Source organism: Hemicordylus capensis, chromosome 15, assembly GCF_027244095.1.
Source record: "Hemicordylus capensis ecotype Gifberg chromosome 15, rHemCap1.1.pri, whole genome shotgun sequence".
In the NCBI taxonomy this organism is placed as follows: Eukaryota; Metazoa; Chordata; class Lepidosauria; order Squamata; family Cordylidae; genus Hemicordylus; species Hemicordylus capensis.
The window spans coordinates 1898732-2039760 of record NC_069671.1 but is presented as its reverse complement, the minus strand read 5'-3'; the positions used below and the strand labels follow the sequence as shown (position 1 = coordinate 2039760).

At 50.4% G+C, this 141029-nt stretch overlaps 4 protein-coding genes across 7 annotated transcripts; 2 read left to right on the top strand and 2 right to left on the bottom strand.

Annotated features, from left to right (window-relative positions):
- Window positions 1-22444: 22444 nt before the first annotated feature.
- On the top strand, window positions 22445-85008 carry CABP7 (calcium binding protein 7). Of its 3 annotated transcripts, XR_008312517.1 has the most exons (6): window positions 22482-23722; window positions 67598-67741; window positions 72541-72653; window positions 73313-73466; window positions 77926-79528; window positions 83262-85008. XR_008312517.1 is itself a non-coding variant. In XM_053280079.1 (5 exons), the coding sequence occupies exons 1-5, from the start codon at window positions 23614-23616 to the stop codon at window positions 83297-83299; spliced, it is 558 nt and encodes a 185-aa protein (XP_053136054.1). In that variant the 5' UTR covers window positions 22445-23613; the 3' UTR covers window positions 83300-85008. The 3 variants fall into 3 exon arrangements, 2 of the variants coding, with proteins under 2 accessions (XP_053136054.1, XP_053136053.1); XM_053280079.1 differs by lacking the exon at window positions 77926-79528 and having other exon boundaries at window positions 22445-23722; XM_053280078.1 differs by having other exon boundaries at window positions 77926-85008.
- Window positions 85009-91259: 6251 nt separating this feature from the next.
- ZMAT5 (zinc finger matrin-type 5) lies at window positions 91260-102097 on the bottom strand. 2 transcript variants are annotated; one of them, XM_053280080.1, is made up of 6 exons: window positions 101895-102097; window positions 100098-100233; window positions 97765-97827; window positions 96806-96886; window positions 92113-92224; window positions 91260-91501 (listed from the first exon to the last, which is right to left on the bottom strand). In XM_053280080.1, the coding sequence occupies exons 2-6, from the start codon at window positions 100222-100224 to the stop codon at window positions 91372-91374; spliced, it is 513 nt and encodes a 170-aa protein (XP_053136055.1). In that variant the 5' UTR covers window positions 100225-100233; window positions 101895-102097; the 3' UTR covers window positions 91260-91371. The 2 variants fall into 2 exon arrangements, with proteins under 2 accessions (XP_053136055.1, XP_053136056.1); XM_053280081.1 differs by having other exon boundaries at window positions 100098-100224.
- A 78-nt stretch (window positions 102098-102175) lies between these two features.
- On the top strand, window positions 102176-104914 carry LOC128338110 (cytochrome b-c1 complex subunit 9). Its single transcript, XM_053280083.1, has 2 exons — window positions 102176-102376; window positions 104688-104914. Exons 1-2 carry the CDS (start codon window positions 102236-102238, stop codon window positions 104730-104732), a joined length of 186 nt encoding a protein of 61 aa, XP_053136058.1. The 5' UTR covers window positions 102176-102235; the 3' UTR covers window positions 104733-104914.
- A 1576-nt stretch (window positions 104915-106490) lies between these two features.
- Window positions 106491-138216, bottom strand: ASCC2 (activating signal cointegrator 1 complex subunit 2). The gene is made up of 19 exons (XM_053280061.1): window positions 138098-138216; window positions 133368-133467; window positions 132576-132734; window positions 129602-129772; window positions 128659-128788; window positions 126766-126833; window positions 125425-125535; window positions 123590-123702; window positions 123280-123354; window positions 121219-121326; window positions 120215-120283; window positions 118978-119052; window positions 117909-118089; window positions 116830-117044; window positions 115219-115338; window positions 112347-112571; window positions 110717-110816; window positions 107709-107785; window positions 106491-106768 (listed from the first exon to the last, which is right to left on the bottom strand). Exons 2-19 carry the CDS (start codon window positions 133446-133448, stop codon window positions 106597-106599), a joined length of 2250 nt encoding a protein of 749 aa, XP_053136036.1. The 5' UTR covers window positions 133449-133467; window positions 138098-138216; the 3' UTR covers window positions 106491-106596.
- Window positions 138217-141029: the final 2813 nt, after the last annotated feature.

The window sequence follows — 141029 nt, the reverse complement described above, 5'->3', positions numbered from 1 at the left end:
TAGCTAAGGGGACAAGTCATGCTGGCTACCCCAAGACCAGCTCTCCTCTCCTGAATAGCTTTGAGGTGTTACAAACCTGCCCCGTTTTCATCTGTCACTTGGTGGAGGGTATGTTCACATTCAAAAACCCAACAGAAGCAAGAACCAAGTTTAAGCCTTCCTTGAGGCAACAGCCTTACACTTGCACTCAGATGGCATTGCCTCAAAATGTCATCCGATGAGGACTAGAATACTGCCCTGGAATATCCCATGAAGAGGACACACTAGAAAGGGAAAAGCAAAGCAAGGAAGGGGAGCAAAATGAGTTTTTATCGAGAACGTTTAAAAACACTTTGTGGGGGATGAAAGTGGCTTTTACCCAACTGTCAGGGGAGAAAAATCTAAGCAAGAAATGAGGCTGATTAATAAATGAGGCACGGAAGATTAAATTAATGATAACTCAAAAACGTCTTCAGCTGACAGAAATGCTTTTTAAATACCTATGTGGAAACAAACAAACATAAAGAATTTAGGTTAAATGGGGAGCCGAGAGGACCAACAGGACCAAGGCTTTGCAGGAAGCAGCCAGGGATGTCCCTTCATGAGGAATTCAGGGGATCAGGACCACGTGAAGCCCCAGGTGCTAAGAGGCTCAACGAATGAATCCACCAGAAAAGGATGCATGTCAACAAGGCAGAGCAAATGGTGAACTGCAAAAGAAGAAGGAAGGACGAGATCCTGGAGCCACTTGGAAGTCATCTCTGCCACGGCTTTAGAAGTCCATGTAGCAAGGGCGGCTCTTCCGTGAGGCAGTTTGAGGCAGTCACCTCGGGCGCATGAGGAGGGGCGCAGGGGGGATTCCCTGAGCTGCCACTAGAGGGACGGGGCTCTGGCAGACGGTAGGCGCTGGAGAGAGGACTGGAAGCTCAGTGGGAGAGCGTCTTCTTTGCATGCAGAAGGTCCCAGGTTCAATCCCTGGCGGCCTCTGCAGGTAGGTCTGGGAAAGGCTCCTGCCTGGAACCCTGGAGTGAGGCTTCCAGTCAGTGGAGATCTCGGGATTCACCTGCACACTGACCCTGGAGAGTCCTGGAGCACTGAGGACCCAGTTCCCCTGGCAGTGCCCCACCCTCCCCTAGAGCCCCCCCCACCACCACCACCCCCAACCACCACCACCACTGCCTCCAGATCCCTAGGAACAGAGCCAGCCCCAGACCAGGGTGGAGTCCGGGCTTTGAAGACATAGCACCTACCTGGCTGCTCAGGAGGAGTAGGGGAACCTGGCCTAGATGTCTCCTCAGGAGGAGAGCTGGCCTAGTTGCTCAGAACAGGGTGGGGACCCTGCAAGCCGTCAAGACCTTCAGACCTCTCCAGCTCTTTGCTGCCTCACCTGGCCCTGGCTTGTCTGTAGATAACCTTGAACCCAATGGGCCTGTGGTGTGGCCTGATAGAAGGCAAGTTCCCCTGGAGCCCTGCTTGGGAATCTAAGGCTCGCTTGAGCTGCAAATTCAGTCAGGTTAATGTCTGCCTTCTCTGGCAGCTCTTTGTAGTCAGAGGCACTCTTACCCCTGGACTTCTGAGCCAGCGTGGTGTAGTGGTTAGAGTGCTGGACTAGGACCGGGGGGAGACCCGAGTTCAAATCCCCACTCAGCCATGAGACTTGCGGGGTGACTCTGGGCCAATCACTTCTCTCTCAGCCTAACCTACTTCACAGGGTTGTTGTGAGGAGAAACTTAAGTATGTAGTACTTAGGTATGTAGTATTCTGGGCTCCTTGGAGGAAAAGCAGGGTATAAAAGGTAATTTAAAAAAAAAAAAAGTCCAGGGCCTCCACAGCCCCTGCCCCCCGCTCCTCTTTAGTCTGTCCCGGGTGTTGTGGTCACCTGGCCGAGCATGATTGTGCTTAATTTTCAGTGGAGGGGGGCCTCCAAAGACCTTTAGGTCCAGGCTCCAAAATTATCTAGGTGCACTTCTGTTTGCAGTACTGGATTTACCTTACTCCAAGACAAGGTTCTTTCCAAGTTCTTTAATGTTAGAACTCAGGGGGGTCGTCTTAAATCCAGAATCCTCTTCCTTTGGGGTAAATACACGCATAATCTAACTTTAACATTTAAATTTAAAGACGACTGCGGGGAGACATGATAGAGGTCTATAAAACCATGCATGGTGTGGAGAAAGTGAGTAGAGAGCAATTCTTATCCCTCTCACATAACACGAGCATCAGGGGTCATCCCATGAAATTGATGGCCTAGAAACCTAGGTCCCACTAACAGAAGTCCTTTTGCAGACAATACGTAATCAACTTGTGCAATTCTCAGCCGCAAGATGTGGTCTTGGCTACTACTTTGGATGGCTTGAAGAGGTGTTTGGATAACTCCATGGAGGAGAGGTCTATCAACGGCTACTAGTCTGAGGGCTATAGGCCACCTCCAGCCTCAGAGGCAGGATCCCTCTGAGTACCAGTTGCAGGGGAGTCACAGCAGGAGAGAGGACATGCCCTCAGCTCCTGCCTCTGGGCTTCTGGTGGGCCACTGTGGGAAAGACTAGACTAGATGGGCCTCCTTGGGCTTGATCCAGCAGGGCTGTTCTCATGATCTTATGTTCTTATGAGCCTGGAGGTGGCCTATCGCCATCAGGATGAGCAGCCACTGGAGACACCGGTCCTCCATGAATTTGTCTCAGCCCCTTTTCAAGCCATCCAAGCTGGTGGCCATCAGCACGTCCCGTGGCAGAGAATTCTACAGAGCGACGCAGCCTTCGTGGAAGGCTGGCAAGCCGTGTGTATTCCCAGGATGGGATGTTCAGCAAGGCCTGACTTCCTTCCCTCTTCTCCTGACTCCCTCCTCTCCGGACTCCATTTTCTCCAGCCTGCTGTTGAATAATGCTGCTCCTCGGAACCTACCCAGGGAGGGCGACATGAAATATTAATAACTCCAACCGACGTGGGCAAGTTGCTCATGCCGGATGAATAATGGAGGCTTCAGACAACAGCTCCGTCTCCATCAGAGTGAAGGATTACCCCGTGAACTGCGCTCTCCGGGCGGGATCTCACAGCCACCACCTCTTTGCCCCAGGAGAACCACAGCCTCAATGAGGCATCTCAGATCCCCAGTGCCACCTGGGGACATCTCAACCTGTCCTCCGGCCACCCTGCAACATCCACAGATTAAAATAGGGAGATGCTTGTAAACCTCTTCCCCCCGCCCCGCCCGCCCCCGGCCATTGCATAACTCGGATCACAACCTGGCCCCTCCCTCAGCATTAGAGACTTCTGAAGGCTCGGCTCTACCCGCTGTGATCTGCAATCATTTCTTCTGCAGCACCTCGTCCTCCACTGATTTAAAAGGAGGCTTTGTTCTTTGGGTTGAAGATATAGCAGGGAAACATAATTGTCCTACAGTGGGTTCTCGAATATACTCACAACAAAACAGAAGGCTGTGGGCTGTGTTAGTGTCCCTGCACATGCGTTCATCTGCATGCGCATTAGAAACAAGATGTGTCCGCCCCCCATCAGAGATCTACATTCTGTAAGTGCTGGGGAAGAAGCTGAACTCTTGAGAACAGCAAAAGCTTTACAAGCCCCCCACCCCCCAACAAAGCAAAACTAGGGACAGTTATTTATCAGTGGCAATGACCAGGAAGTCTGGAGTGTCTGCAAAGCTTGGTGGAGCTGGAACGGAGGAGGAGTCTCATGTCCTGCACAGTCAGCTCCCAGGCAGAGGGTGATCAGCCTGCTCTCTACAGTGCCACCCCTTTTGATGGTCAGAGGTGGTACTGCAGCTCTCCAGCACACCTAAGGAGCCACTTGGGGCCTGGCGGGCTTTATACAGCAGATGCTCCAGGCTTGGCTTGACAGTCTGAACAAACTGCCCGACTGTGTAGCCACATAAAAGACTTCCCATCCCGTTGGCCATCAAGCCAGCCTCCATCTGGTCTTCTGCCTTTGGCCCTTAATAAAATGCACAAGCCCAACCCCCCGACACCCTCTGGTTTCATTCATTCATTCATTCATTCAGTTTATATACCACCCTTCCTAAAGTGGCTCAGGGCAGTTTACATTAAAATCAAAAGCACATAATAAAACAATTATTTTTAAAAAACAACAACATTTAAACCCAATAAAAATTAGAATTAAAACTAGATATTATTAAAAGCCAGGCTAAAAAGATGGCTCTTGAAGGCTCTCTTGAAGGCCTCCAAGGAAGATAATCCTCTTATATCCATGGGGAGCGTGTTCCAAACCCAGGGGTGACAACTGAGAAGGCCTGATTCCAGGTCGCCCATAGATGGACCCCTCCTGATGATCTTAATGTGTGGTTGGGATCTTGTAGAGTAAGGCACTCGCTCAGGTAACCTGGACCTAAGCTGTTCAGGGCTTCACAGGTAACAACCAGCATTTTGTACTTTGCCCAGAAACCTATGGTTTTAGCCAAAGCATGTTCATGCAGCCTCCTAGGAAGTGCAGCTAAGGGGGACATCACAAAACAGGGGCAGGCAAGGCCCCCTGTCACTCGAGTGCTTGAGAACACATCAGAAGGAGTCCTCCAGAAGCAATGTCCCATATTGATCCGCATAGAAGGTCACTCTGAATTTAAGATGGAGTTTGCTGGGAAACCCTTTTCTGCACTGGAGGGAGGGCCCAGGAATAAAGAACTGTTGCATATGATAAAACCAATCATTTTCTGGCTTACCATCAGTCAAAGTCCCTAAAGTACTCCGTACACATCTTTAAAATATGACCATAATCTTCCTGCCAAAGTCTGGAGAAACTTAGCTAAGGACTGGATAAATCAAAACCAAGGATGAAAACATTATCATGCAAATCAAAGATCATGACGAGCCTCAGATTTCTGCTGCAGTGAAGTCATAATTTTGCCGGTGTTTTCCTAGCAACTGATTCATTTACTACTCTTCCAAGGTCACACCGCGGCAGTTGCTTCCCATCTTCATTTTTAAAGACACAGGGGTACGCTCACACAAGTCGCTGCCCAGGTCCCAGGTAAGGGGAGGATTACCATACACAACTCAGATCTGCAGGGATGTTATGCAATTGCTGAGATCTCTACTCTGCCTATTATGTGTGGAATTCATTTACTCTTCAATACCCTGAAAGTTCTTCACACCTGACTTTTAGCTCACGGAGCTGGTCTGGTGGTAGCAAGCATGACTTGTCCGCTTAGCTAAGCGGGTCCACCCTGGTAGCATATGAATGGGAGACTAGAAGTGTGAGCACTGGAAGAGATTCCCCTTATTAGGGGATGGAGCTGCTCTTGGAAGAGCAGAAGGTTTCAAGTTCCCTCCCTGGCTTCTCCAAGAGAGGGCTGAGAGAGAGACTCCTGCCTGCAACCTTGGAGAAGCCACTGCCAGTCTGGGGAGACAATACTGAGCTAGATAGACCAAGGGTCTGACTCAGTTTATGGCAGCTTCCTATGTTCCTAAGTTCCTTCTCCAGAATGAAGGTGTGCATTCACACATATATCGGCCAGATTTACCCCAAAGCCCCTGTAAGCTATCGGGAAGCACTTCACACACAATTCAGGTTTTTCGTTGCACGGTTATATCTGGGGTTAAAAGAATCCACTTTTTGAATCAGGTTTTTTGGGCAACTTTGAACTTGCAGTACAGCCTCTCAGTAAACCTGCGGCAAAGTCCGCTGTCTAGGAAAGCTCCTGTCCTCCATTGATACAAAAGCTGGAGGGTGTTCAGTCTTTGGGTTAATGAAATTAGAGAAGGAAAGAAAATAATCTGCATGCAGCGTTGCTGCCAGAGGGCCGTTTCATTTTGCACCTCTCAAAATCACCATAAAATGCACGCTGCAAGACAATGTTTGCTGCCTGCAAATTGGGTAGCAAAATTAGGAGTGAGCCGTCTCTGGTTAAGAAATCCAATCCAGTCTGCTGTCCAGGGTCCTGAAAGTTGAGTCTTTGCTCTCTGGTTTATCTTGGATCAGAGCCCCCCTGCTTCCTGCTCTCTCCAGCACCCTCCGACTGCCAGCCCGATCCGCTTCTTCTCAACTGATCCATGGATTTAGTTTAGAAAAGAGGCGACCATGGGGAGACATGACAGAGCTCTTTAAAATGATGCATGGTGTAGATAGAGAGAAATTTCCCTGCTTCTCTCACAACACGACAGCCAGGGATATATACCGTGAAAACGATGGCCAGGGAATTGAGGACTGATTTAGCAAGGACTTTTCCACACCGTGCATCATTAATCTAGAAGAGGAGCTGATCTGGTGTTCAGGTAAAGGTAAAGTGTGCCGTCAAGTCGATTTCGACTCCTGGTGTCCGCAGAGCCCTGTGGTTGTCTTTGGTAGAGTACAGAAGGGGTTGACCATTGTCATCTCCCATGCAGTATGAGATTATGCCTTTCAGCACCTTCCTATATCGCTGCTGCCTGATAGAGGTGTTTCCCATAGACTGGGAAACAGACCAGGGGGGATTCAAACTGGCAACCTTCTGCTTGTTAGTCAAGCATTTCCCCACTGCGCCACTTAAGGTGACAGCAAGCATGACTTGTCCCCTTAGCTAAGCAAGGTCCACCCTGGTTGAATATGAATGGGAGACTAGAAGTGTGAGCACTGCAAGATATTCCCTTCAGGAGGGGATGGAGCTGCTCTGGGGATAGCATCTAGGTTCCCAGTTCCCTCCCTGGCAGCATCTCCAAGATAGGGCTGAGAGAGACTCCCGCCTGCAACCTTGGAGAAGCTGCTGCCAGTCTGGGTTGATAAGACTGAACTAGATAGTCCAATGGTCGGACTCGGTATAAAGCAGCTTCCCGGGTTCCTGTATATCTATGGAATTCTCTGCCATGGGATGTGGTGATGACCACCAGGTGGCTTTAAAAGGGGCATAAACAAATTCACAGAGCACTGGTCTAACAATGGCTACTAGTCCTGATGGCTACAGGCTACCGCCAGGCTCAGAGGCCAGAGGCCTCCGAATCCCACTTGCAGGGAGTAACAGTAGGAGAGAATGCATGCCCTCCGTTCTTGCCTGTGGGCTTCCCAGAAGTATCCGGTGGGCCACTGTGGGAAACAGGACGCTGGACCGGATAGGCCTTGGGCCGGATCCAGCTGGGCTGTGCACCCTTGCCAGGACCAGATACAGCTTTTGCAGGCTCTTCAATGCCACCAAGTTGGAACTGGGAGGACCTGAGTATCAGGCACTGGCTCCTTGAACCCACAGAGCTGATGGCCAGGAAAGGGGATTATGATTGGCTTCAGCAAATCTTACAAGACCTGGACGCCCCATCGAGATCCAGGGAAACAAGTCTGCAGAAACATCCTCAAGCAAGCTCTGCAATTTAGCCTCATCCCCCCCTCCATTGCGACTCAGGCCAAGCACCCCCTGGCCAGTACCCATTCCTCCCCCATGCTTGAGCCTTGGGGCTGCTCAGGAGACATTCTCCGAGTCCCCCTGCATTCCCCAGATCTACAAAGAAACTTCATTACCTTGCCAGGGATGATCAGGGAGGGAAAACTCATTTTGCTAAATAAATGTAGGGTCACACAGATTATTCTAGACTTTTTTTCAAAAAAAGGGAAAGGAGCGAATCAGAACGTTTAAGGTAGATGCCACACATGGGGCTGCGTCTAGCTTCGGCTGCTGGTGCATGATTGCTTTTATATTTAATTGAATTCCCCTGACCATGCTGTGAGCCGTGGAAGGGTGACTTTCAAACATGAATCGTAGCCCAGATTCTCATTCCGGCAGGAAATGCGTTGTTTGAAAATCTACCCATTCCCCACAGAATGAACGGCTCCTTTTAAAAGGGACTCCCGTCTGGTGAAAAATAATAGAATCTTTAACATCTTTTCCCCCGTATCGCTAATGACACCTTCGGGTATTAAAGCCGGAGCAGTGGAACAAATCCAATCACTTTTGTTTGTTGTTTCCTTCTCCGGGCTGGTGGAATGAAAGTAGGGCAGCTTCTTGCTTCTCCAGGTAGGATTGCCAACTGACCAGGGGGAAAACCCACGATGACTCACTCCTGGGTGTTCAGCAACAGCTCTGCCATCAGGAGTCCGCCCATGGAGCTCCTCACAGCATGGACTGGAGTATGATTGCTTGCGAAATTCTGCCGAGCACTCCACCCTTAAAGGCACAGGAGCAGAGGCTGCTAAGAGAAGGCAATCCAATCTCCAGGTACTTTCAGGAGCTCTGTTCTCCTCTTCTCCCCACCCCCCATCTCAGAATCCAGGTGATGAAAGTGTCTATAGGAACATAGGACGCTGCCTTATACCGAGTCAGATCCATGCTCCATCTAGCCCAGCATTCTCTACACCGACTGGCAGCGTCTCTCCAAGAATTCAGGCAGGGGTCCTTCTCAGCCCTACTCGGAGACTTTACGAGGTATTGAACCTGGGGTCTTCTGTAGGCAAAGCAGATGCTTTACCACTGAGCTACAACTCTGTCCCTAAAAAGAAACCTGTTTTCTTGAGAGTCAAGCCCTCGTTCCGTCAAGCTCAGCATGGTCTACACTGACTGGCAGCAGCTCTCCAAGGTTTCAGGCAGGAGTCTCTCCCAGACCTACCTGGAGATGCTGCCAGGGAGTAAACCTGGAGCCTTCGGCATGCAAGCAGGCAGAAGCTCTTCCACTGAGCTAGGCCCCATCCCTAAGGGGAATATCTTACAGTATCCTCAAGTAGTCTCCCATCCAAATGCAAACCATGGCATACCCTGCTCTGCAAAGGGGACAATCCATGCCTGCTGGCCACAAGACCACCTCTCCTCCCCAGTGTGGGATAATTCGTGCCATCCAGTACCTTCATGCCAAAATGGGCTCCCTTTGCTACATTTCTGAGAGTCCGGTTGCCGTTCAAAAGGAAGAGCAGGATCTCTGGAATCATGTGGCCTCCTTACGGACCATTGACCTTTGCCAACTGCCTGTCCCAGCTGCCATATGCAGAGCTGGCCTCGGGGATGGAGGAGCTGGGCAGTTGCCCAAGCCGCCTGCCTGAAGGGGGCGCCCAGTGAAGGTTGCTGGCTCAGCGTTGGTTGAGTGCCCAGTTAAACTGAAAAAGGCCCTGAGATATTTCAGTGGGATCTCCAGATCAAATCAGGAGAGCCCTGGCTGGCCACCAAGAGGTAAAACATTGGGAAATTGTGCTGTGCTCTTTTCTTGGGCATTGCAGGGAGATGGTTTATCGGGAGATTGTGCTGTGCTCTTTTCTTGGGCATTGCAGGGAGATGGTTTATTGGGAGATTGTGCTGTGCTCTTTTCTTGGGCATTGCAGGGAGATGGTTTATCGGGAGATTGTGCTGTGCTCTTTTCTTGGGCATTGCAGGGAGATGGTTTACTTGCTCGTGGCCCTGTTTATGGGGAGGAGTGCTGGTCTTGTGGGAGCAAGCATTTGCTAAGTGGGGTCTGCCTTGGTTTGCATTTCGATGAGTAAGATCTTCTCTTTAGGGGATGGGGCCGCTCTGGGAAGAGCATCTGAGGTTCCAGGTTCCCTCCCTGGCAGCATCTCTAAGACAGAGCTGAGAGAGACTCAGCTCTTCTCAGACTCCTCAGAGAAGTTGCTGCCAGACTGTGTAGACAATACTGAGCTAGATGGACCAAGGGTCTGACTCGGTAGAAGGCAGTGCATGCTTGCAGGCAGGTGGTCCCAAGTTCCCTCCCTGGCAGCATCTCCAGGTAGAGCTGGGAGAGACTCCTGCCTGGAACCTTGGAGAGCTGCTGCCAGTCAGTGTTGACGAGACTGAGCCACATGAACCAAGGGTCTGACTCTGTTTAAGGCAGCTCCTTATGTTCTGATGTTGCTCTTCTTGGGCCAGCCCTGGCCATCTGCAGGGGCATCTTGGAAGCTGGGGTGAGGAGGCCAGACAGGGCATGCCAACGTGTGGACTCTGAGCCTCATTCCAGATGCCATCAGCACTGTTGAAGAGCGGGCTCTGGCATGCCCAAGATTCAGTGCATCGAGGATGAAGGAGCAGCCAATTAAGGAGCAGACGGAACAAGAAAGTAAATGAGCAACGCATTAAATGAACATTAAGCAAATTAATGGGAAGTGGCAGCATCCCGTCAGCACTGCTACCAGCTGCCCAATGGCTAACGTCTTCGAAACCATGTCTTTCTCCGGAATTGCCGAAGCAGCTCCCGGCGGACTCTTCCCATCCACCTGTGGCAAAGGCAGTGAATCCCAAGAAGAAAAATGGAAGGCAGGAGTGCAAAATGGGGGAGCTGTAGCAAAGGAGCAGCGCTTTGGAGAGAGACTCAAAGGTCTTCCCCCAGGGCTCTCGCCGTATGAAGCCGCCTCATATGGAGTCAGGGGCGGCCGTCCGATGAGGCGTGGTGAGGCAGTCACCGCAGGCAGCGCACTGGGTGAGCGAGGGGTGGGTTGTCCTGCTAGAGTAGCCACACCAGCTCTCTGATCTCTCTATGCCACTGGCCTCCCTGGCTACCTGGGCTTTCCCAGTTGGGCACTGACTGCAGCCCACCACACACACACACACACATCTGAAACAGGCTTGCCGTAAGCAGGCATTCCTCCTGTCGCACAAAACGGCCAGGCCCTCTCCCTTTCCGTCAATTCTCGTTGATGTCCAGAAGAGTTTGTGTGCTTAGAAAAAGTTGTCGATCTCTCCAGCACTTCACAGGTTGGAAAACATATAGTGGGGGAAATATCGCTTCTTTGTGGCGTCAGACTACAGCGACGGCTACAAATATTTATATACCATGGACGTGGGGGGCGGCCGGATTCTGGAGGAGCCCTGCAAGTACAATCTCCCATTCATGACTCTCATCCCACCAGGTTTCGGTGATCCCTGTCAGGTCACATTTGGCTTCCTGCATTAGGATTTTGTTAGTCTTCATTCCATGAGTTCCACAGTCCTGTCCGTCTCTGTTTCCATCCGGCTTAAAAACAAAAGCAGAGAGCTAGAAAATATCGTTACGCAGCTTTGGGTGTCGGGACTGAAATGCAGGCTATAGTGCCGGGGTGGGCTAATTTCAGTCGGGCTGTCTTCTCTTCATTTCCCCCCGTGCACAATCCATTTCTGCCCAATTTACAAAGCAAGCGTGCAAAGGATCAGAACCCTTAACTGTTCCAGCAGAACCAATCGGTGTTACATTGGAACATAGGAAGCTGCTTTCTACTGAATTAGAGTCCACGGATCTCAGTGTTGGGTCTCCAGATATTATTGGACTTCAACTCCCATAATCCCCAGCTCCAGTGGCTTTGGTTGGGGATTATGGGAGTTGGTCCAATAACATCTAGGGACCCAAGGTTGAGAATCCCCGAGTTAGACCCTTGGCCTACCTAGCTCAGGATTGCCGACACTGACTGGCAGCAGCTCTCCAAGGTTGCAGGCAGGGGTCTCTCCCAGCACTACCTGGAGATGCTGCCCGGGATTGAACCTGGGACCTTCTGTGAGCAAGCAGATGCTCTACCCCAGAGCTACTGCCAGGGGCGGCAGAGCCTCCATTGTGCGGGAGGGGGGAGGTTAAAGAACCTGGGTCACCACACCTCAGGCGCTGTGCCTTGCACCCCAACCACAGCCCTGCATCTGACGGCAGATGCAGAGGGTGTGGCCATGTTAGCAAGCAGCCCCATTTGTATGTAAAATCCATCCAGCGCCATATTTGCAGCGTAGCCGGGATGGCTTCTCCCTCCTTGCAAAGGCAGGGAGAGGCATTCCCAGCCAAGCTGGGAGCCCAGCGCTGGATGCAACTTCTCAAAGATGGAGCCCCATTTGTGAACATGGTCACAACCCCAGTGTCTGCCATCAGTTGTAGGGGAAGTGGCTGGGTGGAGGGGGTCAGCAGTGGCAGGCTGAACAAGGGCCGCCAGCACCCTCCCTATGCTACTGGCTACAGCCCCATCCTCTAAGGCACGGATTCTCAACGTTGGGTCCCCAGATGTTATTGGACTTCAACTCCATGGCCTTTGGTTGGGATTATGGGAGTTGAAGTCCAATAACATCTGGGGACCCAACACTGAGAATCCCTGTGGCAGGCTTCCTCAACCGGCGGCCCTCCAGATGTTGCTGAACGACAACTCCCAGCATCCCTAGACACAATTTATTGTGGCTGGGTATGCTGGGAGTTGTCGTTCAGCAACATCTGGAGGGCCTCAGGTTGAGGAAGCTTGCTCTACGGGGCACCCTCCAGTGTCCCCTCTAACAGGGATTCCCAGACATAGTTGACTACAACTCCCACAATCCCCAAGCAAAAGCCATTGCAGCTGAGGATTCTGGGAGCTGTAGTCAACAACACCTGGGAATCGCTGTTAGAGGGAACACTGGTCTTCTCCTGTTCAAATGCAAAGCAAGGCAGGCCCTGATTAACCAAGGGGCCCATTCATGCTCGCTTCCACAAGACCAGCTCTCCTCCCAGCGAGTTACGTGACCCTGAGTCTGCAGTCTTGCTTAGGAATCTCACTGGATCAAACCACTGGCCCCCCTAGCCCAGGGTTCTTTGCCAGTATTCCCGTAGCCAGCAGACATTAGGTGGCTACAAGAAACTGGCCAGCAGTCCACTCTAGGAGCTGCTTTTAGGAGCTGCAGTGAGTCCATCCCACGAGAGGATCCTGTGTGCCTGCAGAGGTTTAAATGAGGACAGGAAGCTGACCGCATTGCTCCAAAGAATAAAAATGAAGCGACAGAGCGGAGGGTAGAGAGATGATGTGGAGCTGCAACAAAGGCACAGCTGTTATGTACATCCCGCGTGTGTGGCTGCAGCTGTCGCATAGGGATGTGGGTGGCTGCGGGATCACACGTCCATGCTTCCGTAGCTCAGGGTTCCAAACCTGTGAAGTCTTTGCACCTGGAATGAAGGTGCAGCTTCCCCACGGTAGCAGCCTAGAAGAAGGAGTTGGGGAAGATATGGGGTGGGACAGTTAAGCCCCTTCAAGATCTCCCTGCCATTCTGGGATGTGCTCTCATGAGATCTGCGAAACACATTCACTGTTTGCTGAGCCAAAGTGCTGCTTCCCCCCATTTCTCGTCAATCGCAGGCAATCGAGTTGGGGCCAAGGCCAGCTCTTCCATGAGGCAAGGCAAGGCGGTTGCCTCAGGCGGCATATTCCTGGGGCACCAGCGAGGTGGCAAAATGCTCCCTGCCACCATCCAAGGGGCTCTTTGGGGATGATCAGGCCCTTGCGGACTTTGCCAAGAGGAGGCTGGTTCATAGGCTCAAAATCCAGGGAGAAAGAGCACCCATCCAAGGTAGGGCGGCTGGGCATGCTCCTGATTGACAGCCCTGTGAGTTCCAAGATCAAGGTAGGAGGCAGGGAGAGTGATCTCACAGGAGTCAAGAGCTGGTCCAGACGGACATACCCTACTCAGATCCTCTCTCCAGCAGTCAGTCAGTATGATTTATTACGACCATGGATCAAATATACGTATTTTAGTTCAAACCCAGAAGAAAGGAAAACTTAAAGGTGAATATTGATGCAGAGGTAAATATACGTACACATATAAGAATTGTTGCATAGAATTAAAATAAGGTAGAATAAAATGAAGCAAACTAAAAACCTGAATTAACACACCGTGTTAATTAACCAATGTTGTGATTAAAATCTTCACATACTGTCTTTGAACAATGCCGAATTTGAACAATGCTGAATTGGGCCACCAAATGTGATACGTTGGTGTATTTATCAGAGAGAAATAAGTGTATATAAAACTCATCAGAGTAATTCAGGTGTCTCAAAACAAGAAGAGCAATATATCTAAAACGCAAATCACAATAGAAGGAACAAGACAAACACGGGTGGCCAACTGTCTCAACCTCCCCATTCCCACAAGGAACGAACAAGGAACTAACATACAAAGACTAAAGTAGAGAAAAACAAACAACAGGTTGAATGTCGTCACGAAAGACACCATTCTAATGCATGGCACCAACTGTTCCCTCTCTCCACAGCTCAATCTGCTTCATTTCTGAAATACTCTCTAGAAAAGTAAGTCAATTTTGGGATGGATGGACTCTCTCAGATTTTCTAGAGCTATCCATACTGTGTTGTGGGGCTTCCCCCTGCCATTTGCTGCAATACAAATTGTGTGGCTGTTAATAATGTTGACACTAAATCCAAATCCGTTACATCAACAGCATTTTGCAGAAAGCAGAGCAGATCATTTTGGCAGGAGGGATCCAAGAGGTTTTTGCAATGTCCGTTTTTGGTTTAAGCAAGCAAGACCTCACATGACTGAATAACAAGACCTCCAGAACGGCTGAATAATTGGACAGTTCTCAGAAAGGTGCAGAAAACCAGTGTGAACAGAAGAGTGCCTTCAACATAGCTCGTGTATGCAACTGGGGGGCAAACTTCCGCCTGTCCATTCCCGCCTCTCCAAATTCAAGCCGAAAGATCTTTTGGAAGCACTTTTGGCTCAGTCGTCGCTTAGACGGCTTTAAAAGTGGATTGGATAAATTCATGCCGGAGGAGAGCACAGGGCTCTTTGGAGGAAGAGCGGGATATAAATGTAATAAATGAATACATCAATGAATAAAATAAATACAGAAGTAAACACATAAATAAAGATTAATCCGGATAGCTATATGGAACCTCCGTGTTCCATGTTCCACCGTCATCACCCCTCTGACCCACGGCTGCAGGAACACGGAAACCAGGGTGGCACAACGTTGACCCTCCAGCTATATTTGGACTACAAAGCCTATCATCCCCAGCCACAGTGCCTAATAGTCACGATGATGGGAGTTGTAGTCGAGCATCTGCAGGAGGGCCAAAGTTATGCAGCTCCAAAGTAAACACTTCGCACACACCGAGACTCTTCTCACGTGAGGAAAGCTCCAAAGCAGGCTATGGTGAAGGTGGGCTCTACTTGCCTTCCCCGCAGACGATCCCACACTGGCGTTGTTGGGTGCGCTCCCCACACGCCCAGATGATTCCTCATATGCCTAGGCAGCGTGGAGAGTCGGGGATGTGTCATCCCAGGCCCTGGAAATACCATGATGCACTGAGCAAGTGTGCAATGCATCACCAGGTTCCCCCTTCCCCACCCCAGGCTCCAGACAATTTTTAAAAACCTGGTTAAGGGAACACTCACTCCCTTAATCTTGATTTTGATGGGTGGCTACTTAGGTGGGTTTGCTGCTGTGTTGCTGCCAGGATCGGCCTGATCCCGGGGGTTCACACGAATGTGCAAAACGAGGCTCCCTCGGCCCAGTTTTGCACGCGCGTGTGAATAGCCTCACCATGTGGCTAGGTTGAACAATAATTCGCTCCACTCCGAGAATTTTTGGGGAAGCTGCACAGTTTGTATCTTCCCCTCCCTCCCACCCACCTTTTTTTTTTCCTGTTAAAAAGACGTGTTTTAATTTGGGTTTTTATGTGATTTCATTGCAGTTATGTGAAGCACCTGGAGGGGTGATTGCATTTAATTGGATTATTCTCCACCAAGTGCTCAGAGGGCCAAATTAGAAGGGGACAGGCCTTTCCAAATAAAACAAGAGTGATGCTTTTCTCTCTGCTGCAGTTTATGCTTTCATGAAATCTTGTTATGTATGTCTGCTATATATTGTGAAGAGTTTTGTGCAAAATAAAGTTATACTTCATCATCACCTACAAATAGCAAATTTTGCATACAGAGTTCTGCCACTGATCCTAGTTAAATGTATTCCTTTTTGTTCCAGTGTATGCTGGCTGGAAGGTTTAAATAATAATTGTTGTTTTTTCTTGGGCAGCGGGGGGAAGTCATGACTGTTATAATTAGAGTTCATAACAATATTTGCTAACAAAATTAAAATCAAGTTGCCATTGTGCAAAGAATGTGCAAAGAAAAATGTCACTGTTAAGAACATAAGAACATAAGAACAGCCCTGCTGGATCAGGCCCAAGGCCCATCTAGTCCAGCATCCTGTTTCTCACAGTGGCCCACCAGATGCCGCTGGAAGCCACAGACAGGAGTTGAGGGCATGCCCTCTCTCCTGCTGTTACTCCCCTGCAACTGCTACTCAGAGGCATCTCTCCTGCCTTTGAAGCTGGAGGTGGCCTTTAGCCCTCCGACTAGTAGCCGTTGATAGACCTCTCCTCCATGAAGTTATCCAAACCCCTCCTAAAGCCATCCAGGTTGTTGGCTGTCACCACATCTTGTGGCAAAGAATTCCACAAGTTGATTGTGCATTGTGTGAAAAAAATACTTCCGTTTGCTGGTCCTAGATTTCCTGGCAATCAATTTCATGGGCTGACCCCTGGTTCTAGTGTTATGTGTGAGAGAGAATTTCTCTCTAGCCACTTTCTCCACTCCATGCATGATTTTATAGACCTCTATCATGTCTCCGCATAGTCGCCTTTTTCTAAACTAAATAGCCCCAGGTGTTGTGGCCTAGCCTCATAAGAAAGGTGCTCTAGCCCCTGGTCATCTTGGTTGCCCTCTTCTGCACCTTTCCCAGTTCTACAATGTCCTCCTTTAGATGTGGTGACCAGAATTGTACGCAGTACTCCAGGTGTGGCTGGATAATATTTTGTATAAGGGCATTATTATAATAGCAGTTTTATTTTCATTCCCCTTCCTAATGATCCCTAGCATGGAATTGGCCTTTTTCACAGCTGCCGCACATTGAGTTGACACTTTCAATGAGCTGTTCACCATGACCCCAAGATCCCTCTCCTGGTCAGTCACTGACAGCTCAGATCCCATCAGCATATACTTGAAGTTGGGGTTTTTCGTCCCAATGTGCATCACTTTACACTTGCCAACATTTAAGCGCATTTGCCATTTTGTCACCCACTCCCCCAGTTTGGAGAGATCCTTTTGGAGCTGCTCACAATCTGTTTTGGATTTCACTGTTACAAATCACAACATGGTTCAAATTAAAAATAAAATAATGGAAGCCTTACTTGATAGGAATTACATTTTGGGGTGTTCATGTTTGTTCTTCATTCCAGTACATGTAATCAAATGACATTGTCTGGTCAGTAAAAAGCCTCATGTGCTAGTGTGTGCATAGATGTATATGTATGGTGAGTCACTGGTTTATCTGCAAGGCTACAGGTGCCAACCTCAAATGAACATTAGTAGAAATGTTGGAAAGGGGGCCAGCAGTATAAGGAGGCTGGTGTCTAAATGGAAAGTCACCAAAATCCAGAACTTGGAAAGTGGATTGTGGAGGCATCTCACACCAGGATGAAATGCCTGGATATCCAAACCCCTTCGGGCATTTAGTGATGTCTACTTTGCCCTCTTCCAGCAGGGCTTAGGCCTCCATGCATTCCAAGCGCGATCCATCAGTTATAGAACACTAACAGAATACTGATAGCAGAATCATTTTGGGTAGATTACATAGGAAGCTGCCATATACTGAGTCAGACCATTGGTCTATCTAGCTAAGTATTATCTACCCAGACTGGCAGCAGCTTCTCCAAGGTTGCAGGCAGGAAGCTCTCTCAGCCTTATTGTGGAGATGCTGCCAGGGAGAGAACTTGAAACCTTCTGCTTTTCCCAGAGCGGCTCCATCCCCTGAGGGGAATCTCTTCCAGTACTCACACATCAAGTGTCCCATTCATATGCAACCAGGGTGGACCCTGCTTAGCTAAGGGGACAAGTCGTGCTTGCTACCACAAGACAAGCTCTCCTCCCATGTATGCGAAAGTTCAAGAAATTAAATACTTGTAATTAATAGAATTTTTTATTAACGTGCTTGCAAAAGGGCACTAAAAGAACAATTTCAAATGTGTAGGATTTCAGCTTCAAACATTGCCCATTTTATTAAATAATTACCCTATATGGTCAATCTGAATCACAGCAAATTTGAATCTGAGAAAGAACTTCTGAGAAAGAAACCCTGCTTCCCTTGGGCACAATGCCAGTTTTGAATTATTGGTCCAATTGTTGAGTGTTTAAAAAACTGTTGAGGACAATAGCAGCTAAAATACTATCATCTTCAGCATTTCTCCTTCCTTCTTCCTTCCTGCCTTCCTGCCTTCCTTTCAACTTTCACTAAACATTTCCCAGTGTTAAAAGTAGTGCATTCAACTAATTCCATATGTGTATGCAAAATCAGGAAGTATGACTTCATTTCACACAAACTTACAAACATACAAATACTTCAAACTATGTAATAGATAAGGAGCCAATGGGCTAGAACCGGAAATGCTTGGAGTTGTGTGTTGCTGCCCCATGAGGTGAGTCATGGTAAAGAATCAGCCGGCCCAAGCCAGGGAATCTTGAAAAGGAAAAGGAAAGGTTGTGCCGTCGAGTCAGTGTCGAATCCTGGCAACCACAGAGCCAGGGAATCTTGAAGCTAGGCCTAACCTCATTCCTCTTTTTGCCATTAGGGTAGTTCACGGGTTGAGAGAATTACTGGTCTGATTATCAATGCTCCACAGCGCCACGCAGATAGTGGCTGGAAGGTGTACTGCAGTCTCTCAGCCCAGCTGGATCAGGTGATCAGGGGAGTCAATACCCAATGTCTCCATGTATTGTGTGTGGCAGGGGCTCTCAAGCATGGGTCCCCAGGTGTCATTGGACTACAACTCCCATCACCCCCTGCCTTTGGCCATTGTGACAGGGAGTGATGGGAGTTGTAGTCCAACACCATCTGGGAGATATAGGAGGCTGCCTTAGACCAAGTCAGACCACTGGTCCATCTAGCTCTACACTAACAGACAGCAGCTCTCCAAGGTTTCAGTCAGGCATTTGTCCCAGCTCTACCAGGAGGAGATGCTGCCAGGGACTGAACCTAGGACCTTCTGCATGCACACAGCCACCACTCTACGGGTTCTCATCCCTCTCTAGGCCTCTAGCAAGCTGGGGGGATATGCACCTTCTCTCTAGTGCTGATGCATGTTAAGGCACGCACATGCACATTAAGGCTGCAGCCCTATGCAGACGGATTGGAGGTAAATGAATCCAGTGGGACGTGCTTTCAAATAAATGTGTGCAGGGCCAGACTGAAGGCACCATCTCACTGCCGTTTCGTAGTCTGGAGCAGGTGAGCTTCATTTCAGCTGAAACCTCAGGAGTGGGGAGCCGATGCTCTGGTGCCCGGTGCCTGCATCTGAATTCTAGATTCTGCACTGCGCACCTGTCATCTCACATCCTGAAGCCCCTAAGGGGCCTTTGGAGATGCTGATAACCTCTTTCAGGACAATGCTGCTTTTCTAGTATATTTTCAACCCAAAGAGCGAATACCCTCCTGGCTTTTAAATCAGTAGAAGGCAAGCGACTGTGGAGAAAATGGATAAAACATCTGAAGACAGAATGGAGTCTTCAGCAGTGTGAAATCGTTCAGGGAGAAGCGAGGGACAGGCAGTGAGTTTGCGGGCCTGAGAGCTGGAGCTTTTTCAGATGGCAATTGGTGTGTGTGTGTGTGTGTGTGTGTGTGTGTGTGTGTGTGTGTGTGTGTGCGCGTACATATTGGCCGCTAGATTTACCCCGATGTCTGTGTGATATAGACTACAACACCTGGGGCTTCTTAGTTTAGAAAAAAGACGACTGCGGGGGAGACATGATAGAGGTCTATTAAATCATGCATGGTGTGGAGAAAGTGGAGAGAGAGAAATTCTTTTCCTTCTCACACAACACTCGAACCAGGGGTCACCCCATGAAACTGATTGCCTGGAAATTTAGGACCAGCAAACAGAAGTACTTTTTCACACAACGCATAATCAACTTGTGGAATTCTCTGCCACAAGATGTGATGACAGCCAACAATCGGGATGGCTTTAAGAGGGGTTTGGATAACTGCATGGAGGAGAGGCCTATCAATGGTTACTAGTCAGAGGGCTATAGGCCACTTCCAGCCTCAAAGGCAGGATGCCTCTGAGTACCAGTTGCAGGGGAGCAACAGCAGGAGAGAGGGCAGGCCCCTTTTAACTCCTGCCTGTGAGCTTCCCAGAGGCATCCGGTGGGCCACTGTGTGAAACAGGATGCTGGACTTGATGGGCTTCCTTGGGCCCGATCCAGCAGGGCTCCTCTTACGTTTTTATTTCAGAGAGCACTTCACACATGATTCAGGTCTTTCCCTGTGTATTGGAGCCTAGCCCAATTTATGTCCAGGGTAAAAAAAAATAAAAAAATCCTCTTTTTGTGACTGAGTATCCATTACGCCCCGAAGTCACCGTAAAGCCTTGTGGACAAAGTCTGCAGTCTGAAAAGCCTCCTGAGGCTCGTCCCTGTGAAAGCCTGGAGAAAGGTTGGAGATGTAAGCATGTCCCTGTGAGAGGTTGGAGAATCTTATTTTTTTTATACCACACTAGTCCTTAAACAAAGCATGGGTACAAAATAGTTACGTTCCAAAAACTAGTAGCTTGCTTGAGTGCTGAGAATTCTGTTCAGAGATCCCAAATCACCACCACTGAAATACAATTCCCAGGGCTCCTTGGGAAGAAGGAACAATGGTGAAATTAATGGAACCTGGGACCTTCTGCCTCTGAGCGACAGCTCCATCCCCAAAGGTGGCATATAGGGGTCTCCCATCCAAGCACTGACCACACCAAGACCTGCTTCGCTTCAGCAAAGTGACTGTGCCGTGTGCCCTTAGACCCTGCTCTAGGACCCGCACACTCCTCCCAAGTGAGACCCATTGCAAATTCAGGACACGGTCGAGTGTCAGGCTGGATGGAAAGAAGATTTCTCCCTTGTGCCGTCTGGAAGAGAATGTCAGGCTCCCTCCCAAAGAGAACCCTGCGCCATCTTCCCACCCTACAAAGTGTTGACTGACACAGTGGCTGGCACCCGCCTTTCTTTACCTGGATAGCAATTTCAGCCACTGCAGAATCCAGGTGTACTGGGGTGTCCTTAGGGGCAGGTGCAAGACGGAAAGCATCTTTTCCAATCTTGCACAAGACTGGACGGTCAACGATAGGTGGACCAACGCAGTCGTCTAGGGCAGGGTTTCTTAACCATGGGCCCCCAGATGCTGTTGGACTACAACTCCCATCATCCTCAGCCACAAAGGCCATGTCTGGGGATGGTGGGAGTTGTAGTCCAACAACATCTGGGGGCCCAAGGTTAAGAAACCCTGGTCTAAGTGAGGAATACGCAGAAACAGTGCCAGGATACAGCCCTGCCAATTATTCCCTCTCTCCCTCTTGCATTGCAGCCCTGAAGTTCTGCACAGTGCTGGAAGGCGGCCAGGTGGAATCCTGCACCCTGCTCCCCACAACGCACAGCCTTCTTGGCTCCTTGCACCTCAGCCCCCAAGAAGCAGCTCGGCTCATAAGCTGCACACTCCCTCTCTGGAAGGTGAACTGCCTGCCCCAGCAGTCGTTTCCAGCAAGAAATGGGCTCAGACAGGATTTCCCAATGGACAGCAGAAGCTTCTCATAGGGACTTCTACCGAGTCAGACCCTTGGTCCATCTAGCTCAGGGTTGTCTACCCAGACTGGCAGAGGCGTCTCCAAGGTTGCAGGCAGGAGTCTCTCTCAGCCAGGGTGGGAACTTGGAACCTTCTGCACGCAAGCATGCAGGTGCTTTTCCGAGGGAGGCCCCATCCCCCCCTAAGGGGAATATTGTACGGTGCTCACATGTAGTCTCCCATTCAAATGCAGACCAAGGCAAACCCTGCTTAGCAAAGGGGACCATTCATGCTTGCTTGCTACTGCCAGACCAGCTCTCCTCCCTTCTTCTCTGACAGGTAAGAGTTTTGCCCCCATCATAGACAGGGATCTCTCGTCCCCGGCTGTATCCTCAGACCAGCAGCAGCTGGTCATCCGTGCAGGCTGGTGGTCCTCGGACCTCACGAGCCAGCAGCCTGCATGGCTCAAGTTAAAGCCGGGGCTCCAGACCTCTGGGCTGGCAAGCTGCGGCGGGGGGTGGGGCACCTGGGGCGCCCCAAAAGGCCGGCCCTGTTCCTGCTGCTGCTGAGCTTACTCCGGTAGCTGGACACACGCAGCACGACGGAGAGAAGAACAGAGGCCAAGCCAGAGGGAGGAAGGCCTTTGCGGGGGTGGCCTGGAGATAATCCGGAGCAGTCGCCCCGTCCACAAGCAGGCCTGCCTCGGCCCGCTGCCCTTTAGCGCTCCGTGCGGTGCCAGTTTCCCCCAAAGGACAGGGAGGGGCGGGCGGGGGGCCCAAAGATGCGGGCCCGTTGTTGCCAAGACGGAGTGTGTGGCCAGCAAAAGGCACCGCGCGCACACTGCGCATTGCCACAGAGCACACAGTAGAGCCGGACGGAGGTCACTGACTGGCGGGCGAGGAGGAGGGTCTCTCCCCTGCAGGTGCGGGCTCTCCGCGAGCGCCCAGGTGTGCTCGTCTGTGTCCTTTGGATGTGAAGGACGCAGCGTCCGCGGGCCCCTCGACGCAGTCCCGGAGCGGGGCTCCTTCCATGGGTTTCTCTCCGCTCTGCCAGACCTCGGGAACTCTCTCGCTCGCGCCTGCAGGCTCCCGGATTGGGACACACAGACAGGCCCACACAGGTGTTGCTGGGCAGGTTGAGGAGGGGGCGGAGGGAGCTGGAAGCCCCCCTCCCCACCCCCGCCTTGTGCAGCCCTTGCAGGTGGCTGGAGTGGGAGAGAAGAGCGCGAGAGCCGAGGCAGGCAGCTGTAGCATCTCTCGCTCTCTCCATCTCCATCCCTCCCAATGTGGCTGCTCCCTTCTTTTTCTCTTCCTATTGATTCCGATGTTCCGCTGCTCAGATGCTCCTTTGGTTGGCGCTGGGGGAGTGTGTGTGTGTGTGTGTGTACACTGTACGTGGGTGAGCGAGTGTGACTGAGGGAGGGAGAGCGAGAGCCAGCAGAGCAGTCTATACGGCTCGGAGAGGCGGCGAGGAAGCCCCGGCTGCTGCACGAGGGTCTCTCGCTCGGAACTCGGCTGGGGCAACTTGCCACCGGGGTGGGGGGGGGGGGGCGGGCTCAGGCCAAGGCAGCCCCCCTCCTGCTGCTTCCCGAGCCATGCTGAGGCTGTGCAGTTACAGCAGCAGCAGCAGCAGCAGCAGCAACACGCGGTCGCCCTCTGGGCTTCTCCGGAGGAGCAGCTCGGGCTGAAGGAGCCGGCGAGCCCGGAGGATCATGCCGCCTCCTCGCCGGGTGCCTCTGGGTGCTGCTGGCTCCGCCGCCTAAGCCACAGCCCGCTGCTGCTGCTGCCGCGGAGGGGGGCCCGAGGCGCGGGGGGCTGGCCCGGCCGGGGAGGGGGCGCTGAGCGGCGCCTCGCGGCTGCGCCTGCTGGGACCTGGGCAGCAGCCACCCGGGGGGCGTCGTCGAGCTTCTCCCGGCTCCTCGGATGCGGAGAGGAGGAGGAGGAGGAGGACCCCGCCGGTCTTGCTGGCTGCGCCCGGCCATGTGCGCAGGAGGCGGCGGCGGCCGCGGTGGCGGAGAGCGCCGCTTCGCCGCGTGGCCATAGCAGCCTCGTCTCCTCCGCAGCCAGCAGCCCTGCGTCGCCTGAGCGCACCGCGGCGGAGCTGGAGAGTTGCGAGCCTCTGCCGCCGCCGCCGCCGCGGGAAGGAGGAGGAGGACGACGAGGACCTGCTGCTGCTGCTGCTGCTGTTGCCGCCGCCGCCTCCGGGACTCCCAGCCGGCCCGCCGGAGAGAGAGACGCCGCAGCCCCTCCGGCCGGGCAGCGCAGGTGGTGCCGCCTCGCGGGCAGGTGCGCCTCCCTCCCCGCCCCGCGCGCCGCCGCCGCCTCCTCCTCACTCGGCTGCGGTTGGGGGCCAGCCAGGTCGCTGCCTATGACATTTGGGATTAAAGTGGGGCTTCTTCGCGAGAGCGGCGGCGGCGGCGGCGGCGGCCAGGATGCCTTTCCACCCGGTGACCGCGGCGTTGATGTACCGGGGCATCTACACCATCCCCAACATCCTCGCCGAGCAGCACCCTGTTGACATCCCGGAGGATGAGCTGGAAGGTGAGAGCCTCTTCGGCGCGGGCGCGGGCCGAGGGCAGGGCAGGGCAGGGGGGATGCTGCTGCTGCTGCCGCTCCGAGCCGCGCTGGATTCTCAAGAAGGGGGTGGGGGGGGTGCTTGTTGTTGCAGCAGCAGCAGCCGCCGCGGGGAAGAAGGGGGCAGCGTTGCCAGAGGGGCTCGACCCCCGGCCCGCATCCCCTCGCTAGATGCAAACTCGAGGAGTACGCAAAATAAAAGCCCGAGGAGGAGGACGGAGAGGGGGGCTTCTTGGGCTGGCGTGTCTGTTGGGTCGGCTGCTGCGCCGGGCCATGCTGTCCCTTGGGAGGACGAAGGATGCAGCCGCTAGGGAGCGGGGGGGGGAGAGCGGGGGGGGCAATGGTGGGAGATGGGGGTGCAGGGGGTATGGGAGGCGGGAAGGGGGCAGAAGGTTGCCCAAGTCGGGCTGGGAGAAGCCAGCAGCTGAGGGAGGAGTGGAGGGATGGGGCGGGAGGAGGACCCAGGGGGGTAAGAACATCATTAAGGACACTGCCTTGCACCGAGTCAGTCCCTTGGTCCACCTAGCTCAGGATTGCCTACACGGACTGGCAGCAGCAGCAGCAGCAGCCGCCGCTCTCCAAGGTTCCAGGCGGCAGGAATCTCTCCCAGCCCGGACCGGAGATGCTGCCAGGCGGGGTTGGACCTGGGACCTTCTGCATGCCAGCAGATGCTGCTCCTCCGAGCTGCAGCCCCATCCCCGATGATGGGACAAGCGAGGATCCGGGAGGGGGCAGGGGTCGCTCTGCCTCCCCTAACATTTACAGCCCTCTGCGGGGTGGGCGGGATCTCTTGTGGCGTCTGTGTGTGGAACAGGTAGTGGGGGGGGGGGGTGCTGTTCCCGGCAGCCCTGGAGTCGCCCGTGAGTCTATGGGGATGGAGGAGAGCAAACCCCCAACTGCAGGGGCTGTCCTGGAGTTGTAACTTGAAAGGGAAACGGGGCGGGGGGGGCTCTGTTCTCTCCCCTCCTCCTCCTCCTCCTCCTGCTCTTCCTCTTGGCTGCTCGAATGGGAGGGGAGTCCGCCTCTCTGCAAGGCAACCCCCGCCCTTGAGTCCCTGGAAGACTCCCATCCGTTGGGGTGGAGGCTGCTGCCGGCCAGGCGGAGGAGACCCCCTTCCCCTTCCCCTTCCTCCCCCCCCTTCCCCTTCCTCCCCTCGGCCGCCGCGCGCGATCGACTGGCCGCGCAGGCACCCCAGAGGGGCGTGTGAGGGGAGCGTGTGTGTGTCTCTAGGGTTCCGAGGGGCCGGGCCAGTGGCGGGAGGCTGCCTGCCTGGGTGGCTGCTGGGCCGAGCAACAGGTGGGGAGAAGCCCAGGCGCTGGGAGGCGGCGGCAGACTCGGGATTCCTGGTCTAGGGAGAGAGGAAGCAGCAGCCCGGTCTGGAGTCAGGACGTGGGTCCATCTCCAGGAGAGCCGGTCTGGCGGGCTTGAGGGGTCCCCTTGGCAAAGCAGGGTCTGCCCTGGTTTGCATTTGGAGGGGCGGCTCCCTGTGAGCCCGGCCTGCTGGGAGATATTCCCCTCAGGAGAAGAGCATCCGCTTGGCAGGAGGTCCCAGGTTCATTCACCCGCTGGCAGCATCTCCAACCTTGGGGAGACGCTGCCAGTCAGTGTACACACTGCTGGGCTAGGTGGACCAAGGTCTGACTCTGTAGCTCAGTGGAAGAGCATCTGGCTTGCAGGCAGAAATTCCCTGGGGCCAGTCCTTGGCAGCATCTCCAGGTAGGGCTGGGAGAGTCACCAATCCTGCCTGCAGCCTTAGAGAGCTGCTGCCAGTCAGTGTTGACCCTACTGGGCTAGATGGACCAAGGGCCTGACTCAGTAGAAGTCAGCGTCCTAGATCCCACACGGGCATGGTTCTCCGGGCTTTCATACTGAGGGGTGGGGGAGGACACCGCCATTTGCACAGGAGATGCACAGGGCAACATCTCCCCCCCATTGAGATTTTGCTCTCTCCCAGGTGCTGAAATCAGGCTGCCCGTGGAGGGGCTGGTGGCCCATGGTTCCGTAGGGGCTGAGCAATCCACACACGGCTGGTTGCTTGTGTGCAGAGTCAGGGGTGCATGGAAAGGGACCTGCCATTCCCCACATCTCTGTGTGAGCACCGCCTGCTGTGAGATATTCCCCATAGCTCAGTGGGAAAGCATCTGGTCTTGGGGTTGCAAGCAGGAATGGGCCCCTTTTGCTCAGCAGGGTCTGCCTTGGTTTGCATTTGGATGGGGGACTCCATGTGAGCTCTGGAAGAGATTTCCCCTGATGCTTCCTGCACCCCAAGGCCTCCCTGAGGAAGCTCTGTCAGCACAGTCTGGTCTCCCAGTGCCAGGAGTTCCATAGGCCAACATTTACTTCTAACAGACAAGAGGGGCTTGGGGGGGCAACGGTGAGCAGGACTCCCACCTACAGTACCATGTGACCCCCGCCCACCTCTGGCAAACCAAACCCGGCCGTATCTGCATAACCCCGCCCTTCATCTGCATACCCCAGGGGGCAGCAGGGCTGGTTTTGGATTACAATTCCCATCATCCCCAACCACAGTGGTCAATGATCAGGGATGAGGGGAGCTGTAGTCCAGCATCTGCAGGAGGGCTGGCACAGCCCCAGCCTGGGTTGTGATCCTTGGTCACACCCTAGTGTGACCATGACAGAATGTTTGCAGTGGACGTGTGGGCAGAGAGACGCCTTTCACTGCGTGTGTATCCTCACCTGGTGTGCATACAGCAGAAGAGGAATTGTGTGTGATGGTGTGGGAATGGACCTCTGAGTGGGAAAGGGTTTCTCTGCCAGCGATGGCACGGGATCACCCCACATCTACTGCCGCTAGTCAGTGTTTATGGGCATGTCTGCATTGGGAGTTTCCCTTTCCTCGTGTTGCTTGGGTGCTCATTCCAACCTCACCTATTCCCCGCAAGAGGGCACTCATTACGAGAAGAGAGAGCTGGTCTTGCGGCAGCAAGCATGACTTGTCCCATTTGCTAAGCAGGGTCTGACCTGGTTTGCATTTGAATGGGAGACTAGAAGTGTGAGCCCTGTATGATCTTCCCCTTAAGGGATGGGGCCACTCTGGGAGGAAAGAGCACCTGCCTGCTTGCATGCAGAAGGGTCTAAGTCCCCTCCCTGGTGGCATCTCCAAGAGAGGGCTGAGAGAGACTCCTGCCTGCAGCCTTGATGGAGAAGCCGCTACCAGTCTGGGTAGACAATACTGAGCTCGATGGACCAAGGGTCTGACTCAGTATATGGCAGCTTCCTGTGTTCCTATGTTTATTTATTTATTTGATTTGATTCAATTTCTTCCCTTCCAAAAATGGCTCGGGGAGGTTTACACAGAGAATAAATAAATAAATAAGATGCTGTGAGAAATAAAGAAATAAAATAAAAATATTAGAAGTCATAAAATCATAAATCACGGCCAGGCCAAAACATGAAATCTGCCCCCCACCCCCCTGCATCCTAGGAAGCTGACATACTTGGTCCATCTGGCTCAATATTGCCTACCCAGACTGGCAGCAACTTCTCCAAGGTTAGGGGCAGGAGTCTCTCCCAGCCCTCTCTGGAGAACCTACCTCTGCATGCAAGAATCCAGAAGCTCTTCCACTGAGTGATGGCCCCCTGCCCCTAAGGGGAATATCTCCCAGTGCTCACACCAGGAGTCTCCCATCCAAATGCAAGCCAGGGTGGACCCTGCTTAGCAAAGGGGGCAACCCATGCTTGCTACCACAAGACCAGCTCTCCTCCCTCCGTCACACACTCTGTGGAGTGTGGTCTGAGATCCCTGCAGTGTGGCCAAGGACGGAGGGGGTGCAATACTCCCAAGGAGTTCTAGATGCTCCAACTAAGCCGATTTCCCCGGGGAGACAGACACCCCCTGCAAATCCCTGTCTGCCTTTTGGCTCTCTTTTTGCCTCTTTGTGGGATGTCCGTGCCAAAACACCGTTAGTGTGTGAGCTGTTCATTCCGTCATTCCTCTGCATTCAGCTGCCTCCTCCAGAAGAGCATCGGGTGGAATACCCGCTTGTCTCCATTGAGCATGTTGTGGGTACATGTGTGCGCATGGTCATGAAGGCCGTGTGCAGTAGCTGCCGCTGCCAAGGGAATGTCTACGGCTTAAAAGTGTTTATGACAACGATGCCTTTCTAGTTTAACCACAAGACCAAACACCCAGCTGGCTTTTTTTTAAATCGGTGGGAGATTGGAAGTGTGGAGTACATTCCTACAGAAGGCAGAGCAGAGCTTCCAGCCCTGCGTAGAGGGGGCAGAGCTTCTTGGTAGAAACACAGGGAGCTGCCGTGTACTGAGTCAGTCCTTCAGTCCGTCTAGCTCAGTATTGCCTGCCCTGACTGGCAGCGGCGTCTCCAAGGTTTCAGGCCGGAGTCTTTCCCAGCCTTACCCAGTCTTTCCCAGCCTTACCCAGAGATGCTGCTAGGAATTGCACCTGGGACCTTTCTGCATGCAGAAGTTCTGCTGCTGAGCTAGGGATGCTTCTGACGGGCATGAGAAGCAGCCACCGACAGAGTCAGACCATGGAACCATCTAGCTCAGGGTCATCTACACTGACTGGCAGCAGCTTCTCACGGTTTCAGGCCGGAGTCTTTCCCAGCCCAACCTGGAGACGGCGGGGATTGAACCTGGGACCTCCTGCCTACAAAGCAGAGGCTCCACCACTGAGCTCTGGATCCATCTCCCCAAATGGAGAGCCCTCCAAGCGTGTCCTTCTTTCCCCCTACAACGTTCTGTAAGAGATGAAATTCCACCCAACCTCCTCTGCAGCACAGCGAGAGATCCTGCACTGCATCTCTCTGATCACAACCCTGCACCCCTGAGAATCTCACCTCCCCAACAGCCACTCGGATGGCTTATGCAGTTGGGTTGGGCCTGATCCGGACCCTGGAGGTTTGCCGGCTCGCTGCCTGGGCTCATGCCACCTCAGCCGGTTCTGAGGAAAACATGCCGTTCATCTGGGAATTGCAATCCAAGGTGCGAGGTTCGAAAACATTGGGCCTGGCCCATCTGACAGGGATTTGCAGAGTAACCCTCTGCAGCTTCCATGCTCGGGAGCATTAGGAAGGGGGGTGAACATAAATCTGCTAATATCATCATGCCCTTGTACAAATCTATGGTGCGGCCACATTTGGGGGACTGTATACCGTTCTGGCCGCCGTATCGTAAGAAGGACATTGTAGAACTGGAGAAGGGGCAGAAGAGGGCGACCCAGAGGGTCAGGGGCCTGGAGCACCTTCCTGACGAGGCGAGGCTAGAACACCTCTGGGGCTCTTGAGTATGGGAAAGAAGCGACTGAGCCGGAGAGACATGATCGAGGTGTATAAAATCATGCATGGAGTAGAGAGAGAGAGAGAGAGAGAATTCTTGCATAACACTAGAACCAGGGGTCATCCCAGGAAACCGAAGGTTGGGAAATGTAGGACCGACAAGAGGAAGTACTTTTTCATACAGCACATAATTCATCTCTGGAATTCTCTGCCACAGGATGCAATGATGGCCACCAGTTTGGATGGCTTGAAAAGGGGCTTAGACCAATTTGTGGAGGACAGGTCTACAAATGGCTACTAGTCTGGTGGCTATAGGCCACCCCCAGCCACAGAGGCAAGATGAGGACAGCTGGTCTTGTGGTCGCAAGCCTGACTTGTCCCCTTAGCTAAGCAGGGTCCGCCCTGGTTGCATATGAAAGGGAGACTTGATGATGTGTGAGCACCGGGAGATATTCCCCTCCACAGATGGAGCCGCTCTGGGAAGAGCATCTAGGTTCCCAGTCCCCTCCCTGGCAGTATCTCCAAGATCAGGCTGAGAGAGACTCCTGCCTGCAACCTTGGAGAAGCCACTGCCAGTCTGTGAAGACAATACTGAGCTAGATAGACCAATGGTCTGACTCAGTAGATGAGAGCTTCCTATGTACCTTCCTGGGCCTCTAAATACCAGTTGCAGGGGAGCAACAGCAGGAGAGAAGGCACACCTTCATTTCTTGCCTGTAGGGCTTCCTAGAGGCATCTGGTGGGCCACTGTGTGGGAAACAGGATGCTGGACTAGATGGGCCTCCTTGGGCCTGATCCAGCAGGGCTGCTTGTATGTTCTTATGACTGCACTGCAATCTAACAGCAGAAACGATTCAGGAAAGTGATGGCCCCTATCCCAGCGTTGCTAAAGATCCAGACCACAGCCCCCATTTTCAGGGGTGTAGCTAGGGGAGGGGGGGCCCACGTACACCCCTCTCCCAGGCAGCCCCTAAGAGTGAAGGAGATGATGAAGAAAATAGGGAGGGGTGGAGCTGGGGGCCCCGGCTTCTTTGAACCCACCCACTCAATTATAGCTCCACCCCTCAAAATTAAACTCAATCATACTCCCCCCCCAAAATATTTACATGTATTTTTTAAAAAGATCCTTATATTACAAAGCAGTTCCTCTGAGACAGGTAGGGCTGCCATACTCCCAAATCCGGGTGGCCTCATTTGCATATTGTGCAAATCCTGCGGCAACTAATTTGCATTTTATTTACTTATTTATTTTGACAGATTTGTATCCTTCCCCTCCTTCTCTGCCCTCCCATGTGATCAGATCCAGAGTAAAATCCGGGCAATCCAGGCTGCACATTTGAAATCTGTGTAAATGCAGGTGGAATTTAGCAGCCGGTTGGAGGAGACAAAATCTACCCTAAATTCTGGGGGATGTGGCAAGGCTAAGCAGAGGGCTAGGTGAGGCTCAGAGCTCTCTCTCCTCCTCTTTGCAGGAGTCCCTCACTTTTGCCCTTCCTTTCTGGAAGAGGAAACGGAGGTGGCTGGTGGGATTCGGGGGCCTGAGCCATTCATTGGGGGCCCGTGACCCACAGGCAAGCCACCCCCTAATGACACCCCTGCTCCTATCCTCAGCTGCAATCAACTTGAGGGATGAGAGATTCTTCGGAGCAAAGCGTTGCGGGGTTGCAGTCATGAGATCATGCAGGCGAAGGCAAGACCCTAAGCAAGATTTCTCAGGACGTGTTGCAGTCCCGATCGTTAATTCATCAGTGCCATAGGGGAGGAGAGCGGGTCTGGAGGCAGCGAGCATGCACGGTCCCCTTTGCTAAGCAGGGTCCACTTCAGTATGCATTTGGATGGGCTGGCTGCATGTGGGCACAGCAAGAGATTCCGCTTAGGGGGTGGGGCCATAAATCCGTGGCAGAGCATATGGTTTGCATGCAGAAGGCCCCAGGTTCAATCCTTGGCAGCATCTCCAGGTCGGGCTGGGAAAGACCTCTGCCTGAAACCTCGGAGAGTCGCTGCCGGTCCGTGCAGACAACACTGTGCTCGATGGAGTGATGTTCCTATGTCCCGTGTCAGAGGAGAGCTGGTCTTGTGGTTGCAAGCATGACATATCCCCTTAGCTAAGCAGGGTCTGCCCTGGTTGCATAAGAAAGGGAGACTTGATGTGTGAGCACGGTAAGATCTTTCCCTCAGGGGATGGAGCCGCTCTGGGAAGAGCAGAAGGTCCCAAGTTCCTTCCCTGGCAGCATCTCCAAGATCGGGCTGAGAGAGACTCCTGCCTGCAACCTCGGAGCAGCCGCTGCCAGTCTGTGAAGACAATCCTGAGCTAGAAAGACCCACGGTCTGACTCAGTAGATGGCAGCTTCCTATGTTCCTATGTCAGTTGTGGTGGGCCATGTTGCTACAAGAATTGAAGAGAAAAGTGGGGGCCAGGGGGTGGTTCATGAGCCAATTGGTCTATAGATGGTCAGCGTCAGCTGAGCTAGCCACAACAGGAACGGCAAGAACAGCTAGCAGGACATCATTTATTCCTTCTGGCACATTTCAGTACTCGTATCTTTTTAAAGGATATTTTACTGGACTGCTAGGAAGAGAGAATTCCTTCCCAAAATCCTAAGCAGACTCAGGACTTGGTGGTGGTGGTCGGGGCGGGGGGGGGGGGGCAGGGGCGTAGCAAGGTTGGAGTGGGTCCAGAGACAATATATATACAGTGGTCCCTCGACTTACAAACTACTCGACATAAGTATTTTTTGAGTTACAAACGGCAGTTTTAGATCCGTTTTTAGATGCGGTTTTTTCGACTTACAAATTTTTAGATGGGGTTTCCTCGACTTACAAATTTTTAGATGGGGTTTCCTCGACTTACGAATTTTACATGTGGTTTCCTTGACTTGCCTGCCTGTTTACTGCCTGTTTATTCTTGAAAAGAAATGTTCCTGTGCAGTTTGCAAGCCTTACTGGGGGTCTGGGTCTTTTTTCTAGGCTCCGGAACGCATTAATCCGTTCCCAATGCATTCCTATGGGAAACCGCTTTTCGACTTACGAATTTTTCGACTTACAAATGTGCATTCGGAACGGATTAATTTCGTAAGTAGAGGGACCACTGTATCTCCTATGTGCCACAATAGAACATCATCCTAGATTATTTTTTTAAGGTTTTGTAAATTGTGGAGGATGCAAGCCATTGAATGGTGCTAGAGAAAGACATGCCCTTTCTGGTAGCTCCAGGTCTTAACACTCACATCAGTTTCGGAGGATGAATACAACTGAAGGAAGCCCGGGCGGGTGCGCGGCTGGGGGGGGTCAGTCATGTGACTTGCCTCTGCCCCCCCCCAAGGCAGTGGGCCCCCAGACAACTGTCTCCCCTGGCCCTGTTATAGTTATGCCCCGGGGGGGGGGTGTTCTTGAGCTCAGAACCGGTCACCCCATTTCAGATTCCAGTGTGTTGCTGTGTGGGAGTCAGATTCCCAGCAAGGTGGAGAGTTCCGCTTTGGGATCTGTTCCGTATTAAATAGCCAAGAAAGAGCATCATTTAAGAGTACTTGTGGTCACTTTTTAATAGCTCGTAAAAATGATGGCAACATTATCCTCACAAGCCAAACAGCCGGCCCTTGGGGAGGGAAAGAAATGGATCCGTGCCTTGGGCAGGCAGAACTCTTGCTTCTAATTACAGTGTCCTCGCCCTGTGTGCAGCCGTGAGGGGCAAATTAAGTGCAATATGCAACTGTGTTCAAAGAAACACACACACCCCACGTCGGTGGGGGTGAGACGCAGCCTTGGGAGCTTCATAGTGGAGGTGCAGAGTGGCAGTACTGAAGCTTTTCCTTGCCAGGCATTTTCCCACTCAAAATCCCCCCCCATTGGCTTTCCGGACATTTAGCAACGAGAGAAATGTGCACCTTGAACCCCATGGTGGGGGGTGGAGAAATAACTTGGGGGGGGGAAGGATAGTTTGAAGTGGATAAATAGTGGGGGGCGGGGGCTGAGGACCAGTGTTTCCTGTAACAAGGATTCCCAGAAGTTGTTGACTACAACTCCCATCACCTCTAGCTGCAATGGCCTTTGGCTGGGGATGGTGGGAGTTGGAGTCAACGGCCTTTGGGAATCCCTGTTACAGGGGACACGGCTGCATGCCTGCCCTCTTCCTTGCTCACAGTCATGGAGAGCTGGTCTGTGGCAGCAAGCATGAATTGTCCCCTTTGCTAAGCAGGTTCCACCCTGGTTTGCATATGAATGGGAGACTAAAAGTGTGAGCAGCACTGTCAGAGATTCCCCCTAGGGGATGAGGCCGCTCTGGGAAAAGCACCAGAAGGTACCAGGTTCCCTCCCTGGCAGCATCTCCAGACAGGGCTGAGAGAGACTCCTGCCTGCAACTTTGGAGAAGCCGCTGCCAATCTGTGTAGAAAATCCTGAGCTAGATGGACCAAGAGTCTGACTCAGTATATGGCAGCTTCCTATGTTCCGATGTACTTTTTATTTTTAAAAAAATCCTGGAAGTTTTATTCCATGCCTTTGTATGTAAGGACTGCCGAGAAATCACGCCATGTGGTCTGAGACAGCAGAGAAGGTTGTGTGTGCCTCCTCTTGGTGCAAAAGCCCCCTTGAATAAGACCTGAGCATCGGTCCCATTTTCTCTTACATAACAGGAGCAGCGCCTGTGGTTTCACCGTGCGATAAGAGCGCTGTTCATGTCGTTCCGGCGTCGTGAGTGCATGTTCTGTTTCCATCGGGTTGTCTATAGCAAAGCACGACTTCAGTGCTGCAAAGAGGCCTCCCTTTATCTGATCTGTTTCCATGTCCGAAAAATCTGCTCTGTCAGTCGGATTTCACAAGCGTTGCAGAGAAATTTCTCATCCTCCAGAAGTCATTGTACAGGGAAGCAGCTTTAACTGCGAAACAAGAGTTGGATATTTATTGCTCACGAAAACCAATTCCTAACTGAAACACATTCCCTAAATGGGTTGGCAGCAGGTTACATAAGAGAGTGCCTCGCCCCTTATGTCCCAACCCGGACCTTAAGATCTTCTTCGGAGGCCTTCCCCTTCCCCTTCCGACGAGGTCGGGCAGGTGGCCACCAAGGAGAGGGCCTTTTCGGTGGAAGAGGCACCCCATTTATGGAGAAGCCTCCCCGGGGAGGTTTGCCTGACTTCATCACTTGGTTCTTTTACAATTACGACGGATATTTATATACTGCTTTCAACAAAAGTTTCCAAAGATATATAAATACATAGATATAAATAAATAAAGATGGCTGGCTCCCTGTCCCTCAAGGGCTCACAATATAAAAGAGAAACATAATTTATTTATTTTATTTATTAAAACATTTCTATACTGCCCAAAACTTATGTCTCTGGGTGGTTTACAACATAAGAGAGAACCAGCAACAGCCACTGGAGGGGTGCTGTGCTGGGGATGGATAGGGCCGGTTGCTCTCCCCATGTTAAATGTAAGATAATCACCACATTTAAAAGGTGCCTCTTTTGTTCAGGTAGCAGGGTAACCTTTAGATACCAGGTGAAGACCTTTTTGTTCACTCAGGCCTTTTACACGTTAACATTTTGATCTGATTTTAACTGATTGGGCGGTGGGGGGGGGAGTCTTTTAAATAGTTTTGTATTCTCTACTGAGCTAGATGGACCAAAGGACTGACTCATTAGAAGGCAGCTTCCTATGTTCCTATTAAATAATTGGAGCCAGAGCTGTCCGCAGGAGATGCTGCAGGGATGCAACTACCCAGCCCTACCTGGAGATGCTGGCAGGAGCTGAAACTGGGACCTTCTGCATGAAAAGCTCTACCCCCAAGTAACAGCCCTTCCCCAAGAGGGACGTAGGAAGCTGCAGACGCAGGTCTGACGTTGCTTTGTGAAATTAGTTTCCCTTTGTTCTCCAGCCGCCGAATGAGGAACCAATGATGCCGCCTTCCCCAAACCTGGATTGTCAGCTGCTATCGAACAAAGAAAGGCTTGTTTAACCAAGAAGCATCAGGCCTGCAGCTGCAAAGCACACATGACCTGGTTTGACCCAGAGCCGGCCAGGCATTCTGGTGCTTCTATACAGCAAGGAGCTTGCCACGCCCGGATGAAATAGTCGAGTGCAGCAGAAGAGGGCCCCGTCCGGAGCCCTCTGTCCACACTGTGGTCCCAGTCTGAAGCCGGACTCTCCCCAAACACAAGGACTGTTCACAGGGTGGTTAGTGGTAATTCACATGGGAGCCATTTTTGGAAGGGCGGTCTACAAATCAAATAAATAAACAGGCAAATAAATAAATAAAAATAGTTAATGGGGTGGGGGGAGTGTCCTACTGAACTTGGGGCATGCTCCTGATTTTCAGTCGTGTGCTAATGAAATCCTAGGTAGACAGAGGAGGGAGTGATTTTCTCATCATCATCATAATCAATAATAATATAATAATAATTAATAATAATAAAAACAAATGCAAGCAGGCAGGCAAGCGCTCTTCCCAGTGTGGCCCCATCCCTTACAGGGATTATCTTCCAGTGCTCACACATGTAGACTCCCTTTCAAATGCCAACCAGGGCAGACCCTGCTTAACAAAGGGGGCAATTCGTGCTTGCTACCACAAGACCAGCTGATCCAAATTTGAGAAGCCGTGTCCCATCCCATTAACCAGCTTCCTATCTGACCTAGAATGAAAAGCACTCATACCGTGGCAGGAGCAAAGAGTTTAAATCCCCCCTCCACCCCGCTCCCGCCACATGGTCCTGATCAAGATTGGCTTCTCCTGTGGTGGAAACCCCCTCCCTGGGGAGATCTGCCAGGCAGCGTCCCTGGCTACTCTGAAAATCAGGCTTCTAAATGCCTTCTGTTTCTCAAAGCTTTTAGTTGCACGGCTTGAATCCTGTATTTTCACTGCTGTGGCTGGCTGGAGTAATTTGAGCAGCTTTTATAACTATATGCTGCTAGGGAATTGTATTTTACTGCTGCTTTTCTGTTTTGACCTGGAAGCTGGCTTATGAAATGCTGTACCTAAAAAGGGGAAATGTGATTTCTATTAAATAGTTTTTTGGGGGGGCGGGGGTGGTGGTTCATGCATGTGCCCTTTTACATTGAAGACATGAGCACACAGCTCAATCATTCATGCTTAAAAGATGGCATGATTTGACCCTGAGGACGATAGCTCCTCCGGCATGGTGAATTGTCTAAGGCTAAGCAGGGGGCCCCTTTGTTTGCATTTGAATGGGTGACTACATGTGGGAAGATATTCCCCTTAGGGGATGGGGCTGCAGCTCTGTGGTCTCAGATTCAGTCCCTGGAAGCACCTCCAGGTAGGGCTGGGAAACACTCTTGCCTGAAACCTTGGAGAGCTGCTGCCAGTCAGTTCAGACAACGCTGAGCTAGATGGTTCAATGGTCTGACTCTGTAGGTGGCTGCTTCTCATGCTCATCAGAAATATCCTTAACTCATTGGTAGAATATCTGCGTGCAGAAAGGTCCCAGGGCTGGGAAAGACTCTTGCCTGAAGCCTTGGAGAGCTGCTGACAGTCAGAGTAGACAGTACTGAGCTAGATGGACCACGGGTCGGACTCAGTATAAAGCAGCTTCCTATGTTCTTATGGCAGAAGACAAACAGAACTGATGCAAACTGTATCCTCTAAAGTTGAGGCCGTGTGACATGCCCTCTCTTGGGGATGCTGCCAGGGAGGGAACTTGGAACCTTCTGCTCTTCCCAGAGTGGCTCCATCCCATAAGAGGGGGAATATCTTGCAGTGCTCACACTTCTAGCCTCGCTTTCATATGCAACCAGGGCGGACCCTGCTTAGCTAAGGGGACAAGTCATGCTTGCTAGCACAAGACCAGCTCTCTTCAAGGCCACAAGACCAGCTGATCCTGGACAGAGGCTCTGTCTCTAGGGAAGGAGATCCCACCACTGTGTGGGGCAGACCGTTCGATTGTCAAACGGCTCTCACAGACTGGAAATGCCTCCTAGCGTCTAGCCTGTGCTGTATTTTTCAGTTCATGGCTCTCTCTCTCCTGCCTGGTATTACCAATGCACATTAATAGAACACTATCAAAAGAATCCATCTTGCTGCAATTATATGGATGGCTGTCAGGATTCTTTCTGGGACAGGTTTTACCTATAAGCATATGCACCTCCAGAAAGCAGAGAGAGAGAGAGAGAGAGAGAGAGAGAGAGTCAGTCATATGCCCGGTTGAACCGGCTGGCATTTTTTGCTGTGCTTTATCAAGAGGCACATCAGCAAAAGGGAAAGACGCACTCAGAGCTGGGGCCAAGAGTGCCGCAGGAGCAATTGCACAACGAAATGGTAGAAATTCTCCTACTGACACCAGAATTCAGAAGCTGAGCACAGAGAGACAAGCATGGGAGGGAATGAGGAAAATCCTCTCCTCCCTCCTCGCTGCCATGGAGTGGCTGTCAGAATAGCAAGTGCCCGGAAGAATTGACCTGTTGCCGGAATCCCGTGGCCTGCTTGGTTCCGGTGCAAATGCAGACGTAGCTAGGAGCCCTCTTCTTCCATTTCCAGTCCCAGCTAAAACACCAGCAGAAAGTCACAAGAGCAGGTGTGTGAGACAGTGTGGTACAGCGGTTAGTGGCTGGCATGCGGAGCAAGGATGCACCAGTGTTCAGCAAGAGAGCAGCCTAACAGAACTTCCCAACTAACTGCAGCAAGGCAGCAGGGAAATGGCCATTTTTGCTGCCCTCCCTCTGAGGCATCCAAAACATATGTCCTCAAGGGCTGCACAACCCTCGGGGACATATTTTCAGGTGACACAGAGGGCTTCCTAAGGAAGGGGAGGGCTGCACCGATGCATCCTAAGCCAGTGTTGCAGATAAGAATTGGGTTCCAACCCTCACTCGGCCATGAAGCTCATTATGTTGCCTTATCTCTCAGCTTAACCTACCTCACAGGACTGTTGTTAGGCTAAAATGGGGAAGGAAACATTTAAGTCAGGTTGCACTTAGCATTACTTGAAATTACACTCCACTGGTAGCCAACTCCTGCCAGATTGTTATGCACTTATATGCAGAAGACCCCAGGTTCAATCTCTGCTAGGACTGGGAGAGACTCCTTCCTGAAACCTTGATGATGCCGCTGCCAGTCAGTGTAGACAGTAATATTGAGCTAGATGGGCCAAGGGTCGGACTCAGTAGGCAGAGGCTCCCTATTACAGGGACGAGGCCCTAGATCAGTGGAAGAGCATCTGCTTCGCATTTGCAGAAGGTCCCAGCGGGTTCACTCCCTGGCAGCATCTCCAGGTAGGGCTGGGAAAGTCTCCTACCTGAAACCTTGAAGAAGCTGCTGCCAGTCTGGGTAGACAATACTGAGCTTGAGAGACCGTATAGGTGCTCTGAGAAGGGTCCCTGGCTTCTGACTTGAGGTTCTGCCTGGACTCTATGTAAGAAATGACTAGCTATGTGTGTAAGGTTATCTTTTCCAATTTGAAGGAAGAGACCAGAGCATTCCCAGATGGGGCTTTTAGCTGAGAACGGAGGGTGTGCATTCACACATCGGCTGCATTCGTGCTGAAGTCCATGCGTGATATCAGGGAGCACTTCACACATGATTTGGGTTTTTCATTGCACATTAAAGCCTTGCCCGATTTATGTCCTGGGTTTAAAAATAATCCATTTTTTGCATCGTGGTTTTTGTTTGTTGTTGGGTTTTTTTGACAAATCCGAATTTGCAGTAAACCTGTGATAAAGCCTGCTGTTTAGGAAAGCTCCATGACAAAAGATCTGGACCGGGTACTCTGTTTCTTATCAGCAGTCAGATTACATATCTCCTCCTCCTGGAAATCTAAACATGCTCCCTGGCTACTAGCCTGTTCTCAACAGGCTTGGAATGTCACGTTGCTTACTAAACGGGATGCAAAGTTATTAAGAGATGTGTTTTGTTTGTGGCCCCCTGGAATATGGAATTCAGTGATAATGTTTATCTACATTTCTTGTTTTCACTCAATTCATTCCGTGCGTGTGTTTTTGTTGTTGTTGCTGCAATAGAAAGTATGATTTCTTTAAAAATGGAGAACCATGTACTGAGCACCATGGAGGCAGAGCAAGATAGAAATATGTTGGTTTATACTGGGGCTGCAGTTGGACTACAACTCCCATCATCCTCAGCCACAGCGGCCAATGATCAGGGATGATGGGAGTTTTGTTTACTTTTATTTAGGTTTACATGTATATCCCGCTCTTCCTCTAAGGAGCCCAGAGTACATGGTTATCTTTATCCTCACAACAACCCTGTGAGGCAGGTTAGTCTGAGAGATACATGACTGGCCCCAAATCACCCAGTGAGTGTCATGGATGAGCGGAGATTCGAATTCAGGTCACCCTGGTCCTTGTCCAAGACTCTAACCTCCACACTGTGTGGGCTCTCTATTTATTTGTGTTGGTTTTACCAGATTTTGCTTCTATTATGATTTGACAGGAACACAGGAAGGTGCCATATACTGAGTCAGGCCCTTGGTCTATCTAGCTCAGGATTGTCTTCACAGACTGGCAGCGGCTTCTCCAAGGTTGCAGGCAGGAGTCTCTCTCGGCCCTCTCTTGGAGATGCTGCCAGGGAGGGAACTTGGGACCTTCTGCTCTCCCCAGAGCATCCCCATCCCCTGAGGGGAATATCTTGTAGTGCTCACTTGTAGTCTCCCATCCAAATGCAAACCAGGGTGGACCTTGCTTAGCAAAGAGGAGAATTCATTTTTTAAAAAATGTGTAATAAATAAATAAATCACACAGACTTTTAAATCGCCTCAGGCCCTTGCAGGGAAAGATTCAGTGGGAGGGTCATGGAAGCAGGCAGGTGAGACGACAGGGGGCCCTTCCCCCGGTTTGTGCAATGATGCTTGTGAAATCCACGCTCAGCAGCTCACGTGTTGCTTTCAACAGGCACCTGTGCAGGCAGGCAGGAGGCATCTGGCAGGTCTGCCAGGAGAGCAGATGGAGTGAGTTTGGGAGGCCTCAGCCTCCACCATATATGGCCATCCCCAAAATTGTTTATTGGGATCACACACCCCTAAAGCCCCCTAATTTGGCAGAGACGGCTCCCATTTTCTGTCCCTGTTTTGCCCTTTTGGAGATATGTCTTTAACGTTTTGCTAGTGTTTATAGACATAAAATCATAGAATGTTAGAGTTGAAAGGGACCCCCCGGAGGTCTTCTAGACCAGCCCTCTGATAAGTGCAGGAAACTGCTGCAGCATCCCTGAGAGATGCTCATCTGTCGGGAAACCTCTCGAGAATCAGAGCCCATCACTGCACAAGGCAGAGAGCTCCACTGTCAAGCAGCTCTTGCCGTTATCAAATGCTCCCTTAAGTCTCGTCTTCTATTCCAGGGGTGCCCAACATCTGTGATATTCCAGGTGTTTGGTAAATGGTAACTGGGGGTGATGGGGGTTGTAGTTCACCAACATCGGGGATACCTCAAGTTGAGAAGCCTTGTTCTAGTCCAACCCTCCGCTCGGTCCAGCCTCTGTCTGAAGACCTCAGGTGAAGGAGAGCCCCCCACTGCATGAGACAGAGGCCGGGTTCCAACGTAGCTTGGAGCCACCGGTCCAATGGACCTGCGGTTCCGTGCCCCCCTCCCCCTGCTCTCCCGTCCGCCTTCGGATGTTGGGGGCTTCTCTGCAGTCAGCAAGACTGCAGAGAGGCAAAGGATATGGTTGTGAGGGCTTCCTTCTTGACAGGAGGACAGCCCGCACTGCCAGTCGGACCAGAGGGAGGGAGGAGATTCCTCTCTCAACTCCAGTCCCATTGGGCCCAAACTTCTGTGCCAGCATTTGAGTGTCTGAACTAGAGTTAAGGACGATGAAACTCCATCTGACCAAAGGTTCAGAGTGGAGTTTGGAGAGGGAAACCACCCCTCTCAGTGTTCCCTCTAACAGAGATTCCCAGATGTTGTTGACTACAACTCCCATCATCCCCAAGCAAAAGCCATCACAGCTGTGGATTCTGGGAGTTGTAGTCCACAACATCTGGGAATCCCTGTTAGAGGGAACGCTGGTCCCTTTTCACCCTTAACTCCAGTTTGGCGAGTTTGGACATGTGGCTTCAGACCTCCAGTTTCCCAGCACTTGGCCAGTCTGTTCCATTGTCAAACAGTCTAGCTCAGGGGTTCCCAGTCCATGGTCCTCCAGATGTTGCTGAACTGCAACTCTTATAATCCCCAACCAGAATAAATTGTGACTGGGGATGGTGGGAGTTGCGGTTCAACAACATCTGGAGCCCCACAGGTTGGGAACCCCTGGTCTAGCCAAAATCTGCTTCCTTCCCATTTCAACCCCTTGGTTCAAGTCCCACCATTGGGAGCAGCAGAGAACAAGTCCACTCCTCCTTCTGCATAGCAGCCCTTGAAATGCCCAAAGCTCTGAGGTCCACTTGGTCTTCTCCGTTCCAGACGAAACGGACCCAGCTCCTTCAAGTACCCCTCACAGGACTCGGTTTCCAGACGCCTTCCCATCTTGGTTGCTCTCCTCTGAACCCATTCTAGTTTATCAACATCCTTCTTAAAAAATGCTGAAGGAGTCAGGTATGTTTAGAATGGAGAAGAGAAGACTACAGCCGCATTCACATGTAACGTGGAACTGCGGGTTCAATGGACCTGCGGTTCCACTCCCCACCCACCCCTCCCAGCTCTCCTGCCCGCATTTCGATGTAATGGAAAGGAAGCTCTGTGCAGTCAGGGAGACTGGCTGTGTGGGCTTCCTTCCTGCATGAAAGACAGCCCACACAGCCAATCACAGCCAGAGAGAGAGAAGCATCCTCCCTCAACTTTGGTTTCAGACAGCTTGAGCCTGCAGTTCAGCATTCGCAGGTGACTGTTAACCTTGGGTTGGAGCAGTGAAACTCACTACAACCTGAGGGTTCCGATTGGAGTTTGGAGAGCAAAACCTCGGGTCACTCTCCATGTGGAACCGGAGTTTCACCGGGGCGTCTTGCATTTGGACGTCCAGGTTTGGCAACTCCTGGCCCCTTCAACTCTGGTTTCGTATTACATGCGAATGGGCTCAAAGTGAACATGGCATTCTTGAAAGCTACAAAGCAGCTGATTTAGTCTAGACACCAGGAGGAATTTCGTGACTGCAAGAGCTGTGGGACAGTCTGCCACATGAAAACCTTCACTGGAGGTTTTCAATCAGAGGCTGGATGCCAATCTGTCAGGGAGGTTGTAACAGATTCCTGCACTGAGCAGGGGGTTGACTAGAAAACCACTAAGGTCCCTTCCAAGCTCACAGTATTATGATTCTGTGATGCTGTGGCATAGCCAATGCCGTTCACTATCTGGGTCTGGGATGAAAATGAAGTGAGTGCAGCAAAATTCAACTTTGATATTTACAATGGAGAACTGTAAAGATAATATTTGGGCGAAATACACAGTCCCTGTTCTGGGCCATGGCTGCATCATATATCTGCAGTTTTCAGGACCCTGACAACCCCAGGCTTGGCGCGTGATAGGCAAGATCTGGGGTTCCCAGGTCAGGGGGTCTCTCTGCAGTAAGTGTTCTTCAGCCTGTTTGGTAAAGAGAAGGTGGCTTCGTTATGCATTTCCCTGGTCCTGCTGGGGTGATTTACAACTCCCGACACTGCAGGAGATAAAAGGAGATCAAAGTCCAGAATATCACAGGCAGGTAAATAGAAATCTCGCTTGGCTTGTAATCAAGATGGGACTCGGGTACTCTTTGCAGGTGGGAGTAGAGAGCTTAGAAGGGTGTTGAGCAATGGAAACTAGCATGATTTTTAAAGCACTTAATTTTGTGTTGGGGCTGCACAAATTAAGAAGAACCACAAGTCCCTGCCCAGAATTTCAGGTTAACACAAGGCAAGGGAGCAAAGAGAGGAGGAAGGAAATAAGAGGTCCGACTCCTAAGGAAAGGGGTGATAACTGGGCCTTTTTACAAACACATTGCCTGGACTTTGACTGTCTCTGGAATCAAGAAGCTATTTTCTATTTTCTGGTCCCTAGTAAATCACTATTCCTCTTTTTGACTTTTGGGAATGCTACAGGGCTTTATTCCTTTCTTTTTAATGTGCAACCAGACACAAAATGTGCCGGGGTTTTTTTTAAAAAAGTGCAGTTCTAATAGAACAGTACATTGTGTTCTTGAAATGGAACTTGAATTTTTGCAAACATTGCAATTTAATTTTGCAGCGAGCTTGAATTTTTGAAAAAATTGTATTGCATTATCTCAGGGATTCCCAAGTTTTAAAACAAATTTATTTCTTTGGTCACAAAGCTTCATTCCGGGTACCCCACAGGCATTGTGTGTGTGTACGTATGGGTTTAATATGTATTAATTTCAGTAAGACTGCTTATGAGTAACTTAGTCTGAATGTAAGCTGGACTGTGTCATCCATCTCATAACCGTAATATTTATATTTTATGAGTGTATGTATACACATCTGCTGCACAAATAGCGTAAAAGGATCTGAAACTAAGGATCCAAAACACCACCTGACAGCTTTATCACCGGGGTGCTGTCATTCTAACATCTATTACGGACTGCATAGTTCTCCTTTTTTATTCATTGTTTAGTATATTCCATGTTTCGTTAGCATTTTCGCCTTGCACGATCCATCAGTATTACCATGTTTATATGACTGCATAATTTTCAATATAGTTTACATTTACATATTCATTCTTTATGTCCTTGTTTCCTAAATGTATTACTGGATCTGTCGGGTTGTGTTTTGTATACACATCTATACATAAAAACACACATTTAAGTGTTACAGTTCGGGAGAGAGGCAACTCCAGGCACTGGCTCACATCTGCACGGAGTTACTCATAAGCAGTCTTACTGCAGTCAATGGGAGAGGTTTACTTGTCTTGTTAATTTCAATGGGAGCACCCAGTTCTAATTTTGTGAAGCCTGCCAGTCAGGCTAAGGGGAGGGGTCTGTTGAGCTTCAGCAGGTAGCCAGCCAATCAGGAGCAGAAGAGGCGGGTCTTCTCTCTCCTCCCTCCCCTTCCGCAGCAGACACTTCACTGAGGATGCTTTGCCATCAAGCTGCCGATCCTTAGAGGGGGAGGCAGCAGAAGGGTTCTGAGTACCCCTTAGATGTCCTTCAAGTGCCCCCCTGCAGGGAACCCCCAAGTTAGATGACATAAAAAGTGACTGATGACAACGAGAAAAGCCAAGTGAGTAATCCAGGTTCCTCTAGAACCCAGACCCTGATCAGGCACTCTCATTTCTCATCCCCCTGCCAAAGAAGCTTCTCCCAAACTCCACTGCAGCTCCCAAATGAGGGACCACCTGATCCCAAGAATTTCTGCCCGCTGGATGAGGTCATCAGGCGGGGGGCTGCTCCATGTGCCAACAATGATGGAGGCTCGCTCGTCGTGCATACGGGGAGGGCCTTCTCAGTCATGGCCCCCAGACTTTGGAATGCTCTCCCGGTGGGCCTCCACTCCCCAGTCTCCATCGCAGTTTTTAGAAAGCAAGTAAAATCTTGGCTTTCTCGCTTCTTGCCTGTGGGGCTTCCTAGAGGCATCTGGTGGGCCACTGTGGGAAACAGGATGCTGGACTAGATGGGCCTCCTTGGGCCTGATCCACCAGCAAGGCTGTTCTTATGTTCTCCCTGTGGCCTCTCTTGAGGTTGTTGTTTTTTAAAAAAACTATTTGTTGTCTTGTTTTGTTTTTCATTTAAAAACACACAAAACAATAATCTAAACATTAGCTTGATTCAGACATGATGCTGTACAAGTGTACAGAAGTCTGTACATTTGTACACGTGTTTGTGTGAAAGCCTGTACCTGTGTTCATTTAAAAAGTGAACCTGGATCCAGATCTGTCCAATGTATGTATAAATAAATAAGCCATCTAATTTATTTATTATTTCTCCATGCAAACTGCTTTGAAAACTTTTGTTGAAAAGTGGTATATAAATATTTGTTGTCGGTGGTGGTGGTGGTGCAGGTAGGAAGCGTACTGCTGTACCTGCGTTCAGCATAACATGTGAATGATTGTACCTGTGTACATTGTACATTTGTTGTATGTGTGTTGAACATAATGTGTGAAGGGGCCGAATGATTTACATAAAACCAGCAAACAAAATATAAACAAAATGCCAATATAGTTCAGTACTTTTAATATCAAAAAGGCACAGAAACTACCTACCTCATTTTAAGCTTAAATATTTCACATAATAGATATCATCTTTAACCGCTCTGGCCTAGTATACGTCAATAAAATTAAGAAAGGAATCCACCTTTCTAAAAGACATTTTTGTAACTCTCACTCAACTGATACTTTAATTAGTGAGGACAGTCTATCCTGTTGTATTAGGATTTCCCATGTTTTTTGAAACCATTCTCTTATTTCTAGAGGTATTTCCCCCCAATTGGAGTCAATTTTAAATTTTGATGGTATTAAATAGCCACTGCTGCGAATCTGAGGCTTTAATTTCTCTTAAGCCGTTCAGGAAAACTATCTCTGGTCTGTCTTAAGTCTCTCTAAGTTAAATCTCCGAGTGGGCAGAGGAGTGCATCTTATCTCTTAGACACACAGATGGAGATTAAGATGCCATCGCATCGCGGCATAACCTGCCATTTTGCAGACTGGCGAGACTCATTTTGAACTGTTGATAACAGAGCAGAGGCCAATTATTGTTTCTCTAGTCAATCTTTAATGTCTCCGTGCTGGACAAGCTGTTGCAGAGAAGATTAATACCGTGCCCAGGAGAGAGCGAGCGGAGCCTTCAGCGATGCATAATGGATCAGCTGGAGGTGCCATCCTTAACATGAGAATACGGCATATTAGGAACATGCCTCTATTTTCATCTTTGAGAACGGGACGGTACCATGATGTTAGATCGCCAGTTTGCTGAGTGGTGCCACATTTTGCATTTAAGTGAGAGCTTCCATCAAAATGTAGCCGAAAGTGACACTTGAAGGGATTTGGGAGGGGTTGTCCTCTGGTTAAGAAAGGGCAGGTTTTTAAGGGATGCCCTTAGGACATCGGTGCAAGACGTCCCAGTGGGACCCTCAGAAAGGGATTGTATAGACAGACCATTTTCAGTCCAGAGCATCATTGCGTTTCATTGTCGGCTGATTCCCACCTTGTGCTGTTCATTTCAAGATCTGTTCCGAGGGTCCTCACTGGCTTCCAAAACCTCATTTCTTTCCTTTTTCTTTTTTTAATTAAAAGAAATCATACGTTTACTTGGCTTTTGCCACCACCTGTGCAGCAGCAACTATTCATTCATGGCGGCCGCCAGTGGTGCTCTTACCTCTGGACTTCGGGGCTGAAGTTCAGGGCCTCCACACCCACTGGGGGCCCCCAAATCCTCATTAGTCTGTCCCGGATGGTCTGGCCACTGCTGGCCCACACTGTGCCAGGCCGTTGAGTGGGATTGTGACTTGTGCCGGGTGCTTTGGAGACAGAAATGTGTGGGATGGGGAGATGTTAAGTTATGAGTTGGAATGTTTCTGTTCATGCATATCGGCACCAATATACCTGTTTTATAGTCTTTCATTCTTGTGAGTTCAGTTGCTGTGTGTGTGTGTGTGTGTGTGTGTGTGTAGGGGGATGATGCAGCAAGGGGGGGACAGAAGGGGGGGCCCTCCAAAGGCCTTTCGGTCCAGCCTCCAAAATTCCCTAGGTTCATATTGGAAGTAGCCATTTTTTAATCCACACTGCCCTCAGACAATGCAATTGCAGCTCCTGAAACCACTGACACAAGCAATGGGGGGAAACTCAAGTCAAAGTAAGATTTTGTTTTGTTTTGGTTTGGTTTTTTTAAAAAAAAAATTGAATGGGAAACATTTGAGGATTCTGAAAAGGAACCTTTTCCGTACCCATTTCTTCAGCACCGAATTCCATTTCAGCTTGTTTGGAAACCCAACTAAAGCGTCCTCATTCAGTTCCGTTTCTGTTTCTTCCAAAATTGAATGCACGCCCTTGATTCAGAATCCTGTCACTGCCTTATTATGATTGCCTGGTGCAGGAAATATTGTTTAGCTGAGAGTGTGCATTTGAAATGGTCAGATCTGGAGATCAGAGTTCCTTTCTTAAGCAGCGAGCGAATCAAGCTTGATAAAGAGCATGTAAATACTCCGACGAGATGAAATCGGATGCCTAGTCATTAACAAAATGAATTTTTAATTTTTTTTGTAATGGGAAGAGCCTGAACACTCTCCGCTCTAAATTTTGCAGGGCATCTCGGAGATGCCTGAAGAGATGGCAGAGTGTTTTACTCCAGGAGTAAATCTATCGACTGCGCTGTGGCTCTATTTGAAGTTTAAGCCAGGATTGATCATGTGCCTTGAAACCAGCAGCCTCCGGCAGCAGAAAGCAAAGCCGAGGAGATAATTCTTGGAGACTCGAGAGGAGGAGCTAGCTTGAACAGATCTTCCCTGGCAGAAGCCCCAGGCCCCGTTCGCATAATGGAAAAAGATGCCCTTGGCGTAGCAAAATGTTTGCAGCTGGAGGTGGGGGGGAAAGGATCACATGTCTTCCCACGGATGCCACCTTTCTCTGGCTGTCTTCTTATGCTGCTGTTCGTGGAATACATGGCCAGATTTCCTCCCCCTGCTGTTCTGCAACTCAATTCTCTGACATTTCGCTCCGGTTACTCAGGGCTTGCGTCTGTAAAAAGTAAAGCAGCTTATGGAGATTTAAGGGGGCTTCTCTGTGGTCGCCAGGAGTCAACACCGACTCAGAGTCAACACCAACTCGGCAGCACAATCTTTCTTTTCCTTTTCTTGGCAGCACTGCTAATGGATAAGATGAATAAGAATAAGAATAAGAATAAGAATAAACAACTTTATTTGTTGGCTGCTCCATGATTGTCATTTGCAGAGGTACACCTAAGTAATTTTGGAGCCTGGACCTCAAGACCTTTGGAGGCCCCACTCCTGAAAATTAAGCAGGGGTCTTAAGGCACATGGTGTGGCCGCCTTGCTGAAACTAAGCAGGTCTGGGCCTGGTCAGGGCTTGGATGGGAGACCACCTGGGAAACCGACATTGACTGCCTTGAACCGGAATGGGTTCAGGGCGCTTTCCAGATTAGACCCTGCAACGGGGTCACGTCATATCTCTGAAGTGTGTTTCCATACTTCCTTTGTCGTGACACCACAGTCCCTACGTGGACAGCAGGGTGCCATTCACATTGCCAATGCCTCGTTTCGGATTTAATCGCTGCAATATAGAGCTAGGACGTTGCCTATCCGGTGTAAGAAATTTGCTGTTTTTTTCAGGTTGTAAGTTTTGCGAGACTGCTCCCCCTTGCAGGTTTGAATGCAATTTGCCAGAACGATGCATTTAGCTGCTTTTGAGCGTCTAATCTGAATGTGTCCAGGAGAGGGCAACCAAGACAGTTAGGGGTCTGGAAACCAAGTCCTGTGAGGGATGGCTGAAGGAAAGAAGACTTAGGTGGAGATATGATAACTGTCTTCACATATTTTAAGGGCTGGCATATAGAAGGAGGAGTGGTCATAGGAATGTAGGAAGATCGGAAGCGGCCTTATACCGAGTCAGACACTTCATCCATCTAGCAGAGGATTGCCTACCCAGGCTGGCAGCTGCTTCTGCAAAGCTGTAGGCAGGAGTCTCTCTCAGCCCTATCTTGGAGATGCTGCCAGGGAGGGAACTTGGAACCTTCTGCATGCAAAGCAAATGAATGACAAGGAATACCTATTAAAGAATTCCTGGTTTGTTCTTAAGGGCTATAGGAATGCATGGAATTTCCGAATGGTCAGTGGCCATTCAGAAATTCAATGTATTCCTCCATGACCATTTGGAAGCAGGAGCATAGGAACAGAGGAAGCTGCCTTGTCCATTCTTTGATCCATCTAGCTCAGAATTGCATACACAGACTGGCAGCATCTTCTCCAAGGTGTCAGGCAGTAGTTCTCCCCAGCCCCACCTGGAGATGCTGCCAGGGATGGAGCCCAGGGCCTTCAGCTCTTCCACTGAGAAACGGCCCCATCCCCAAGGGGGAAATCTTACTGCACTCACATGTAGTCTCTCATGCAAATGCAAAGCAAGGCAGATCCTGCTTAGCAAAGGGGACAATTCATGCTTGCTACCACGAGACCAGCTCTTCTCCACGAGAACCCGTCTTGTGGTCACAAGCATGAATTGTCCTCTTTGCTAAGCATGATCTGCCCTGGTTCACATTTGCATGGGTGGCTGTGAGGACCTAAGAGATTCCCCTTAAGGGATGAGGCTGCTCTGGGAAGAGCATCTGCATGCAGAAGGTTCCAAGTCCCCTCCTTGGCAGCATCGCCAAGATAGGGCTGAGAGAGACTCCTGCCTGCAACCTTGGAGAAGCTGCTGCCAGTCTGGGTAGGCAATCCTGAGATAGATGGACCAAGGGTCTGACTCAGTATATGGCAGCTTCCTATGTTTTTTCTCCACAAGTAGATAGATATTCAGGGTATGGTGTGTAGGGGTGTGTGTGTGTGTGTGAGGGAGGGAGGGAGGGATAGAGAGAACCAACCTGGACAGGCTAAATCTAGGCATCTGGACCCCCAAAACAAGTTCTGGTCTATGCTTCTCCTTCCTTCCAGGACATATGACATCTTTCTCCAGTTGCAATCACCCACCAGTGGTTAAGAAAAGGTTTCCTCCCCACATCCCCCAGATCTGGACCACTCGCCGTGGTCCAGAAGACTCCCTGCCCGACCCCTGCTCTGCCCGTTGCCTCCAAAACCATTGCCTGGGACAAATGTCCCCCATTACCGCACGCGGCGGGAGCTCTTTTCTGCTGTCAGGCAACCACTCTGAAGGCAGAAGGGGACGGAGGCCAGTTCCAAAGAGTTGCGCTGCCTCTAGAGTTCACGGCACAGAACTGCAGGGAACGGTCCCAGCAGCCATCTCTAGGGATCTCCGTGGCACTCTCAGGAAGCCAATTGATGGGAACCGAGACTCCTTTGAGGCTGGGCTGATAGATTTCACTCTGAGCCGGTTGCTGTCTCTCGCCTGCTCACTGAGCCAAGAGGCACCTTTTTAAAGTGGTGGATCTCTTGTATTTAGCAACAGGGAAAGCAACTGGCCCTCTCCATCCCCAGCACAGCATCCCTCCAGTGGCTGTTGCTGATGTCTATCGTATGCTTCCTTTTTAGCTGGTGAGCCATTTTTAAAAAAATTATTTCTTTGTAAACCACTTTGGGAACTTTTGTACTCTGTGTAGTCAATCCTGAGCTAGATGGACCAATGGTCTGACTCAGTATATGGCAGCTTCCTATGTTTCCAAAGGCAGGGCCCTAATCACATCAAAGGTACAACCAAGCACACTCATTGGCAGATTTGTTTTTCGTGTGTGTAGGGGCCTGAGGTGGGTAGCTTCTGCCTTTTAGGATCGACCATCAGCAGTAAAAGATCCAGCAGCTTACAAGAAATACGCTGCAGACTAGCACTTGGCAGGGTTGCAATGAAGGCCTTGGAAAGGACATTTAGATGCCATGACATGTCTATACCTACAGAGATTAGAATCATCTGAACAATGGTTTTTCCTCTATGGACACCCTATGGATGCGAAAGCTGGACTTTGAAGAAGCAAGGCAGAAAAAGCATTGACGCTTTTGAGCTTTGGTGCTGGAGAAGACTTTAGAGGAGACCACAGACAGCCAGGAAAACAAACCAATGGATCCTAGAACAAATCAATCCAGAACTTTCACTCGTGGCACAAATGACCAGGCTCAAACTATCATACTTTGGACACATGATGCGAAGACCCAGCTCCCTTGAAAAGTCCATAATGCTGGGAAAGGTTGAAGGCAAGAGAAGAAGAGGACGACCAGCAGCAAGGTGGATGGACTCGATGACGACAGCCATGAATGCACCACTGAGAGACCTTCGAGGCCAAGTGGAAGACAGATCATCCTGGAGAGAATCTATCGATGTGATCGCTAAGAGTCGACAATTACTTGACGGCACTTAAACAAACAAACAAACAAACAATCAATCAATCAATCAGGGGCCTGAGTGTTCAGGGTTCTGTGGGTGCCAGGAGTCGAAACCGACTCGACAGAACACTTTATAGATAGACCAGTGCCGAGGCCAAAGTTTCTCCTGAGCTCCTTGAGGTCCCAGGTGCTGAATATTTCGCATGTGTCGTTTGAGGTCAGTGGCCTCCTGTTTATCCCAGTCCCCCCAAATCACCTGGAATCAGCAGCCAGGCGGTGCACAGCTGGGGCCTTCCTTTCATCTCTTTCATTCCAAGGCGGACCCAAAATGGCACCCCAGAGGCGATCTCCTTTTCATCCCTGGCCTCTGCTGACACAGCTGATCTGTTCTGCTTGCTGAATGCCTCCGATAAGGCCTCTTGCGCAAAGGTTCTTTAGAGGCCCGGTCACGGTAGAAAAGGCAGCCACCTTTCATGGCTTACTGGGGACTGATTTTAAGAGGGAGGGAAGCAGAAAGCCGGGGTCAGGTTTTGCAATGGCAAAAGAGAGAACAAGCAACATCCTCTAACTATTTGCACGGGGGGGCGGGGTTTGAGGCTAAAGGGAATGGCTGCCAAAGGCCAGCTAGTGCAGGCATGGCCAATCCAGGGCCCTCCAGCTGTTGATGGGCTACAATTCCCGTCATTCCCAGCTGCGGCTGCGGCTGATGGGAGTTGTAGTCCAACCATCTCAGGTTGAGCATCCCAACCTATTGAGCTTATGCTAGAACGTGAGTCAGCTGGGTGGCTGGTACCATCTGGGAAGGCGAATGCTCATGGTGATGTTTGGCAAGGTCTACACCCCTAGAGATGGGAACATAAGAACCTAAGAACAGCCCTGTTGGATCAGGCCCAAGGAGGCCCATCTAGTCCAGCATCCTGTTTCACACAGCGGCCCACCAGATGCCTCTAGGAAGCCCCACAGGCAAGAGGTATGTGCATGCCCTCTCTCCTCCTGCAGTTGCTCCCCTGCAACTGGTACTCAGAGGCATCCTGCCTCTGAGGCTGGAGGTGGCCTTTAGCCCTCAGACTAGTAGCCGATGATAGACTTCTCCTCCATGAAGTTATCCAAACCCCTCTTAAAGCCATCCAGATTGCTGGCTGTCACCACATCTTGTGACCGATAATTCCACAAGTTGATCATGCGTTGTGTGAAAAAGGACTTCCGTTTGTTGGACCTAAATTTCTTGGCAACCAATCTCATGGGATGACCCCTGGTTCTAGAGTTATGTGAGAGGGAGAAGAATTTCTCTCTATCCACTTTCTCCACACCATGCATGATTTTATAGACCTCTATAATGTCTCCCCGCAGTTGTCTTTTTTCTAAACTAAAAAGCCCCAGGTGTTGTAGCCTTGATTCAAAAGAAAGGTGCTCCAGGCCCCTGATCATCTTGGCTGTCCTCTTCTGCACCTTCTCCAGTTCTACAATGTCCTTTTTTAGATATGGTGGTGACCAGAACTGTATGCAGTGCTCCAGGTGTGGCCAGTTTGCAGCTGCTACATTTTGCATGGTGTTTTAAAAGCATTCAAAGGTTTTAAGCCCACAAAAACTACTACAGAACTTTATCGATGTTGTTAGAGGAATGGAAATGAATATTGGTAGGAAGGAAAGTCCTCCAGAGGTTGCTCCAAGGTTCATTGTTACCCTGCCCCTAGACTCTGAGCAAAAATGACTGCAATTTTACCCTAATTGTGTGAGCGGTAGAGAGAAAGAAGGGGTGGTTAAAAAAAACACCTGTCACCTATTCTCCATCTCTAGGGGAGAGAGACCCCTGCTAACTGAGCAAAGAGGCACCTTTTAAAAGTGGTGATTCTCTTATATTTAGCAGCTGGCCCTATCTGTCCCCAGCACAGAAACTGTGACTGGTGTTTACCTTCTATTTCATTTTTAGATTGTGAGCCCTTTCAGGGACAGGGATCCATCTTATTTATTTTTTCTTTATTTTTCTATGTAAACCGCTTAGGAAACTTTGTTGAAAAGGGGTATATGAATAGTAGCAGAACGTAGCAGTAAGTAAGGGAGAGATGTTGCCAAAGAATCACAGTGAGCATTTATCTCCTGTGATGGTACGGACAGCCAAAATTTGTGGGCTAAGGATTTTGTCTAGGAGTGTGCGTTCATTTAGAAAGCAGTGCAAAAATAAACCAAACAAGGTCTGTTGGGGTCATTTTCATTTGTGACTAAACAAATGCAGAAAGGTTCCAAAATGAAAGAAATTGACTCCTTTGTTTTTGCAACAGGAGTGACTCACTTGGAATGTGCGAGTGCAGCAAGCTTCTTTTCTTTTTAACTATCAAAAGTTTAGAAGTTTAAAAGGAATAGCCGAACTCCTTTGGTGGCTGTTTCCTAGTGGCCAGCATTTCCCCCAGAAAACCCACAGTGAACATAAGAACAGCTGGGCTGGATCAGGCCCAAGGCCTTTCTAGTCCAGCATCCTGTTTCCCACAGTGACCCACCAGATGCCTCTGAGAAGCCCAGAGGCAATAGCTGAGGGCATGCCCCCTCTCCTGCCGTTTCTCTCCCACCCACCCCCGCCTTCAACTGGGATTCAGAGTTGGGATGTGCATGAAACGGATGTTGCGTTTTGTTTCGAGCTCGAAACAAAACACAGATGATCGAATCGTTTCATCGAAACGGCAGTCAAACTGGTTGCTTCGACAAGACAAAACTCAAAATGTTTCGAGTGTTTTGGCCATGGGGAACAATGGGGAAACTTGAAACACGCCATTGGGTATCTCCTAGGGACGCCAAAGTGGTTTGGGTGGTAGGGCATAATGGGTGCTACCTACCACCCAAACCACAAAAGAAATGGGCAAGTGGGCAGTTTTGAACCTTTCCCCCAACCTTTCCCCAGCTGCCACAGCAGCACCCTTAGCAGCAAGCATAGCCACAGGCTTGACTAGAGCAACTTCCTCCTTTGGGCTCCCCCCAGCCAATGGGGACACAGTTGCCCATGACAACACTTGATCTGTACGATAACAAGCCAACCAAGAAGCAAGGAGGGTGGGGTGGAAAAAGTGGATAGAGAGAAATTCTTCTCCCTCTCCCATAACACTAGAACCAGGGGTCATCCCATGAAATTGATTGCCAGGAAATCTAGGACCAGCAAACGGAAGTACTTTTTCACACAACGCTTCATCAACTTGTGGAATTCTCTGCCACGAGATGTGGTGACAGCCAACGACCTGGATGGCTTTAAGAGGGATCTGGATAACTTCATGGAGGAGAAGTCTATTGATGGCTACTAGTTGGAGGGCTGTAGGCCACCTCCAGCCTTGGGGGCAGGGTGCCTCTGGGTACCAGTTGCGGGGCAGAAACAGCAGGAGAGAGGGCATGCCCTCAACTCCTGCCTGTGCCTTCCAGGGCATCTGGTGGGCCACTGTGCGAAACGGGATGCCGGACTAGATGGGCCTTGGGCCTGATCCAGCAGGGCTGTTCTTATGTTCTTAAGGAGATTGCAAGCCAATAGGAAGCCAGTGCCAGAAAACCAATCCGCAGGGGGAAAACAGACCTCCAAAATGGCGCTCAAAAGGTTGAAATGTTTGGACTCAAATGGGGTTGATTTGTTCTGAGCTTGAAACAGGCTCTCTATTTAAAGGGCATTTTGTTTCGAGCTTGAAATACTCAAAACTAGAGGTGTGTGCGGAACTGGTTTGTGTGATTTGGTCCGAATTCAGACCAGATCATGGTCCCCGAATCAGTTTGGTAGAACTAACTGGCTGGTCCAATCTAGTCCATCCAAACCGCCTTGAACCGGCTTGCTAGTGAGTATTCCCCTTTGTTTCAGTTTCAAAGGTAAGAAAAGGCGGTGGGTGAGCAGTGAGTGAGGGGTCCCTTTATAACTGAAAGAGGAGGCGCTTAGCAGCAGGCCTGCATGCTGCAATTGCCTCTTTTCCAGACCCAGACGCTGTAGCCTGGCCTCCTCAGGAAGGTGCTCCAGGCCCCTGACCATCTTGGATGCCGCCTTCTGCACCTTCTCCAGTTCTACAATCTCCTTCTTAAGAGACAGTGACCAGAACTGCATGCAGTACTCCCAATGTGGCCGCACCATCGATTTGTATAAGGGCATGACAATGTTAGCCATGCTACTGCTAATAATCCTACATAGTTCTGGGAGATTCTGGGGGGGAAACTGTGGGAGCTGCCATGTTTTCAGGACTTGGCCGAAAACTAGTCTTGCATTCAGGAAAACATAGCATTGTGGGAGTAACTGGGTGCACCAGGAGAGCAGAGATTATAATGAGGAGAAGATCCCAGGAGAACGGTGCAGACACTATGCAGATTCGCTCCAAGTGTGCCACCGACCGACCACGGACCTGGACAAAGGCACAGACGGTGGTGGCGGGCATCTTAGAGTCTGGCCATGCTCCAGCCGCGCATCGATCTGCTCATTAATTCCACGGTTGTCCTGTCTTCTTGCCTCCGTCACTTGGTCTCACACAGTCTGTTCACTGCCACCTGCCTCCCTCGCACGGCGAAAGGACAGCTTCCACTGAGCCATGAGCGGGATCGCCTTCAGCCTGAAGGTGCCCCGTGCAAGCTGGAAGTCCTTGGGTAGCCTGCACTTTCAAAAAACTTTCCTCCTTGTCTGTCTTCACTCAGGACCATAGCCACAGGGGGCCTGGCTTCCTAAGGGATTATTGCAGACCCCTTCCCTGCATTCATTTAAAAAACAAACTATGATTTTTAAAAAAACCCTTTCATTTAAAAAAAAAAAGCGCCTACTATGGCTGACACCCTGTCAGGAAGTCGAATGAAGCATTTGGGGATGGACAGCCATGGGACGGGGCCTTCTCGGAGGCTGAGCCCTCCCAGCCAGTCACAGCCAAGTCACTTTAAACAGGCTACCTCTATTTAAGCCCTGGCTCTCTGCACAGATTCTCCCCTCCCCAGAGAGTCAAGCGGGAAAACAGAATCAAGGATTCTCCTTGCTGTCCTCTAAGAGGTCAAGAGGGGGCTTCTTTGCAGCCTTCCTGGTGTGGCTAGTGGGACCGCAGTCCGCAGGCTATGCATGGATGGGGATGAGCAGGAAAGGGGGAGATGGGAATGTGAGTTGATGGAACAAACATGGCACCTGGAAAGCCGAGAACGAGACACTGATTTACCAGGAGACCTCCATGAGTAGATTACAACATAGAGCTGAAATGCTGACAGCATGAAACAGAGGAAGGGCTGGTGGTAGCATGAACGGTCCCCTTTGCTAAGCATGGTCTGCCTTGGTTGGCATTTGGATGAGAGACTGTAAGCACCGTAAGATATTCCCCTTCGGGCACGGGGCCATAGCTCATTGTGAGAGCATCTGCATGCAGAAGGTTCCAGGTTCCCTCCCTGGCAGCATCTCCAAGACAAGGCTAAGAGAGACTCCTGCCTGCAACCTTGGAGAAGCTGCTGCCAGCCTGGGTAGACAATACTGAGCTAGATGGACCAAGGGTCTGACTCAGTATATGGCAGCTTCCTATATCTCAGTCTCTGGGAACCTTTCATTAATTTATTTCTCACAGCACATTGGTGCCTCTCTCTCTCTTTCGCTCTCTCTTTCTCTCTCACACACACACACACATACATTTATATCTTGCTTTCCAGCTTAATAAGCTTTCAAGGCAGCGTACAAACAGACAAAAGATAAAATCAATTCATAACAATAATAAAATCAATACATCAATTAGCAGCACGAGCATCTCCATGAATAATGCAGCAGTCGCAGCAGAAGATGCTCCATGTGCGAAAGGCTTGGGTTTCATCTCTTTGGCTGGGCCCATGGGTCTGCCCCAGCTGCCGGGCCTCTCCAAGGTCCATCCGCATGTGCTCACCCATCCCAGCCAAGTGAAATTAATTTCACAGCGAGGATTTCATGAAAGGCCTGCTGTGTAAAACACTTCCCTAAATGCCGAGCAGTATTATGCACCGTTGGAGTCGCCTTGTCTATTAATTTCACAACTCTAATTTAACAAACCACCAATCAAGCCTTCCTTGGCAATATTTGTACTTCATCACCCATGATGCTTAATTGCTCGTAACTCCTCTCTTTTCAAGATTTTAGAGGGACTTCTCTTGCTTAATATTCAAAGCAGGGACCAAAATTAGAAACATCCGTCGAATCATGTCATGATGCGTCTTTTTCCTTGCCTCGGCTGGAAAGGAATGCCATACCTGGCTTCCCATAAGACCTTGTTGCCGTCTTACAACCTTGTCAGTTTCGGAAATCAGGGCCCGGGAATTGGATCACTCTTTTTCCCAGCTAATTCTCTTCCATCTCCAGCAAGCGTGATGCCAACACATGGAGAACAACAGATGTTCGTCCTTTGTCATAGTTAGCATCGGCTCATCGGCGTCAGGATGGGGAGCAGAGCAGCATAAATGGAACTTTTCCAATTGCACTATAAATAGGACCAAAATACATGGTCTTAAATCAATTAGAGATGTCACTGGATTTAAGAAATCGTAGTAGATTGATTCTCTCCATTTTAGCCGATTAATCAATTTATTAAACTTGCAATCTCCCTAAACAAAAGAGATCTCTATCCACTACTACAATAACATATATAAATATAAATATAAATATGTTCAGAGCAGCAATTATACCATTCACTGCAGTGTTGTATCACCTTAAAACAAAATAAAACCATCATCCGTCCATAACAGGAGAAGGGAGAAAGAAATAAAATCCAGGGAGAGCTTGTGAATGGAGAAACTTACTCTGTGCCAGCTTGACTCCTCCCCCTATAACAGGGCAGGATAGATAGATAGATAGATAGATAGATAGATAGATAGATAGATAGATAGATAGATATGGTTCCCTGTCCGAAAAAGGGCTCCCAATCTAAATGGTCTTACATTATCTCAGGAGGCATTCTCTTTTGCAGCAAAAGAGGCATTCCCTACTACTTCTGCTGCTGCTATTACTATGAATATTTATGTACCAACTTTCCGCAAAAAGTTCTCAGAGCGGTTCACACAGAAAAAGAAATAAGATGGCTCCCTCTCCCCAAAGGTCTCACAGTCTAAAAAGAAACACAAGTCAGGCACCAGCAACAGCCGCTGTGCCAGGGTTAGACAGGACCTGTTGCTAAATAGAAGAGAACCAGCACTTTTTAAAGTGCTTACATAATAAGATCATAAGAACAGCCCTGCTGGATCGGGCCCCAAGGCCTCAGCATCCAGTGACCCACCAGATGCCTCTGGGAAGCCCACAGGCAAGAGCTAAGGGCATGCCTTCTCTCCTGCTGCCATTACTCCCTTGCAACTTGGATTCACAGGCATATTTTGCCACTGAGCACTGCCCCCCATGCCACGGATCTAGGAGTGCACAGTGATGGCCATGATGTGAGCCGCTGGGGATGCAACAGATTCATTGGTGTCAGATGGTCCCACCACGCCCACAAGGCAACCCACAGAAAAGCAGCAGGAGAGGAGAGCTAGTCTTGTGGTAGCAAGCATGACTTGTCCCCTTAGCTAAGGAAGGTCTGCCCTGGATGCATTTGATTTAATTATTAAAATTAATTATTAAAATTAAAATCCTGCGAGAACAGGTGGGTCTCGAGGGTCTTCCTGAAAACCAATAGAGAAGGAGTTGCTCTTCTTTCAGCAGGGAGCGTATTCCAAAGCCCCGGGGCAACCACAGAGAAAGCCCAGTCTCAGGTCTCCACCAGACGGGCTGGTGGCAACCGTAACCAGACCTCTCCAGAAGATTGTAACAGGCGGCAGGGCTCATGACAGAGAAGGCGCTCTCTTAAAAGATGAAGATGACGGCGCTTTTATCCTTCTTCCAGGATAAATGAGTCCCCTCTCCCAATTCCTATCACCAGCACCAGTTTAAAAACATCCTTTCCCCAGGATCTGCTGAACAAAAGTCATAAATTGCCAGCTGAGTGAATTCTGAGAAGAAGAGTGGAATCCCTCCCCACGGAGAGCTGCTCTTTCAAATGTAATGGTCCTGTTTCGTTCAAATGGCCAATTTCCTTGCAGAGTGATGGATATGTCCTTTTTCTTCCTCCCATTTTATCTTTGTCCATTAAAACCCCCACAAAACCCTCTTCCTTCAATAAAAAATGGAATGAGGTACAGACCAAGTCATCCAGGCCTCAAGCTGGGATGTGGGAGATTCTGCTCTCTCCGGATTTCCTTCGCAGAACGTCTCCTGCACATGCTCCATGGCAGCAAACTTTGGTTGTGCAAGGAAACTTCAGCTGAGCTCCCAGTTCCCTGACTGGTTTGGATTGTTGTTGCAGGGGAGAAGATGTCCGTGTTGTTCTTTGCTCTTGTGAGCTAATTGATTGAGTGAGTGAGTGAGTGAGTGATCTGTCAGGGCTGCAACATTTAATTGACTGACTGACTGATTGATTGATTGATTGATTAGATTGTTTGGCTACAGACCCTCTGCTTCACTAAAAATTACTTCTGGTTCATTAATCATGTCTCCTCTGCTAAAACATCCCTGGACAGCTGACTACAAGCTCTTCCTCCTTGAGGAGGAGGAAAGCTGTTCTGGTGGCCGCAAGCATGAATAGTCTCCTTTGCTAAGCAGGGTCTGCCTTGGTTTGTATTTGGATGGGTGACTACATGTGAGTGCAGGAAGAGATTCCCAATAGGGCAGAGCATCTGCTTTGCATGCAGAAGGTCCCAGGTTCAGTCCTTGGCAGCATCTCCAGGCAGGGCTGGGAGAGACTCCTGCCCGAAACCTTGGAGAAGCTGCTGCCAGTCAGTGTAGAACATCCTGAGCTAGATGGACCAGTGCTCTGGTGATATAAAGCAGCTTCCTATGTTCCTAAGCTCAGCTCCATCCCCACTCATTTGGGACAGCCTGTATACATGATGAAAACATGCAGCTGTTCAAAAGGTACTGTCGGAGGCTGTGGAAATGCAGATGCTTGCAGCAGAGCTGAAACAGACATTTGCAATAACACAAAATTCACCCCCATTATTCTGTCACTCAAATTCCAGATGTGACATTTCAAATTCCAACTCCATGTGGAAATTTTACCTTGTTGGCACCTTTTGTTTTGTCAGGCATCAAAAATGAAATCTCACAAACGGCCGCTTGTCAAATATTGCCAGATTCTAATGCCATTGCATGTCAGCTATCAAAGTCTACATACCATTGCACATCAACCCCCAACCTGTCAACCATTACATGTCATTCATCAAATACTGTCAAATAGATGGTGCCAAATACAAGTATCAAATATTCAGGGAATATCCAGCAAATAGGGAACCAATGTGGTGTAGTGTTTAGAGTGAGACCAGGAAGACCCAAGTTTAAATCCCCACTCAGCCATGAAACATACTGAGCCAGACACTTATCTAATCTACCTCACAGGGTCGTTGTGGGGATAAACATAACTGTGTATATAAGAACATAAGAACAGCCCTGCTGGATCAGGCCCAAGGAAGCCCATCTAGTCCAGCATCCTGTTTCACACAGTGGCCCACCAGATGCCGCTGGAAGCCACAGGCAGGAGTTGAAAGGGGCCTGCCCTCCCTCCTGCTGTGACTCCCCTGCAACTGGGACTCAGAGGCATCCTGCCTCTGAGGCTGGAGGGGGCCTATAGCCCTCCGACTGGTAGCCATTGATAGACCTCTCCTCCATGAAGGTATCCAAACCCCTCTTAAAGCCCTCCAGGTTGTTGGCTGTCACCACATCTTGTGGCAGAGAATTCCACAAGTTCTCCTTGGAGGAAGAGTGAGCTATACATGTAGTAAGTAAATATTTAACCGCTCTAAAAATCCTCAACATCAACCTTCTCTTCCAGCAATCCAGATCTTATCCAGGATTGAGAAAGTTAATGCAAAGACCTTGTGGAGTAGGTTGGCTTCAGAACATCTTTCTCTCTCTCCTTCCCCGGGAGCCAGGGACAATTCTTCACACCGACATTTATGGTTATGGAATCAGTGATTGAGGGGAGTTATAGCAGCCAGTGTGCAGTGGCCGTGCCGGGCATTCTGCTGCCCACCACGTGCCCTGGCTTCTAAGCAGATGGCAAGAGCCACCAGATGGGAGGGGAGCTTCTCAGGGTATCACTCCTCTGGTCTTTGGGGGAATCACCCCTTTCTCCCCCAAAGTCACTTTCCTGTAGCAGTGCCAGGAGGCAGGGAGAAGTTCTTCAGGTCTTTGGTACAGTCTTGAGCCATCGGAGAGTATTCTCACTGGCACACAACCACGTGCTTTCCTCTGCTCTCCTTGAGATATTCCAGAACATTCCAGAACATCCCAAGTTCCAACTGGAATCCCAGAACATTCTGGAATTGAACATTCCCATTGGAATTCCAGAACATTCCAAGTAATGAGCACCTTGCATGCAGAAGGTCCCAAGTTCCTTCCCGGGCAGCATGTCCAAGACAGGGCTGAGAGAGACTCCTGCCTGCAACCTTGGAGAAGCCGCTGCTGCCAGTCTGTGTAGACAATACTAAGCTCGAAGGACCAAGGGTCGGACTCAGTATATGGCAGCTTCTTATCTCCCTGCAGTTCAGCAATTGCAGATATGTTGTACTGCTCTTACTATCGCGATCTACGGTCTATGTTTGTTACGCCTATTATAACTAACTATCCAGGCAGATCACATGAGTCCTTTTATATTTTGCTAATATCAGATTGGGATCCCTCTATTATTACTGTTAGAGTTGCAGAATCTTTGGCAGCTGAAATCAATGTCTGGGGCAAGATGATTAAGCCGGTGAATTCCTGAATTATTGATTATGCCTCGTGTTTTATCTATGTACCCATGGGTTTCTTTTGCTGGCGTATTGACCATTTATTTGTATTTATTTATTTATTATTCTTATTTATTTACGTTTATATCCCACTCTTCTTCCAAGGCACCAGAGTGGGTTTAAATTTAAGTTTAAAGTCTTTGGGATCCTGGACTTGCTGCATCACAGTCTCCTCAATGGCAGGGATGCTTCAGACCCTGGACAGCTCCCAGAGTAACCCAACAGGACCACGGCCAGAGCTAACCAGGCACTAGGGAGTTCCTCTGCAGGGCGTTTTTTCACACAGCAGGCTTTCACACCGTGAGTTTACTGCAAGTTTGAAATGGCCCCCCTCCCCCCCCCAAAAAAAATGATGATGCAGAAAGTGGATTTTTTTAACCCTGGACATAAATCAGGCTAGGCTCTAACGCACAATGAAAAATCCGAATTGTGTGTGAACTGCTCTCCGATAGCTTGCAGGGACTTCGGGGTAAATCTGGCCGATATGTGAACGCACACACACACACACACCCATTCTGGAGGAGAAGCGAGCTAAAAGCCCTGTGTGAAAAACACCCAGGGTAAACTTCAGCAATGTCTCTCTGGAGACTGGTGGGATATATAGTCAGCTTAGCGAAGGAGCAAGCCGCCTAATAGCACAGCGGGGAAATGACTTGCCTAGCAAGCAAGAGGTTGCCGGTTTGAATCCCCACCGGTAGGTTTCCCAGACTTTGGGAAACACCTCTGTTGGTCAGCAGAGATATAGGAAGGTGCTGAAAGGCATCATTTCATACTGCGCGGGAGGAGGCCATGGTCAACCTCTCCTGTATTCTACCATGAAAACCACATGGCTTGTGGTCACCAAGAGTCGACACCAACCCAATGGCACACACTTTCCTTTCTTAGTGAAGGAGCCAGCTGGGGGGGGGGATAGCTACTATCCAGCAGTGGATCTACACCCCTAGAAAGAAGAGAGCTGGTCTTGTGGTAACAAAGATGAATTGTCCCTTTTGCTAAGCAGGGTCTGCAGTGCTTTGCATTTGAACGGGGGACTCCATGTGAGCACTGTAAGATATTCTCCTTAGGGGAGGGAGCTACTCTGGGAATAGCCGCTGCATGTCTGCATACAGAAGGTTCCAACTTGTTCCCTCCCTGGCAGCATCTCCAAGAGAGGGCTGAGAGAGATTCCTGCCTGTAACCCTGGAGGAGCCGCTGCCAGTCAGTGTAGACAATCCTGAGCTAGATGGCCCAAAAGTCTGACTCAGTAGATGGCAGCTTCCTATGTTTCTAAATGGGAAAGAGGTGATAACGTTCTTCAGCTTTCAGTGTGCTCTCATGCTCTAAGAGGAAGGGACATCTTAAAATGCTGCAAGCGATCCAAAGCCGACCAAACAAGGAAGAGTGCAGATCAATACATCAGCCACAATTTGTCACCTTGCCTGAATGCATAATTAAACAGCGTCCAAACGGCCAGTTGCAACATTTGTTTCTGATGTCTGCATCTCCAGGCCAATTTCCTGGGCAGGAACTGAGGGCACCAGTTCTTAGCATCCATGAATTTTCACAGAGGTTATTCCGTGCAGCAGACAACAGCGACAGTCTCACCTCCGTGGCCTGCCTGTCTGGTGCCCGAGGCATCTGCCCGGCTGCTGCTGGCAACCGAACGGTGGATTTCGGTCCGATCGGGCAAGGCCGTTCTTACGAAAGGCGTAGAACGCTGATCTTTTGATGGGGACAACTAGTTTCTCCGGGATGGCCCAAACTTTCAAGATTTGGCCTCAGTTATGGGTTTCCAGATAAAAACATGACATGAAAAAGCTTGGATGAAATTGTATCCCTCTGGAGCCCTTGTGGGAACAGGTTTGGGGATCCTAGAAATGTGATGAGGGGAGTGGAGACTTGACTTGCACAAGAGTAGAAGCCAGAGGCAGGAGGAGGAGAGCTGGTCTTGTGGAAGTGAGCAGGGATTGTCCCTTGTGCTAAGCAGTGTCTGCCTTGGTTTGCATTTGGAGGGGGGACTACATGTGAGTGCTGTAAAATATTCCCCTGAGGGGATGGACCCCGAGGTCAGTGGAAGAGCGCCTGCTGCTTACATGCAGAAGGTTTCAAGTTCCCTCCCTGGCAGCATCTCCAAGAAAGGGCTGAGAGAGACTCCTGCCTGCAACCTTGGAGAAGTCGCTGCCAATCTGGGTAGACAGTACTGAGCTAGATGGACCCATGGTCCGACTCAGTATATGGCAGCTTCCTATGTTCCTATGAGGTTGCCTGAGGTGAGTCACTAAATGCTGCCTTGTTGGGCCTTCAACAATTTGTTGGGAGGGAGCACAGCAGGAAGGCGCTTCCAGGAGGGCGTTCCAAAGTTGAGGGGGCCACAACTGAGAAGGCCCTGTCTCTAGTCCCCATCAGTTGGATCTCCATTAGTGGTGGGGCCATGTGCAGGACCTGAGATGCTGGGTGGAGGGCCCTGGCAGGTTCATATGGGTGAATGTGGTCTGAAAAGATGCCCCGGCCCCAAGCCAGGTAGGGCTTTAAAGGTCAAGACCCCCGAGAATCTAGCCTGGAAGCAAACCAGTAACCAGTGAAGCTGCCACAGGTTGGGTGTGACACTCGGGAAACAACTTGCCCCAATAAGCATCCTTGCGTACACATTCTGGACCATTCTGGTACCTTGTCGTCCTGCTCGCGCTCCATTCATCTGCCCCCTGAAATGACCACTTCACCTCGCCTCATGGAAAGGCCGCCCCCGAGCTTAGCCATGACAGGGAAGCTGAGCATTCTGGCAAGGGAGGGCTTGTTCCTTCCAACACAGCGAGCCCTTGCCGCCCTTCACCCCAACTCCGCAGCCATCTGGATTCTCAACCACTCCTCCAACTCAAATGTACTGGGTCCCATTCAGTCCCCAAAATCGAGTACACGCCTCTGTTTACTGTGCAAATCCTGCAGGAGTGCCAGAGCGCATGAGTCAACTAGTAGTCGTCCTTTTCTTTCTTAAAAGGAATTAAGAAAGTTGTATACAAAGTTTACTGTCTCAGTCGCTCTGTTTGCACATATTGTAGAGTAGCTGGTCATGATTTTAAAAGACATCCCACCCCGTTTACTATCTGCAGCGGCAATTGTGGGAGGACAGAAGGGGAGATAAAGCGCCTGTGCACACAGCAACCCTTTTCTTTTTTTAAAGCCATGCCCACCATCTCCTCAAAACAGGGACAATATTTTATCAGAGCAGAAAAGAGGGACTACCCCTGGGAAATGGGGACGATTCGAATGGACAACATCACTGCACATCTATTTACCACATATTAATTCAGCCTTCTGGGTCCTGATGAGCCTCACAGTAATCCAAGGTAGCAGGAGCGAGCTGTGCCTGGTTCTTCCCACGGCATCCACGGGGATTCTGCCTGCCTGCCTGCCTGCCGGGGGCATTTTGTAGCTTTGGGCAATCTGGGTTCCTGCCCCAGACCAGTTCTTTAATGCCCTGGTTCTCCAACCTCCTGACATGCATTGGGGATGAATGCCTTTAAAAAGACAGGTGAAGCATGCTGGATTCCTTTAGAGAGGAAGGGAAGGTTTGGTTACCATAAGAGGACAGGGCTGTGGGCCTGCCCCCTTGTTTTTCTGAGTACCCAGCAATGCTGCTTCCGCCAGCCAAGCATAGGAACAGAGGAAGTTGTCTTATGCGGAGTCAGACCGTTGCTCCATCTAGCTCAGGATTGTCTGCTCTGACAGGCAGCGGCTTCTCCAAAGTTGCAGGCAGGACATAAGAACGTGAGAACAGCCCTGCTGGATCAGGGAAGGGCAGAAAACCGCCCCTCTTGTGGAGTCTGTGTGCAGCGTGGCTGGCCTACGGCCTCGTTCATTTGGATGCTGGCCACTGCCCTATTTTCGTGTAGACCCCACTTCTCCGACATAAACCATCTCCAAAGTGCTAACAAAAAGCCTTTTTAAAAAAAAAAAATCAAACCAGGGGTGTAGCTACCGTTGGGTGGGTGGGTTCAAAGAAGCCGGGCGCCCCCAGCTCCACTCCTCCCTATTTGCTTTATTATCTCCCACTCCGAGGGGTTATCGGGGAGAGGGGCAAACATGGGCCCCCTCCCCGCTAGCTACGCCCCTGAATCCAACACTAAAATAGGAACACCAGCATCAGACGGCAGACTTCCGAAGAGGGGCCCCTGGGCAATAGCGAAGGCACCCCAACCGCCACAAAAAGTGCCCAGTGTGGCTGCTGTGATTGCCACAACAAGGTGCCGGCCTGCATCAGAACAAAGCCACAGCGAGGCCAGGGCCCCATTGCCAAGGGGGTGGGAGAGGCTCCTTCCAAGCAGGGGTGGGGTGAGGGGAACAGGTTGGACCTTCACTGAAGCTGCCGGTGGCTATTTAGTGCCCGTGTGGAGCCGGCTGAGGAACAGTCCTCCTCACAGGATGCACCACATGATGGGGAGGGGAGGGATAGGGGGAGAGAGACACTTTTTCCTGTGGGGCTGAAGCCTTGGGGGCAGGGGCGCCCTTCCATGGGGCAGGGTGAGGCAGTCCCCTCAAGCGTGGGAGCAAGAAGGGATGCAGGGGCCAGCAAGCACTGCCCCCCCCATCACCAGGGGTGCCTCCCCACAGGCAGGGCTCCCTGTAACAGGGACTCCCAGACGTTGTTAACTACCACTCCCATCATCCCCAGATGCGATGTCCTCTGGCTGGGGATGATGGGAGTTATAGTCAACATCACCTGGGAAACCCTGTGACAGGGAGCATTGCCCGCGGTCCTCCCGGCTTCTTGCTGCCAACACCCCCCTCCCGAGCATGCTGTTCCTTTCCCCCCCTCTCCATTGGGGTGTGGGGTCTTCCTTTCCCTCCCCCCACCCCACCCCACCCGGTGCAAGTTAGGGACGCTGAGCACCGGCCTGCAGACGGAGGGCGCCTCCTCCCCCCGTGGCCTTCACCTCAGGCAGCAGAATGCCTCCGGGCCGTCCTCGCTGAGAGGGATCCGAAACGAGAGAGGAGGCAGGCCGGGGGCTAAGCCCCAGGTAACTACAATTACCCCAGGGAATCCGTGTTTACTGGAATAAAGAGTGCTGGTTACACAGAAGGAGGAGAGCCTGGGACCAGGGAAGCAGCACGGAACAAGCACATGGCTCCAGTTCTGAAGGAGGCATGCTGCTTTCTGAACATATACAAAGCTGCTCAGGACCCTGACTGGCAGCAGCTCTACAAGACTTCAGGCAGGAGCGTGTCCCAGTCCTACCCGGAGATGCTGCCAGGGATGGAACCTGGTTCTCTCTGCATGCACAGCCGATGCCTTCCCACTGAGCTCCAGTCCTGCCCCTAACTCCTTGGTCCACTTCGCTCAGTATTGCCTACTCTGACTGGCAGCAGCTCTCCACCGTTTCAGGCAGGAGTCCTTCCCAGCCCCACCTGGAGATGCTTTGCATGCAAACCTTTGCATGCAAAGCAGCTGTGCTGCCACCGACCTACAGCCCTACCAATATTCCCCGTAACAGGGATTCCCAGATGTTGTTGACTACAACTCCCATAATCCCCAGCCAATGGCCACTGCAGCTGAGGAGGCTGGGAACTGTAGTCAGCAACATCTGAGAATCCCTGTTACAGGGAACACCGAGCCCTACCAGTTAGAGACTCCATGGTGACTTTACAAGTAGGGGGAAAATACAAAATCAAAACTGGATGTAAAAGCCATCTAATGCAACCACCTGAGCCATTTCTGGAAGGGCAGTAGAGCAAGCAAATGGATGGATGGATGGCTGGACCACAGTGTCAGTTAAGAAGTAGCAAGTAGTTATAATCAAAGTGCGGTCAGAAGAGCCCAAATGCTCACCACGAATGGGTCGCCTGGGGTCTGCTGCCTCATGGACATTGTTCAAGATTAGTCTGGACTCTAGAAACGGGCAGCCCACTGCCTGAGAAGCCGGGGTTTCCTCCCCTGGTGGCCTCTGTTTATGCTCCAAGTGATCCAAGTTCACTAATGTTGGCGGGCGCTCTGCGGGCCAGGAGCGCCAACCTCAGCGGCCTCCCTGACTCTCTCTTCTCTTGCCCTGCAGAGATCCGTGAGGCATTCAAAGTGTTTGACCGGGATGGCAACGGCTTCATCTCCAAGCAGGAACTGGGCACAGCCATGAGGTCCCTGGGCTACATGCCCAACGAAGTGGAGCTGGAGGTCATCATCCAGAGGCTCGACATGGACGGTAAGGCCAGCTGGGCTCTTCTTTTCCCTTTGGGTCATCAGTTCCCAGGCTCCCATCTTGGGCTTCAACTGTGAGGTCAGATGGTGTGACTCTGGCCCAGCTTGGTTTTGCACAGGTCTGCGGTCTGACGCACGTGCTTGGCTGTCTGGCCTGCCACATGCACTACCAGGGGCTGAGGCCCGTCGTCGACCAGGCCAAGGCATTTTGCATCCATTGCACTTCGAGGAAAGTTCAAGAAATGAAGTCTACGTCGTAGGCTTTTAAAAAAAATTGATGTGCTTGCCAAAGGAAAGTCAAAGGACAGCTTGAAATTTATAGGATTTCAACTTCAAACATCATGCATTTTCTCAAATAACAAGAGAGCAATCTTCTGCCTCTCTGCTTTCCCAGACAGCAGGCTTTACTGCGAGTTCAAAGTTGCCCCAAAAAACCCGATGCAAAAAGGGGATTTTTTTTTACTCCATATATAAATCGGTCTACTCTCTAACGTGCAAAGAAAAACCCGAATTGAGTGTGAAATGCTCTCCAAGAGCATTCTGGAGGAGATGCAGACTAAAAGCCAGGTGTGAAAAACTTCCTGGGCATGGTGTCTTTTATAAATTATTGATATGATTATTGAGCATTAAAAATCTGTTGAGAACAAGAGCCAATAAAATATGGTCATTATATTCAGCACTTCTGCCAAAAAATTTTTTATTTAAACCTCTCACCCAGCATATTCTGGTGTAAAAAGTAGCACATTCAGCTGATTTCAGTGGCCGGATTGTGCATGCAAAATTTGATGTCCTTGGGTCATCAGGAGGTATGACTTTATTTTGCACAAACTCTTCAAAATATATTTAAGACTAGTAAGAAAGGCCTGTCATAGAATCGGGCAAAGTTGTTTTTCACAGATTACACGTATAGGGAAATTGACAAAATTAAATATAAGTCATAGAATTTTTTATTAATGTGCTTGCAAAAGGGAAGTAAAAGAACAGTTGTAAATTTGTAGATTTCAACTTCATTATTCATTTTCATGAATAATGACCATATCTGGTAAATTTGAATCATAGTAAATCTGGCTGAGAAAGATCTTCTGCTTTTCTTGGGCATGCTGTCATTTCAGAATTATTGCTCTGATTATTGAGTGTTAAAAATCTGTTGAGAACAATAATGGTTGAAATATGATCATATTTGGAATTTCTTCTTAGAAAGAACAGAAACATTACTTAAACCTTTCCCTGAGCATATTCTGGTGTAAAAACTAGTGCTAATTCAGCTAATTCAAGTGGCAGGATTGTTCAAAGTTTGACATCTGTAGGTATTCAGGAAGTATTACTTTATCTCTCACAAACAAATATACAAACAAATTCTTCAAAATATATAATAGATAAACCACCTTCCCCTGGCTAGAAGATGAATTCATCTAGCTTCATCAGTAAGAGTCTGGGAAATGAACAAGATTGCTTTCAGTCCCCCTGGCAAGGACTGCAGCAAATTTTTTTGTTCCATTATTCTGTTCATTTTTCTTATTAAAAACTTAGTTTGCTTACTTGGATGTATTTTGCTCCTGAAAAGCCATGTTAGTCTTTAGTTCAGTAGGAAATCTAAGAAAATGATGGCACTTTAAGTTTAACCTGTGATACTTTTTTCTTGTTGTTTTTATGCATTAGCTTTCATAAGCAGTGAGGCATTTCATCAGGTGCTAAGCTTGAAAACACTGTGGAAAGTCAGTTGCAGGAACAATGCCTTTTTAAGCAGTGTCTTTGTAGTGCACAAGGGAACCATGGTCCCTGTTGAGACCTTGGAGAAAACAGTCAAACCTTTGGCTGATTAATTTCCTGTCCAGTGGTTTCATGTTTCAAGCGTCCATCTGAGTTAATATTCTTGAGTACCATTAATCTAAGATGCTAAGATGCTGTGTGTAAAGTGAAATGATTGTTGGCCTTTTTTCCCTTTTCCTTTTAGCATTTATACGATGGATATTATGACAAATATTTATATAACTATATAATTTTCTTTTAGTATTTGTTTTTAATATCTGATTTGTTCTGTTTAGTTATTTGTGGATTGAATTCACATTCCTGTTTGTTATTATTTCATCCATGCACGGTACAAGGACATTTTTGCTCTTCCCATTTTCATTTACTTAGGAACATAGGAAGCCGCTTTCCAGCGAGTCAGGCCGTTGCTCTGTCTAGCTCAGTATTGCCTGCTCTGACTGGCAGCAGCTCTCCACAGTTTCAAGCAGGAAACTGTCTCCGGCCCTAGCAGGAGCTGCTGCCAGAGATTGAACCTGGGGCCTTCTGCATACAGAACAAACACTCTGCCACTGAATTATGGTACCATCCCCAAAAGCAGGGCAGAGCCACCATTGGGCCAACGGGTTCAAAGAACCCAGGCCACGCCCAATTAGGGGCCGCGCTTTGCAGCCCCGACACACACCCCACGTCTGATGTCAGATGTGAGGGTGCTGGTTTAGCTCCCGAGCAGGGGCTGTGCAGCCCCCGTTGGGGAGTTAAATGACCTCTGTGTTCACCCTGGCTTTTAATTAGAACCTTTTTAAATAGTTTGATGATTTTTAATAGTTTTAAGTTTTAAATTGTTGTAATGTTTTAACCTTTTTATTTAAATTTATTGTTTCGTTGTAAACCGCCCAGAGACTTGCGTTTGGGGTGGTATACAAATATGTTGAATGAATGAATGAATGAATGAATGACAACAAATATTTATATACCGCTTTTCAACAAAAGGTCCCAAAGCGGTTTACATGGAGAAATAATGAATAAATAAGAAGGCTCCCTGTCCCCAAAGGACTCACAATCTAAAAATAAATGATCCCGCCATCTCTCTCCCACCACGTCCATCTGGTCTGGCCCTACTATGAGGGTCCTCTCCTCCTCCTTCTGCCCCTTAATCCTCTCCCCTTTCATTTCTAGGTTTTGCACTCGAGTCCGTTCCCCCCCCGCACCCGGCCCTAATGCACGCGGGCCCCAGAACATCTCCGGATAATGTGCCCTGCCATGCAGCCATTGCCAAAGCTATTACAGATTTGATGTCACCAGCTAAAGGGAATATTTGTCTTTGAGAAAGAGTCTCGTCCCAGCACTGTAAAACTAGGTTGACAGCTCCATAAAGTACAGCTCGTGAATTTGTCAGAGACAGAGATGGTTCACGGGGCTTCTGCCTCCGCGGGGAATCAGGGAGAAAGACACACTGGGGAGCAGTGGAGAAGCTGGGCCTGCTTGAGTTGCACCAGAGGGTACGTCCGTTGGATTGGGGCCCTAGGTCGATTCACGGGGCACCCAAGTCTCAGCTTAGCGGTAATCTTCACAGGACACGGAAGCGGTGATTATTTGAGTATTTTTACACACACACACATGCTAACAACGAAGGCCTTGGAAAGTATATTTAGATGCCGTGATGTGTCCATACCTACAAAGATTAGAATCCAGGCCCTTCCAATGTATGGTACAAATATTTTAAACCTTTTTAGTCAGATTTGTTGTATATTTTAGCTTAATATTTTAATTGTGTCATTTTTATAGTTTTGTTTTTAATTTTTGTGTGAGCCACCTTGGGATTGTTTTAATGAAAGGCGGCATACAAACTTAACAATAAATGAATGAAATAAAGATAGGAAGTGTACTGATGTACCTGCGTTCAGCATAACATGTGAATGATTGTAACTTTGTAAGATCTGTACCTGTTTACACTGTACACTCATTGTATGAGTGTTGAACATAACATGTGAATGGGCCTAATGAGTTACATAAAACTGACTGTACCTGTGTACGGATCTTCACCTGTGTGTTTGTTTATCATATTTATATACCACCTGATATCTGTATCTCTAGGCGGGATACACAATTTAACACACAGCAGATATAAAACAGAGTTTGAAAAAAGCTAAAACAATTTCACAAAATAAAAACATTAAAACCATGTCATGAGATAAAAACCATTAAACAGGTTAAAATAAATTTCAGTGGAAAGCCTGAGAAAACAGCTGTGCCTTCCTAAAAGCTGTATTGTTGTATGAATGTTGAACATAATGTGTGAACGGGCCCTCATGTGATGGATGGATAGCTAGAAAATTAAATATTACCTCCTCCAACTGTTGGGACAAATAAAGGCAAGCCGTGAAGGAAGAGAAGTGAGCAATGGCCTAATAGATCATTATTAGGTCAGTTAAGCCAGGGGTTCTCGAACTCAGGTCCCTGGATATTGCTGGACTACAATTCCCAGCCAGCAGGGGGTGGTGAAAGCTGTAACCCAAGAACACCTGGGGCCCCAAGTTCGAGAATCCCTCAGTCATCAAGAATTTATTTATTTATTAATAATAATAATAATAATAATGACTTATTCTTTTAAAAATGCAAAGCAAACACTTGGACAAGTAAACCGTTTACTGTCGTGCACTCGGGGCAGGGCCTTCTCTGTTGCTGCTCCCAGACTCTGGAATGCTCTCCTGGTGACGATTCACTCCTCGGTCTCCATCACAGTTTTTAGAAAGCGTGTGAAATCTTGACTTTTTACCCAGGCTTTTATACGATTATCTCTACGGCTGCTTCTTTGTATTTTCTATGCTTGTATTTTAAATCTTTTTAGTCATATTTATGATTTCATATTTTAGCTTAATATTTTAATTGTGTATTTTTATAGTCCTATTTTAATTTTTCTGTGTGAACCGCCTTGGGATTGACTTAATAAAAGGCGGTATATAAATTTATCAATCAATCAATCAACCGTCTGCAAAACTTTTACCTGTGCCGCCCGTCTTCGCTTTCATCTTTGGTGGTGTCTCTCGTTTCTAGGAGACGGACAGGTGGACTTTGAGGAGTTTGTGACGTTACTCGGCCCCAAACTTTCTGCTTCTGGCATCCCCGAGAGGTTTCACGGCACTGACTTTGACACCGTATTCTGGAAGGTAAAAGCGGCCCCCTTTCCCATCTCCCGGCAGCCAGGGATTCTGTAAGGCTGTTCTCACGAGCAGCCTAACTCGGCTAGGGCGGCCCAGCCTGGGTCAGGCGGCTCGTGGGATTCATCCCAGCACCTCCCGCACACTTAACCCCACTTGTGGGCCTGGCCTTTAGGTTTAAAAGGGGATCAGAGAAATTCTCAGAGGAGAGGGCTCTCCGTGGCTACTGGCTTGGGGAGCCGTATATTTCTGCCCTACCCCTGAAGTTGCCAGTTCAAATCCCCGCTGGTAGTACTATATCGGGCAGCAGCGAAATAGGAAGATGCTGAAAGGCATCATCATCTCATCCTGTGCAGGAGGAGGCCATGGTCAACCCCTCCTGTATTCTTCCAAAGAGAACCACAGGGTTCTGTGGGTGCCAGGAGTCGAAATCGACTTGACGGCACACTTTCCTTTCCTTACCACAAGACCAGCTTTTGTGGTACACTACCCCTGGCTCTGAAAGTGTGCCCCAGCACTACGAAACGGGCACTGAGATGTGTGCGTGTGCATACGTGTGTGTGTGTGCGTGTGCATACGTGTGTGTGTGTGTGTGTGTGTGTGTGTGTGTGTGTGTGTGTGTGTGAGCTGCAGCTCTGCTGAGGCATGGCTTCCTTCCCTCTCGGCAGTGCGACATGCAGAAGCTGACCGTCGACGAGCTGAAGCGGCTGCTGTACGACACTTTCTGCGAGCACCTCTCCATGAAGGACATCGAGAACATCATCATGACCGAGGAGGAGAGCCACATGGGGAACGCAGAAGAGTGTCCGGTGGACGTGGAAAGTAAGTGAACCTTTGCTGGGACTGAGATCAGCAGGCGCCATGGGGAATGAACCGGGAGCCCTGGGAACTGGACACCCGTTCCCTGCTTGCCAGGCCACCGGGACGGTTGGCTGAAAGAAAGAAGTGCAACGCTCTTGCAATCCACAGGCAGAAGGTCTCCGGTTCAGTCCCCTCCTTCTCCAGGTAGGGTTGGGCAGGACTCCTGCCTGCAACCTTGGAGAAGCCGCTGCCAGTCAGTAGAGGCCAGGTTTGTACAACGTGGTGAACTACAACTCCCATCATGCCCAGCCACCATGGCCAGTAGTCAGGGATGATGGGAGTTGCAGTCCAACATCTGCAGAAGGGCCAAAGTCTAGCTAGATGGAGCGAGGGTCTGACCTGGTAGGCGGCAGCTGGCTATGTCTCGACGTTCCTGTGGTTCCACAGTCCTGTGTGATCTCTGGGGATATAATTGGGACTATGTGGGGGAGGAGAGCTGGTCTTGGGGTAGCATGACTTCTTCCCTTTGCTAAGCAGGGTCTACCCTGGTTTGCATTTGAATGGGAGACTCCATGTGTGAGCACTGTAAGATATTCCCCTTAGGGGATAGAGCCACTCTGGAAAGAGCACCTGCCTGCTTGCATGCAGGAGGTTCCAAGTTCCCTCCCTGGCAGCATCTCCAAGGTAGGGCTGAGAGAGGCTCCTGCCTGCAACCTGGGAGAAGCTGCTGCCAGTCTGTGAAGACAATACTGAGCCAGATGGACCAAGGGTCTGACATAGTATATGGCAGCTTCCTATGTTCTTATGTAATTCATCACGGGGGAAAGGAAGGAAGGAAATCCAAAGGTGCTGAATAAGTTGATAACAACCTTTTCTATAAGACCTGACGTGTTTCAAGCATATGCTCTTGTTCAGAAGCAAATATATTCTTATTCTCATACTAGAAATTATATCCTGCACTAGCAGGCTAAGTTAATAAGAATATATAGAAATATAGGCAGCTGCCATATACCGAATCAGACGCTTGGTCCATCTAGCTCAGGATTGTCTACCCAGACTGGCAGCGGCTTCTGCAAGGTTGCAGGCAGGAGTGTCTCTCAGCCCTGTCTTGGAGATGCTGCCAGGGAGGGAATTTGGAACCTAGATGCTCTTCCCAGAGCGGCCCCATCCCCTGATATCTTACAATGCTCACATGTGTAGTCTCCCCTTCAAATGCAAACCAGGGCAGACCCTGCTTAGCAAAGGGGTCATTTCATGCTTGCTGCCACAAGACCAGCTCTCCTCCCATTTTGCCTCTGAAGAAGAGCACAGGCTTGAAACGCGTCAGGCCTTATCGGATACAGTTATTATCAACGTATTCAGCCCCTCGGGGTTCTCCTTCCCCCGCTTTCACCCCTGGTTTTCTGGTGCTGCACCATTTCCCCCCACCCTCTTTTCATTTTCAAATACAATTCGTCCCTTGGCTGTCCCCCCTTGCTGGCTCCTAGGGAAGATACAGTGAGTCAAGGAGCACTTTTTGTCCGTCTGCTAAAAAGAGCTTTGTGTGAGGAAGGGGCTGGAGTTTGACTTTGCTGGGTCTGGCTCTTCCAGCACTGGCAGTGGGGCAAATGCCCCAGCCGTAGAGTAGCCACCTGGCCCTGGCAAGGCCACGGAGCCAGCGAGAGCCTTGCGTCCCTCCACACACCACTCTCTTCCTCTCTCGTTGCTGTTCAGTTATGAAAGAGGCACTTCTGTTTAGGAGACCGGCTGCTCTGAATGTTAATGCCGGAGGAGGCTGCGCCGGGCCTGGAGGAGGAATCCCTGCTCTGCATGCTAAGTTGGCTGGCCACCGCTCTGGCCACCGACGTACAGCGAGTCCCAGAAGGTGCAGCTGTCACGGGCGACGGGTCCCGGAACATTGTCGGGAGGGCAGGAGCGGCTACCCCCGGGCCGTGCACGCCAGACGTGATCTTCTCCTGCAGAAGCACGCCTGCCTTTCCAAGCGGGCTTCTGCTGCTCGAAGCAGGGACCAAAGGCAGGAGAGCTGGTCTTGTGGTCGCAGGCAGGAATGGTCCTCTTTGCAAAGCAGGGTCTTTGAATGGGAGACAACATGTGTGAACACTATGAGATATGCAGGGCTGCTCAGTTTCGGCCCTCCGGCAGATGTTGGCCTACAACTCCCATAATCCCTGGCTATTTACCACTGTGGCTGGGGATTATGGGAGTTGTAGTCCAAAAACAGCTGGGGGGCCAATGTTGTGCTGGCCTGCCCTTAGGGGAAGGGGCCGTTCTGAGAAGAGCATCTGGCTGCTTGCACACAGAAGGTCCCAGCTTCACTCCCTGGCAGCATCTCCAGGTAGCCTGGGAGAGACTCCTGCCTACAACCTTGGAGAAGCTGCTGCCAGCCTGTGTAGGCAATACTGAGCTAGCTGGACCAATGACCTGACTCGGTATAAGGCCGCTTCCTCTGTTCCTATGAAACTGTGTGTGTTGAAGCAGGATGCTGTGGCATGGGCAGAGCTGGGTAATAAAATGTGGTGCAGCCACATTTGGATTACTGCGCACAGTTCGGGTACCATATCTCAAAAGGGACATGAGAAAACTGGAGAAAGTGCAGAAGAGAGCTACCAAGATGATCAGGGAGCACCTTCCTTAGAAGGCAAGGCTACAGCATCTGGGGCTCTTTCGTTTGGGAAAGAGGCAACCAAGGGAAGGCACAACAAAGGTCTAGAAAGTCATGCATGGTGTGGAGAGAGTGGATAGGGACAAGTTCTTCTCCCTCTCTCACAACACTAGAACCAGGGGTCATCCCATGAAACTGCAAGGCCGGGAAATTTAGGACCAACAACATGAAGTACTTTTTCACACAGTGCATCATTAATCTTTGGAATTCTCTGCCATGGGATGTGGTGATGGCCACCAGCTTCAATGGCTTTAAGTGGGGCTTAGACAAATTCATGAAGGAAACTAGTCCTACTAGTCCTCCTGGTGGCTATGGGCTTCCTCCAGGCTCAGAGGCAGGATGGCTCTACATCCCAGTTGCAGGGGAGCAACAGCAGGAGAGAGAGGGAGCATGCCTTCATCTCTTGCCTATGGGCTTCCCATCCAGTGGGAAACAGGATGCTGGACTAGAGAGGCCTTGGGTGTGAGCCAGCCTGGCTGTTCTTATGTTCTTATGTTAATCAGCCAAGACAGGGTAGGTGGAACTGAAAGTTCTCCAGAGTGAAATTCAAACAAGAATTTTCTTCCTCCCAAGACAAAACTGAAATTTGAAAAGGATTTCTGAGTTCCAACAGGAGATTTTTCTCAGACCTTTTGCCCACATGCAGTTCTACCATCTGTGTAGAATTCTACACTTCTGCAAATGTGCATGATTTCTCTTATTTGGCACTATTTGCTCTGCAGGGCTTTAAAAAAACACAACAAACATATTTGCACAATCTGCCCTGGCTTTGCTAGTCATGGGGAGGAATGTTGTTGGGCCACCATTATCCGGCTCTTTGAAAAACTGAGATCCATGCTTGCAGAATAAGTTTGGCTTATACATTTTGTTGTTCAAATAACTCTGTTGCTTATGGGTAGGGATCTGTGGGTGAGGTATTTATTTAGAACAGGGGTCCCATACTCCAGTGCTCCAACTGCTTGGACTACAACTCCCATCATCCCTTGTCACAATGGACAGTCGCCAAGGATGACAGTTGTTGTAGGTCAACATCTGCAGTCAGGCCAGAGTTTGAGACCTCTGATTTAGACTATTTATATATTGCTTATCAGCAAAGAAGTTCACCAGGCAGTTTTCATAGCCAAAGGAATAAGAAGATGATTGCCTGAGCTAGAAAGACACCCCCACCCCGCAAACAGCCTCTGGGAACAGGATGCTCTGTTGGGGTGAACAGGAACGGTTGTTGCCCCCTCCCACGAAATGTAAAAGAGCTGCCACATGAAAAAGTGCCTCTTGGCACAGCAGCAGGGGTCTAGATTCTCTAGGTCTCTTCCTAGCGGGAGGTGGTTCCAAAGCTCTTATCTGGTCCTCAAGGGATGGAGAGTCCATGAGCTGGAAGCAAGGGCGGTCTGAGGCAGGATGAAGCCCTCCATGTCCACGAGCAGGTGCTCAGCATCCTCAGGCCGTGTTGTTGAGGCAGCATCGATGGCCTGGAAACCAAGCAGTGGCATCAGCTTGTGTGGGTGAGAGGAGGAGGGGAAATAAGGTGTGTGTCCCAGTGGGGGGAATTAGCAGCATGCTCCATTGCGGGTGAGGAACAATTGCAGCTTCTGCATTCAAGAATTGTAGCTTCTTCACCTGAGGCTACCACCTCACCCTGCCTCATAGAAGGGCCGCTCCCGAGTGGGAGGGCCCGTATGCCTGACCTAACCTTTAGCCCAATTTTCTTCGACTGAGCTCTTTCTCTCTCTCTGTCTCTCCCTCCTTCCTTAATTTCACTTGACTTCATCTCTCCACCCGCCATCCTCGCCTCTTCCTGCCTCCCGGCTCCCTCTGCAGCTTGTTCAAACCAGCAGATCAGACAGACGTGTGTCCGGAAAAGCCTCATCTGCGCGTTCGCCATTGCGTTCATCATCAGCGTTATGTTGATTGCTGCCAACCAGGTGCTGCGTAGTGGGATGAAGTAGCCCCCGGGCAGACGCACGGACGGGCGGGCAGCAGAAGGACTTTCTGGAAGACCAGAGAAAACAAACTCTGACTATCTATAAATACCTGTAGCCACGCGGGGGGCCTGGGGTGGGAGGGAAACGGTAATTTCTCGGTGGCAAAAGCTCCTGCACACACCCATAAATTCACATGCCCTTCCTCCTGTCTCCGAGGGGGTCCCCCACCACTGGAGATGCCGCTGTCTTTTCAGCAGATAGCATGGTTTCCGTTTCCGCAGGGCGGGTCCGACTCAGCTCCGCTGGGGGAATCACCAGGACCCGCGTGGCGGAAAACATTTAAACTAAGACGTTAAAAGCATGAAAAAAAAAAGTGCATGGAGACCCTCCCCCACCCCACCTTCCAATCTGAGTGATGCAATACCGTGTGCTTTTATAACCGGATATTAGAATCCTATGAAATATATAAAATATTATATATAATATATATATATATATTTATGATAAACCGAATAATCAGTTAAGCAATACACACGCGTCGGGATTTTCTATCCAAGATTCGGGCGTTGCATGGACATGAACACACAAGGGCTGGACACAGAAACCCCTCGTTGTCTGCCTCCACCTTTCAACCTCCGCTTGGCAGGCTCTGTCCGACATCTATGCACTTTTCCTCACCCCCCCCTCCCCGCCTGGGTGGGAGGGGCTTATTTGAGCCTGCTCGATACGGATGTGGGGGTTGTTCGGATGGACGGCACCAGCAGCGATTGGATTGCCCGGAAGTGGGAACGCTTGGTGTGTCCTCATTGGCCATCCTCATCAGCCCTGGGAAAAGTCTTGCATGTGGATATTCCAAAGCAGGTCACACCAGGCGTGGAGAACTTCCTCCTCTCCTCCAGGGGGCGCTGGGCCAGAATGTTCCAGGAGACGCAAGAGGCTCCACCTCCTTTGTGCCCTGTACCATGTCACCATATTGTATATAAAGCTCAGAGCGGCACCACTAACATCATCAAGTCTGCCATCTTAACAGTGTAGATGCCCCTTCCACTAAGCCCCGTCTAACATACCTGGGTAAAGTGTCTCTTTTACAACAGTTATCTTGTCTTGAGGTGCAGACTTCTGAGCGATGGAGAATTCCTTCCTTTCCTGGGCAGCCTGTTCCGACGGTTAACCATTTCCCCTGTTTAAAAGAAGAAGAAGAAGAAAGCAAACCTGTGCCTTATTTCTAATTTGAGTCTGTCCAACTTTTCACTTGCGAGCTATCGGCTCTTGTTATACTGTGGCTAGATCAAAGAGACTTTCACGATTCCCGTGCTTTTTGGGTTGGTTGGTTTTTTGTATTTTGTACCATAGTTCAGTCTATTCTTAAATGTTTTTTTTTCCTTTCTGAGATACTAAACAGGTCAGGGGCCCCATGCCCGTTACCCTTCACTCCTTGTCAAAAGGCCGGGACAGAGACGGATACAGATGAAGTTGGTAATGTTTTCGTCATCAGAGAGGTACAATCTCTTCCCTACCTCTGTTCAGTACTTCCCTGTTAATACCCCCACCCCGTATTTAGGGATGTGCATGACATTCACTCGAATCGATTTGGATCTGAATCGAATTTGAATCTATTCAACTTCAAAACCATTGAATAGAGTGGAGATTTGCTCAAATCGATTCGAATTAGCCCAAAGTTTAATCAAGTTCAGTCAAATTCCACCAAATTCGATTTGACTTTGGGTGAATTTAAATTGATTTGAGCACATCTCCACTCTAGTCAATGGTTTTGAACTTGAACTATTTTGAATTCTATTCAAATTCAAATCGATTCAAGCAAATTTCATGCACATCCCTACCCATATTCCAGAAGCCAGGGTTTTCTGGCCACAATCACTAAAGGCCATTGGATGATGGGAGTTGTAGTCCAGCAACGCCTGGGGACTTGAGTTTGGGAACCCCTGGGTTAAGATAGGTAATCATTGGCCAGATTCCAGCAGTTATATGTGTATGCGCCCGGACTGAATAAGCTAAGGCAGAGCTTCTCAGTGGTTGTTGGACTACAGCTGGAGACCCAGTTTTGAGACCTCCTGGGCGAAAGTGGCCCTAACACTGTACTGGATTGTATCCAAAGAGTCATCCTATTGACACATTATTTGATATGCATGTACAATACAGATCACTTCCGAGATCTGCCGTGACCCCATTGCAGGGTTTAATCTGGAAAGTTCCATGGAGTTAAAGTTCTAAATCAAGTAGTTTATTTAGGAAATCCATCAGGGAGGGAGGTAAGGCCTACATGCCTTGCTGCTAGCTACATAGAGGAAGAGGAGAAGGGAGAAGAAGGAAGTCTCTCTTTGCAGATGAGAGAATGAAACCTGAGGGGATCAGTCTAACAAAGAGGAACCAGAGCAGAGGAAGCGTGGTCGGAGAGGGGAGGCCCTTACTGGCTGTCTCTACCTGCAATGCCCCTAGTGATCAATAGTGATCTGCTGGTGCTCAGAGTCGATGAAATCCGGAGCTGCATCTCTAGCAAAAGGTACCTGAGTTACAGCATAACCTCTAAATAGGGATCGTGTGTGAATAACTAGACATACATGAACTGCACGCAGTTTGCCATTCTCCCAAACCAGTCCTTCTGTATGCACTTCTCCTGAGTACACAAGTTCTCCTTGATAATCCGATTCTCCCAGAATGTGGAGCAGGCTTGATATCGGCCCATGAATTATCCAGGTTTAGCTTCCGATGAAGAATGTACTTAGTGAATATAATAAGAGGATGGGTTATTTTTATTTTATTTTAGTTTGATTCCTCAGTAAAGGGTGAGGAAAGACAGTGAGAAAATACTAGATTGTTCACACAATTATCCGAATGCAGGTTTAATGTGGGTTACTGACACCGAAGTGCTTGTGTGAACCCTTGCCAAGGTGGTTTATGGCCCACCTTGGCCTGGTTCCACACAATCACGCAAATGTTGGTAAGCCACACCAAACTTGCATTTGAACGATTGTGTGAATGAGTCTCTGGAATAGCGTGTACCTCTCTGATGAGGAAGATTTTGCACCCAGATAGGGCTGGTTCCTGCATGTATGTGCATCACATGGTGCTGGATTACTGTACCCTTCAGCCTGCTTCACACATGCATGCCCATGCCATGACACCTGCCGCATCAAGTGGCAACTTGCATGTGTGGGCATCAGAGACAATGAAGACTTGCACCGTTCTCTTGTGTTCCAACACAACTGTCTTCTGTGGAGTCAGTTCAGGCCTTCAGCTCACTAACTAACAAGGGTTGAATCAAGTCTGAAGGAATCAAGCCATGCCCAGGGATTGTGAGGACGGCTGTGCTGGATGGCTGATTGTGTGAACTAGCCCCATTGCAAAGGCATCATGGAAAGTTCTGTTTATGGTCTGGATATCTGCGATAGCACATTCAGACATGCAAAACGCATGACTGGGTGGCAGCAACACGGAGGGATGGAGGATGTGTGATGCGTGGATGAACCTTCACAGATAGCAAGCGCCACAGACAGAACTTTGGCATCACCTCAGAGTTGAGCGAGTTCACACATGACGTTGCTAGTCATGCAAGCGTCCAGTAATAAAGGGTAGAAGAAGGCAGGGAATGCACATGCAGGCACGGACCAGGCCCAAGCATACAGCCGGTGTGTTATGAACCACGGGTTCCCCCTGTCCCTATTTCTCAAGGACAGTCCCTACTTTCTGTTAGCTGTCCCTGGTAAATCTCTGACTCCATTCCGTCCCTATGTTTGCTTGTTGGGAACGCCTTGCTCAGCTGTTGTTTGTGTGGGTTGCTGGAGCCATCCTTCTTCAGGGTCCCACTCCCCACCCACCCCAGGGTCTCTAGAAATCAAACATCTTGGCTCCTTGTGCCCATGCATGCAAATGCATGCGCATTTAGGCACAGCCTAATCATTCACACACTGGCACGGCAGGAGGTGGGGGTGATATTTCAAACTCTTGGTAATGCATTGTTAGTCCATTCTGTTTTTCAAATATATCTTTCGCCGAAAGGACAAACAGCCTCTTGGCTTTTCAATCAACAGAAGGGAGCCTATTACAGAATAAAGGGAGGAAGCATATATCAGGAAGCGCAGAGTTTTCAGGGTGTGTGTGTGTGTGTGTGTGTGAGAGAGAGAGAGAGAGAGAGAGAGAGAGAGAGAGAGAGAGAGAGCTGTCTCTGCATTTGTGTCTGTGTCTCTGTGTATTGTGAGATCTAGGGTGTTAACAAGCATGTCCTGATTTTCATTGTTGGAAGCTGTGGTGAACCAGCTCCTTCATTGACATGCAGAAATCAGGAAGAAGCGAATACAAAAAGGGATAGATTCCAGCAGGTATGGACAGCGCTGCAGGCACTTCTCCAAGGCAAATCTGAGCACCAACCAGAGTGCAAAAATAAGAACAAAAGACATCCACTCCCAACCCAAAGCTTCACACCAAGCCTTGTTGGTCTTGGATGCACAGTTGGGTCTTCTTCCTGCCCTGATGATGACCACCTAACGATCCCCTCTTGCAGCAACTTTCTTTGTGGCAAATGTGCCCCCACCCCCAGACTGGCAGGGGGCATTTAGCAGCATTGTTCCTGAGAACTGCCTTTCGGTGGTTAAGGGCATGGGAACAGGGCTGCTGGATCGGGCCCAAGGCCTTTCTAATCCAACATCCTGTTTCCCATACCGGCCCACCCAATGCCTCTGGAAAGCCCGCAGGCAAGAGATGAAGGCCTGCCCTCTCTCCTGCTGTTGCTCCCCTGCAACTGGCATTGAGAGGCATCCTGCCTCTGAGGCTGGAGGTGGCCTATAGCCATCAGATGAGTAGCCATTGATGGACCTGTCCTCCACGGATTTGCCAAAGCCATCCAATCTGGTGGTCATCACTACACCCCATGGCAGAGAGCGCCATAGGTAATGTGTGGGGAAGTACTTCCTTTTGTTGGTCCTAAATTTCCTGGGCATTTCATGGGATGCCCGGTTCTAGTGTTGTGAGAAAGAGGGAGAAGAACTTCTCTCTCTCTCTCTCCACACGATGCATAATTTGATAGAACTCTATCCTGTCCTCCTGGGTTGCCTTGTTCCTAAACTGAAAAAGTTGTTGTTAGGGGTGTTCACAATAAAGCAGAAATCACATCTCAGACTTCGAAGGTCAGTTCTTCCTTCACCTTTTTTAACACAGTCAGCAGAAGAAAAACACTAACTGCAGTAAACCAACTTTCCTCAACGATTTTGTCCCCAGATCAAACCTACCTGGGATGTGCAAAAATCCAGTGGTGAGAGTGGAAGGGGGGGGGGCAGAGGGGGCATGTGTCCAGCCATCTTGCGTCTGTAAACTGCAGTGCCAGGCTGAAGCCACATCACACGGACAGCAGACATAGAGGGCGGATTTTGGGCCAGTTTCTGTTTTCAACCACTTGGCATTTTCCTTTCCCTGAGCCCTGTGTGACACTGTTTCCACATGCCATTTGAATGCAGATCAGAGTTAAATTGAAACTGAATCCGAGTCTTTCAGGTCCAGTGGGGACAAGAGCTAGTCCTGTGGTAGTGAGCATGAATTGTCCCCTTTGCTAAGCAGGGTCTGCCTTGTTTTGTATTTGGATGGGAGACATGTAAGCATTGTAAGATATTCCCCTTAGGGGATGAGGTCAAGGCACAGTAGAACAGCATCCACATGTTTGCATGCAGAAGGTTCTAGGTTTAATCCTGCCAGTATCTCCAGAGAGGGCTGGGAGAGACTCCTGCCTGTAACCCTGGAGAAACCGCTGCCAGTCTGTGTTGGCAGTACTGAGCTAGACGGACACATAGTCTGACTCAGTGAGTGGCAGCTTCCTAAATTCCTAATGCCATCCTTCAGGCCTGGGAGGGCCAATTGGCTGGATTTGGCCCCCAAGCTCTGGCTACTTTATCCTATTTAAATCAAGGCTATGGCAAAATGTTCGCCCATGGTTTCTTTCATAAGGAAACAACAGCATATTCCAGTATGAAGGAAACAGAGAGGTATTCCACCATCCTCCTTTCAGATTTTGTAAAGAATGAATGGCTATGCTTGTGTAACCCGTATGACTCGTATCGTACGACCCAATACGAGTCGTGTGACCCGTAACTATAACTGTGAAGGCCTTCCTGCTTACTAGCACCAGTTTTATTCCAAAGCCCGGCTACTCAAGAGAGACTTAATTTCTGCAGCAAGAAACACAGCAGAAGTGTCAGCCCACTGCCCAAGAATACAGAAGTTGGCCATCCCAGGTCTAGCTGAGAGGTTCCCAACCTTGGGTCCCCAACAGTGTTCCCAATAACAGGGATTCCCAGATGTTGTTGACTACAACTCCCATCATCCCCCAGCAAAAGCCATTGCAGCTGTGGATTCTGGGAGTTGTAGTCAACACCCTCTGAGAATTCCTGTTAGAGGGAACCCTGGTCCCCAGCTACAGTTGGACCACAATGCCCATCATCCCTAGCTACAGCCACTGTGGCTAGTGATGATGGGAGTTGTAGTCCAACATCAGGGGGCCCAGCTAGACCACAATGGACCTCTCATGGGGCCCAATTCCTACTCCCCCCCCAACACCCATCCCATTGCCTCAGCCAGGGGATCTCAACCTTGGGGCCCCAATGTTTTTGAACACCAGCTCCCATAATCTCCAGCCACAATGGCCAAAGTGACTTGGGGTGATGGGAACTGTAGTCCAGTAAAACATTCTGCACCCAGGTTTGAGCACTCCCTGGCCTAAGCCATAGTGACCAAACCCAGTTGAAGTAACTCACTGAGATGTCGAGGTGTCTGCCCCCCAGATTCACTCAAAGTGTACGCCAGAGGGTTTGGGTTCTGCTTTTTTTTTTTTTTTTTAAGAAAAGGAATTTGTTTGTTTGGGCTCCAAATGTCCCTGACGGAGCAAATGTGTTCCATTGTTCAAGCTGGCAGAGGGAATCTCTCATCATCATTTCTAATAAAAGGAATAAATCATACCGCTTATTTCTAAATACAACCTCCTGGGTTATTTGCTTATTTTTCATTAAATAATTCCGCCTGCTGGGTATTATTAACTGCGTTCACATGCTGATAGCAGAAATCTTGCTGTCATTTCTGTTCTCCATTAACAAAATGGCTGTCAGTGTGATGAGCTGGTTGTTTGCGGAGGGCAGGGTTGTATATTTCCAGCAATATGTATGCATCTCTGCAAACGGATGTGCAACACCTCCCCCTCTCAGTTTTGGGGCTGGGCCATGGGGTGCTGGCACAAAAGGCAAGTTTCCCCATTCAAGAGCAGAGGCATTCCCCGCCACATTTTCCCCACTGGTGCTGTCATTGAAATTGATCCCGCGGGGCGGCAGAGTACCTCCTTGCCACCCCAGGGTACGTTGGACAAGAAGTACCTGGAAGTGCTCAGCGCACATCGCACACTGAACACTTCCAGGTACTTCCGGTCCGACATACACCGAGGAGGCAAGGAAGTACGCTGCCGCCCCGCGGGATCAATTTCAATGACAATGCTGGTGGGGGAAATGCAGCAGGGGGAGCGTAAGAGCACCACCCCCAGTCCTTAAAGCTATCCCCCTCACCTTCGAACCGGCTGAAACTGCAAACCGGTTTGGAGGGCCATAAAAGGGCTTCCGAACCAGTTCATGCACATCCCTAGTTCCGAACCAGTTCGTGCACATGAGATCGCCTCCTCCCCATACTTCTCTGCATAGTCTTTCTAGTTCCCCTAAAGCAAACAATGAGGCTGTTTTCACACGCACCCTAACCCAGGCTAGGGAAGCCCAGCCTGAATTAGTCTGTGTGTGAGAACCACCGAGATCGGGCCCAATCAGGATGGGCCAGCACCATCTAGGCCAGTTTTTTTAACCCAGCTTTTGGCCGGGCAAGCCCTTAACCCGGGCTCTGGGATCATGTGTTCACTGGACCTGCGGTTCAGGGTCCCCGTCTCCTGGGGGAATCCCCCAAGGAATTGTGTGGTCCTGGCCTCCAGGTATCCCACAACTTGGCCTCCGGAGCTTCGTACTGCACTATGCAGCGTGGATTGCCTGTGCTCCACGCAATATTTCAGCAATCATCGGGGGGGGAGGTGAGTTGGACCAGCCTTCCCCCCACCCCCGCCTGACCCCCTGCCCACCCATCATGTGAATGGCCCCCATGTGTCCTTCGAGTCCCCCACAAAGTGCCTTCTTGCCAGCCAATTGCAACCTCCCCCCCATTAATTTATTTGTTTGGCCATAGCCATAACAAACGTTCAGACAAGGTTAAAATTAAGACAGTTACATGTAGATTTCCAAAAGACTCATGTCATGGAACATTGACTGTAATAATCAAGCACGTTCCATTGGTTTCCCGGGAATTTTCATAGCAGGGGCTAAATTTTTAAAAGGCCACTTTTTCTGCAGCATGAGACCTAACATCAGCTGATTTAAAAACTGACATAAAACTCCAAGGACCTCCCGGGACAGAGCATAGGCAGTGGACAAATAACTGTTTCACACAAACCATTATAAAAATTACAACCAAGGAATAAATGAATCAAATCTACCACTTCCCCAGACCCAAATAGACACAAAAGTTTTATAACTGGAATTCCAGCAATACGGCCTGTCAGTAAAGCAGGCGGTAAGGCAGGCGAGGAAATTTTCTTAAATCTTAAGACTATCGGGTTTCATAAACAGGATGCTGGAAAGGAAGAGGGAGAGGATCAGGAGAAACAAAACGACTCCGTTCATTTACCTGGACTTCAGACGGCTTCCACACTTAGATTTTAGTGGTTCCCTCCAGCTCTCCCCCACACAAACCAAGCAGGGTTTTGTACCAAGTACAAACTCATTAGCTAGTAGCCATCAGCCATCAAGGTCCACTTAAACAAGCATCTTGTTTAATGATTCAACAAGCATCATTCAGGGCCTCCTGAAGAAGCCTTTTTATTATTCAACGCCTAGAGAAAAGGTAATTTCTGTGATTTATATGCACAATATAAATAATTCCATCCCATATCAGCAAAGTGCATGAAAGCCGCACTTAATTTTAAAGACATGCTAAAGTCTGCAGCACACACTGAGTGTTCTGTACGACTATAATTCAATCAACTTGAATGCTTCACAGGAGGGCTATCGGTGGGGTGGGAATTGCTCACCGGAGCCCCGGCAATTACTCCAGGGTAACCTAGATCTGCAAATGCCTCCTGTGTCCTGGGCAGAAGCCATGCCCCGCTATAGTTTTATCCTTGCAAACATGGGTGTGAAACAAGCTGCTAATGAGAGCGGTGTCTCGTTTATGTAAAATACTTCCTAAAAATCATCTTTACGGGTGCGCGAAGAGAGGGACTCCCACTTGTGCTTAATGGATGAGCCTCCCTAAATCCCCCAAACGATGCATTTTTAATGAGGAACAGATTAAAATAATAAATAAAAACAGAGTCAACTCCAAGTGTCGTTCGCGCAGCCCTGAGGACTTCTGCGGCTGAACCATCTCTGCGGCATCCGACACCTTCAGGGCGCGTTTCCCCACCTCTTGCATGAGAAGCACTGTTTTAACTGGGCATCTGCAAACCTTCAGTTACCTCTGAAAGCACAGCATGGAATCTGGAGGAACATTTACACCAGGGCCAATGGCCATTGTGGCCAGGGATGATGGGAGTTGTAGTCCAACAACATCTGGGGACCCATATTTGAGAACCCCTGACTCACACCTGTTTGTTGTTCCCACACACACGCAGCATCTGGGCCCCTGTTCCCTTGATCAAGTTTGCCAGCTGACCAGACGCTTTGCCTGGCTGCAGGGAAGGGCTCCTTTCAAACCAGTTGCCAGGTCTGTGTGTTTCCCGTAAGAACATCCGAAGAGCCTTGCTGGCTCAGAGTTCGGTCTGAGGCCCCTCAGAGCAAAGGGTCGCCTAACACAACATCCTGCTAACTCAGCACCCAGGGATGGGGCCAGAGCTCCGTGCTGGAGCGTCTGCTTTGCCCACAGAAGGGCCCAGGTCCCCTCCCTGGCAGCATCTCCAGACCCCTGCCTGAAACCTTGGAGAGCCGCTGCCAGTCAGTGTACACAATGCTGAGCTAGATGGACCGAAGAATGGATGGGTGGAATTGGTTCTATTCTAGCCCAGTTTGATTCGAACTGGACCGGTATGACCAGTTCAAACTTGGACTGGCCCCCAGAAGGAGTGCTAGTCAGAGTTCTAACCGAACTGATCCTGGCTCAAATGGAAACGGTTCGGAGCCAGTTTGGCGGTTTGAGGGGTATGCTTGGAAAGGGCAATCTGGTGAGGATTCCCCTTTACAAGCAAAGAGGAATCCTGCCTTTAAAATACTAATGATGGTGGCGGGGCGGGTGGGGGGAGAGGACAGCTTACCACTGATGGCGGCGGCGGCAGCTCCTCTAAGCTCCAGACTTGATCCAGCCCTCCCCTTTATTTATTATATTATTATTTTTAAAAGTATTTTTACCCCACCATTCCAGCACACAATTGCTCAGGGCGGCTCACAACATGAATAAAAGAGCTACAATGTAAAATAAGACTAATAAAGTGCAAGAACTTAAAAGGCCAGGCTAATACCACATTTAAAATTACATTTTAAAAATAGGTTTCCAATTGAAAGTTATTAATAAAAAGCTAAACACTAATAACTTTACAAGCCTACCTCTCGAACTGAATCAAACTGATTCTAAACCGGTTCAACTGGCGAACCGAGCGGGGGACCAGTCCGAATCAAACTGGCTCGCAGACCAACAGTCTGGTTCGAATTTGAACAGAACTGCCGGAATTGGTTCCGTGCACACCCCTAGACCAAGGGTCTGACTCAGTCGGAGGCAGCTTCTTCCTGGGTGCTCCGGACCCTGGAGGGCTGTTCTCATGTTCAGAACTCACCTCTTCCAGGTTAAAGTGGGCCACTGGAGGATTCTTATCCATGAATGCCAGCCCTTTTGTCTTTACTAGCTTCAGCCCCGCATTTGCTATGCTCCAGAATCTCTACATCCGATCAATAGATGCTCTGGCAAGGTATCTGCGTTTCCATTTTTTGCTTTTAATCTTATCTGATTTTCTATACCCATCTCCAATTCCCGTTTGCTACAATGACGGTTATGAATCTGTGCGGTGGTTGCTTCTCTCCCCTCAGCCTGGTTCAGGAGGCTGAAGTACACATGGAGAAGGACATGCAAATTTGCCCCACGATGCTGATGGAGGGACGCTTTCGGAGCACTGCCGCTCTGCAGCCATTCATAGCAGGGCTGCGGGGTGCGGGGATTGGAGAGGAGAGGCTGTCAGTACTTGGAACGTTATGCAAACACCAAAGGAAGGTCTTGTGGGGGAACTCTGCATGGAGGATGGCACGAAAGCTGGACTTTGAAGAAGCAAGATAGAAAAAGCATTGATGCTTTTGAACTTTGGTGCTGGAGAAGACTTTTGAGGATCCCATGGACAGCCAGGAAAACAAAACAATGGATCATAGAACAAATCCATCCAAAATGTTCACTCGAGGCACCAATGACCAGGCTCAAACTATCCTACTTTGGGCACATGATGCGAAGACCCAGCTCCCTTGAGAAGCCCATCATGCTGGGAAAAGCGGAAGGCAAGAAAGGAAGAGGATGGCCAGCAGCAAGGTGGATGGACTTGATTGCGACAGCAATGAAGGCACCACTGAGAGACCTTCAAGGCCAAGTGGAAGGCAGATCATCCTGGAGAGAATCTATCTCTGTGGTCGCTAAGAGTCAACACTGACTTGATGGCACTTAACCCTTGGTGGTGCAGGGTGATAATTCCAGGAAAACAAGTATTGTGAATAATTTTATCTACCCAAGGATTGCCTCTGAAGAAGAGCAGTGCCTTGAAGCATGTAAGGCAACACTGAACCAGTTTTATGGAAGTGTACCCATGAAAACATGCTGAGAAAATTCATCAGCACCTTGGAGGTTCTTCCCCCTTTCTGCCTTTGAGAGGCCATGCCCTCAGCTTTTGCCTGTGGGCTTCTCAGAGGCATCTGGTGGTGGACCACTGTGGGAAACAAGATGCTGGACTAGATGGGCCTTCTTGGGCCTGATCCAGCAGGGCTGTCCTTATCTACCATCTGGGAACCCAAGAAGGGTAACTCCTGGTCTACCAGCTCAAGAGGACCGATTCCAACCCTGCCCCACCATTTCCTCCCCACCCCACAATTGCCACCCTCAGCATTCGAGCCAGAAAAACTGGAGTTTTCCTCTTGTATTTATTTTGCAAATTTGTGTTCTTTTAATTTACAAACCTGTACGTTTCTGCATACCTGGGGAGTCCCCCGCAATACGCAGACACCACCAGCGCCTTGCTGAGGGTGGCCCTGCCAAACGGGGCCACCGAATCACTCAAGTTCAAAACTGGAAGGAATGATGAATAAGAGGCGAGCCGAGGAACCCTCTGTTCCAGATGTACCTTGGCAAACTTGCTTGTTTTATTGGTTCTCCACAGTGCTTTTCAAGACTGCCAGTCATTCTTTATTTACTGGCATTATTCGGCTTTGCCCTTCTTGTCCCATCTATTATAAAAACCTCCAGTTGGCAAGCCAATCTTTTCCGACATGCCTAACAAAGCTTTTATCCCTGCTGGCGTTTCCTCGCTCATTCGCGATCATAAATAGCCGCATTGATTTGTAAACATTTTTACTGCCCCCAAATAAACGTTTTCTGAGCCTGATATGAATCATGTATGCACCCACTGCTTGTAAACAGGAGGACAGGCTCTTCCCTCCCTCCCCCGCCCACACACCCCTTCCCAGAATCGACAGGTGTCAATGCTGGCCAGCAAAAGGGAGGGAACCAGTTTTTCCCCTGCATGCAAGCATACAGAAGCTCTACAACTGAGCTACAGGCAGCCCCATCCCCTGAGGGAAAGATCTTGCAGTGCTCGCACACAGAGTCTCCCATTCAAATGCAAACCAGGGCCAACCCTGCTTAGCAAAGGGGACCATTCGTGCTTGCTGCCACAAGACCAGCTCTCCCTCAGACAGACCAAGAGACCAAACAGCTTGCATCGACAGGTAGAGCTGCACAAGTTCGGCCCTCCAGCTGACTACAACTCCCATCATCCTCAGCCATAGCGAGAGATGATGGGAGCTGGAGTCCAACATATGCAGGAGGGCCGAAGTTACACAGCCCTTGTCCACATTAACAATCTTCTTTTCTTTTTCTTCAAATGCCTCCTTACGCCGTGGTTCATTTTCAGTGCTAGGAAGGATAGCCCCACTCTTGGTTTTTTAAAAAAGGGAAAGGACCCAGGTATTTATTCCAATGACCCCCTTTATTCTCCGAAGCAGGGACGAAGAGAGGACCATCCTCATCATGGCAATGATGGTCCTGTTTCAGACCCGGCATCTTGGGGCTTCGGTTGCCATCACCCCCACTGGAGATTGGGCGGGACCAGCCATCCTCCGGGAGGCGGGGCCTGAAGAGATGGGGGGAGATCCTGAATGGGGGGCCAGCCAGGCGGATACTGGAACAGGGACTCTTCCTCAGAGAGGGTGCTAGGAAAACGAGAGGAACACAGGGTTGTTCATTCTTATCGATATTTAGGGAAAGGGAAAGTTGTGCTGTCGAGTCGGTGTCGACTCGTGGTGACCCCAGAGCCCTGTGGTTGCCTTTGGTAGAATACAGGAGGGGTTGACCATGGCCATCTTCCGTACAGTGTGAGATGATGATGCCTTTCAGCATCTTCCTAGATCACTGCTGCCCGACATACATGTTTCCCATAGTCTGGGAAACACATCAGGGGGGATTCGAACCGGCAGCCTCTGGCTTGCTAGCCAAGTCATTTCCCCACTGCACCATTAGGTGGCACCCCCAGGGGGTGCTGTGCTGGGTTTGGATAGGACCCGTTGCTCTCCCGCAACTAGATCTCCTTCCCCAGTGAGCTGCAGGATCCTACCCATGGTGGAACTGAAGGCAGCGGAGGTGGGGTTCTCAGATCGTCTCCCCTCCAAAGACTGACCAGACTGTGACCTTGCTTAGCTTCAGCAGGCCCACAACAGCCCTGAACATGACCGGAAGCTGCGAGATAGGGAGTCAGTCCCTTGGCCCATCTAGCTCTGGCGTGATGGCGAGAGCACCGTGGACGGGGCCCCCCAGACACACGTACCTGTCAGGCTGGGTGGTGCCAATCCGCTTGGACCTCTTCTCCAGCCAGTCCTCGATGGTCCCCGGCACCATCACCGCCCCGTCCGATGGTTGCTCAGTCGCTCTCCTCTCTTCTGTTTTTGAGAAGACGAGAAGGACCACCAGGTCAGCCCACAGCCCCTTCCACTCCCTCTCCATCCCCACCGCAGTTGTGCTCTAGCCGGCCCTCGCCTTTTGCTGGGATAATTCGGGCCGGGGGCAGACCTGCCTTCCCAGCTGCCCTGCAGCCGGACATCGGGCGCCTGCCTGGCCCCTTCGCAGCCTCTCTCCCGAGCCTAGAGTCCTTCGCCCACCTTGGCAGAGAGGCCCAGATACCTTTCCAAAGATCTGGCCCTCTGCCCTGGCTGGGCCCGCGGCATTGGCATGGCCCGGGAGGACGGCCAGGGGGGTCGTAGCAGTGCCTAGGTGGGGAGAAGCCAGCAATGGCTCCCCGGACCACCACCGCCACTTTCCACGCCAAGTTCCGAGCGCGGCCCGGACCGCGACGTCTCAAATTCTGGCCCTCCAGATTGGAGCCGGGCTGTTCTCCAAGCACAGAGCGGATGCACATGCCCTGGCAAGCAGAGGAGGCCCTCGTGGGAGCTTCTGTGAACGCTCCAGTGAGAGAAGAAAGCACTGAGCGCACACCGGGGGCCAGAGGGCTCCTCTTGCACTCTCACAACAGAAGAATCTGGGATCGTCCAGGGCGATCCAAGAGAGGGTACTAGTAGCCGTAGGGGTGTCTAAAAGGCTCCTGGGGCTGCTCAGAGCATCCCTGCCTCCCCACACTGCAGCACGGCAGCCTCCCTTCTGAGGAGCGCCAGCTTGACGCATCCTCAGCGATGTGTCCGCTGCAGAAGGGGAAGGAGGCGGGTGAAGACCCTCCTCCGCCACTCCCGATTGGCTGGCAACGTGCTAAAGCTCAGCGTGCCCCTCCCCTCGGCCTGACTGACAGGCCGCAGAAAATCAGCACCGAGTTCTCCCATGGAAATTAATGGGACAAGTAAACTTGTCCCATTCATTTCAGTAAGCCTGCTTATGAGTAACTTTGTGCGGATGAGGGTGAGGAGAGCTGGTCTGGTGGTAGCAAGCCTGACTTGTCCCCTTAAATAAGCAGGGTCCGCCCCGGTTGCATATGAATGGGAGGCTAGAAGTGTGAGCACTGTAAGATATTAAATATGTTAATGATATAAATATGTAAGATATAAATATGTTAAATAAATAAATAAATTCCCCTTAGGAGATGGGGCCACTCTGGGAAGAGCAGAAGGCTCCAAGTTCCCTGCCCGGCATCTGCAAGAAAGGGCTGAGAGAGACTCCTGCCTGCAGCCTTGGAGAAGCCGCTGCCAGTCTGGGCAGACAATACTGAGCAAGATAGACCAAGGGTCTGACTCAGTATTTGGCAGCTTCCCATAGATGTGAGCCAGTGACGGATGTTAGCTGTTCTCCCTGTCAGACTCAAATTTTTGTTTCTCTATATAAATATGTACACACACACAAAATTTTAAATATTAGTTATTATGAGATGAGCTACTCCGATCACTAGCTTTCACCCAGATTAAGTTACTTGTAAGCAGTCTTACTGACATTAATGGGACAAATACACTTTTGAATGCACTCCAAAATAAGAGCTTCTCGCTCTCTGGCTGTTTTTAAAAAGGCCCTTAAGACACACCTCAGGCTTTTGGTTAATTAATCCTAAATTGCTTGTTTTACATCATAAAACCCTTTCAGTCATTTTTGTTGTATTTTAAATTGTGGGCACCACCTAGGGATACACATACCAGACGGTATATAAATAAAGGGGAAAAACAGATCTCAGTGGGAGGCCTCATGAATAACTTCATCTGGATGTAACCCAGTGGAGTAGCCTCACTGTAACTTTTAAGTGCATTCTGGCACATTTATGTCTTACGGTATTTGAGACCTGCTGGGGGCCGAAGCCCCCTGCTGTGTCCTCAGTTACAGGACTGAACGGCCAATGGTTTCGCACCCCCCTCGTCCAACAGCAGGCAGGGAGACGTGGCGGCAGCAAAGCTGGCTGGAACGGGCCGGAAAGGCCACAAATCTCGCCTTGTTGACCGTCTTCAAGAGAAGGCCAGTTTTATGGCCCCATGTATCAGCGCTGGCTGGGGAATGTTCCTGCACGTTGGCGTTAACAGCACAATCACCGCTCTGAAGGCAGAATAAGGCAGGGACAACCGGAGCTCTTTTGCAGCCCACTGGAAACTTTCCATCGAGCAAAACGAGAGCACGGATCCCTTGGGGGTCCTTGAAGGCAAAGGGAAGGGGCAGGGCAGAGGGTTCCCTGGTTGCGAGAGGCAGCCGGTCCCGGGCAGAGGGTCCCTGCGTCTCTCCAGGCTGCCTCCTCCTCCCAGCTGGCTGTCCTAAACCCTGCGGGGCCCCATGGCACGCTTTTAAGGACAATGTGTGAAATGAGCACCATGATGACCAGCAGCCCAGCGGAGTGAAGGATCACAACAAGCTTGTGGTAGTCACCAATATTAACGAGCTGACAAAAGCAGGGCACACAATGGAAGCAGCTTTGCAGCCGGGCTGCGGGGAGGAGCTGAGCACACACAGGCAGCCTTCGCTGGTAGCAATAGCAATAGCAATAGCACTTACATTTATATACCGCTCTATAGCTGGAAGCTCTCTAAGCGGTTTACAATGATTTTAGCATATTGCCCCCCAACATTCTGGGTACTCATTTTACCGACCTCGGAAGGATGGAAGGCTGAGTCAACCTTGAGCCCCTGGTCAGGATCGAACTTGCAACCTTCTGGTTACAGGGCGGCAGTTTTACCACTGTGCCACCAGGGGTAGGGCTGGATTGAACCTTCTTGACATCCTGGGGTCTTGGAATAAGGCAGTGGGCGGGAAAAGGAAGGGTTCGCAACCACTCAGACCAGTGGTTCCCCTCACTGGGATTCCCAGCGGTTGCTGACTGCAACTCTCATCACCCCCAGCTGCAATGGCCTTTGGATGGGGATGATGGGAGTTGTAGTCAACAACTGCTGGGAATCCCTGTGGCAGGGAGCATTGGTTCAGACCTCCAAAGCGGAGGCAGGCAACCTTGGCTCGCCAGCGGTTGCTGGACTACAACTCCCATCATCCTTGTCCACAAAGCTTTGATTTCCACCTCAGACCCATCCCTATGCCGTTCTCTATAGAGAACTTTTGCACACAACAAGTTCTGCAGCTGTGGGTGTCCTCCTCTGAACCTGTCCAAGGATGGCGAGGGGTCTGGAAAGCTCTGGGGAACTGTTGAAGGAGCTGGGTCTGTTTAGCCTGGAGAAGAGAAGACCAAGGGCGATACGGCAGCCGCCTTCAAGTATCTGAAGGGATGGCGGACTTGTCCTCTGTTGTACCTGAGCCAGCACTGTGATGCAACTGCCAAAAGGGTGAATACAATCCTAGGCTGCATTGACCACGACAGAGTGTCCAGACCACAAGAACGAACCGTTCCACTGTATTCTGCACTGGTCAGACCTCAGGGGAAGGGGAGAGGGCCACACTGAGATGGGGGTCAGACTAGAAGACCACCGAGGTCCCTTCCCACTCTAAGATTGCACAGTGCCATGTCCCTTCCTCCAACTCCTTCTGACTGCCAGATTCTGAACTCCTGCGCTCTGTCTGAATGGCCCCCCCGGCCATGAAACCCCACACACACACCGCCTCACTCAGACCTTTCATTCTTACCAGAAGGAAAGCACAGAGAATTTCAGTTGACACTACTCCCAGCATAGGCGAGTCAACAGAGACACCGCCTGGGCTTCGGGCTTCTCTGCCGTGGAGTTGCTTTAATGAAAAAAGATTTCGATTTGGAGAATGAAAGGGAGGAGAGGGAGCTGGGCAGGGTCTCCCGCCGGAGGGGTCTCCCACGCCAGCCAATTCGATGCCTGGCTTCCACCCAACCCATTTAACCTCTGCCAATAATCAATAGCCGCGTAACCGGCGAACGAACCTGACAGGAGCGGGAACAGCTGGCCAGACCTCCCTGCCTCCCCAGACCGCCCCACCTCTCCGCGGAGGGCCTGCATCTCCAGACGCCAATCACAGCCCCGGCTTCCGAATGCCGCACAAACAGCACACAGGGCAGGCTGGGTATTGCAAGCCCCGTATTGGGAAGGAGAGAGGAACACACAGCCTTGAAGCCAGACTACACACAATGCAAGAGATACCAGCCAACGGCACTGTATCTTTATACAGCCCTCTTCCAAAAAAAATTTAAAAGAAAGAAAAATTTCATTTTTAAAAAGAAAGGCAGGATTCCAGAAACGGAATGCCCCAGTCCACCTGCTGGGTAAATACAGGGCCAGGTGAAGGGTCGGAGATGTAGATCCCCCTGCTGTTCTCAGCTCTCACCCGGAGCTGGGGGGGTGCTTCTTACTGCCCCCAGTGGCAGGACTGGTTTCGTGGCCAAAGGCTCAGCGTCTTCTTGAGCAGGCCTCTCCAATGGGGCGGCAACTCTTATATGATTTTAATCACGGTTTGGGCCACCCCTTCTGAACAGAATTTCCAGGCCGGCATACAGGACAGTAAGACACGTTATGAGATCAGTCTAAAAACTAGGGACCAGCGGCCCCTGGGGAGCGGCACAGATGGGCGACTGGCAAAATCTGCCCCCTGCTCCTGCCCCCCCCCCACACACACACCCCGCAGCCAGGGCTCACCTTGCACCTGCGAACTCAGCTTCTCCAGATCCTTCTCAGTCATGTGGGAGAACCTGCAGTTGGAGCCAAAATCACACTGGCCTGCAAGGAAATCCAAGGGAGGATATCAAGGGAGACGGCCAGAAGGCAATGGGTCACTTTCCGCCCAACCTGCCATCACGTTCAATGGGGCACCATCGCCCTGGGCACAGAACGCTGCTTCGAACACAGAACCAAGAGAACAGCAGCCACATTACTCGGCTGCAGCAAAAACAAGAGCGCCTGATGGCAGCTGCAAGGCTGACCTGTTCGCATTTAAGATGCTACAAGACTCTTGTTCTTGCCAGGATAGATCTATGACTGTTGTTAGCATTCGACGGAGCAGGTTTCTAGCCCTTATGGACAGAGAGAAAAGCTTGAGAAACCACGTAGGGAATTGCTGTTGAATGCTAAGAAACTAGATTGTGAGCCCTTTGGGGACAGGGATCTATCTTATTTATTTATCTTTCTATGCAAACTGCTTTGGAAACTTTTGTTGAAAAGTGGAATATAAATATTTGCTGCTGCTGTTGTTGTTGAAACTATAAAGGTCTGGAAGACACGGTTTCTTTACTCTGTTTACAGGTGAATACATAAATATATATAAACCAAGAATAGAGGAAGCTGCCTTCTACTGAGTCAGACCCTTGGTCCATCTAGCTCAGTATTGTCTACACTGACTGGCAGCGGCTTCTCCGAGGTGGCAGGCAGGAGTCTCTCTCAGCCCTTTCTTGGAGATGCTCCCAGAAATTAAACCTGGGACTTTCTGCATGCAAATGTTCTTCCACTGAGCTATGGCCCCTTCCCCTAAGGGGGATCTCGTAGAGTGCTCAAATGTAGTCTCCCATCCAAATGCAAACCAAGACAGAACCTATTTGGCAAATGGGAAAATTTGACAATGGCACAACTTTTCCTTTGGAGCTGCTGCAGGGAACTCCCACCTGTCTGCAAGAACTTCCGGCAAGGCTTCTTGGTCTGCTCCTCCTGCAGCATGGCTGCGGCATCTGTGGGAGACACAAAAAAGAAACCGAGAGGGTTGGGGAGGAGATCAGGAGCCTCTCCTGCCCAAAGTGAGGCCAGCTTGTACCACCCTGCTGCGTGCTGCGTGCTGAGCAAAGAGGCACCTTGGAAAGTGGCCGTTCTCTATATCTTTACGTCTAGCAGGAGGAGAGCAACTGGCCCTATCTGACCCCAGCACAGCATCCCTCCAGTGGCTGTTGCTGGCGTCTATCTGATGTTTCTTTTTAGACTGTGAGCCCTTTGGGGGGCAGAAAACTGTCATGTATTTATTATTCATTTTTCTATTTAACCACTTTGAGAACTGCTGCTGAAAAGTGACATCTACATATTTGTATTATTATTACTAATAATAATAATAATGGCACAATAACAGCAGCCAGCTCCCACAAGAACCAGAACTAGGCCAGCAATGAGCAACCATTTCGCTCAGAAAATCAGAGCAGCTGCCCAGGAACAGAAACTCTGTGTCACGGGTAGGCAAGCTGGGCTCTTCAGCAGTTGCTGAATACAACTCCCATCATTCCCACCCACAATAAACTGTAGCCATGGATGATGGGAGCTGTAGTTCAACCATTAATTGGTGAGCCAAAGTCAGCTCCCTCAGTCTGTGTTTTGTTCATTCTGGATGTACTCGCTGCAGCCTGCTCACTTTTTGCCTGCCTTGCACGGGAAGCTGCTGTCTGCTAAGTCAGCCCCTCGGTCCATCTAGCTCAGAATAGTCTACACTGACTGGCAGCAGCTCTTCCAAGGTTGCAGGCAGGAGTCTCTCTCAGCCAGGGGAGAGGGGGCCCGTGTTCGTCCCTCTTTCTGGTGGCCCCTTGAAGTGAGGGAGGTAACGGAGGGAGGGAGGGGTAGAGCTGGGGGGCCCTCTGGAGCTGGGGGGCATGAGGTCTTTGAACCCATCTGCTTAACTATTGCTGCAGCCCTGCTCTCAGCCCTATCTGGAGATGCTGCCAGGGAGGGAACCTGGGACCTCCTGCATGCAAGGAGGCAGGTGCTCTTCCCAGGGCAGTCCCATCCCCCAAGTTACAGTGCTCACATTAGTCTCCCATCCAAATGTAAACCAATGCTGACCCTGCTTAGTAAAGGGGACCCAGCCGCTCTGGGAAGAGCCCCCGCCTGCTTGCATTCAGAAGGCTCCGAGTTCCCTCCCTGGCAGCATCGCCAAGATAGGCCTGAGAGCAACTCCAGCCTGAAACCTTGGAGAAGCTGCTGCCAGTCTGGGTAGACAATGCTGAGCTAGATGGACCAGTGGTCTGACTCTGTAGAAGGCAGCTTCCTGTGTTCCTAATTCATACTTGCTACCAGTATTCTCTCTAATTTTTTTCATCTGTGTGTGGAATGAGTTTTGTTCTGGGTGGAAGTATCAAGACAGTGTGTGCACGCATGTGAATTCAGAGGGGGGCTTTCCCAATTCAACCTGAGCAGACATCAAAAAATGTGTGAGCATGCACACATCTTGCTACCACTGCTTGCTACCACAAGACCAGCTCTTCTCCCATAGGAACATAAGAAGCTGCCACATACCGAGTCAGACTCTTGGTCCATCTCGCTCAGCATTGTCTACCCAGACTGGCAGCGGCTTCTGCAAGGTTGCAGGCAGGAGTCTCTCTCAGCCCTATCTTGGAGATGCTGCCAGGGAGGGAACTTGGGAGCCTAGATGCTCTTCCCAGAGTGGCTCCATCCCCTAAGGAGAATATCTTACAGAGCTCACACTTCTTGTCTCCCTTTCGTATGCAACTAGGGCGGACCCTGCTTAGCTAAGGGGACAAGTCAGGCTGGCTACCACAGGACCAGCTCTCTGATTGAGGTGAGAAAGCCAGTTTCCTCTGAAGGACAACCATCTCTCGCAGCCTCCCAGCCAGAGCTCGCCATCTGCAGCCCTGACCCCAAGGGCCACGCGAGCAGCTTCCACAAGCCCAGCAGGCTTTCCGAGGCACACACACCCTTTGGAAAGCAGCCTGCCCCACGCTGCATGGCCAGCCGCTCTTGGAGCCTGAAGAGGTCTGTGGATGATCCCCCGACACAGCCTGAAGCCCTGAGATGCAGGCAGCAGTGCACGTCTGCGCCCAAGGGGCACTTTGCACCCTGACCACTGCGGCAGGGGGTGATGGGTGTTGTAGTCCCACAGTCACTGGAGAGCTTTAGGTTGGCTGCCCTGAGCTGGATGGATAAAGGGACGAGACAGAAGGGATCCCCACACACACACTACGCTCCCCACTTCTTGCTCCAGGGAAGGGAAACAGCCGCCTACCGCGAAAGAGGTCGTACCAGACCTTCCTGGCCCTCAGGTGCTGCACTCCGTTCAGGTGCTTCTTCCGGTTGTGGAGGTTGTCCTGGAAGGAGCGGTCGCAGTAATCGCAGAAGTAGCGCTTCCCCATCTAGGGTTCCTCGAGGAGAAGAGCAAGAGGAGCAGGTCAGGGAGAGGAGACCAAAGAAGGGCTCCCTCCACCATCACCACTACTCAGGGTGGCAGAGTCACAACAGTTGGGCATCCGCCCAGGAAGGAAGCCCAGGGGAGAAGCTGGCCCCGGGACAAAGTTGCTCCAAAGAGGCCGGGACAAAGCGGGAGAGGTTGCTCCAAAGGGGGAGAGGTTGCTTAAGACGTTCCTTAAGGGCTCCCGTGCCTGGCTCTTAATTTGTTTTATTTATTATTATTTATTCAATTTCTATACCGCCCTTCCAAAAATGTCTCAAGGCAGTTTACACAGAGAAATAACAAATAAATAAAGATGGACCCCTGTCCTGAAAGGGCTCGCAATCTAAAAAGAAACATAAGACAGACCCCAGCAACAGCCACTGGAGGGCTGCTGTGCTGGGGGTGGAGAGGGCCAGTTACTCTCCCCTGCTAAATAAAAGAGAATCACCTCATTAAAAGGTGCCTCTTTGCCAAGTCAGCCGGGGTTCAGAGGTTCCTGAAGAGGCTGCTCCAAAGAGGCCAGGACAAAGTTGCTCCAAAGTTTCAGGCAGGAGTCCTTCCCAGGCCTACCTGGGGATGCTGCCGGAGAGGGAACCTGGGACCCTCTGCATGCAAGCAGGCAGGGAGGTGCTCTTCCCAGAGCAGCTCCATGATCCCCACAGAGGAATATCTTCCAGTGCTGCCATGTAGTCTCCCATTCAAATGCAAACCAGGGTGGGCCCTCTTAGCAAAGGGGACCACCCATGCTTGCTACCATAAGACCAGCTCTCCTTTCCCCTACTGGCAACCTATTTCTGCAGGGGGCAAAGAGGAGGGCTAGTTTCCCATGGCCACTGCCGAGGACCTGGTGAGTGAGCAACCCCAGTAAGACCTTGATAGCATTGGCCCAGTGCAGGTTGGACTTGTGGTGGACTGGGGGGAGGACACCACCGTTTCAGGTCAGATGCACAGGACCTCTTCAGCGGCACCTGCCATCCCAGATCTCACTCTCGTGGGAAAGCTAATATCATCTGCCTCAAAGCCTGACCTTACTGTGATGAACCAACTTTGAGAACTGACACGGCTAAAAGGCAGCATACAGGTCTGGTGAGATTAAAGACCAAGGAACACATACACCCTCACCCATACATTTCTATAACCCTTTACTGGTCAATGGCCGAATAAACTTATCTTATCTTTCTACAACCCTCATCAGAATTCCATCTCCCCACCCCACCGCCTGCCCCTCCATGCACAGCCCCAGATTTCTGCTGGAGGCACATAGCTAACACTAGCACCTCTTGCGGGCAAAGATCTGTGCTTTTAGAAGGAGAGACCCATAGAAGGGCTGTTGCCATCTTCATAGTCCGGCTGCTTGTGCTCAGCATAGGACAGGGTATTATTTCCCCCCTCTCGGTCCTGCAGCGGAGTTCTGGGAATTTTGCTTAATGGATCTGCAAAGGCGGCCCCGACTATGCTGTAAGTGTAGAGCAGCCAGATGCAAAGAGGGGGAAACAACACTCCCCTGTGTTTATGCGGGGGTTACAATGAAATCCAAGCAAGCCTTGGAGAAAAGTCCTGGCTGCTGCTTTTGCTACAGACGGTCCTCCTCCTCAGGACTGAGCCAGAAGAAACCCGCGACGAGCCACTCACCTGCCTGCTACAGCAGAGGCAACATCACCTACTGGCCAAGACGCCCACCTTCGGCTACCTGGAGCGCGACCGCTTATCCACCCCCAGACTACGACTCCCAGCCGGCTCAGCGCTCGCGAGTCATGTGGGCGCAGCAATGGCGGCGGGCCTCCTGGGTAGTGTAGTCCGGATCTTGGGGGCGAGGGCGGGGACGTTGGTCACACTGAGGGCCCTGGTCTTGGAGGCGTAAAACTCCGAAACCCAGGATCCCTGGCGAAAGGACTTCGTGACCCATAATGCTCGGCGGCGGGTGGAGATAAAGTTGGGGGCGCGCATGCGCGCTGCGGAGAAGAGGCTTCAAGATGGCGTTTGTTCGGCAAGTGTACTCGGTTCTTTTCCGCCGCACTTCCACCTTCGCTCTCACGATCGTGGTGGGTACCTTGATCTTCGAGCGGGCCTTTGACCAGGGCGCGGACGCTCTCTTTGACCATCTCAACAAGGGGGTAAGTCGGGCCCGGTTGCGAGCGGAGGCCGGAGCTGGGGCCTCGCGTAGAAAGCGGGCGGGGCAAGCTGAAGGTCAAGTGGGGCCCTGAAGTACGCGAGGTCCCGGTTTGGGGCCTACGACACTTCTTCCCCACCCCCTATAAAGAAGACGGGAGCCTTGGTTCTTTCGGTGTGTCTTGGGGGTCTGTTCGGGGGTAGGAGGAGGCTCGATCCCGACGGGTTACCCGTTTAGCAGCCCGACTGACCGCCCGAAGTGGCGCATGCGTATTTGAAAGCATGAAGCTCAGGGGACCTTGCCCTTCTACTGGCAAACGATGGTCTCATTGCTCCCGACTACTGGCGGTGAACAACTTGCATGTGTGGCATTAACAAAAGATGGGTGGTCAACAGTGTTCCCTCTAGCAGGGATTCCCAGCTTTTGACTACAACTCCCATAATCTCCATGCAAAGGCTGTTGCAGCTGGGGATGCTGGGAGTTGTAGTCAACATCATCTGGGAATCCCTGTTCGAGGGAAGACAGGTGGTTAGCCATCTCCCTGTAACCCATTCTGATGTTTTGTTTCCCCGTATTCCCCCTGGCTTGTGCTTTGTTTTCCTTTCCCCCATCTGGAGTAGATCCACCCCATTTAACTAAACTGACTCTGTAGTTCTCTGTACTAAGAGAGCCTGGGTCCAGGGTCCCCTCTAACAAAGATTCCCAGATGTTGTGGACCACAACTCCCATCACCCAAGAGCCACTGCAGCTGGGGATTCTGGGAGTTGTAGTCAACAACATCTGAGAATCCCTGTTAGAGGGAACACCGTGAAACACTGTGGTGGTGGAAATCTGTAAGAACTCTCAGTAGCCCCAGCTGCTGGGTTTCCTGCGTTCTTTGGGGAGAGCTGTGATAGTTCAACTGTGTATGCAGCTAGTCCGCTTGCATGTAGCTAAATGTTGAGTGTCATCCTTGTGGGTTCTGCACCGTGTCCTAAGAGGTGTACATACTCACTCTTCCCATTCTAAGACTTTAGAGCTGAGAAGCTGTCTGCATTTGTTCCTAAGCTCTAGTTCCATTCCTGTTTGTGATTTATAGTGGTGTACTCTGGTTTCTTCTCCTCCTCCACACCCCCGTTGCATGAATTTTACTACTTATAATAGTAGTTAGCCACCTAACGGCGCAGCGGGAAAATGACTTGACTGGCAAGCCAGAGGTTGCTGGTTCGAATCCCCGCTGGTGTGTTTTCCAGACTATGGGAGTATGGGCAGCAGTGATATAGGAAGGTGCTGAAAGGCATCATCTCAGACTGCATGGGAGATGGCCATGGTCAACCCCTCCTGTATTCTACCAAAGGCAACCACAGGGCTCTGTGGGTGCCAGGAGTCGACACTGATGCGACGGCACCCTTTACCTTTAATAGTAGTTATGAAACCAGTAGCGCAGAAGTGGATTTCTGCTGGAGGCACATAGCTAACACTAGCACCTCTTGTGGGCAGAGGTCTGTGCTTTTAGAAGGAGAGACCCATAGAAAGGGCTGTTGCCATCTTCATAGGCCGGCAAAGCTCATCCACTGGACTTCTCACAGTATCAAGGCGAGGAGTCTTAATCTATCTGTGTAGACAGTTACACTAGGTAAGCCTTACACCTGAGTTAGGAAGACTGTATTGATCCTAAACAAGATGAGAATGGTGAAGAAACTCTTTAAAAAATAGTTGAAAGAGCCAGTCGACAAGCAGTAGTATCAGTAAAATGAGGTATGTAGCAGAGGTTCTCCAACTGTGCTCTCAAACTCAGAACCATAGTCTGCAGCAGTGAACTCATCTCCTGAGCTTTACTAATGGTGGAGGAGCGGAGTGACTATCGGTGGACTGACACTCCTATCATCCCCAGGCAAAGGCCTTCACAGTTGGGGATGATGGGAATCATAGTCAGCAACATCTGGAAATCCCTGTCAGAGGCAACACTGCTCCTGATCCCTTAAAGTTGCTTGAGGTCTCCAGGGAGTCGTGACCCAGTGTCTGAGAACCTCTGGTTTTAGGAGGTCTCGGTATCAAAGTTTGAGTGTATCGACTTTAAGAGAGTGATTCCGTCTATTTGCTATAAAAGCTTACTGCTTAGAAAGCAGGGGGGCAGCTTGTCTCTCTCTCTCTTCTCCTCACCTGTATTTGAAATGATCCCGAAGTGTTGTGTAGTTTTGTGCTTGGCAAAATGTCCGAACTATTCCAGGGGCTGTAACTGGTGACCTCTGCTGGGCTGCAATAGCCTGTTCAGCTTCAAGCAGGCATTCCTGGAACCCTTAGATAAGCGAGTATCTTGTTTCTTTGCTTTGCAGAAGCTGTGGAAGCACATTAAGCACAAGTATGAGACTGAAGAATGAAGGAAGCTGAAGCCCAGAGATGCTGGACTCCCTGCCATATCTTCAGTACACGTCCTTCTTCCTGACCACGAACGGTTAAGGTGGCCGTTTGAGCCAAAGTGTGCATCATGGATGGGAAAAAAGCTCCCTGGACTTATGGGCCTCTTATGCTGAAATGTGGCTGAATAAAATACATTCACAGATGTGTACGTTCTGTCCTTCAGATCTTCCATTAGCTTCCCCTAAGCAGCTCCACCACCACCTAATCGAGGCAGTACATCCAATCTGTGTTCTAGGTAAAATAGGTTTGCTTCTGCTAGAAATCTGGAGGCATTTGGCTTCAGGCACTGCTCTAGCTTCTGCTTAGTAGATATACTTGCCTTTCTCTTCAGGCTAGTATTCAGACAGCAGGAGAGGAATCTCAAGGAGGTGGCTATAGTTGTTAGCCAAGATACTCTGCCCACTCAAGCCTCAGCTTTTACTGAATTAATGGGGCTGTTCAGAGCCAGCTGTAAGTCAATATCCTTGCAGTCTAATGTCCTTAAGTGTGGTGGTGAACTTCTAAAGCAGGTACATATATACTTCTGGTTCCAGGGGACTTTGAGCTTTAATGAAAATGTTGGGCTGAGCTAGTTTGGGGGAAAGATCGGTGGTGGTGGTGGAGGAATCTACTGGGAAGGTGTAGGGAACACTGAGTGCTGAAAAGTCACACACTAATGAAATTGATAATCTCCACTGCTTTATGGAGTTTGAAACGGATGGCCAGGAAATCACATGCTCATCCCAAGAGACTGAAGGTCGGGAAATTTAGGACTGACAAAAGGAAATGCTTTTTCACACAGCCCATCACTAATCTATGGAATTCCATGGGATATTGTCTAAGGGCCTAGACAAATTCCTAGAGGACAGGTCTAGCCATGGCTACTAGTCCTGATGCCTCTGAGTCCCAGGAGCAGGAGAGGGGGGCATACCTTTGGCTCCTGCTTGTGGGCTTCCCAGAGGAACCTGGTGGGCCACTGGAAACCAGGATGCTGGACTAGATAGGCCTTGGGCCTGATCCAGCCATGTTCTCATGTAAGTGTCCATTAAGTCAAGATAGAAAGCCATTTAAGTTTGGAGCTTTGATGGTCTCTGTCCAGTGCCAGGAGTTTCTACATGCCCTGCATCTAGACCGGAACGTAGGGAAGGAGGCCTCCCCTCCCACTGCATAGAGGAGAGAGTCGTTTCCAAATGCAGGGAGTTTAAACGCCCAGCTCTTGCAGCTGACGTGCCCTACAACAGTGTACCAGAATGGTAAAGAAAACCAGTGGTGGTGTTTTTTTAAAATAAACATGCAGTGGCACAACCCCTGCAGAAGGAAAGGAAGAAAACCACTTGTCAGGAATATACATTCCTAATCCAAGTGTGCTCTGATGGGGGTGGTGGTGGTTGGGAAATGCTGAGCCAGAGGCCTCCGAGGTCCCTTCCAACTCTGGCGTTCAGTGAGGTGAGCCACATTCACAGAGGTCCATCAGTGGTGATTAGGCAGGAGAGTTAAAATAGCACCTCCCTCTCCAGGGGCAGTATACCCTTGTGTGCCAGCCACCGGAGGTAAATGAGATGGCAGAAACGCCTGACCGGAAGCTGATGGTAGGAGAAGGCTCGGCTAGGTGAATGTGGGCTGACGCAGCAAAGCCATGATGCTCTTCCCCGTACGGCGGGGGGCGAGAGCAGCACAAACATAGCCAGAGTCCCAGGGTGGGAAGGGCAAAGTGTGAGAAAGGAACTCCACACTGCAACTGCTGCGGTTTTCTGTAATGAGGTTCTGCCGTTACAAGCGGAATCGCGCTGCTAGGCAGCGGCAGTCTCTTGGGAGAGGAGCCTTGCACCTGGCCCCTCCAGTTCTTCAGGAGGGGATCATGCCCTTGTTGCGTTTCCGGTCGGCCATGGCTCGCCGGTTGTGATTCCCCCGGCTCCCTTTGCTGGCTTCTTTCTTCCTGCGTTCCTGCGCCGTCTCTCGGCTCTGCCCGTGCCCCTTGGCCGCGCCCACGACTGCTGCCGCGTGGTCTGGCTTGTGCCTGGAGGAGGGGAGGGGGAAAGGACCTGCGTAACAAGGTCAACGAGACAGAGGAGGCTTCGTAGAGGGCCAGGTCAGATGCAGGTGACCGGGGGTGGAGGTGGCGTGCTGGGCCTGACACAGTCAACGTGAAATAAATCACCAGGGCAGGATGGCGGATGTGCAAAAGCCCTTTAAGAACTCCAATGTGAACACGCTGATCTTTAAAAAAAAAATAAAACGCCACCTGCCACAACAATTGGCCTGCTCACCAGAGGGCAGGCAAGGCAGCACCAGTTTTAGGAGGTGGGGGTGTAACTAGGCCCCGTATCTAGAGGAGCAGGCCCTCCTGGGGTGGATGCCACAGCATGCAGACAGGAGCACCTGCTGCAGGTAGGAAAGACGGATTGTGTGGGGCTAGACTCTAGAGGGTGCAAAAAACGAGGCCAGTTTCAGCTCAGGCAACAAGGCCTGGAGCAGTTATTTTTAAAACTATTTGATTCTTAGGAGCCATTTAAAAAAAAAAAAGTACCATTCCCACAGTTGAGAATCCCTGGTGTTCCACAGAATCCCACAGACAGCACAAGTCCATAGGAAGCTGCTGTATACTGAGTCTGACCCTCATCTAGCTCAGTGTTGTCTACACCAGGGATTCTCAGCGTTGGGCCCCCAGATGTTATTGGCATTCAACTCCCATACTTCCCAGCCAAAGACCACTGCAGCTGGGAATTATGGGAGTTGAAGTCCAATAACATCTGGGGACCCAACGTTGAGAATCCCTGGTCTACAATGACTGGCAGCAGCTTCTCCAAGGCTGCAGGCAGGAGTTTCTCTCAGCCCTACCTGGAGATGTTGCCAGGGACACAATCTGGGACCTTCTGCCTACAAGCAGATGCTCTAATGCTGCGTTATGGCCCCAGCACCAGAAGTGTGTGTGTGGGGGGGGGGGAATCCCAGCTTACCCTTTCCTTGCGAGGAAGGTCATCCGCCTGGCTTCAGCTCTCTCCCTCAGCACCGCCGGGTCCTGCACAAAGTGATCCTGCCACAGAACAGGAAGGACATGCGATTTTTAGAGATTCTGACGGAGCAGAAGCTTTCAAGAGAGCCACCTCCTGCGTGAATTCTTGAGTGGGGCCATTCTGTGAGAGGACTATAGCACACCAGAAATGGCACGTTTAAACTGCCTCCCAGAGGTCTCCTGGAAGGCTGAAATACATCAAGAGTGGCCTGAAACCCATTACTCATGCAGGAAAAAAGATATAAAACCAAAGGCGGCACCCACTAAGCCCACTGCCACAAGATGTGGCGACAGGCAACAGCCTGGATGGCTTTAAGAGGGGCTGAGACAAATTCATGGAGGACACAGGTCTATCAGTGGCTACTAGTCTGAGGGCTACTGGCCACTTCCAGCCTCACAGGCAAGATACCTCTCAATACCAGCTGCAGGGAAGTAACCGCAGGAGAGAGGAGGGCCTGCCCTCCCCTCTTGCCTCCTGTGGGCTTCTCAAAGGCATCTGGTGGGCCACGTTGTGAGACAGGATGCTGGGCTAGAGGGCCTCCTTGGAACTGATCCAGCAGGGCTGCTCTTATATGTCCACTGTACAATGTACCTGAAACAGGGTCGTTCCATTGTGATCATTTAACATTTCACCGCCACTTTAAAAAAAGCAAAAGAAAGAAAGAAAGTTCTCCAAGCCATTAACAGGCGAGAGAGAAGATAATTTGGTTTGCTCTCTAAAAAGAAATGCAAGGGAGGCTCCAGCCACTGGGACGGAAACTATGCGGCTAGGCTGAAGAGAGACAGTTGCTCTCCCCCTGCTAAGGAGAAGGGAGCTCCCACGTCCTAAAGGTACCTCTCAGCTTAGTTATCCTGAACCCCACCACCATTGAGATCATCCGGAGAGGTCTGTCTGCATCTGGTGGCTACTCAGGGATGGGCCTTCTCTGTTGCTGCCCTGAGGCTTTGGAATAATGTGCTCCCTGCTGAAATAAGAGCCTCCCCATCTCTGACAGTTTTTTTAAAGGTCTTTAAAGACACATCTGTTCATCCAGGCTTTTAATTAAATATCGTTTTAATAGTTTTAACACTGCTTAAAGATACTGTTTAAAAAATTTCTAAATTGTTGTAATGTTTTAACTTTCTGTTATTTATTTTGCTTTAACTTTTTCTGTTAGTTTTGCTTTGTTGTAAACTGCCCAGAGACATAAGTTTTGACGTAAGTTAAATAAACAAACAAACTTCTTCTAGGGAGAAGGTCCACTGGCACAAGAAAAGGCCATTGTGGCAGAGGATGATGAGAAATGTAGTCCAACAACAGCTGGGGACCCAAGATCGGAAGCCCTTCTTCCAGAAGAGGGGAAGGCAACCTCAGCTCACTAGCCGAGGTTTAAGCATCTTACTCAGATTGCTTAGCCTACCCAGATTCACCCAGACTTCAGCTTTCTTAAAAAAAAAGAAAAAGAAAAAGCTGAGCTCCAGCCCTTGGTCAAAGCGGAGCTAGAGAGCAAAACGGGCAGTCACTCTTGAGCTCAAAAAGGATTTTCCAGCCAATTTACATAATATGCAAATTAGGCCCCCAGATTTAGAAAGCCAGAATAGGGCAACCCGACACGGGATGGGCCCCTGCATGAAGCCGGGTGCTGGACTGGGTGGGCCTTTGGCCCGATCCAGCAGGGCTGGTCTTATGTTCTTCCAGCAATGCCAGGGACAGAACGTGGAGTCCCCACATCACGCAGAGCATCTGCTCTGCCATGGAGTTTGCTCGGGAGTGGAAACCCAGCAGAACATTCAGTTCATTCCCTCCCAACTCAACAAGTTCCTAGTGAGAAAGCCTAGCTATTAATAGCAAAAAGCTGGAAAAGTGACAGGAAGGCAAGAAGAGATAAATGGCTTTCCAAAGTTTGGAACGCTCTAATTATAAGGAAATTAACTACCATAATTAAAGGCAGACTGCGCAGAAATAAAGTTACATCAGAGTTTATAGAGGACTGGTAAAAGTTCACACATACTGGAATATGAGTAAACCTCAGGAGAACACAGATGCACAATGATCCACCTGAGAAATGAGGTGCACTTTTGGAACTGATCTTTGTATGGCCACATAGGAGAGAGTGAATCGATGTCCCCAAAGAAAGAACGCTTCTTGTTCTGAAGTTGTGTCAGGGCCAGGGCAGGTAACCTTGGCTCTCCAGGAGGACTACAACTCCCATCACCCACAGCCACCATTTACTGGGAGCCTGTTCCAAGCGTCTGAGCCCACTCAGAGAAGCGCTTTGGGCAGTGTCTGCACCAGAACCGGCCTCGTCGTCTCTCACACAGTGAGCGACTCCTCCTGCCCCACAGACAGAGGTGTCAGCTCTGTGACATGCCCAGGCGGTCCAACGGGACTCGGGGGAAAGCCGCCCCCCGCCCCGTCCCCAGCGCCTTCCCAGCACTAACGGGAAGGGAAGCCCACTCCGCAAGAGAAAAGCCTCTCTGGGTTGCCTGTCAAGCCAGCCACCAGGGAGAGGGCCGTGGGGAGCGGTGGGGGTTGCCGTGCCTCTCAGAAGCGCACTCTCTGGAGATGGAGCCAGCCACTGTGGCAAGGTGCTTCCACCACGCAGCTGGGCCCAAGGATGCCTGGCTGGTGGCCACCTGAAGAGCACCTACCCGAGGGACTCCAAGCCAGGAGTCTCCAGGGGAAACTGGCCGCTCGGTGGAGCCCAACCCACTCTCCCTACCCTCCACCCCCATGAAGCAAGGGATGGGACCCCGGTCACATTGGTCTTGCCCTCCTCCTTCCACGTGGCTCAAGGTCCTCGGGACAGGCCTGTCGAACAGGAACTCCACTCCGCCACGGGGCACCGAGACCCCACCTTGCCCACGGGCCCCCATAGAGCCTTCTTCCCCCCAAACCGCGATGCAGGCGGCACTCACTCACACCACCCCCCGCCCCCCGGAATCAAGGCATGGGAGCCCGGCCCCAGTCACCTTGGCAGCTTCCTTTCCGTCCTCCTCCTCGTCATCCTCCTCTTCCGCCTCCTCCTTCTCCTGCTCTTTCGGCCTCAGGACCTGAGGGATGGTAAACGGCCTAAGGGGGACACAGCGGGGAGAATTTCAGGAGGTCCACAGGCTCTGGAAGCCAAATTCGGAACGCCACAATGGCTCCCCCCCCCCACACGCCCAAGGCTGGGCAGCTACACAAGCCAGGAATGCCTCCCATTCTAATGACTGGGGGAGCTTTGCACATGCTCTGGAGGAGTAGGTGGGAATGGGGCGGGGGGAGAAGTTCAGTTTCCCCCTCCCTCCCTCCCTCCCTCCCCATAGGAAGCTGCCTCCTACTGAGTCAGGCCCTTGGTCCATCTAGCTCAGTGTTCTGTACACTGACTGGCAGTGGCTCTCCAAAACCCGATGACACAATACACAGGGGCCTGCAAGCTGGATTTTCCAGACATAAACAGGATCCGGATCAGACTGGGGTGTGGCGGGGAGGGGTACAGAACACTGTACAGAACACTGAGCTAGACTTTGTCCTTTTGTCCCGGCTTGCATCCCTTTGCTTGCAGCTGCTATTTGATGCAGAGGGAGAGCAGGGCGGTGCGGGGGATTCCCATAGGCACCAAGGAGAGCTTCTTTCCCAGGGCAAAACAAAGAGGACCGGGTGCTTAGCCTTGAAAAGATAGACAAGTCTGCTAAAGGGAACCCACCGGGAATGGGATGCTGGGCTCTGCAGATGTAGAAAGGAGGTGTAACTGAGCCAGGCAAAAATAGGGCTGCGGGATGAAACAGGCGAAGTCAAGTATCATAATGGAAGTGCCAAATGACAAAAATGCCACTTCAGACGTGGTCTCAAGAAGAGGTGTGGACGTCCTTAGTTCTTAGCACTTCCATTATGATACTTGACTTCGCCTGTTTCATCCTGCAGCCCTATTTTTGCCTGGCTCAGTTACACCTCCTTTCTACATCTTTGATTGTTATTGTACATGCTTATATTTATGCATCCTGTATTGTGAGAAGGCATTTTGTGTATTATATGTTATCAGTTGGTTTGAGTATCACTGCATGCATTATTTTTCCTGTTGAATTATCTAAATTAGATTCATGATTTTTGTTTATTTATTATTGACTTATTGTTTCTGAATATATATTTCCAGTGTTTATCCACATTTTCAGTGTTTGGTCATTACATTATCTGCAATTTTTTGTAGTCACGGTGGGACTTCCCTTTCCCCTCTTCATTGCCTATTTTGTGCACAAGCAGTTATGCAGGCCTGTTCCCCATAGGGGAGGAGAGCTGGTCTTGTGGGAGCGAGCACAATTTGTCCCCTTCGCTCAGCAGGGTCTGCCTTGGTTGGGATGGGAGACTCCCTGCGAGCACTGTAAGAGATTCTCCTTGTGAATCTCCCCTTGCGGGAGGGGTGGGTGAGGCCATAGCTCAGTGGAAGAGCATCTTCCCAGGTTCCGTCCCTGGCAGCATCCCCAGATAGGGTGAGGAGAGACTCCTGAGGGGAACTTTGGAGAAGCCGCTGCCAGTCTGGGTTGACAATCCTGAGCTAGATGGACCAAGGGTTGGACTCAGTAGAAGGCCGCTTCCTCTCTTCCTCCAGGACTCCAGACTCACCTCCGACTGATCAGCTCGTCGTCTGAGTCGGCATCGTTGGCTCCCACCTGGTTGCCATCGTAGGTATCGTCGTATTCGTCTTCGTAGTCATCGGGGTAGAGAAGGCCGGCTCCGTCCTGCTCCGTGGTCTCCTCCACGACCACGGAGTACTGGCTGTAGCGCTCCCTCTGCTCGGCCACGAGGCGCTTGTCGTTCAGCAAACTTCTGGTCGTGGACCGGTCACTCCTATGGGGCTCAAGGGTGGGGCGGCAAAAAAGCAACGTGCAAAAGGAGTCCAAGTCGGTCTCTGTTATTGCAAACCTTTAACACAAAGATAAACCCAGGACAAGGGGGTACTGGTGCCCAGTGCAATTGCCCAAACTGGAATTCATCGGGGAGTCCCCTGCAAAAGGCACATGGGGTAGGGATTTGCATGGAACTGGCAAGGGCCAGGTTGAAGGTGGGGGGGGGCATCTTTAAGGGCGGGGGAGGGTGCACTTCCCCACCCCCATACCACACTCCCCCCACCGGCGCAGAAGTTAGAAAAGTTGTCTGGTGGGGCAGCAGTGTGCCTCCCTCCCGCCCCATTCCCTCCATGGTCCGGAAGTAGCCCATGCGTGTGTGCACACCCGGCATACTAGTTCCAGTCACTTCCGGACCGAGGAAGGAACGGGGCGGCAGGGAGGTACGCTGCTGCCCTGCTGGACCACTTTTTAAGAGAGTGCGGGGTGGTGGTGGTGGTGGGGGAATGCACCTTACCCTGCCCTGCCCTTAAAGGTGTCTCCCCCCCCGCAACCTCGCCACCTTCGAACCGGCTGAACTGCAGGCTGTTCGAACCTGTTCGGACTCCGGAGGCCCATAAAAGGGCCTCCAAATAGGTTCATGCACATCCCTAACGTGGGGGGGGGGGTGATCTGGCAGTGCGGCAGCATTCCTAGGTACACAGCGCCCCCTGACGGCACAAAGGGACCTCAGTTTGTGACTGCGAAATACCTGCTCATGCTTATCCCCACCGCAGAGAGACTTTGGCCCCGTGAGGCAGAAACCACAGAACCGGCAACTCCTCTTTTGCCCCTTTTACTGAGACATTTGGGCCCAGCTTATCGTTCCGCTGCTTGGCAAGCACCCTGGCTGCCCAAACCATGTCTATACCCGGTTGCTACTTTCGGATGAAGACCTGACCTTCACGGATAACACTGCCACGTTCTGCCTGGCACTGTGCAGGATCTGCCAGGTCGCAACTGCCAGGCCATTTCCCTAGATCAGCTCTGCATCATTTTAAACTGCTATTCTACCTTTTTTTTAAAAAAAGCGTTCCTATTTAGATGCCTTATTTTATATACCCCGTTTTAGCCACTGCTTATTGCATTTTATACGTTCATAATTGTTTTAATACAGCTGTTTAACTAACTCATAGCTACCCTCTTTTCTAAGGATAGCACCTTTATAGTAGCAGTAGTATTATAAGATAGCTTTATACTATTAGAGTAGTGATTTTAAAGTAATGAGAGTTTTGTAGTTCCATAATGTGTTGTTATTATTTTGGAACATGCTCTACTGTTCTATCTTATGCTGCTCTTGGAACGTAATAAAGACCAGGAAAGGGATCTTGGGGTTGTGGTTGACAGCTCGCTGAAAGTGTCTATTCAATGTGCGGCAGCTGTGAAAAAGGCCAATTCCATGCTAGGGATCATTAAGAAGGGGATTGAAAATAAAACGGCTAACATTATAATGCCCTTATACAAAACTATGGTGCGACCACACTTGGAGTACTGCGTACAGTTCTGGTCACCACATCTTAAAAAGGACATTGTAGAACTGGAGAAGGTGCAGAAGAGGGCAACCAAGATGATCAGGGGCCTAGAGCACCTTTCTTATGAGGCCAGGCTACAACACCTGGGGCTTTTTAGTTTAGAAAAAAGACGACTGCGGGGAGACATGATAGAGGTCTATAAAATCATGCATGGCGTGGAGAAAGTGGAGAGAGAGAGATTCTTTTCCCTCTCACACAACACTAGAACCAGGGGTCACTCCATGAAATTGATTGCCAGGAGGTCTAGGACCAACAAACGGAAGTACTTTTTCACACAACGTGTGATCCACTTGTGGAACTCTCTGCCACAGGATGTGGTGACGGCCAACAACCTGGATGGCTTTAAGAGGAGTTTGGATGACTTCATGGAGGAGAGGTCTATCAATGGCTACTAGTCAGAGGGCTGTGAGCCACCTTCAGCCTCAAGGGCAGGGTGCCTCTGAGTACCAGTTGCAGGGGAGTAATGGCAGGAGAGAGGACACGCCCTCAACTCCTGCCTGTGGCTTCCAGCGGCATCTGGTGGGCCACTGTGCGAAACAGGATGCTGGACTAGATGGGCCTTGAGCCTGATCCAGCAGGGCTGTTCTTATGATTGGTTGATTGCTTGGAGAAGCCGCTGCCAGGCTGTGAAGGCAATACTGAGCTAGATAGACCAATGGTCTGACTCAGTATATGGCAGTTTCCTATATAATGTCTGCGGGCCAACATGTCTCGGGCCGACACTGAGGCACTTGGCAGGCACACAAGGCGAGGAACAAGCTAGTTAAGAAACAAGACTGCAGGGGCCATGGAAAACGGGTTGGGCTGGATGCGATAGCCAGGGCTGGCCGGTCCGCGAGACAGACTTAGACAGTCACCAAGGACACCCATTTTGGCGGGGGGGGGGGAGCAGATAAGCAGTGCCAGAATAAAGCAGTGTCAGTTCTTCTCTCTCTCCCCTTCTCGTTTTGCACCCCTGAACTACTGCACAGTGATGGAAGAGGTCTATGGAAAAGAGAATCACCACTCCTGAAGGCAGCCTGTAGAAGAGCCATTTATCCTGCAACCTGGACAGCCTACCTGGAAGACAGATGGACTCACCTTTTGCCTTTCTGCACCCGGGACATATCCACAGAGTCTTTGCTGAAAACATCAAACTCATCATCCTGGAAAACATTGCACCGCGAAGTGACCAGAGGGTTGGGGTCTGGCTTCACAGACCTGGGAGGAGAAAAGTCAAACACTCAGGATCTTAAAGGGAGCACAAAGCAGAAACTCCCCATGCACCACCACAACAGCAACCCTTTATTTATGTGGACTTTTGTTAACCGAAAGCAACAAGACAACAATTTAAAATACAAAACATTGAAATTGTGCTATTTCGCTTTTATTCCCAACTAAATGTTCTCAGGTTTATTTCCCTTGTAGTTTCCCTAGATTTTGTTGGGTTATAACTCCCACCGTCCCTAGCCATTAAGAAACAAGAACCAACAGTGCAAATCAAGCAGATGGTCTGTTACGGTCAGGAAGCATCTCTATGATTGGAAACAGAGAGGATGAAGCTGATTATATCAAAAGGCTAGAAATATGAAGGAGTAGCAAAGCAAAAGCAAAGCAAACAAGATAGCTTTTGGGGGCCACTGAAGATATATTTATATCCCCTGCTAACTGAGCAAAGAGACATTTTTTAGAAGTGGAGATTCTATTGAGCAGGGGGAGAGCAACTGGCCCTCTCCGTCCCCAGCACAGCATCCCTCCAGTGGCTGTTGCTGGCTTCTACCTTGTGTTTCTTTTTAGATTGTGAGCCCTTTGGGGATAGGGAGCCATCTTATTTGTGTATTTAGATCTATGTAAACCACTTTGGGAACTTTTGTTGAAAAGCGGTTTGTAAATATTTGCCGTAATATTTAATATCTCCTACTTATTTATTACATTTCTACCCGGCTCTTCCTTCCTCTGGGCAGCATATATAGTTTCTGCTCTCCACTGTATCATCAAAACAACCCTGTGAGGTAGGTTAAAAAAGAGAGAAGACAATGGCTGACATGCAAAGTAACGAAGCCGCTGCATAACAAGGCTGCGCTAAGCGCAAGCAGACAGCATCACTGGGCTCAATCGGGGGGGTTTCTGCACGGTGGCTCTCCCATGCCAACGTTCCCTTGGAAGAGGAAGAGCTGCAGATCTGTGACACAAGTGCATGGATGCTTTCAGTAACACAGCACAGCTGTACCAGATACTGCGAGATGCCTCTGGAACCCAAGAACATGGAGATACTGGGAGCAGCATTCCCCCTGGGGAGTGTGCGCGCACCCCTTTTTTGATGTCGGTTCATTTCAGCTCCCACCCAGGTTGAATCAGGAAGGCCCCACTCCGAGTGCAGGTGCACACACACTGCCTTGATACGGCTGCCCAGCACAAAACTCATTCCGCACAGAGATGAGAGAAAAATTAAGAGGGACCCATGGCTGGGAGTGTAGCTTCTGGAACGCAAGCTTGGTGCAAGGAAGCAGGAGTGCACAGAGCCAGTGGATTCCAGTCAGTGGCTGAGTTAAGGGCAGGCTGTAAACCTCACGGCTGCGTGTATGTGGGATTTGAACCCGACCCCCTGGTCTCCCCGATGCTAGCCCAGCCCTCTAACTGCCACAGCACGCTGCTTCCTTCTCTCCGTCTCTCGGTCTGCTCAGAGGCCTCAACAAGGCCATCCCTGCCCACCTCGGCATTGCACGGTCCAGGTTCTCCAGGGAGGCCACCAGCTTGCCCTCCAGAATGTTGTTGATCACTTGCTCCACGTTGTAGCCGTACTCCTCCAGGCAGGCCAGGACAAATCCGTCTCCGAGGTCCGGCAGGAGGTCCTTCACTTGGGAGATCAGGGAGTCCAGCTCCACCCCGGAGACCTTGGCCACGGATGCCGCAGCCGCTCCAGCGGACTAGAAAAGCCAAAAGGCCACGGGCAGTATTAGCCCAGGAGAGACACAACCAGTGTTCCCAGGCACAGGGAGCCCCAGCTGTTGTTGACTGCAACTCTCATCATGCCCAGCTGAAAAGGTCTTTGGCTGGGGGTGCTGGGAGTTGTTGTAGTCAACAACGGCTGGGGTTCCCTGTTTCAGGGAATGCTGGTCAGCATTGGGACAGGGAAGGGTGGGGCCAAGTAAGAAGGGGCAAACAGGGCAAAGAGCTGGTCAAATTACTTGGGCCCCCCCAGATAATGGTTTTCAATGAAGGTTAGGAACATAGGAAGCTGCTTCCTACAGAGTCAAACCCTTGGCCAATCTAGCTCAGGATTGTCTACACAGACTGGCAGCGGCTTCTCCAAGGTTGCAGGCAGGAGTCTCTCTCTCAGCCCTCTCTTGGAGATGCTGCCAGGGAGGGAACTTGGAAGCTTCTGCTCTTCCCAGAGCGGCTCCATCCCCTGAGAGGAATCGCTTACAGGGCTCACACATCAAGTCTCCCATTCATATGCAAACCAGGATGGGTCCTGCTTAGCCAAGGGGACCATTCATGCTGGCTGCCACAAGACCAGCTCTCCTCAGTCGCTCGAGGAGGAGGCTCCCAGTTGGCTCCCTGAAGACCCACGGTTCAAGTCTGGCAATGGCCGACGACCCCAGCGTGGGGCTTGGTGCAGTCCCCACTGGTCTTTAACTGTTCCGTCAAGAACCAGCACGAGCTGAAGCACCTCTTGCAGATGGGAAGCCAAGCAGCTTCGCACCATGAAAGCACGCAGCCAGCCTCCCGCCAGCCTCGGCGCCCGGCTCACCGTTCAGCAGAGTGGCGGGCACGGTCTGAATACCCACCTCGGTGTGATCTTCCTGACTGAGCCTCTCGGACCTCTCTGTGTTCCCCGGCAGCGCTTCTGCTGAGGCTCCCGCCGCGGCTTCTGGCCAGGGGGCATCCCGGGCCACTTTCCCCTTCCGGTCCACTCCTTCCCAGGCACTTTCCACAGCTTGCAGGATGTAAGCAGTCCGGGTCTCATCCCTACCCGACTGCGTCAAGGACACTTTCCTGATCCGTCTGTGGGGCACGTCCAACACCACCAGTGCTGTCACTGCTATCACTAAGCCCAAGTCCATGTAACTGGAATAAAAAGTATCCACCCCGCCTTTTCCAATTCTCTCCCCTACCTCTGGTCTCCCTCATGCCAATCTTCTAACAGGGTTGTTTTCAACAAATACAGCACATTGTGTAAAAAACTGTGCAGCAATGGGAAAGAAGAAAAACTCAAATATAAGCCAGAAATTGAGAGCCATTTGAGGTTATATGCAAGTCCAGAAGGGATTGTTGGTTGCTGAGCATGCGGGTGCAAACATCATTCCCAAATCTGATTTGAGTGGATGGAGGGTTGCAAACTGGCCATCCCTTACTGACATATTCAATAAACGGAAGCCCTGTTTCCCAAAACTTCTCTTGTTTTGTTACTCCTCTAGCTAACCTGATTTGATGGGTTAGCTTTTTGGACAGTGTGACCTTCCAGACCCTACTGAACCCATTTTCAATGGACAGACCCTTTTGAGGATTTCCAGTGTTTAGCTACCCAGAAGCTTTTCCTCCGGACTATTTATCTTTTATATTGTCACATTACAACCCCCTCGGGCAAAACATGAACCCACAGATCGTGTTATGCCTGGACTGGAGCCAGACATTCGCAGACAGAACATCCAGCTAATCTAAATACTGGGGGGGGGGGGCGTTAACCACCTGAAGCAGCCACCTCAGAGCTTCCCTGCTCATTCGGTCCTGGGGGGAAAGGGACACAGTTGAAAGGCTGCGGGAGAGACAGGGGTGGAGGGGGCAGGCTTAAAGCATTGGTTCCCCCCAGCCCTGAAGAGGTTCCCTACATGCCAACGCTTAAAGGGCCAAGGATACAAAGTCGAGGAAGCTTGCTGAAGGAGGCTCAGGTCATCTGCTACGGGGAAAAGCTCGTCGTAGTCACGGAGAAACCTGGAAGAACAAGGCCGAGAGGCACTCACCCACAGCACACGGACGAGGGAGTCAGCCCCACTGACCTCCATGGGTCTTGCTGCGGGACACAGTCGCTTGAATCGCATTGCAGGTCTTGGAGATTGATGTGCGGATGGAGCTCCCAGAAGGCCACAGTCATTTCTGAGCCCCACACTCTCGGCCTCACTGCCTGAGGGAGACCCCTAGTGAAGTTTGACTTCGGCGCCCCTGCCTGGCTCCCCAATCGGAGAAGTGGGAAGGCCTGGCTTCAACTGGAGCTACAGGAGCTCGTGAGGAGGTCACACGGACGACCAGTTATTAAGACCGGCCTGTGCTGGTTGGAAGATTTAGTGGGAGAGAGTTCCTTCCCAGTCTGTTCTGGGAGCAAAGCCCAAATGCCTCAGAGGTGAAAAGACCCCGCTGTGAATCTGGAAACCCAGCCTGAGCCCATTTCTTTTTGGAAATGAATGCTGAGGCAGGCCGTTTGGATTCAAGAGAGGAGGGCGTGCAGCCCTTGAGGGCAGCTCTTGACTGGGAGCTGAGGTGGCATGAACAAAGGAAACGGTGTCTTTGGGGGTGCAGAATACACAGGCCCTTCGCAGGGCAGGACTGCATCTTACATTCTCACGCCACTGTGCAGAACTCCAGGGCGGCAACACAAGAGGGAGAGACAGAATCCCTGGCAGTAATTTATTTTGGCACGGCTTATGCACTCCCCAAAAACGGGTGCCCTGCGTGACTAAGTCATGAAGTTTTAATTGTAAACCGCCCTGAGCCATTTTGGAAGGGCGGTATATAAATCAATCAATCAATCAATCAAACAAACAAATAAATAAAAAATCTGCCTGGTGGACGGGTCAGCCCGGAGGGCTCTTTGCTCTTCCTCTCCACATGAGAAACAGCCCTGAATAGAAATGTTCAGAAGGACCCGAGCTGGATTTTCAGGGGGCATGAAAGCTCTGGGAAAGATGCCGCTTCCCCCAGCAGGCAGCCACCACCACTGCTACAGGAGGAGACATTCCTGCAGCTGCACACACAGCAGCCCTGTTCTTAACAACCCTCCAGATGCAGCAGGGCACCTCCCTCACCAAACGCCTGGGGCAATGGTGGCGCTGTCGTCGTCCCCTCCCCCCCCGAAACCCCTGGCCAACCGCTCTCTCACCTCCTCTCCTGAAGCACTGAGGTAAAGATCTGAAGGAACTCTTCAATGTAGGGCTGGATATGGTCGCAGCTGCAACGAGAGGATTCCCCATTCATTGCTTTAGGTTCAGACCAGACTTGCCCGCCTGGGAGAAAGAGGCTCACTTTGGATAAGAACATAGGAAGCTGCCTTCGACCGAGTCAGACCCTTGGTCCACCTAGCTCAGTGTTGTCTACACAGACTGGCAGCAGCTTCTCCAAGGTTGCAGGCAGGAGTCTTCCCCAGCCCCATCTTGGAGATGCTGCCAAGGACTGGACCTGAGACTTCCTGTGCGCAAGCAAGCACACGGATGCTCTTCCACTGAGCTACGGCCCCATCCCCTGAGAGGAAGATCTGACAGCGCTCACCTGTCGTCTCCCATCCAAATGCAAACCAAGACAGACCCTGCTTAGCAAAGGGGGCAATTCATGCCTGCTACCAGAAGACTGGGTCTCCTCCCTTCAAGACCAGCAAGAGATTCTGGGTTCAATTCCCAGCTAAGTCTAGACCCCTATAAAGGGGGGCACGCCTTTGGGGAGGGACCATGGCTTGGGGGTCAGGCACATGGTTTGCACGCAGAGGGTCCCAGCTCCAATCCTTGGCAGCATCTCCAGTTAAAAGCAGATGGGGCAAGGCCCTTGAGTCCTCGGGGAGCCCCCAGAAGTCAGAGCAGAGAGGCCTGGACTATACAGGCTAGTTCTAGTATACCAGACTGGCCTGAGTCAGTATAAAGCAGCTCCAGAGGTTTGGAATATACCCCATTCAGCATAAAGCGGCTCCATACCTCCAACCATGTAGGTATTGCAGCTGGGATGATGGGAATTGTAGTCCAACATCATCTGGGGCCCCAAGCTTGAGAACCCCTGCAATAACCTCAGCTAGGTCTCTTTCTCATCCATCCAGTAATCCTCCTCCATTTCACCCAGTTTTCTCACCTTGTCTTTCCAAGGGCAACCCACTACCCCTCACCCCTCCGAGACAAGTACCTGTTCTCCAAAACGGGCTGAAGGCACAAATGGTTGATGATGATGTGGAAAACCTCCAACACCTTCTTCCTGGAATGAGACAGCCTCCTCCACAAGTCCGACATTAAGCTAGAGAGAGGGGGACATAGGAACACAGGAAGCTGCCATATACTGCGTCAGACCATTGGTCTATCTAGCTTAGTATTGTTTTCACAGGTTGGCAGCGGCTTCTCCAAGGCTGTAGGCAGGAGTCTCTCTCAGCCCTCTCTTGGAGATGCTGCCAGAGAGAAAACTTGAAAACTTCTGCTCTTCCCAGAGCAGCTCCATCCCCTGAGGGGAAGATCTTCCAGTGCTCACACATGGTGTCTCCCATTCAAAAGCAAACCAGGGTGGAGACAAGTCATGCTTGCTACCACAAGACCAGCTCTCCTCTCCATGTTTGTGTGTTGAGTGGGCAGGGACACAGAGCATCCACTCAGTCGTGCGATTTATTTCTGGAGACGGGCCAGTGGTAAAGACATATTTGCATCAGCACTTAACCTTCTAGGAGAAAAGCAAAGTCAGCACTTCATTGCACTGACTGACATGCAGCAGAGCATCCTGTGGCTTCTTTAACCCCTGCTAAGTGGACAGAGGCACCTTTTTTAACGTGGTGATTCTCTTTATTGAGCAGCGGGGAGAGCAACTTGCCCTCTCCACTTCCAGCACAACAGCCCTCCAGTGACTGTTGCTGGTGTCTCTCTTGTGTATCTTTTTAGATTGTGAGCCCTTTGGGGACAGGAAGCCATCTTATTTATTTATTATTTCTCTATGTAAACCGCTTTGGGACCTTTTGTTGAAAAGCGGTATATACATATTTGTTGTTGTTGTTTCTGCACCACTACATATATTGAAAAACAACCACCAACAACACCACCCCACATTTGCACTAAACAGCTTGGGACCAGGTTATTTGAGAGCATGCCTTGCCCCATATGTCCCAACCCGGACCTTGAGATCTTCTTCGGAGGGCCTGCTCTGGGTGCCCCGGCCAAATGGCTATTAGGGAGAGGGAGGGGCCTTTTTGGTGGTGGCACCCTGTTTATGGAATAGCCTCCCGAGTCAGGCTTGCCTGGCGCCATCATTTTGTTCTTTTGGATGCCGGGTGAAGACCTTTGTGTGCAATCAGGCTTTTTAAAAATTGATTTAAAAAAAAAAGGTTTTTAAATGGTTTGGGGTTTTTTTTGTGATTTGTCATGCTTCATGTATTTTTATTGGATTTTTTTAATGTTGTTTTGTGAGCTGCCCAGAGAACAATTGGTTAAGGGGTGGCTAACAAATCAAGTTTATTATTATTATTATTATTTCTTGTTTACACAGTCAGACAGGTGTTATTGACTGGTTTGTTTTATCCAGGCATCGAGTCCTTCCCAAGGACCTGGGATGGCTGAATTTTATTGTCAGTTGTTATAGATATTGTCGCAGAATATAGGCTGTTCCCAGTAAAGCTGCTTTTTGTAATTGGCTGATGGTGATTTCCGTGGCCCCGATGGTGTTGAGGTGCTCTTCAAGGTCTTTTGGAACTGCACCCAGGGCGCCAATGACCACTGGGATTATTTGGGTCTTCTTCTGCCACAGCCTTTCAATTTCAGTTTGTAGATCTTTGTATTTTGTTATTTTTTCTATTTCTTTTTCTTCTATTCTGCTATCCCCTCAGGTATTGCTATGTCGATTATTTTGACTTGTTTTTCTTTCTTCTTGACTACAGTTATTTTATTATTATTATTCTTATTATTATTATTATTATTTTATTATTATTATTATTATTATTAGAGTCCTACTGCACAAATGCAGCTGTGCAACACTACAGCTATTCCTTCCCAGTGGAAACTGCCCGCAGGATGCTGTGGCACGTGACAGCCACTACATTTGGGCATAACGCGGTAAGTACACGTTTGTGTCACACACAAAAACCCCAGACTAGAGTGTCAAGGAAACGGGGGTCTTGAATTCAGAGCCTTGGCCAGCAGCGCAGAAGACACACACTTGGCAGAGCGGGCGCACTGATGCCGGAGTGGCCAGGACGTCTCCCTGGGAACACACCTGCTATCTTCATGTTGTCTCTTCTTAATTGCAGACTCCACTTCAGGCATCACCAGTTCATAAAATGCGGCCAGCCTACAAAACACGTGCAAGGAATGGAATACAATCACTAAATAAGACCGTAAGTGGGTTGGGCTCGGCTTACCATGGAACACTTTGGGGTTTTTTTAACGTTTCTATACCAATATCAATGATATTGTTAATAGCAGTAATAAATATATTGTTATTATTGATCACTATCTGCGTTCCGCTGCACTGTATGTGAACCAATCAACACCCTGAAACACACACGTGGGCACAGAAAACGTACCTGTAGCAGAAGTCATGCTTTTGGAACGTCTGGCAGGCGGAGGGAAAGACATCCAGAAAGGCCCAAAGGGTGACGCAGGTGTCACACAGGTACAGTACAATATCCCTCAACTCCTGCGGGGGGGGGAATCACAGAAAATCACTGTATAGAACCCCATTCCGTTTTTAGAGGTATTGAAAACTGAGAGACAAAAACAAGCCCCCACCCGACGTCCCCCTCTCCCCACGGTCTGTGGGTCGTCCTCCTCCCCCTCAGACTGGGCAAAGCAAAGCAGCTAAGAACGTGAGACCTGGGGAAGAACGTGAGACCTGGGGAAGACCCAGCAAGGCCCGCTTGGCAGGGTAAGGGAAGCCACCCCAGGCCTCCCACTCGCTGAAGGGCAGGAAAACGGCCGTCCTGCATTTCGCGCGGCGGGAGCAGCACCTTGGATGGTTGGTAAGGTGTCCGTGGCATCGGACCCCGTGAGCTCGGAGCCGAAGCGAGAGCCAGCAGCATACTGTAAAAACTGGGGGGCAGGATAGTGCTGAGTCAAGGCACACCACCCTGCTCGGGTGCTTTCTAAACCGTGGGGCGGTTCTCACGACTGGCCATCATGAGAATCCCCCCTGCAAGGGAAGAGGAGGGGGAAATGGCTGTCCGCAAGTGGGGGACGGGAGCAGCGAGACGGCCACCCGCCTTCCACAGCTCACAGGCGGGCGTCCCCAGCCACCCCCTCCACCTTGCTTGTGGGATTCTCATGCTGGCAACTGGAAGTGCGTGCCAGAGCGGCTCCGGGGTGGGGGGGAGGTGGGCACGTGTCCCCCCAAAACAAGAACCTTGCCCACCCTACCCCCATATTTATGAGCAACATGGTGATGGACTATAGCAGGATGAGGCCCCCTCCCAGTGTGGAACCGTCAGCAGAGTCGCTGCCCTTCCAGTCCAGTATTCTGCCTCCAGCCAGCCACACGTTTTTGGGAAACTCCCAGCAAGGCCCCAAGGCAACAGCCTGTCTCCATTGCTCGGCCCCACCCCCAGCAGCTGATGCTCAAGAGACAGAACCTCCACGTTCAGATGCAGTCTATATAACCACTCTGCTATATCTCCTCTTCCATTAATTTGCTTCGAATGGCCCTTTTAAAACCATCTAAGCCGGCAGCTGCCGACATATCTTGTGGCAGTGAGTTCCACAAATGCATTATGCGTTGTTGGAAGAAGTCCTCTCTTTTGTCTGTCCTGAGTGGTCCCGCCACTCTGCTTCGGTAGGTGATCCCCCCACACACGCACACACCCTGCCCAAGTTCAAATATTAAAGAGAAACGGAGGGAAACTGCTTTCTCTCCATACCCCAGACAGTCACCCAGTTTCATGCTTAGCATGGGACACATGATACCTCACCAGCCAACAGCATCCCTCATCCCTAGCATTGATAGCAGCCTATTAGACCCAAGTAGCATCTCTCCAGTGATCTATTCTCTTCTTTCTCTCCCCGTAGTCATGGAGGGGGACAGGTGTGGGTGTGTGTGGGTGTGGGTGTGGGTGTGTGTGTGTGTGTGTGTGTGTGTGTGTGTGTGTGTGTGTGTGTGAAGACACTCTGCTTCTGACAAAGGAAGGTTCCAGGGAGATTCCAAGAAGAGAGGCACACGCAGCGCTCAAAGAGTCCAAGCAAGCCGGCTCAGATTCATGTGATGGGAAATGCCGGCTCACCCAGTCACAGGACAGGCAAGAGAAGCGATGACCAGGGACCACGTGCCGGGTGAGACAGAGGCCTTTGGCTGGGGAGGGGGAGCCCAGCTGGGGTCAGGCTGGGGCTCTGCCGGGGGGGGGGGGAGACGGGCCGCAGTGCACACACCCACCTGCAGGGGGAGCTCCCCAGGCGCCGGCCGGATCCTCTCCTCCAGCCTCTGCGGGGTGGCTGGGGCTGCTTCGCATTGCAAGCCGCACGTCTGCAGGATGCTGCTGAACACCTACGAGGCCGAGAAGAGACTCAGGGCGAGGCCACCTTTGAAGGTGGGTCTCATTGGACCGAGGGGATCTGCCCCCCCCCAGCCAAAACACAAGGAGAATTCTAACCAGGACCCCCAGCCACCCTCTTCCCTCCAAAAAAGGGGGCTGGCTGGGGGGGGGGTTTCCTAACCAGGACTTTCAATCATGCTTTGCTTTCAAAAGGACAGAAGCCACCAGAAAGCAACACACACACACCCTGGTTTACATTTTCATCTTGGGAGATCAGCGAATCCCTCCTGGCCTCAGGAACTCCCCTCAGCCCCCACTTGCCACAGAAAGACCATGGCAAAGGACAAAAGGCCACAAGACCCCTCCCCGGCGCACAGTACAGTCCATCCTGGGTGGACCGACCAAGAAGATCTACGCTGCTGGATGCTGCTGGAATACCGTGTCCCCTGTCACAGGGTAGGGACGTGCACGAACTGTGGCTCGAGCACCGGTTCGGCACCACAGGGAGGGGAGCGGGAGCGTTAAGGAGGAGGAGATCACGTCCTCACCTGTTTCCTGCTAGGGTGGCGCTCGGCTCAGATAGCCCCACGCGGTACCAGCATGCGCATGGCATCAGCGTTCCCTCTAAGAGCGATTCCCAGAGGTTGTCGATGCACCTCCCATAATCCACAAGCAAAAGCCACTGCAGCTGGAGACTCTGGGAGTTGTAGTCAGCAATACCTGGGAATCCCTTTTAGAGGGAACAGTGCATGGCATCCATGCATGCGCTATTTGCGTGGTTGGCATGGTGGTGTTGACCACGCAAGCAGTGCCCACCTATGCACGGACACCGTGTGTGTGCTGGCGCTGCACGGGGTACTTGGGCTGAGTGCCACCCCAGCAGGAAGCAGGCAAGGACCTGATCTCCTCTTTCTTAAAGTTCCCGCTCCCCTCCCTGTGGCACCAAGCCAGTTCTCAAACCGCGGTTCATGCACACCGCTATCACAGGGGTTCCCAGATGCTGTCCATTACAGCTCCCCTAACCCCCAGCTGCAACGGCCAAAGACGTGAACAAACATCGAGGAATTCCTGTGGCAGGGAGCACCGTTCTCCAGCAGCACAGTTCCCCATTTCTGCCCTTTCTCAGGATGCTCTCCGTGGTATGGTTCACTGCATGGTATTTCTAATCTGGCCTGTAAATTATGCAGAGGAGGACAGGAGGGGCTCAGAAGACACCCCAGAGGCGGCGGCAGCAGCAGCACCTGAAGAACTGTAGGCACGGTTTCATCCAAGTCACTGTAGTAGCTGGGCTGCTGCGTAAAGACGTTTTCTGAGGGAAGGCCGAGAAAGAGAGATTAACCGAAGGCTAGTTAAAAGACTGGATGCCACAGATGGCCACACACTAGTCAAGATGCCCTCTACGCTTTCTCTTCAGATAACAGTCTATGAAACCTGTTTAATGACCTTACTGCACTCAACTACAAACATTACCTTACCCCTGCTCACTGGGCAAAGAGGCACCTTTTAACGTGGTGATTCTCGTGGTGATTGAGCAGGGGGAGAGCAACTGGCCCTATCCATCCCCAGCACAGTGACTGTTGCTGGGGTCTGTCTTGTGTTTCTTTTTAGATTGTGAGCCCTTTGGGGATGGGGAGCCATCTTATTTATTTGTTATTTCTCTGTGTAAACTGCCCTGGGCCATTTTTGGAAGGGCGGTATAGACATTGAACAAACAAACAAATAAATAATTTATATACTGCTTCGAGTTACTAACCAAACACGAAGGCCTCTCCAGGGAGGTCTGGGGAAGATCCCCGTCCCAAAATCCAGAAAGCCACTGCCAGTCAAGGTAGACACTACTTAGCTAGATGGACTGCAACTACTACAACCACCAGTACCAAGATGTACAGCACTTTGGGAACATCCAACTTCTTTTGCAGTTACCTTTTGAGGCTTTCCCTCCTTATGGAGGGTGTCAATGATGGTTTTCTGCACAACTGTCAAGTCAGCAGTCTTTCCCATGATTGTGATTCCTAATGAACCAGACTGAGAGGCCATTTAAAGGCTCGGGAACCCTTTGCAGGTGTTATGGATTGATTAGCTGATTGGAGTGGGACACCTGGAGCCTAGACTGTTGACCCTTTTCACAGTATTCTAATTTTCTGGGATTGTGGATTTGGGGTTCTCATGAGCTGTACGCCATGATCATCACAATTATAACAAATTAAGGCTTGACTTATCTCGCTTTGCATGTAATGCGTCTATCTCATATATCAGTTTCACCTTTTAACTTGCATTACTGAAATTAATGGACTTTTGCACGATATTCTAATTTTTCGAGTTTCACCTGTATATGCTGCTTTTCAACAAAGTGCTCATAGCAGCTTAAATGGAAAAGTGAACATACAAGATGCTTCCCTTTCCCAAGAGAGCTCACAAGCTAAGATAAGACAGAGACCAACAACCACTGGAAAGACTCCAGGCTGGATTTGGAGAGGAACCGTTGCTCTCCCTTGGATCAACAGAAGAGGAGCTCTACTTCAAAAAGTGCCTCTTTGCTCAGCTAGCAACAGTTAGTCCCACATCTTCAAGCATGGAGACAAGTCATCCAGTATACTGTAAAAAAATCTGAACTGAGTCATCACTCCTCACAGTGGTCTCGCTTGTTTTGTTTTGCTAACATCATACGCTCAAAATATTGTCAGTGGTCTTATCAGATGTGGGATTTAACACATTCAGTTCATTCTCTCTCTCTGTATAATGTCCATGGATGTTTTGTTTTTGAACTTGAACTAAATGCAGACACGTATAACTCTCTTTTGCTCCTCCAGAAAGCCTACTGGACTGAAAGCGTCCAAGTGACAAATCCGATCCAAGTGCCAATTTCTATTTATTTTATTTATTTTTACTTTCCTATCCCGCTCTTCCTCCAAAGAGCCCAGAGCGGTGTGCATAGTTACGTTTCTCCTCACAACAACCCAGGGAGGTAGGTGCGGCTGAGAGAGACGTGACTGGCCCAGAGTTGTCCAGCAAGTATCATGGCTGAATGGGGATCTGAACTCGGGTCTCCCCGTTCCTAGCCCAACACTCTAATGCTGACTTTTCTAGAGAAATCCCTCCTAACCCATCTCCCTGCCATGCCTCTCAGAACTAACCAATCATCTTGTGGAGTAGAGCATTGTTGCCTTTTCCAAAGAGCACACACAGATCCAAGAGCTTGGGAATGTCGAACAAGAAGTTATTGTAAATAATTTCTCCAAAAACAGATGGTGTGATGAAATGATCCTAAATGGGGAGGGGGGGAGAGGGGGGATACAATAAAGCACAATGGTTAATAACTAGCAAAATGCCTGCGATTATAACCGTGGGTGTGATATTGTAACACAGGAAATTGTTTATTGCAAGGACCTCGGCGGGTGGGGGGATGCAATCAGTGGTTCCTGTAATAGGGATTCCCAGCTGTTGTGGACTACAACTCCCAGCATCCCCAGCTACAAAGGACTTTGGCCAGGGATTCTGGGAGTTGTAGTCAACAACATCTAGGACCCCAGTTATAGGGAACACACTGGATGCAATGTGTTGCGATACAAAACAAGCAAGGATAGGACCAGCCCCATTGTCCAGAAGGGAGAGCCCATTATTGAGTGCAGAATGGTGTACATGGTTATGTTTCTCCTCCCAACAACCCTGTGCGGAAGGCTAGACTGAGAGAGAAGTGGCTGGCCCAGAGTCACCCAGTGAGTTTCATGGCTGAACGGGGATTGGAACTCGGGGCTTAGTCAAACTCTCCAGCCACTAGCCACACTTCGAGATTTAAACAAGTCTCTCCCAAACCATTCATCTGTACACAGACATACACACATACATAAAACACCACCCCTGGACAGGGCATATTGCTCTTCTGTTCATTACCGACTAAGGAAGAAGAGCCTTTGGACAAAAACAAAATACCCAAGTTGAGGCTATGGAAGGGAAGACATTTGGAAAGACAAACAGAAAGCTGCTATCCGCCCCCCCCCTCCGCCGCCCGGGGGTGGGGGGAATAATAAATGGGCACACACATCTCTCAAGCACGCAGAGCAAAGAAGCGGTGTTTACTTTGGACTCCCTGTGTGTGGACATTCGGAGGAAGGTCAGAAACACGTTCCGATGAAGGTGCTTCTGCAGGCCGTTCACCTCGGCAGGCAGGTCGACCACGGTGTCGAACTTCCGAGGGGCCTGGCGGAGGTAGGAATCCAGGCATTTCTGGAGCGTCTCATCAAATATCACCTGCCACAAGGAAGGAACAGCTTCATGGGAAACGGGTCAAGGGGCAATACGCCAGGTAACAGGACATGTCGGCAGCAGCCTGTGGTATGTTGAATCAACAGTGAAGCCTGTTCAAATAAAGCTAAGATTTCACTCACTGACAACAGGAGAAAGCAGAGGGGGGGACGACCCAATTTTCAAGAGATCCATTGCTACCTATTTGTTGTGGATGCATGAGCCAGCGTGGTGTCGCTATCGGGGTGCTGGGCTAGGGGAGGAGAGATGGTCCTGTGGTAGCAAACACGAATTGTCCCCTTTGCTAAGCAGAGTCTGCCCTAGTTTACATCTGGATGAGTGGGTACATCTGAGCGCTTGTCAGTCAGTGTATGGACTACGGAGCTAGATGGACCCCGGGTCTGACTCGGTAGAAGGATCTGGGAGCCTGAGGTGCAGACCCCTGGTCAGCCAGGGAAGACCACCGAGTGACTTTGGGCCAGGAACCATCTGTCCGCCTCACAAGGCTGTTGTGATGATAAAGCAGGCCTGCACAACATAAGGCCCGGGGGCGAGATCCAGCCTGCAGGGACTTTTTTACTAGCCCCCAGGTAGAAATATCCTGCAGTATCATAGGAGCTGGAAACTGCCTTACCATACCATCCTATGCACGTTTATTAATTATTATTATTACTATTATTATTATTATTTTATTATTATTAATTGATTCAATTTCTATACCGCCCTTCCAAAAATGGCTCATGGCGGTTTACACAGAGAAATAACAAACAAATAAGATGACTCCATGTCCCCAAAGGGCTCACAATCTAAAAAGAAACTTAAGATAGACGCCAGCAGCAGTCACCGGAGGTTTACTCAGAAATATGTCCCATGGTGTACCCAGTGAAGCTTACTCTCTAGGAAGTGGGACTAGGATTGCAACCTGAAAGTGACAGTGATTTAGGGAGAGGAGAGAGCATTTATTTGGGGCTGGCATGCCCTCCAGGTGCCCCACTGACTCGGTAGGGATCAGGTCTATTTTACGGCCAATATCCTTGGTCAAAAATTGCGCGTCCCTTAACAGGAGAGATCAACAAGTAACTAAAGCTTCTTTAGTATATTTTTTAAATAATTCAATTTAATAATTAATGTGCTGAAAACTGACTGATCCCCATGTGCTAAGTCATGGAGGTTCTGGCCCACGGGGGCATTTGAGTTGTGCATCCCTGTGATAAAGATAGTGGAGTGAGAACAATTGTCAGAGTTCCTTGGGGGAAAAGCTGGATAAAAATGGACAAAATTAAATAAAACCGAGGCCACGCCCTAGTCAAACCCCTTGATCTTATGACATATTTCACAGCACTTACCCGAGTGCCGAGGTTCCCAGTCTTGGATCCAGAGATCTTGTTGGATGGCTTCTCCAAGACTGCAGGCAGGAGTCTCCCTCAGCCCTATCTTGGAGGTCCCAGGGAGGGAACTTGGAACCTTCTGAATGCAAGCAGGCAGGTCCTCTTCCCAGAGCAACTCCATCCCCTGTGGGAATATCTTAACAGTGCTCACACATGTCTCCCACTCGAATAAAAACCAGGGTGGGCCCTTCTTAACAAAGGGGACAATTCATGCTTGCTACCACAAGACCCATTAATTTCCCACTGAAATTAATGTGACGAGTAAACCTGTTTCCTTCAGTAAGACTACTTATTAATAACTTGGTGTGGATGTGAGTCAGTGACTGATGTAGCCTGTCTCCCGAATGTAACACTTAAATTTGGGAGAGGAGAGCTGGTCTTGTGTTAGCAAGCATGACTTGTCCCCATAGCTAAGCAGGGTCTGCCCTGGTTGCATATGAATGGGAGACTTGATGTGTGAGCACTGGAAGATATTCCCTTCAGGGGATGATGGAGCCGCTCTGGGAAGAGCAGAAGGTTCCAAGTTCCCTCCCTGGCAGCATCTCCAAGATAGGACAAGTTTTTATTGAACCAACAAACTACCAAAGCATAGGGCGGAGAGAGATTCCTGCCTGCAACCTTGGAGAAGCCGCTGCCAGTCTGTGAAGACAATACTGAGCTAGACCGACCAATGGTCTGACTCAGTATATGGCAGTTTCCTATGTTCCTAACTTTGTGTTTTTGCATATAAATGCATATACACATACACACAAAATATAAATATTAGTTATGAGACAGGCTACTGTCACTGGCTTACATCCAGATTATTTTACTCATAAACAGTTTTATTGAAATGAATGGGACATACTTACTTGTCCCATTCATTTCAGTGGGAGTACTCATGAGTAACTTGCTCTGGGTGTAGGTCGGAGACTGGAGTAGCCTGTCTCATAACTGTGGCATTCAAATTAGGGTGTCTGTGCGTGCCTGTGCATGTGCGGGCACACACTATCTCTATGGCAGGGGTGGGCAAACTTGGTCCTCCTGCTGTTGTTGAACTACAATTCCCATCATGCCCAGCCAAAGTTTATTGTGGCTGAGCATGATGGGACTTGTAGTTCAATAACAGCGGGAGGGCCAAGTTTGACCATCCCGCTCTACGGGATACCTGAGTTGGAGTTTTGCAAGCTCCCTGCCCCGAGCTATTCAGAATGTCTTGGTGTAGCCCCATCCCTTCATCTGCATAGCTCCCTCTTGGCTTCTGTTTCTAGGTCACAGCGGAAAGGGATGACACCTCCGACGAGAATCTTGCTCCCAGCTCTTGCAACAGAGCACGCCACAAACAAACTTGTGTGTCTCTCTATGTGTGGACATACATTTGGAAGTCAAAAGGGCTGGCTTTTTGGGCCCCCGTGTTCTGTTTACAAAGCCCTGTTACCAACCTGGCACCAGAATTGGTCATGAGGCAGCGCCAGCAGCCAGTCCAGATCATCTGCCACAAACTTGGCCCGCTCCAGGAACTCCTCCAGCAGTGCCGGGTCTCTGGCTTTCGGTGGGGGCTTGTACAGCACGAAAGAGCGCTCTGTTTTCTTTTCCGGGTGCTGTGGGGAAAGGAAAACACGGCGGGTGTCAACAGAGCCCAAGCCCTTGTGGGAGCTACACTCAGGAGCCTCTGCAGCCAGGGCCAGGGCCCGCTTGGTTCGCAGGAATCTGGTCCTTCGTGTTTGCTCTGCTCTCGGTTGACTGGCAGCAGGCCCTTCTCCTTTGCTGCCGAGCAGCGGTTTGAGGAAACCTCTCCTTTTGCAGTCACACGTGCAGAATCCTGTTGTGGCGTAGGGGCTGGCTTTCGGTCGCTTGGGAGTGGGTGGCAGCCCCGGGCTGATCTGAAGGAGCGCTCCAGGCCTTTGGGGTTGCTTCTCCCACCCTGCAGATCTGATTGGCTAGCTGAGCGGGGGGCGTGGTGGCGGTGCCAGTTTCAATCTCCCTTTCTTCACATGATGCACTTTGGCGAGGCAGAGTGAAGGTTGCTTTTACTTTCTCTCCAGTTGCTTCTCCAGGGATCATGTTTTATTTCCAGGAATGGCAGTCTACTCAAGACTCACCATGGCGACTTTGTTGAGTGTCTCCCTGAGAAGCGGATTATACTGCATTTTGGGCCCCTTGGCTGCCTTCACTAATTGGAATAAGACAACATGATGTCAGGCTTCTTAACTGCAAAAACCCACTCCACTTACCAGCGCTGGTAACGTTTTGGTCTTCCCAGTCAACGAATCTTTCTCTGTAAACTGGAGTTCATCCAGCGGCAATGCTGGCATCCTGCCGTGTTATCTTTGCCTTTAAAAAAAAATACACACACACACACAAAGGTAGCATCAGGAACTGCTTCAAGAATCCACAACCAACAACAAAGAAGACAGGTTGCTCCTGGTACAGCAGCCACACCTGGAGACCTGGCTGTGTTTTTACACAAACGGAGCCTCTATCCAACTGACCAAGTCAGAGGAAAAATACCCAAGTTCTTGTTGCATAAAGTATAATTCTCCCTGATGGAGGCAGATCTGTCATCTGCTTACAAAATGGTACCAAAAGTATCCTAAAGAGTGCTGAAGAATATAAATTGCCTTATTTTAAAACTGTTTCAATTCCATTTTGGAGAAAATCAATCAGTAAAGATACAAAACAAAAAGACAAGTTAAATGCAAAACACAGGAGCCAAGACATACAGCCCATTAAGGCTGTGTGGGAGAACAATCTCAACTGTTTTTCTTATGCACACGGGGGAGAGAGATAAATATGCCTTCCTCCACCACCAAAATGTCTCAAGCCGGCTCTGAACACACCTATCTCAAACTTGCACACAGTACTACAAACAGCTGCTTCTACAGCAACAAGCATAATACCCACTAACCATTGCCCGCTACTTTCTATAGAGGGGGATCCCGACCTCGGGTCCCCAGGTGTGACTGGACTACAAGCCCCATCATCCCCAGTCACAATGTCCCATGATGCTGGGAGCTGTCGTCCAAGACCTGGGGGCTCCAGGTTGCAATCCCCTGTTCTGTTCTATAGCAACCATGTTGTTCTTTTTTAATTTGTATGTACTAAGAATACATCACACAATAATTACATCAAGAATGCACAGAGCAGAGGAATAACCATCCACGCACTTGCAAATGTACTTTGCAAAACTTGATTATATATATTTGCATCGGATTTAAGCATCCACCCTTGTGGTGTCCAAGACGAGTTTATAACCATTTGCATTCAGTGTAAAAGAGACACACGCTCAGCTCTAAGGGCAGCTCTCTGATTGAATTTACTCTCTGCCCTAGAACGTGCTCCAGGATCCTCTGCAAAATATCGTTGTTCCGAAGCAGACACACACACAAGGCCCCTCCTCCACATAATGTGGAGGGCAGAAAGCTTGAAAACATCTCTCCAGCCGAATGCACATTCAAGAGGTTCCCCACCAACCAAACCAAGCTGGTTGAAAGGATCATGTGGCAATAGAAACACACAGAGCAGGTTTACTCAGAAGTAAGTCCACAGAATTCAGTGGGCTTACTTCCAGGCAGGTGTGCTTCAGACTGCAGTCGATGGATCCCTGCAGGGCACTGTTGCAAGGATATTGCCCAGGTAATTAAAAATTAGTCCGTAAAAACTGTATTAGAACAAGCTGCACAAGTTGTTGCTTTACCATGTTTAAGATACAGAATCACAACTCTGGCATCTGAGACTGCCAACTTTTTTTCTGGCAGGCTCCTGTGCAGGAAATTCCGTAGCTGAAGCTTGTCCCAGCATGGTGATGGGAGGAAGCTGTATTTGTTGGAACGCCTGCCTCTCATGTAACCGCCTTAAGTGGTGCAGCAGGGAAATGCTTGCCTGACATGGCTAATATTATCTAGCAGGGAGGTGGTTGCAGAAGGCCTGGTAGAGATCATAAATGCTTCTCTGAGGGAGGGCAGGATGCCTCCTTGTCTTAAGGAGGCAATAATTAGACCGCTTCTTGAAGAAGCTTGTCTTGGATTCCTCAGAGTTGAGCAACTACAGGCCTGTCTCCAACCTTTCGTGGCTGGGCAAGGTAATTGAGAGGGTGGTGGCCTCCCAACTCCAGGCAGTCTTGGATGAAACTGATTATCTAGACCCGTTTCAGACCGGCTTTCGGATGGGCTATGGGGTGGAGACTGCCTTGGTCAGCCTGATGGATGATCTCCAATTGGGAATTGACAGAGGAAGTGTGACTCTGTTGGTCCTTTTGGACCTCTCGGCGGCTTTCGATACTATCGACCACAGTATCCTTCTGGAGCGTCTGAGGGGGTTGGAGGTGGGAGGCACTGCTTTGCAGTGGTTCCATCTTAACTCTCGGGCAGGTTCCAGATGGTGTCCCTTGGAGACTGCTGTTCTTCAAAATCTGAACTTCAGTATGGTGTCCCTCAGGGCTCCATATTGTCTCCAATGTTGTTTAACATCTACATGAAACCGCTGGGAGAGATCATCAGGTGATTTGGTGCAGGGTGTTATCAGTATGCTGATGGCACACAAATCTATTTCTCCATGCCAACATCATCTGGAGAGGGCATAACCTCCCGAAATGCCTGCCTGGAGGCAGCGATGGCCTGGATGAGAGGAAACAGGCTGAGACTGAATCCAGATAAGACGGAGGTACTTATTGCGTGGGGTCAGAACTCGGGAGATGATTTTGATCTGCCTGTCCTGGATGGGGTCACACTTCCCCAGAAAGAACAGGTATGCAGTCTGGGGTGCTTCTGGACACAAAACTCTCCCTGGTGCCGCAGGTTGAGGCAGTGGCCAGAGGTGCCTTTTATCAGCTTCGGCTGATATGCCAGCTGCGTCCGTTTCTTGGGATAAGTGACCTCAGAACAGTAGTGCACCTGCTGGTCACCTCCAGACTTGACTACTGCAATGCGCTCTGTGTGGGGCTGCCTTTGTACGTAGTCCGGAAACCGCAGTTGGTCCAGAATGCGGCAGCCAGGTTGGTCTCTGGGTCATCTCGGAGAGACCATATCACTCCCATCTTAAAAGAGCTACACTGGCTGCCGATAAGTTTCAGGACAAAGTACAAGGTTTTGGTTATAACCTATAAAGCCCTAAACGGCTTGGGCCCTGGGTATTGAAGAGAATGCTGCCTTTGCTATGAACCACATTGCCCATTGAGATCATCTGGAGAGGTTCGTCTGGAGTTGCCACCGCCTCATCTGGTGGCTACTGGGGGACGGTCCTTCTCCATTGCTGCCCCGAGGCTTTGGAACACACTTCCTGCTGAAATAAGAGCCTCCCCATCTCTTACAACTTTTAAAAGGGCAGTCAAGATGCATTTGTTCACCCAGGCTTTTAATTAGATATTGTTTTAATATAGCAACCTCCTCACACTACAGCCTACTCACTCCTTGCCCAACATCTAAGCTTTCCAGTTGCCATGTTTTCAGAATACGTGAGAACACAAGACAAGCCTTGCTGGGTCAACGGAATCATCGTCCAACGCCCCGTCTTTAATGCCAGCCAGATCAATTGCAGAATGCGTTAGAAGGGACCTTGGAGATCTTCCAGTCCAATCTCCCACTCAGTGCAGACAATTGCAGAAGCATCCCTGACCGACCGCCACCCAGCCTGTTTGAAAACCTCTCAGAGAAGGAGAGCCCACAAGTCAAAAAGCTCTTACAGTTAAGAAATCCCTCCTAATTTATTTATTTAACTAACTAACATATATGTATACCACCCAAAACGCAAATCTCTGAGCGGTTTACAACAAAACAATGAAAAAACAACAAATAAAAAGGTTAGAACATTGCAACAATTCAAAATTTAAAACGTTAAAATTATTTTAAAAAACTATTAACTGTCTAATGTCTAGCCTAAATCAACCTCCTTGTAATGTCAACCCCGTGATTCTATTCCTGTCCTCAGGAGCCGGAGAGAATCAGTCCTCTCCTTCTCTGAGACAGCCTTCAGATATTTGAGGACAGCTAGCACATCTTCCCATCTCTTCTCTAGGAAGGCAAAAACCTCCCCTGTCCTTCACCCTTCAGCAACTGGAAGTCAGTCATGAGGGCTCCCCATTTTGCTATAGTGGCTGGCTCACACCATTCATTCGTTCCTTCGCTTCCATAGCCCTGTTCACAAATTGTGCTCACCGTGGATACAATCGGTGTACACTGTATGCAGGTACAGACCTGAAAGAATTTGGGATTCATGTTATGTTGGACGCACAGAGCAGCACACTTCCTATGCGGAACCTGCCTTTGAGGAGACCCGTATCTGGGTGCACTTTTCAACAAATGCATTCACACCAAAACGTGTCACAGGGTCATAGAAAGCTGCCTTCTACCGAGTCAGACCCTTGGCCTGCCTAGCTCAGTGCTGTCTACCCTGACTGGCAGCGGCTGCTCCAAGGCTGCAGGCAAGAGCCCTATCTAGCTCAGCCCTCTCTTGGAGGTGCTGCCCGAGTGGGAACTCGGAACCTTCTGCATGCAAGCATGCAAATGCTCTTCCCAGAGCAGCTCCATACGTTGCAGTGCCCAGACATGTCGTCTCCCCTCCAAATGCAAACCAGGGCAGATCCTACTTAGCAAAGGGGACAAGTCATGCTTCCTGCCACCAGACCAGGAAGACAGACAGACAGACACACACAGACCCCAAAGCAGCACCAGCTATTGGAAAATAGGGTGGAAATGGGAACACCATGCAAAGTGGGGTTAGGGTTTGATTTTTTTTACCCCTTTCCCCTCTGCCTGACTTCTTCACCACCTACAACGCCAGCCTACTCTGGAGTAAGCCCCGCTGACTTCAATGGGACTTACTCCCACCCAGGTAAGCACGCCCCGGCGGGGGTGGGGGGGAGCCCCCCCGGCCCCGCCCTTCGCCGCGTCACTGCCCCGCGTCGCGTCACGCACCGCCCCCCTCCTCCCCCCCGCCTCTCCTCGGGGCTCCCGGTCTGGCCACTGACCCGCTGCCCGCGCCAGCCCTCCAGCTTCCCCGGTTGGTTTCCGTTCTCTCTGACAGCAACGACGGCGCCCTCTCCTCCCCCCACCGGGCCGGTCCAAGTACTTCCGGTGCCGGGAGAAAGGCACTTCCGGTTGAGAAGGGGGACCGCTGGAGTGACGTCACGCCCTGGCCTGGCGCAGCAGCAGCAGCAGCAGCGAGCTTTCTTGGCCGTCGGCTGCGCCCCCACCTCAGTAATGAATGAATTAATCAGTGTGTTGTTTATTTATGTTATTTATTATATTTTGTTTATTATTTATGTATGTTTATTTATATTTATATTCTCATTTGTTTTAATATTTATTTATTTATTAAGCATTTCCTCCAAAGATTCTGGGCGATAATCCAATGTCAAAGCAGGCCTGCTCAGCTCTGGGCCCCCGGTGCTCCAGCTGCTTTTGGACTAAAAAAGGAATGTAGCCACCATTGGGCGACCAGGTTCAAAGAACCCCGGGCCGCCGCCTCGCAGCCCCGACACCCACCCCATGTCTGATGTCAGACGCGGTGGGGGTGGCCAATTTAGCTCCCAAGTGGGGCCGTGCAGCCCGGTTTGGGAGCCAGACCAAGCCCCCTGGCGACTTACGTCGGACATGGGGGGTGGTGGCTAACCCACGCGTCGGACGTAGGGGGCAGGGCGAGCGGGGCCATGGCAGCGGCTGGTCAGTAGCCAGGGATTGTGGGAGTTGTAGGCCAACCTCTGCAGGAGGACCAATCCTTTACATGTACGTCCCGCTCTTTCTCCAAGGAGCTCACGGTTATTTTTATCCTCACAACAACCCTGTGAGGTAGGTTAGGCTGAGAGATACGCGACTGGCCCAGGGTCACCCAGCGGTTGAATGGGGATTCGAACTCGGGTCTCCTCCCCGGTCCTAGTCCAGCACTCTAACCACTATGGCTGCTGCTCTCTCTCCAGAGTCCAGACTAGAGTCCCAACTAACGTACGCCCTTGACTTCAGTGGGGCTGTTCCTCCTGAGACACAAAATGTCAAGCCACAGAGGGAGTCGGCCTGGGGGTGGGGGGCAGTGTTCCCTCCTCTAACAGTTGACTATAACCTCCCCCCATCCCCAAACCAAAGCCATTGCAGCTGGGGATTCTGGGAGTTGTAGTCAACAATATCTGGGAATCCCTGGCAGAGGGAACCCTGGTGGGAGGTTCAGTTCTGACATTACTCCCCCCCCCCTTATCTTTTAAGGCAAGGGTGGCTATCCTGAGGCTCTCCAGCCGTTCTGGGACCACCTCTCCCATCACCTCCCACTGAGCTGCAGTCCCCAGAAGAGACCTGTTGGTGGATCAGCCATGCACACGCAGCAGGACGCGAAGGCACCAGTGAGAGACAGACTGAACATTCCTCCATTGCTTGCCTCCATGCAGCAACTGCTATTCAGAGAGACTCCTACAGCAGCTTCTGAATATAAAGGTACCACATGACTAAAGGAGGAGAGGTCTAAGGGAGGAGAGCTGGTCTTGTGGTAGCCAGCATGACTTGTCCCCTTCACTAAGCAGGGTCCGCCCTGGTTGCATTTGAATGGGAGACTTGATGTGTGAGCACTGTCAAGAGATTCCCCTTGGGATGGAGCCGCTCTAAGAAGAGCAGAAGGTTCCCAGTTCCCTCCCTGGCAGCCTCTCCAAGAGAGGGCTGAGAGAGACTCCTGCCTGCAACCTTGGAGGAGCTGCTGCCAGTCTGGGTAGACAATACTGAGCATGATGGACCGAGGGTCTGACTCAGTAGATGGCAGTTTCCTATGTTCCCAATGCACAAAAAGCATATCCGCGTTAACATCTGATTATTGTAATTGTTGTGGGATATGTGGCCAATGTTCAGATGTACTTGTATATCACAAAGCAGATTACATTAGCCCCTTTAAGTCCCATGTGTGAAAAGGTCCTCCATTGAAAGGGTGTATTATTGGTTAAGTCTTATATTCGCACATAACTTCAGACATAGGTGTGACTCACACAAAGGTATCCAGCACTGGCCTTGTGGTAGCATGCATGAATTGTCCCCTTTGCAAAGCAGGCTCTGCCTTGGTTTGCATTTGGATGGGGAACTCCATGTAGTGCTGTAAGGCATTCCCTCTAGGGTGGGGCCATAGCTCAGTGGAAGAGCACCTGCCCGCTTGCATGCAGAAGGTACTGGGTTCAACCCCTGGCAACCTCTCCAGATAGGGCTGAGAGAGACTCGCACTTGTAACCTTGGAGAAGCAGCTGCCTTTCAGAGAACACTCAGCTAGATGGGACAAGGGTCTGACTCAGTAGATGGCAGCTTCCTATGTTCCTATACCCATGCCTTATTTTCTGTGAAGCTTACAGTGTTCGTGGTCTAATGAAATGCACCAGAAAATGGAGTGACTCATAGAAAAAGATAGGGAACTGGACTGATTATCAAAGGATCAGATAAAGCACCAGAAATATGCACAGGTAAATCTTCCCTGCATTGCAAGTTTCTCTCCCATTGTTTGAGGAGCTTACCAGACAATGCATGCCTGACACTGCAAGACAAATGTTGTGTTTGTCAGTTGGCTGGTTGTAAACATACTATGATCTGTTTCATAGCCTGCTGATAAGTACAGGGTGGCAGAAAGTACAATGTTTCCATTTCAGGAAACTTCATGCAACATATCTAGGCTTGCAGAGGAAAGCAGGTGCTTATTATAGAAGCTCAAAAACAGAAATGCAAAGGGGGTAATGTTAATGCACTCATTATCTTTTGATGGAATCAAGGGCTAAGAAGACCACACACAAATTGCGTGGTCTGGTGGACTCTTATGCAAAAGCATAGATACTCAGCAGAAATAGTAAATGCCTGTATCTGCATGCCCATCCTTTCTGTCTCTGCTGCCTGGTTTTTATTTTATTTATTTAACATATTTTTATACCGCCCAAAACTTACATCTCT

Bases quoted from the DNA above. Each gene is read 5' to 3' on its own strand.
- CABP7 (XM_053280078.1), top strand. From the start codon at position 23,614: ATGCCTTTCCACCCGGTGACCGCGGCGTTGATGTACCGGGGCATCTAC. The intron at 23,723-67,597 runs GTGAGAGCCTCT...CTTGCCCTGCAG, and splicing joins CCCGGAGGATGAGCTGGAAG to AGATCCGTGAGGCATTCAAA. The intron at 67,742-72,540 runs GTAAGGCCAGCT...TCTCGTTTCTAG, and splicing joins CCAGAGGCTCGACATGGACG to GAGACGGACAGGTGGACTTT.
- ZMAT5 (XM_053280080.1), bottom strand. From the start codon at position 100,224: ATGGGGAAGCGCTACTTCTGCGATTACTGCGACCGCTCCTTCCAGGAC. The intron at 97,828-100,097 runs GTAGGCGGCTGT...TGTCTCCCACAG, and splicing joins CTGGTACGACCTCTTTCGCG to ATGCCGCAGCCATGCTGCAG. The intron at 96,887-97,764 runs GTGGGAGTTCCC...ATTTCCTTGCAG, and splicing joins CCGGAAGTTCTTGCAGACAG to GCCAGTGTGATTTTGGCTCC.
- LOC128338110 (XM_053280083.1), top strand. From the start codon at position 102,236: ATGGCGTTTGTTCGGCAAGTGTACTCGGTTCTTTTCCGCCGCACTTCC. The intron at 102,377-104,687 runs GTAAGTCGGGCC...TTTGCTTTGCAG, and splicing joins TTGACCATCTCAACAAGGGG to AAGCTGTGGAAGCACATTAA.
- ASCC2 (XM_053280061.1), bottom strand. From the start codon at position 133,448: ATGCCAGCATTGCCGCTGGATGAACTCCAGTTTACAGAGAAAGATTCG. The intron at 126,834-128,658 runs GTTAGTTCTGAG...GCCTTCCCTCAG, and splicing joins TCTACTCCACAAGATGATTG to AAAACGTCTTTACGCAGCAG. The intron at 119,053-120,214 runs GTGAGAGAGCGG...TTGTTCTTCCAG, and splicing joins TCAGTGCTTCAGGAGAGGAG to GTTTCTCCGTGACTACGACG.